This window comes from Pelecanus crispus, chromosome 1, assembly GCF_030463565.1.
Source record: "Pelecanus crispus isolate bPelCri1 chromosome 1, bPelCri1.pri, whole genome shotgun sequence".
Taxonomy (NCBI): Eukaryota; Metazoa; Chordata; class Aves; order Pelecaniformes; family Pelecanidae; genus Pelecanus; species Pelecanus crispus.
In genome coordinates, this window is record NC_134643.1 from 52,690,644 (window position 1) to 52,834,822 (window position 144,179).

Genomic DNA, 144,179 nt, shown 5'->3' on the forward strand with positions numbered 1-144,179 from the left:
CAGGGCTGAGCTTACAAATTGGATTACTCAACAAGTAGGAGGATCCCTACCCTTCTGTAGAATCTATCTGCACTGGCCTGTCCATCAGCACAGCCTTCACAACATTGCCATCACTTCTCCTTCTGTTCTAAATGGGGCTCTCTTATCTCACACTCCACTACCATTCACACGGTACAACACAGATTTTCTTTTTTGATGAAAAGCACTGATGCTGTAGAAACTGCTCAAAAGTTAGTTAAAAAAGATGTGATGTTTTTATTAAAAACAAAACAAAACAAAAACAAACTAAAAAGCCCACCAAACATAAACTCCAAGGGCTGGCAAAATAACTTTTTATGGTATGAGTATGCACAACAGTAATAGGGAAGTGAGTCTGCTCTAGCAGTCTGGTTAGTGACGTGTATCTTTTTATGACTATATTTTACAAATTCAGAGTCTGATTTTACCTCCTCATCATATTCCGTAATTGCTATTTTAAGAAGCCTTAATGCTGTCATTTATAACAAAGCTACACGAGAAGCTTACATTAGAGCAAAGAAAGTAAATTGCTAGTTTTAGCTAGTCCAAAAACTCCGTTCTGCCCTGAGCACCCTCTCATGCCTTGAAACACAGGTACTACATGCAATTGTTTGGTTAAAGCTCAGTATTCAATCATGGGCCAAAGGCCAGTCTGAAAAGAGCTGGATCAAATTGCTTGATTCAAGCTAAGCACGGAGGCCACTCAGACAAGCATCATTGTGCCCACAATAACGTGATGGACAGCCACTGCCCCGGATGGCATTCGGCCTAAATGCAGCCAAAGAGAATAGTTAACATATTGCTGCAGAAGCAGCCAACTCTATCATCAACTGTTTTGCCTATGTTCCCTGCACTTGCATGGAAGACAGACAACTGTTACCATCTCTGTTCTGCTTATTTTTTGTTTTTTAAGAACAGTAAGATGACCAGTCCCATTTCTGTGCTTTCACTACTACTTTTCACTATATGAGACACATATACAAAGAGTAGTAATTGAATTTTTCCACAGCTAAGTAATCAAAGTAGAAGAGGATTTCTAGAATACTACTGTAATATGGAATTCCACATGACAGTCCATACTGTATTTCTTCAGTTACAAAAAAACCTAAACTTCGTAGTGATGAGCATACCACATCATCAAAATGATCTGTATCTGATGCTTACCAGAATAACATAAGCATAACCACAGCGAACCATGGTCTGTGATTCAATGGCCTCCTATAGATTAACTTAAAATGTCATCTTCATCTACTTGGAAAGCAACTTGACAACCATTTTGTGATTCAGACTACACATAAAAGCACAGAGACTAATACCGAAATACAGAAATCAGCATACAGGTCATGGATCGATTTAAGCACAAATCTTCCTATTACCTACCTGAAGTTCTCATAGTTTTTAATAGTCTATTCAGTAGGAGACATAATACCCAGCACTGCACGAGTCACCCTCAGCATTCTCCCCCAGACTTTAACTCACAGCACACCACCGAAACGGAAGGGCTTTGAACAACCCCAAGATTGCACATTTCCCCTCCTGCCAGCCAATCTGTCCTGAAATACATCAGTTGAGCAAGTAAATGGCGCAAGACTTGCAAGGAGAGGCACTGCCTTTTAAAACTTTAAACACAGTTTACATATTGCATTGGTTAGAACCTACTTCAATCACTGGGTCTTGGCATATTAATTTCTCCGAGCACTGCACACAGTTATTCTGCCGTGCTGTGCAGGGGGTGCGGGGGAAGGCATTTTGCTCAGATTCCATCTTAAATGTGATCAGGAAGTAATCAAACCATTTGGGTTTTGTTTTTTTTTTAAGTATGCCTAGAGATATCAAAAGCTAGTTCTTACTAGGCGTTGCTATAATAAATGGTGAATTACTGGAAAAAACCTCACAGCCCAAGCTAGGTTTGTCCTAAGAAGAAATGGTAACTAACCACAACTTCGCTGTAGAGGGAACTTGTTACTAAATTGGCATAGCCACTGCTCTTCACTTTCACTGCTATGTTTGGTGTCGCTGTAACAGAAATTTAGGCCAGGAGCTTTACCTAAGGCCCCGGATTCAAAAGCAGTGGAACCTTCACAAGTGACTTTCAAGAACCACTCCGAATAGTTTCTAAAGGGTTCCTCACCACTCCAAAAAGACGTTAAAATGACATCGGCTAGGTATTTCTTTGATCACTTACATTAAATTTGAATTTTCTCAACAGCTCTCTATAAAGAAATCATCAACAACTACTTACTGCTTTGCAATATGTGCCTGTTCAGTAAAACACTACACTCATAACTCAACATTAATTTTCTTCCTCAAGTTAGGTACCCAAGCAGCGTTCACATAAATCAGCACAAACCTAATTTTTTCCCCTCCCTCACTGGGTCTTTTTTAGCCCCAGAAAATACTGATTGCCCTTCTCCTTCCACTTGCCTTGTATTAGGAACTATCCCTGAATAAACTATAAGAACAGAGGGAGCTGGCTGATGATGTTGCAAGGCCATTCTTCATCTTGGAAAGGTCCTGGCAAGGTCACGGCAATCAGGGGAGGACAGGAAGAAAGCAAGTGACACTCCCATCTTCAAGGAGGAGGATCTGGGGAACTACATGCCAGTCATTGTCACCTTGATCTTTGGGAAGGCTGATGGAGCAAAACCTGGAAACCATTTCCAAAGGTTATAATAATAAGATGATGATTAGGAGCAGCCACCATGGATTTATGATGGAAAAATCAAGCTTGACCAACCTGATAGCCTTCTTCCTTCAATGAGATGACTCATACAGATAACCAGTGGATGAGTGGAAAACAGTGGATGTTGTTTATCTTGACTTTGGTGAGGTTTTCAACACTGTATCCCGTAACATGCTCACATCAAAAATGAAGTGCAGGCTAAATAAATGGACAGCGAGGTGGACTGCAAACTGAATGAGCTGCCAGGTTCGATGGGTTGTGGTCAGTGGCCTGAAATGCTGCTGGAGCCCAGCCGCTAATGGTGTACCCCAGGGGTCAATACTGGAGCCAATTCTTTTAAACTCTCAGCAAGTTTGCAGATGACACAAACCTAGGTAGAATGGCTAATACACCAGAGGGTCGTGCTGCCACCCAGAGGGACCTGGGCAGGCTGGGGAGACGGGCCAACAGGAACCTCACGCAGCTCAACAAACACAGGGAAATGCCTGGTCCTGTGCCCGGGGAAGGAATAACCCCCGGCACCAGTGCAGGCTGGGAAGCAGCTCCCCAGAGAAGGGCCCGGGGGACAAGCTGACCGTGAGCCAGCAACGTGCCCTTATGGCAAAGCAAGCCAGCAGCCGCCGGGGCTGCATCAGGCAGAGCATTGCCAGCAGCTCGAGGGAGCTGATCCCTGCCCTCTCCTCAGCCCTGGTGCTGGGAGTCCGGTGCTGCCTTTCCCAGTACAAGACACGGACCTACTGGAGTGAGTCCAGCAAAGGGCCACGAAGATGAAGAAAGGGCTTGGAGCACCTGATGGAGGAGGAGAGGCTGAGAGAGCTGGGAGTGTTGAGCCTGGAGAAGGGAAGCTCAGGGGGATCTTACCCATGTGTGTAAGCACCTGATGGGGGAGCAAAGAAGACTGAGCCAGGCTCTTCTCGGTGGTGCCCAGTGAGGGGACAAGAGGAAACGGGCGCAAACTGAAACACAGGAGGTGTCGTTCAGACAGAAGAAGAAACTGGTTTTACTGTGAGGCTGGTCTAGCACTGGCACGGGCTGCCACGAGAGGTTGTGGCAATCACTGGAGGAAGACTAGTGGAAGACTAGTATGTGAAAAAGGAAAGAATAGAGGGGAAGGGTTTTGTAGCTGTGTCTCCTATCTTTATTTCCCTTAAATGTATTGGGTTGAAGTTTCACAGCCTGTACTGCAGAGTAAGAAGCTGTAATTCTAAAAAGAAGGGGGGGGGCGGGGGGGGGGGATATAAAAAGTAGTCAAGAGGCAAGAGGCAATCCACTTACACTATTCCTGGAGTTACTCATTACCTAGTTTAGTATTCCATAAAATACTACAAGATTTCAAGTAGCAGATGAGGAAGACTTACTTTAAACCAGCTGAGAACACAACAAAACCAACTAACTTGTATACAAGATGCAATTGTTTTGACATCACCTAAAGCTTTTTCTAGTTATCAAAAAGTAATCTGCATAAAATCTCACATACCCAATTTTCTCCTTTCTTAATCTTATTCTAAATTCATTTGCAGTGCTGAACCAGGCAGCCATTTCAATAGCACCAGACTGATGGCAAACTCAGGATTAGGACTTCCCTTCAAATTAGAACAGCTAGAAAAAGAGGGAAAATGTTTTATTGCACATGTGCAAGTAATGTGAAACCTAAGCAAACATATAGCTTATCTGCATTGTAAGTGATTCTCTGTGTACTGTATCAAGAGTAGTTAGTTCATAGTATTCCTGAGGTTTGAAGGTCAAGATTGACTTCACTGCACTTGAGTATCTCAGAGTCAAATATCTTTAATATTTTCAGTACAAAGGGATAGTAAGTATAATAACTTTTTAGTAATCCTAAACCAGAATGCAACTGCTGCACAGAAACTAGCTTCTCAGTTCCCCTTATTCACTGAATTAAGACGTAGTTTATGAAACACTCTAGACTAAAATCCCATCCTATTTTTAATAAATGCAGTAGGCTATGGCTCCAACTATCTTCTAGAGAGAAACTCTAATAGTGTTACAGCTTGTAGGTAAAGTTAAGCATACAAGGACAAAGCATACACTCCTCGCTTTTAAGAACTAACGCTGTCAAAAGATGTGATATAGCAAGAAGTCTTTCATATTTTTCTTCAGCCCTTCATGGATCTTTTCGTGCCGTTTTTAACTTCATTATAGCAGTTTGTGCCAGTTCTGACAAACACCAGCGAAATCATGATGCAGGAATCTTACTGAGGAAAGTAATTGCCTAGTAAGAATTTTTAAAGCTCATCCTTCCATGTGCAAACACCAGGGTCTGAATCATTAAGATGACCTGAATACATTTTACCAAGGAGGAAATGTAAATCTTCAGGGGTTACCTTTTGCTTTTAATACTTATTTTCAAAAGTGCTAGTGAAGACTAAACTGGAACAAAGGTGTGGCAGAAGACAAAGGGAACATTAGGAGGTAAAGTGTTGGACAGTTGTCTGTGGGAACTGCCTAATGAGCCAGGGAGAAATTACTACAGACAACAGCCTCAACAGTCTTTTCCTTGTTCCTCTCACTTGAGGCATTCTGAAGTTCATCGAGGCTGTGTTTTGCACACAGACATTGACCAGCTGCAGTAAAAAAGCTGTATGTTGTAGTCACAGAAGTCACAGGATAGCTCAAAACTGTTTAATTCCCTTTCAGTCTTACTCAATGACACTTGAGTGAATTCTCACTATTCCCCTCCCTGGTTTCAGGAGGGTGGGAGGATTTCTCTTCACAAGCCTCTTCACATAGCAAAGCTAAAAACATGTAAAAGAAGCAGTACTGCTGAAATAATGCTTAGTGTCTTCAGAGCCTTGAAAATTCTTCCAAAAAATGAGTCCTGTTGGAAGGCTTGGAATGCAATCAAGCCTTGTCAGTATACTTAAGCAATGGCTTTGTTTTACTAACAGAGTTACTATTTTGGAGAGGAATGTCATTTTCAAATACAAAGCTTTAATGACATAATATACTAGACACTTACATTAGCACAAGCCTGATATAAGATACATTAACTACCCCGAGGAAAGGAAGTATGGCAACATAAATGTTCTTAGGCTGGGCCAAATGGAAGGTAGAGGATCATCTGGTTTTATTAGTAGATATAACAGTTTCTAGTAGTTACACAAAACCTAAGATGACCTAAAAGCTAATATATGCTGCAAACAATCCTAATTTTTGAAGTCCTGTTATCTTATTATGAATTTTGTAGATGATATAGCAGTAAACAATCCTACATTAGTCAAAACCCATTTGGATTACCTTCACATACTAAAACATTAAACCATCAATGAAATAGTCAGAATAATCAGAACATCTACATTTTTGTTAATTTGTGTTAATTAAGTAATTAATTACTCCTTTACACAACATATCCATTAAATGCTTCTGCACTCCTTTAGTAACATGTGCACGCATACTAAAGACCAATTCCAAGGGGCCAAGACTTTCTCAACCTCTGTTCCTGCTGCAGTGTAGTTAGTTTTTAGATTAACTCAACAGAACCCAGCATTTGTTTCTTCAGTCAGTTCTCAGACTTTTGTATACGCACACAGTTGGGATACGCATAATAATAAGTGGACACATTGAAATACTTAACAGGAAGCCAAGAAGAAAAAGAGAAAAGGAGAGTAGTCAGGGAGAAAAAAAGCAAAACAACCGTTGCCTCCACCCCACCAATTTGGTTCCTGTGGTGACAGAGCCTTCTATATCTTGTGTTGTAACAGAAAAGTAGTATTCCTGTACATAGCATCATGATAGGCAATTACTCTGTGGTAATGAATCTCAAATTCAAGCTATTTACTGAAATAATCCCCTGCTTGGTATCCATTACCTAATCAGTTTCCACTTCGATGAGATTAACACCTTCCTTAACACCCTTTTATCCGGTATCACTATAGTGATAAGCCAGATGCTTAAAATTGTAAATTTTTTATGCCTGCAAATTAGTTGGTGCTTAATAGCAAAGTCAGGTATTTCTCAGCAGTTGCAAAGGTGTGCTTTAAAATACCAAGTTTAGCACTTTTATGTTTATCAGGTGACTTCTATTGAAAGTTTTAGGGGTACCCAAAGGACCTTTCTTCTGAAATTGTATGTATTATATCCTCCCCATCCCTCCTCAATAGTTCTAAATGTATTAACCTCTGAAGTATGCCCATCACTGACCAGTATAAATCCTGAACTACAAATCACTACACACCTTAAAAAAAAATATTATAAAACATACCTGACTTAATAGCTGTCCATGAAAAATGTTGTTAACCACATTCAAAACCTGTTTTATAAGTTTTCTTTGAGAAGCAGGGATGAGAGCTGGGTATCTGGTCCCTGTAGTCTCCAGTTCCTGCTGCACTTTATCCAAAAGTTCACAGAGAAATTCCTGAGCATCTTGTTGGGCATATCCTCTGAAGGCTGGAATTAGTCTCCACACAGAATGAAGCATGGCAAAAGGAGACACCAGCGCCCATTTGCCAGACCACATAACTTGGAACAGAGTATGCAGCTCATGACAGAGAGAAATATGCTTTGAACTGGGCTCCCTGGGCTGAATAAGTTCCATATTTCTGCTTTTTGATGCTCCTCCACTTAATCCAGAGGATAAACTAGGCCGCCTCACAGAAGAGGATCCTTTTGCTTTCTCTTGGTTCTCATTCATATGTAATGTTGAGGCAGCTACTGACAGGTGTTTAGATGAAGATCTGGTTTTACCATTGGTTGCTGTTGCCAGCAGTTCCTGAGTTTGGTTGAGATCAAGCTTTAAAAAGCATTCTCGAAAAATAAGTAAGTGACTTAATACCTGAAGGATAGAATTCATATAACATGTATTTCCCAGGTTTCTCAGTCCTGTTACCCCAGGAGTCACTGTGGGCCTTCGTTTAATTGGAGAGTCACTTATTTTTTTCAATCTTACTTCATCTGAGGTATATGTTGTTTTCAACTCTGCCACAGATTCCATGTTCTGTGATGTTTTTTGCAGGCAGGGTGCTGTTTCTGAGGACATTCTAATCTGATTTTGTAAACGACTGCTCTTTCTCGGAGGCATCTTTTCCATCTCTGCTTTCAACTCACGCTTTCGTTCTTGTCTTCTCTTCCTAGCTTTGTCCCTTCTTTCCTCTGCTTCTTCCCGACGCCTTTCTTCTTCCAAAATTTTTTTTCCAGTAGGTGTCAACTCAAGCCATGATCTGAATATTTTGCCCAGGAACGCACGCCGTCGGTGCCAGAGAGCTGTGAACATGCGATCTTCATTCCGAAGCAAGGCTTGGGCACCACCATGTGAAAGGTAAGAATCATCACTTGTACCCATAGAACGCAAAGTCCTCCCACTTCGAGTAGTGCACTCATAGTTTTGATTCTTGATTGCACTTAATGTACTTCGCAACAGTTTTAAATCACCAGTTGCGTTATCATTAAGAACATAATCATCACAGAGATAACAGAAAACATACAGCTCATTTACTTCCAATGCCACTGGGTGACTGCTGTCCTGAAAGTGCTTTAGTGCATGTTCTTCAATGTATCTTCCACACGCCACATGTGAGCAGCTGAGGCACGCCCACACAGATTCGGTAGTATTGCAGTCCATGCAATGCCATTTCTGAGGATTCAAAATGGAGTGATCTTGGGCCAGTCGCAGGCGTCCTATGTGCTTACACTTATCCATTGTTAAAACTCGAATGGCAGAGATATGCTGGCAAAACACATCATCCAAACTATTTTCTGTCCATGATATTTCAATCTGCAGCTAAAAAAAAAAAAAAAGGTATAAGTTACAGTTCATAAATACCCAACTGTATCACTTTTACAGGTGTCAGTATACCAAACTCATACTTGAGGTTAAGATCATGACCTCCATCCAGGTAAGTCCCACCAAAAATACAAAGGCAGTCAGTCATGTGGAGCCACAATCAACGTCATCAACGGCAGCTCGAAGTTCAGACTAAACGGTCTGAATACCAGTGTTTATGTTCCCAGTACCTTCTGGCTCAGGACTGAAGCACACTAGGTAAACTTTAGATTGGGGGGAGGGGGTGGGAAGAGCCCAAAGGAGCACTGATTTATCAAAAGACACTGTTGTAGAGTTTGGATACAAACACAACCTGAAGTGGGACAGGTTGCCCAGAGAAGCTGTGGATGCCCCATCCCTGGAAGTGTTCAAGGTCAGGCTGGACGGGGCTTTGAGCAACCTGATCTAGTGGAAGGTGTCCCTGCCCATGGCAGGGGGCGTTGGACTAAATATCTCTGAAGGTCCCTTCCAACCCAAAAGATTCTGTGATTCTAAAATGCTCCTATTAATTCTATCCCTAAGCATACAGGTGCAGAAATGCAAAGTTCACTTAAATTTATTATGTTTACACAGTGCCAACAGTTCAGACAAATGAGCCTTTATACAACTCAAACCCTTAATTAAACCACACCTTTAATTAAATCACTGCACCTTTGTGCTCAGGCAAGCCCATTATACCAGTGCTTTCTACAATAATGTATCTTCAATCAGTACATTTTAACGTGTCATCCTAACACCTCTGAAAGAAAGAGCATGACCTGGAAAAGCAGAACTTGATTTCTTCATAAGACAGAAATACCACCAGTTATCTACCTCAGGTGCTGCACACTTTTAAACTGCCTTTTAAACAGAGCTTTCTAATCCATGTCTTCAAAAAAATAATTTAAAAATTTGACTAGCACTAGCTTATATTCTTCAATAAGTTTACCTGGCAACATGTATTTGTTCAAAGCTGCTGTATTTGCTTTCTCCTATAAGGTGCATTTACCTAAAACAAACAGGCAGGCTCTGACTAACAAAAATTAAAGAGACAGTGATTCATTCTTTCTTTTATGCTTTTACCATGTTTCTTTCGACTATGTCTAGTTGAGAGATATCATCTAGAGACGAATGATGTGTCAGGAAGCAATTATATTTGATCTGGGGTGTTTGTGCCCACAATGTCACTGACTAGAAGGGCTAAATAGCACACAGCACCACTATCGTTATGCGCAGTACTTGCCAGATGAAACGGTTAATTCATCTGAGGAGCACCAAGGGTTTGTCATGCCAAGCAAGACAAGTTATGCCATTACAAATGCATGCATACTGCCGACCTGGCCTAGACTGTACAATATCAAGGTCCAGCATTCTATTTTTTACAGATAAGTAAACCATGCTACAAAAATACTGAGTGATTTAGACAACACTGGATAGAACCCAAAACATTGTATTACAGCTATTATCCTTGAATATGCTAATATTTCTCTGTTTTTACAGTTCTGAAACACACAAGAATGCGTTACTCAATTTAGAACAGATGTTTAGGTTAGAATAAGCATTAGATTGAGGGAACCCTAACTACAATGGCATGACACCACTAAGGAAGGGAAACAGGTAAAAAGTTGCAGCTGGATAGGAAAGAAGCTTCAATTTTCATCTGGTACTTAGATAAAACTGTAGTTAAAAGATTTGACAAAACATGGCTTTGTTTGGTTTACTGGCCCACGGCTAGTGCCTTTTAAAATGTTACAATACAGATACCAGCATAAGAGCTATAATAACCCTCTAAGCACATAGCCAGCATCGAGCATTGCATGGGCTGTGTAGGTCTTATTCTGTAATACAAAAAAGGCTGAGCCAGCTGTAGTGAAACTAATAAAGTGTACACAGTTTTACATGCCCATGTTAATCATTCTCATCCAATTTATTTAAGAGTTGTCTCCAGTCTGTACTAACTGCACTGAAGAATTTCAGGTGCCGTGACCTCTGGGTACCCATTCAGTAATTCCCAGATTAAGTACCAGCCATAGTGTATTACGGGAGGTCGAGATCCCTTGTGTGCTGTGGTCAACAGATCACAAAAATAATGGCTTACTGAACTTCTTCAGCTTGCTAGCATCCATAACATTCATTCCTTCTAAAAGGCAGTCTATTCAGAGGCTGCTAATGGGATTCTTTCACAAATAGTCGTGCATACTAAGTTTGCTTTTTATACTACTTTATAAATAAGACCACTAGCGCTATCCCATGTCGTCTTAGTCTGACGACCTGTTTTCCCCAACAAAGCTGAGCAGCTTTTCTAACACTGATAAAATTCACCTAAGTTTCAGCGCTGGACTATGTATGTTAATTCTTCCTGGAACGTTAAAGTAATACCTATGTAAAGTGTGCTGCAAGAATTAAATACGGTAGACAGGATTTTAAGAGACAAGACTCATCTTTGTGTTTCTGGGCTAACATAAACAGATTCTCCTGTATAACATATTAGTAACGGTCCTTTCCAGCAGGCCAGAAAAGAACACTAAACCCTGCCTTCCCACAGGGCTGTCACATACAGCAATGCTGTCAGTCAGAGGAGTCTGACAGGCTGACCCTTTCTGGTTTTGTTGAAGTCACTGTGTAAACTCTGTGCCTTATTTTTCCCTCTTTTTAATATTGTATGGTCAGAAAATCTGGTTTTCTCCATTTAAAAAAAAAAATTATCGAGTGAAACTACTTACATGCCTCAATGTAAGCAGATGTTGGACTGAGGACAAAAGTAGTCTGCTGATTTCGGGACGACCACTGTGTAAAGCGGGGTTGCACAACCAAGCTCTTCATGCAAAAGCAACACGATTCTACGAAAGCGCAAGATCAGCGCCTTGAAGAGAAAAACCTAAAGTCCCAGCTCCCCCACCAGCAACGAGCCAGCATGACATTTTCCCACCTACGTCGATGTGTAGAGAAAGGCGATGGGGTGGAAGGGGGAGGGGGAGGAAACATCTTGGCATGGGAGAAGTCTTTCTTTGAAGAAAATGCGAAGAAATCAATATGCCGAGTTTGGTCAAAAAGACAGAAATATCCGAGAAGACTGCAAAAAAGCTGAAAGTACAAAACTGAGCCCAAGAAAACTCAGCAGTGTCAAGCAGCACACTGACAGCACAAATATTTTAGGACGTGGAGCACTGAAGCACTGAGACCAGATCAAGTCACAAAATTTAAAAATTTTGCCTTAGAACCAAGACTTAGCAAGACAGAATAGCTCAGGGAAAAACAGGAGTAAAGCGACAGATAATGGTGGAAGAAACCTAAAAAATACTGCATACTCATTCCCATGCCTGCTAGAAAGCTGCAGCTGGAATAAAATAGTCCAAGCAAATGCTACAACGTTAAAACTCCCTAAAGAAAGTTATTCAGCGCTAGTTTCTGCATTCTTCTCTCCCGAGGTTCAGTTCTGTGCACACACACAAAGAAACTGCGAATTAGTTGACCAGCACTTCAGAGATCAAGCCCCCCTGTGTTCTTAGCACAGACCTGAGCTGAAGGAGTAAGCAAAATAACAAGTACTAACATACAGAAGAGCACTATCGAAAGCACTAAGTTGTCTGGGAAAACAGAGAGATGCAAAAGTCTTTTCTTGCACCGAAGTTTCACAAGAAAGAAATAAAGATATACAGAACAGGATTTTTTTTTTTTGTCATTGAACCGTATTTCAACCTTACTGACGTGCTCTTTAGTTTCACTAAAGAATGGCTGGCAAAATGTGTATTTTGGGGTAACTCATGAGCTGAAAAGTACTCGATGTCAAAAAACAACAACTTAGAAGTCAAGAAAATGTGTTTTTCTTCCATTTGTGTTCCATGTAAACAAGAAATTAAGAGTCAGCTTCACAGCTGATAAATTTTAAAATTGTAACTCTAAATATAAACAAAACGAAATCTTTTTCCCCTAGTCACTACTTCCGTAATTAATTGCTTGGCACGTAAATAAATAAAAAAAAAATCAGTGTCTCTCAAGCGCTAAGACTAGAAATGCAGTACATAATTTTACTAATATATATATACACACACGTGTGCGCGCGCATGTGCCATTAATATTCTGGCTTTTAAATCAGATGACAGTTTACCAACTGATTTTCATCAGGTCCAGAGTAGCTGTTTAATATCTGAAAAAACAGGATTTATGGGTACTTTAACAACTGAAAGTTTTAGACAACAAGTACGCTAACTAGAAGGCAGATGTGTTGCTTTACCGCTTTCTTAAACAATTTTTCTTTTGTTTTTTTTTTAAAGAAAACAACCCAACAAAGGATTGATGTGCATAACTTCAAGCTGCACTACAGTCCTGCAGGCATAACAGTAAGACTTAAAAATCAAAGCAACACTTCAAAAAGAAAATGTTGTAAATTATTTCCGATTTTTAACAATACAGCCTTTGACACCCCCCCCCCCCCAAGCCTCCTTTCTTTGGAGGATCGTCATTTAACTTTTTATTCCTCTTTTTTTTTTTTTTTCGCCAGCTAAGGAATGTATATACAGTATGCTGCCTAGAAGTAGCCATTTACACCAGGACACCAGACACCGGCACCGCATTACACTCAATGTCCCTTACTGCAAATCACCGCGCATTTCCTGCAGTTGAGAGTTCAAGGTAAACAAATAGTTCAGATTGAAGCCCTTCCACAGAAGCATGAAAAACACAGCATTTCTTATTACTCTGGACTTCCACTTGACCCTTCTTCCCCTATAGAAAAATAAGCATCTCTGACAGCGCCTCGGACAACGCCTGGCGCCTGTTCTGACAGCCCTTGCAAGGAAAAGTCACTCCAGGTAAGTTCACCCACGCCTCGATGCCGGAGCACATCGCGCCCACGACTCTCACGGCAGGAAGGTCCGGCGCTTCCCAGCGCCCCGCGACATGGCGCGACTCGTCGCCTCTCGCCGACAACAAGCGGGGCGTACGAGACCCGAGCGGCTGGCCCGGCAGCCCTGCTGCCCGCCCCGCGGCTCACGGCCACCCTCTCCTCCTTCCCCCGCTCTCACTCACCTCGACGCCTGCCCGACCCCGCCGGGACGGGTGAGGGGAGCGGGCCCCACGCAGGGGCCCGGCGGGCTCCCCGCCACACGGCGAGCGCGGCGGGCAGGCGGCAGGACGGTCCCGGCGGCCCCGAGGGCCTCGCTCCGCCGCCCAGAGCCGCTGGCACGGCCGCAGCCCCCCTCGCCCCGGCCCCGGCGGCTCCCCCGGCCCCACGCCGCGGCCGGCCCGCCCCCGCCGCACCGAGCGCCCCCTCCTCAGGTGCCCCTCGGCGGGCACCGCGCCGCCGCTCCCGCCCGTCCCCGGCGGAAAGGCCGCCGCGCCCCGCTCCCCTCCGCCGGGCACCTGCCCCCCGCTCCCGGGGCGGCGGGGGTGGCCGAGCCGCCGTCCCGCTCCCGCCGGCCGCCCCCGCACGCACCCGTCACCCGCCGCTGCCGCCATCTTGGGCGCCCCGCGCCGCAGCCTGCTCGGAGCGGCCCCTCGGCGACGTCAGCGCCGCGCGGAGGCCGCCCCCCCCCCACCCCGCGCGGGGATCCCCGCTCCCGCCGCCCGCCCGCGGGGAGCGGCCGCCGTGGGGGGGGTCCCGCGGGGAAACAAGCGGCGTCGAGCCGGCGGGGCAGCGCCGCTAAGCACCCCCCCACGGCCGCCCCGGGCCGCCGCCCCGCACCCACCTGCCGAGCGCGGGGCGGGAAGGGCCGATCGCCATGTGCCGGCGGCGGGTCTGTCACCAGATTTGTAGTGGCAACCCAAGTCCTTCCCACGTCTCCTCCCACCTCCCCCGGCCTCCCCCGCCCGCCGCCGCCGCCGCCGGCCCGCGGCCGGGCCAAGCGGGCCGGTCCCGCGGGGCCGGGCGCCGGAAGGCGGGCGGGGCCGCTGCCCTGGTAGCGGGGGGCTGAGGCGGGCGGGCGCGGGGAGCCGGCTGCCGAGGCACCGCGGAGCTGCTGCTCCCCCCGGCCTGCGCCCGCAGGGCACCTGTTTTCCCTGAGGCGGCTCTGTACCCAAACCGGGAAGAAGAGGGGTCTCGGGCTTCCCCGCAGCGGGTTTCCTTATTTTCCTTCCTACACTTCACGCGTGTTTTGCCGTCGCTGGCATCGTCCCCGTTCGGCCGGACCGAGAGCTCTGCGCTTCGCCCCGCGGGCCGAGGGCAGCGCGCAGCCCCGGGCTCCCCCGCTGCACCCCGGGCTCGCAGGTGCTGCCAGGAGCCGCTCCTGGCCTCGCCGCTGCCTGCGCTCCGTCTGCCGGGACCTGGCCGTCAAACACGCTGTGACAGGGGATCGCAGCCGGCGAAACTCCTTCACAGCTCGCCCTGCGTGTTGTTTGGGGAAACGTCTGCGAGGCAGCTCACATAAAGGAGAAAAAAAAAAAAAAAAAAAAAAAAGCTCTGATCAGGCCCCTGTTCCCCATCTATCTATGGAGTACTTTTTCAGTCTCGGGTTTCATTACAGAAACTTGAATAGGCAAAAACCTGTAAACTCACATCCTGCAGGTGTCCTGTTCTGTAAACGTGAAGCGTCTTTACACCGGTCCTTTTAAAGCTAGAGTTTCTGAAGTGCAGCCAACTCTTTTTAGCTGCTTTCCAGTTCTCCTTGTCCTGAATTAACTTACACTCATGCATGCCTTCTGCTCTGGCCCGGGATGAACCGGGCAGCCGTGTTTGGGGCAAGAGGTATCTGGTGAAAACTCCCTCCTGACTGGGCTGATTTTTTTTTGCATCCATGCTCAAGCAGGTTGGCTTTTGGTGTATATGAACCTGCCCAGAAAGACGGTGCACGGTGCTGCTAGCGACGGCAGGACATGTTCGTGGTAGGGGTGTGTGCTGCTGCTTAGCCGCCATAAACACGTGGTGGTTTGGTGCAGTGTGTGAGCACTTCAGATCCCCCCCCTCTCGTTTTGGATCCACGAGGCGTCAGGATGTTTTCATGATGGCATCAAAATCTCACCAAAATCTCACGCATCTGTTTCTGGGTTTCTAACTGTGTCATCAGGGAAAATGTGTTTCAGTTTAAAACTTAAATTCTCTAGGCCCCTGTTGTCTCAGTTCTCCTCCAGTAGTGCTTTCCAGTTCTTGCTGTTTCTAATGAGACTGCTGAGACAGCGTTAACAGGATGTGGCCGAGAGGCACAATTCAATTTTTCTGCAGGGTCACTTTATCATGGTGCTTTCAGAAGCTCATAAAAAGAGTATATGGATAAAGTAAACTCACCAGGCTTCTCTCATGATTCCAATGTGTTTCTAACTTGTAACTTTAAAGTGAGAAATACTGTTGACTAATAAAAATATTTATGAAAACTGTTCATGCACGGTGATTCCACCGTATTTGCGCACCCCTCTTAGGTGTTTGGAAGACAACTTTCACAATTTTCAAATAACTACATTTATTTTTGTCAAGTTGCTACCTCCATCTTTAGCAGTAGCGGTTTCTTCTTCAGTCATAGTTGGCAAACTAACCCTCCCATAGGGATTTGTCGCTGGAATCCTCTTACAATATTCTCACACTCAATATCTAAACCCAGTTGTGCATGCATGTCTGCCTGTCGGTTAAGTGGATGTTGGATCTGCTCTCAAGACCGGACTGACTCGCCATCCCTACCGTAACCTTTCCAGCTGCATTTGCAGGCTGCTTTCACCTGAGCAACTCAGCCCCTCTAAGTCTCTAGAGGGGGAGAGCCCAAGCTCCTGATGCCTCCACGCACGCTGGAGGTCTTGTCCATGTGGTCTGGGTGAGGCTGAGGGTATTACCATCCAAAGGCACTGAGAAATAATCCCAGATCCTGGTTTTCCTAAGCATCCAGGGGAGCCTTTGATCCTGGGCTGCTCACAGGAGGGCTAGGGGTAGCAATGTAAATGGGAAGTGGTGGCTCTCAGCCATGCATATGCTTAACCCCACTCCAGAGCTGATTACTCATTCAGACACAGCCTGAGGCCTTGTCACCAACCTCCTTTATGCCCTAAATGGCCACTTTGAGCAGCCGTTCCAAAAATGACTATGATCCTCAAAAATTCTTATTTTTTTATGCTATTTTTACATCTTGGTAGCCTGTCATCTCTCTAATGCGCAGTGCTCTTTCACCAAATAGCACCTATCTTTCAAAACCCTGTTCTAATGATAACAGATTTGCCACGTCTCTGCTATCTCTACAGTATCTGATTTAACACAGAATAAGGTTCCTCTTTTTTTTTTCTTTTTTTTTTTTGTGGGTGGGTTCCGTGTGTTCATGGACAACATTTCAGCTGATTTCCACTAAGCACACTTCATCCCCTCGTTGGGTTAGGGCAGCCTTCAATCTCTGTTCCTGCACGTTGGCTAATCCATTGCAAAGTATCGATTTGGAATTGGAACTTGGCTCCTGTATAACACGTAAATCACCGAATTACTATGTGCTTGTCTTACCATATCTATCCTGCTTCATGTGTGCCTTTAGTGACATCCTGCTTAAAATTTTTGACCTTCCTTTAACCTTTCTCACAGTCGTGTATTTATTCTCCTAAATAATGGCTACATTAAAAACATTCAAGGCTGGTAAGAGAATTCCTGAGCCTTAGGGACACATATAAGACCCAGCTCCTTTCCACCATCCAGACATTACAGCTAGAATGTTTGTGATTTATTGAGACAGCCAGAAATTGATTTCCCAAATGTAATTTAATTTTAAATTCATTGAGCATTTATGAAAAGGGATGCCAGATATATAATATGTTGTCAAGAACCAAACAAATGTAATAAATCCCTAAAAGTAATGTAACCTCATATCTTCCTATTATGTGTAAAAACATTCTCTGGAGGGGAAAACACCACCTCTGACTCAACGTTAAAACCTTTCCAATATGGCAAATAGTTTTAATGTATTTTTTAAATCGCCCCTAGCATTATATAGACTGTGTGCACTTACTGCATTAATAAAACCGAAAAACTATTTACTTAGTCCATTTGACGGATGGAGGCATCATAAGCTGTTATTTCGAATGAGTTCGAATGAACTTCTACAAATGTCTGAAATTTTAAATTTCTGTCAAATATATAAAATATAAAATATAAAAAGAAATATAATATAGTAATAGGTTTTGATACTCCGGAACAACAAAGGGGTACGTTAACCAAATCTTCTGAGTCTGTCCGGAACAGGCTGCCCAGAGAGGTGGTAGATCATAGAATCGTTTAGGTTGGAAAAGACCTTTAAGATCATCCAGTCCAATCATTAACCTAACATTACCAAGTCTATCACTAAACCACTTAAGGGTACAGTAGCAATTTCATGTTTCCTGGCTTGGTGGCTGGATTATTTATAATGAAAGTAAAAACTAGGAATCATTAAGATTGGAAAGGACCTCTTAGATCATCATTCCATTCATCAACCCAACACCACCATGCCCACTAAACCATGTCCCAAAGTGCCACATCTACCCGTTTTTTGAACACTTCCAGGGATGGTGACTCCACCACCTCTCTGGGCAGCCTGTTCCAATGCTTGACTACCCTTTCCGTAAAGAAATTTTTCCTAATATCCAATCTAAACCTCCCCTGGCGCAGCTTGAGGCCATTTCCTCTTGTCCTATTGCTAACTACTTGGGAGAAGAGACCAACACCCACCTGGCTACAGCCTCCTTTCAGGTAGTTGTAGAGAGCAATAAGGTCTCCCCTCAGCCTCCTCTCAGATGTCCCATCCCTGGAAACTTTCAAGGTCAGGTTGGACGGGGCTCTGAGCAATCTGATCTAGTTGAAGATGTCCCTGCTCCTTGCAGGGGGTTTGGACTAGATGACCTTTACAGGTCCCTTCCAAACCAAACCATTCTATCATTCTATGGGTCTGTGATCTGAAAAGAGTTGACGTGACACAGCATATCACTAAAGACTGGATGCATGTGCATCTGTGTTTCCACTAGGTTTGTGTTCCCTTGGATCTGGTTTTGTGGTTTGAATGTTCAGAACTGTGAAGAGAGACAAAGAGAAAGCCTTCCAGAAGTTAAAGAAATTAAAAGCGAGCTTTAAACAAATATGGAGGCACCTTTTGCTCCTGCTGATGTGAACGCTGTTACTCGTTTGCAGCACCCCAGTTAGGAGTGGTGCCCCTGCATGCCCACGGTGCTTGCAGGCTATGATCTCACCCTGGCAGCCACACCACTTCAGATGTGAGGTCACGTTTGTCACCGCTGTGGTCTCAAGCTGCCTGCATCCGTGCTGCTTGCACCAGGAACTGTTTTGAATTCAAGTTGCTTCTATATGAAAATTCTCCTCCTGGAGAGCCAGCCAGCTTTCTCAAAGTGTGAGGCCATATTGGTGATCAGGAAATTTGTTCTTTTGCTTTTATGACAGTACAGACATGTCCTGTGTAGACATAAACAGATGGGGCTGACAATATGGAGTTAATTGCGCATCTGAGGCACAGAAAATAGATGGGATGAGGGGAGGAATAATAAATCACAACATTGCATAGATTAATATGAGCAGCTTGATGGTTTCCAGTTCAGCCCTAGATGATAAATAGAAACTTACCCCACCCACCCCCCAAATAGGGGGAGCATTTTAAAACAGCACATAAAGAGGGGAATCTTGGAGAGCTCATCTAAAGGTTTGGTACACATACACACCAACTTTTGCATGTTTGGGGAATATTTGCATATTTATCTTCATGCAAAATCTGCACTAGGTGTTTGTTGTATTGCCATGCTCCTTGATACAAACAAAATACTTTTATTTATCTATAAAGTGATTCAGGACTCAAAGAGAAATTCTCTGTGTGTGTGACCCTGAAAATAACAGGATTTTCTCCAGTGCCAGTGAAACTGTTGGGCTGCAGTTCAGTTCAAGATGAAGACACATAAATGTTGGTTGGTGTCTACATACAAGCTAGGTGTTTCAGTCCCCAGCAGAGTTGGGGAGGGGCTTACATCAGTTATATCTGAGGTACTTGTGGTGCGTGAGACATTCAGACAGGGCTGGCCAACCTGGCACGCAACCTACAGGACTGTAGGTGTGCTCCTGGAGCAGCAGCTGGAGACAAGATGGGCTAGCCTCTGAAATGGCATTGGGTGCCAAGACAGCTGAACTGAGCACTGGAGATCTCCTTAGGCTGACTCTAAGCAGACAGCTGATGGCTGGTTAAATTAATCAATCTCTAGACTCCTTTGAATACACTGATCAAAAGCTCAATCAATTCTGTGAACATCTAATGCCACCTGAGAGGCTGTGGGATGTCCTACCTGGTCTTAGGTTACCCTTCTGGAAAGACATCAGTTCCCATATGTCCTGTGCCACATCTGCTAGCTCCAGGGAGATGTCTCAGATACCTGAGGTGTTCTCACATTGCTTTAGATGCCAATGTGTAGGCAGCGGAATCAGGCCTTGGATCTCCATTGGCTATAACAGGAATGCACCGTTTAGTTGCCTAAATATAGGCCCTAGGGATGGCCATGGGCACCAAAGGCATCCTTGGAAGCTGACTGGCATGATGGAGGGTCTGCAGAAGAACCAAACCTTCCTGGAGCTGCCTGTGGGACTGGGCACCTCTTGGCAGCTCAGGTCCCTCAGTGGTGACAGATGCCTTATCCTTAGGCAATTGAATCCTGCACTTAGCCTGTGTGTGGATACTTAGGTTTGGGTATCTGCCCGGGACACTGGATCCCAGCCCTGCTCACTTCATTGAACTTCAGCTGGGTCCAAACATAGAAGATCTATTTTGGAAATATGCATTTTTCACAAATGGGATGAATGTTTGGGAGGATTCCTGAGTCTTTAAATGATCTGCAGGTTTAAAAACAAAGCAAAAAATGTAAATATGGCATTACAAATCACTAGGTATTTTTCCAAGAATTTCCCTACTTTTCTGCATAAGAATAAAGCAAATAGAAAATACTCATTTTAATGCTGATTTGAGGGAAAACTGTCGTTATCGAGGTTAATGCCATACTTATTCCACTTCTCTTCCTCCCATTCAACTGCACTGCTTCATGTTGTTTTTTCCAGGAAAATGCAGACAAACCCATCCCCATGGCTAAAATGGTTTAACAGTAAGGAAGTATTTGGGCCCAGGGCTTTGAAGGCCTGTTGACAATGTTAAATACACCAAAGTGCTTAATGACACTTTGGGTTTTTTTTCTTATTATTTCTCATTTTTAAATAGCTTGAAATAGAATTGAAAATTTATCAAATGTTTGTTTAGGCAGGTGCTACTGATTTTAACCAAAAGATTTGAGTCTCTAAGGTTCCTTTCCATTAATAGGCATTCGTGCACCTTGTGCTGCTGGTGAGCTTCTGAGCCCCAGTTCTAACACAAATATTGTTACTAAAGATGCTCAGATAGGTCCTCTTCCTTCCAGTCTTTCATATAAGCCAACTAAACATGCATTGGAAGTGTCAAGAGACAGAATTTAATGCAACAAAAATGTGTCAATCAAATCTTGCTACTGCTCTTTGGAAGGACAAGCGTACAATGAAAAATGTTTTTCATTTTCAAACTCAGGAGTCGTCCCCTATGACTCTGAATCTAACATATCCTGATGAAAACATGCTTGTCAATATTTTCTTCAACTGCTCTGTTAGGACCTGCTCTACTACTATACACAAGGGGTGCTGCAAAGGAGCATGCGACGTGATGGACATCTGATTTTGTTGTACTTCACATTAGATCTGGCTTTGAGTCTAGACACCAGAATGCAGATTTCTTAGTGATGTTGGGGTTAACAAATAAAGGAATGTTGCTCTGATTAACTCTTAATTCAAGGGCAGTTTTACACTCCTATTCTGTCAACCAGAAGGAAAGATAAGGGTCCTCTTCTGCAGACACTGCCCATTTGCACCTTCATATTCTGGATGCAGCTGCCGGATGAGAGAGTGCTCAGAATCTCCCGCATTTTCTCTTTCCCTAAATTCTATATTCATTTTCTCTTTCCCTAAGCCCTATATTCCTCTGCCTTTGCTCTGCATGAGCCTGGAAAGCCATCGTCCCACGTCCTGCCCAGAATACAAAGCACCCTCAGTGCATGACCCCACTCCTTGGCCAAATGCTGAGTCCTTTTCTTCTGCTCTGAGAGCTTGTTCTGCATGACAGTGCTTGTGTCTTTAACACGTCTTTTGTGTGGCAAGTTCTGCCCTAAGATTCGCTATGGATCTCCCATCGAGGTCAATGGATGTGGTAAGTATGTCTGCATAGCTCAACCCTGCTTTACTGTAATTGCAAAGAAAGGGGAAGTGCTCAGATGTGATAAATGTGTCATTCTTCACTCTGGATGCTGGCTATCATGGCTACTGTAGCTCACTGGCTCCTCAGAGGGAAGAGTGAGGGCACAGCTTGCTTTGCCCCCAGCCCTTCTCCTACTCATCCTCCCAAGCCTCCGTTGGAGCATCCATACAGTCACGTAGAGTGTGACTCTATCACAGATGTCCCTGTTCCTCCTCCCTTATCACAAGGGACCAGATCCACTGATGGGTTTGGAGTGAAATGATTTTAGGTCACAGAGTTTGCTTCAGCCAAGCTGCAGATTCAGCTTCAGCCTATTTCAGCTGCAAGTGCCTATGTCCATCGACTTCAGTGGGAGCTGTGTCTGCGAATAGACCCGAACCAGCAAATATTCAAGCTGGCAAACGAAACTGGACTTTATTTGGCCCCTAACGCAATCTATAATTCCATTACAGAGGCAGAGGAGGGCATGCTTGTCCCACTTGTTTTGCTGCTACGTACTTTTTTGTTAGTTTTGTAGCCACACATTTGATGGCACGTTATTCCCCTTGATTTTATCTGGTGCCTGTCTTCATTGCGCTGAGTTCGGACTGCACCCTTTAATAGTTCTTTTTAAAACTTTAATAAGCTTATTAAATAAGCTTTTTGTTACTGAATATCTCAGACTTTGCTTGGTACCTCCATTGAGAATCAGCTCGTTGAAATGCCTCTGCAACTGGAAAAAATAATACCTGCAAAAAATGATTTGGATTTGGGGGAAATATTGCTGCCATTGCACCGCATGGTACAATGCCAGTATTTCTGCCTTCAGATGTAAATGCCTGTGCAAATGCTGCTTTTCAATTAAACTGTAGTACAATTCGTTGAAGTTTAGCCAAAGAAAGCCTGTGAATGGAAACACTTAAACGATACATTAGGATTTAGTTACAGACTTTGCATTTGTTTTCTCAACCAAATGTAAAACAATTGTGTAGTGGCCCATAGGAGAGAAGGCTGTACTTGGGTTTTGTCTGAGCGTCAGTGTTAACGATCAGTGCTCAAGCGTTTTAGATTTCAATCTTAAATTAGCAATTTAAAGACAACAAAGAATGATTTTCATGCTTGTCAGTTCTGATTAATGTAACATTAACCCCTAGAGAACAGTATATTGCTCCAGTACTTTATTTCAAGTTGCAAGAGACCAGCTCTGGGAAACAATGAAAGGCTGTTTTGGGCTTTTTTTTTTTCCGCTTTTTTTGCCCCCCCCCCCTTTTTTTTTTTTTTTTTTTTTTGTAATCCAACTTGAATTGTAAAGATACCGCTATCTACTGCTGCTATCACTCTTACTTATTACGGGTCTTGTGGTTGTTATTTTCCAAGGTATGTGACAACGTGAGATTTCCTAAATTACACCCCTACCAAGTTAATGCCATTTCGCTGTTTCCTACAGATCCCGGTGCTGATTTTGCCGCTCCCGTGTTGATCCGGAGGAGCCCCAGCTCGCTACCTACTGATCTGAGCTTTCAAGGGCAAAAACTGCTGGGAGCATGCACAGGAAATTTATACGCTTCTCCCCTGCTGAGCAAATTACAGAGAGAGGAAACAAAACCAGAATGTGAAAGTGGCACATAAAATAAGAGCAGTTTTGCTGTAAAAGCATTTGCTTTTTGATAACTGCCTGTAAAAACAATATTTGCTGTAATTTCCCTGACTGTAGAACAGCAGTTTAAATGGATGCTGTTCATTATCTCCAATTTGGAGGTGATGAGATAGGCGTATAAGGAGGATGGCAGAGATGAGGAGAGGCCATGCAATAATGCATTTGTCATGTGGGGTGGATTAAGGTGTGAATGGGGGCCCTCTGGTTCCCCTGGTCCCTTCTCAGAGTAGGGTCAGACAGGAATTCCATCCATATGAGACATCAAGAGATCTGCCACTGCCACTGACATAGCTGCTGTCCCCCAGAATGAACTGTTGGAAACTTGGTGCTACATTTGCAGTGTGCTCAGTCGACTCCCTGCAGAAAATGCTCCTCATGCATGTTTAAATGAGGGCTTCAAGTCAGGAAAAAGAAGTTGCATTAGAAGAAAAAAAGAAAAAAAAGCAGCCTTGGAAAGTTTCAGCTTTCCAAATTGCAGCAATTAGACAAACAGTTTTGTATACAAACTTTGCAAGACTTCCAAATAATTCAACTATATCCTCTGCTGGTTGCAATCTCTCTCACCCAGCAATCCCTCTGTGGGAGAAGCAAAGACCATAAAACCTCAGCAGGAGCATGCAAAAAAAGAGTTTCTTCCATCCCAGCTGTTTATATCTACTTGTGTGTTTCCAGGGGTCTAGGCCACATTTTGTTTTGCTTCCCTTCTGTTACTGCCTAAACACTGGGAGTGGAGAGCCAACAGCTGCCTCACATGAGCCCATCAGGCAGCAATGAAGGCAAAGAAATAAGTATCTCCTGAACAATGTGCACTTTTTGTGCTTGCTGAACTTCCCTTGACTCCAGCAGGAGCTTGAGGATCTGCAAGAATCACAGACCTGGTCTTGAATGATGATTTATGCTGCATATATTTATTTTTCCATGGTATTTGTGTATTTGGAAACATTCACAGATTGGAATGGAAGATTGGTGCATGCCCACATACATGTACATGTATACATATGGATGTAAAATGGTACGTAATCCATGCAACAAATAATCATGACTTTTCATTTGTATCAGAACTGCGTACCAGAATATTTGTACCAGAGCCTCCGACACTGGCCGTGGCATCACCTGGCGTCTGAGTCTCCGCACGACCTGTATGCCAGGAGCGGGCAGCTGCCGGCAGATCCCAGAGCGATGGTGCCCAAAGAGGGGGACTGCAGGAGTGCCTCCACGCGTGCCTCTCATCCATGCTCCTCCAAAGCCACTCCTATGGCCCATGAGGAGATGCATGCTCATGTGCTCTTGCCTTTTGGATCTCCCCTACCAGCTCCAAGATGCTGGCAGACAGATGCTATGTCTGGACAGCAGGGCTCACAGGTGGATGTGCAGGGTAGGTGGGGAGCCGCAACATAGCCCATAGCATGAGGGGCAGCTCCATGGCAGGAGAGCGTGAGGAAGCAGCCACGTAAGTTCATCTCCCACAAGATGTGACAGACTGACAGCAGCATCCTCCTCCTTTAGGCATGCTACAAATGCGTAGCAAGAGGAAGTTCCTACAGTGAAGAGACTGCGTTTTAAGTTGATGATATAGACACAGGAGATAGGAGAGGAAGTGTATGGTATTAATTTATTGTAGTTGTCAGGCTTCTTGGGCTGCTTCACCTGCATGGGGTACCATTAAGTTCTGGGTGACAGCTGGCTTCCCGAAACTTGAGGTGCCTTTCAGAAAACCCTTACATAAAGGAAAAAGAAAAATAATGAACATCTGGAAACATGCTGGAAAGCTAATGACATTTTCTCCGGAGGGTGGAAGTTCCCTCCCCAGATGATGGGGAGGGGCCGGGGGAGTGGAGCGAAGGCTGGACTCCCACGTAGACAGAGCTCAGGAGTCGGCTTCTTTGCTCACCCAAGCCTTGGCTGCGAACAAGAGGGGGGAAGAGGAAGGATGGTCAGATACAGGAGCAGGGGTGCTCCCTCAGCCCCCAAAGCAGTCCCTGGAGGAGGGAAATGTAATGCCTGCTCCCACTGTTTTATATATGCATGAAGGCATACACCTTCCCACGTGTAACAACTTTCTTTTTTAAATACATGCGTGGTGCTATTTTAAGAATATTGACGCTAAAATATTTTATGTTTATGTTTCACTTTTTGTAAACTTTTTGGAGGCTTCTCTTTCCTGCACCATTTGTTGCTCACAGGGAAAAATGTAAAAAGAAAGCATCAAATTTGAGCCTAACCTAGGATTTTGACAACTTCTGGTTATCCACTGCTGACATTTAGCACAGCTTACTGTGCACTCATTCAGTGCTATTGCAATGAAGTTTCATAAAAGCTGCAATTACAAAACAGATGAGACACTCTGGTTTATGTAGAGGAGGCGGTGGTGTAATTTTCGTGGTTCTACTGCCAAGACAGTCAGGAACCAGGGCTAGTTGCAGACTCTGATGTGCTCTTTGCAGGCAGCGAGAGGTTCAAGATGTCACTTTAAGAAACACCAGTTGAAAACCCAGTTCTGAAAATATTTCACCTAATAAGGGTAAAACTACCTCCTCAGTGTACTAGAACTTGAAGCAGTTCAAGGAAATGTCTTTCCTGTTTGTTTACTTCAAACCCTCAACAACATTGTGGGCTTAATGAGGCTCACTGCTTGTCTCCTTTCTCTAGCTGCTTGGGGTTTTCTGGTGCTCTACCACAAGAATGAGGTGCAGTTTTGTGCAATAAAGGTGAGAAAATGCTGCAATAAAATGGGAGGACAAGATTGTGAAACCACTGATAGTGGCAAAGGGCATTTGGCAGGCACAACCTTTGAAACCACTTTGATTTTTTCAATTGACTACATTTCAAAGTTATGAGATCTTCCTGACTTCCCAGGCTTTTCACCAAAATTAATCTTTTTGGTAGGCCTCTCCTTGAAGCATACACTCACCTAGGAATAGAGCACTGAACTACGTCCTCCTATACGCCTCCTGAGCCCTATTTCAAACATCTTTCTGCTTTAGGTTTAAATGTATATTCTCTATGGGGAGCGGCTTATAAAGTGTATGTATCCGATTTTGTGATCTGGAAGATCATAGGATCACAGAACCACAGGTTACTTCATGCTGGAAGGGACATGAGGAGGTCTCTGGTCCAACCTCCCACTCAAAGCAGGAGCAGCTGTGAGATCAGACCAGGTTGCTCAGGATTTCATCCAGTTGGGATTTGAAAACCTCTAGGGACGGAGGCTGGACAGCCCCTTTGGGCAGCCCATCCCACTGTTTGTTCTCATGGGGAAAGAATCTGTCCTTCTATCCTGTCTGAAACATTTGTCTTTCACCTCATGCCCATTGCCTCCCATCCTCCCAGCAGGCTGTGAGCAGCCTGGCTCCTTCTCCGTAACCCTCTCATTAGGGGCTGCTCTTGGGTCCCCCAAAAGCTGTCTCAGCTCCAGGCTGTCCCTCAGCTTCTCCTCATGGGGCAGGTACATGAAACCTGCGCCTCCCTCCAGGCTGGCCTGCCTAGCGGGAACCGAGGAGGTGTGATGTGGTGCTCATCCCACGCTCCCGGCTGCCAGCAAGGGCTTTGCCTGGCCACTGCATCCAGCTGTGGGAACTGCCATTTAAGAACGTGGTGGGCGGGTGCAGAGCGCGACAAAAAGAATGAAAACTGATCTGTTAGGAAAGGTTGAAGGAACTGGGTTTACTTAAGCTGGAAATGAATGGAGTATGTGTAGAACAGCAGTGAGGGGAAATAGTAACAAAGGTCTTCTGATGGGTAGAGGTTTTTTATATTGCAGGTGGTGGTCACTTGTCCTTGATAGGCATTGGGAGTAAGAAAATAGAAATTATGCACAATTTTCAACAGAGATGATATAGGTTATATATAGGGAAAAACATTCAAGTGACATAAAAGAACAAGACAGTGCTACTCTCACACTGCAGGACCTTAATCTTTATGAAAAGGGCATATTTTGAGATATTTTAAAAAAATCCTCCTTTTCTAGATGTTAAACTTGGAAACAGAGGGATGACCCTTAAACTACAAGGTTGTGCTCCTGTATAACCTATTCCTTCCATACCATTGCAATCCACCCAGGGCCCACCAACATGCACCGGAGGCCTCTATAGAAGTCAGTTTTAATCTGGGTTACTGGGAGAGCAGATTCGCCGTGCTGTGTTGGATGGTTAGTGCTTGTTCTTCAGCCTCACAAGCAGGATGAACATCGCTAACGCAGAACAGTTATCTTGCCATTGCGTCCACTGGGGATTGGGGCCTCACGGTCATGGATGCCGTAACCGTAAGATGAAAAGATGGGTCCCTCCACTGAGATACTTACGCTAAATGAAAAGCAAAGAAAAAAACATCAGTACAGGCAGGGAAGTAGGAAGAAAGATGGAGAAAATAACACTGCTCTTGCAACTCAGCTATGCTCATAATTCCTTGGGTAAGTCAGCAGCAACCTCTCGCAAGCAGCAGCAGAAAGGAAATTGTTGGTAGTGTTCACCACAATGCCACAGGCATTTCCTGCTCTAATTATAGATGTTGTGGTATCTTGGGCATGACACAAGGGGCATCGCACGGACTTGCTGGACTGCTGCCATGCAGTGAATCGCAGTGTACAGGCCTTAAATGGTGTGGTCACTGGTGATAAGCACTGGAGCTTTCCCTTGGTGACCGCTGTAGGTATTTTGTAGTCGGAAGGATGGGAACCATAGCGAAGGACTTTCAAACTGTCATTTAGAGTGAAAGGTAAACCAGCGGGAGTCTGTGGACATTTGCAAAGACATCCAGGCTGTTGTACGGGAAACAAAGCAGTCACGGCGGCTGCAGAAAGTGCCCATTTTTTGCCAGTGTCCTCAGTTAACAGAACTATTTTTAAAGCTAAAAATACTTGTGATTTTTTTTTTTTCCATGCAATTTTGTGAAACACTGACCAACATTCTTTATGAAACCCTGACTTTGCTTTTTTTTGGGTATAAACTGACCCCTATGGGTCCACAGCTGTAGCTACCACTGCTGCTCCCTGGTACGTTCCCCAGGGCCAGATCCATTCAGGCTCTCTCCAGGAGAGATTTTACTCTCAAGCAGAGATTTTACTCTTACCTCATGGGGAAAGGTTGCTATCTTTCTGTTGTGTTTTTGTTCAGGGCTCTCAAAACATCTGAGAAATATTAATGACTTGGGTGCCTTGGATGTCAGCATGCATGAGAAAGTTAAGCATACCCAAGCGTTGCTGGGTGAGGCTGGGCAAAGCCAGGTTTGGGCCTAGTCAGTCCAGGTGAGAGGTTAACCTGGAGCGAAGGCAGCTCCTCATCCTCACTGCGAGCGGCAATTGCGCTGTACCGAATTGGCCTGCCTTGAATGTAGGAATTTTGCATGGGGCTTTCCTGCTTGTCCCATATCCACTTTATGCTTGGTCGAGAATGGAGATGAAAGAATTATGTCACATATTTCATAAAGTTGATGATTTTAAAGCCCCTTTTTTAACTTTCTTTACCCGGGACCTCCCAGGCACAGCTTCCCCTCCCTCTGTGAAGAAGCAGGCAGGCGTGAGATGCTGCCTGCCCTCCACCTAGGGCTGCCAGAGGCTCCAAGCCACTGTCAAGGGTGAGGGAGGAGAGGCATCACGCTGCCTGTCTGCAACCACACATGGGGGAAAACAGCTGGGAAAAGCCAAAACACGGAGCCTGCACCTCTGCCTCCAGCATCCCCAGGGCAGCATCGAACCTTTTTAAAGGTTCATCGGGGCAGCCGTGGCCAGGGAGAGATGACTGGCTCGGGGACTAGGGCAAAACTGTGGGTCCTGCGTGCAAACCGTCAGGGTTTGCTGGATGTCAGGGCATCTGAGGACAAGAGCCAGGAAACAAACTCTGCTCCCAGCGGCTCCGGAGGAAACAGCTGGAAGGGGAACTGCAGGGGAGCCTGCAGAGCCTCCTTTGGCACAGGCAGAGCCATGCTTTAATGCCTCGTTGTTCAAGCCTACTCTTGTTTGGGGGGTGCACGGTAGGGGCTGGAGTCTGGGCTTCATGTGCCGAAGCTGGCAGCCTGGAAAGTAGAGGCTCAAATGTTATATTCCTCTCACAAGCAGAGCGGAACCTATAAAAGTCCTCATCGTCATGCAACCCGTCATCCAAGATGAATAAAGGCAGTAAAAGTAAGGATAATCATCTCCACTTTATACAGAGGAAAGCAGATAGCTGAAGGAGAAAAATTACTTCTTCCAAGTCCCCGGCAGGGAGTGCAGCCCAATTTCCCAAGCTGAGGATTTAGCAGGTAAGTGGGTGTCTCCTAGGGGTGAGTGTTTTCACAGCAGGGGCACCTGCTCATTAGAAAGAAACCAGAACTTGATTTATTTTGCTTCCTCATTGGTTTCATGCTTTGAATTTCAGTTTTCTGGCAACTCAGTGCTTTCTTGTTTATATTTTCCTAATTTCAAAGGAAGGTGTTTTGCTGACATTTATACAATATAACCGTTTCCCACGCCAAATCCTTAAAAAAGTTTTAAAGTTGCTGTTTAGAGGGTATAAATACACTCCCTCCTCTCTCCATGCAGGGCTGTAACACATGAACCAGATGTGACGCCTGGTTTAGGAATCGAAAGCCTAGGGTATTGCTTTTCCAGATTGAATATCTAAATAAAAGAGGTCACGTCGAGACTTCGTAACTCAGGCAAGGTAACATACGCTAAGAGCATGGAGCCAAATGGGACTGAAAAAAATGTTGATGACTCAAGTATGTGTTCACCATCTCCACCTACCTCTCTATCTATAAATCAGCTGTAAGAGGAAATAACTCCTTCCAGAGGGCTGTACTGTCATGCAGGCTATGTACGTCCCTTCACCAGCCTGTGAGTTGTTGCAGTCAGGAGACGGTTGTACCTCAGACAGGCTGGTGCTGGTTAGGAGGATGTAAATATCTCAGTGGAGTAAATAATCTCTGGATCTGCATGGCTGGAAATGAAAGAGTTTTTTTCCAGGTCACTGCTAGTACAAGTAACACTGCCACTATAGGTTCCCTTCTCTGCCTAGGCATTTGAGGAATTTGCAAGGGTCTGTATACTGCAGGTAACACCCTTGGCCTTTTCCCTGGTCACACAGCTACAGAAGACCCAGGGCACTGTCCTAGAAGAAACCCGTGGTGGCTTGAGCTGATACCACTTTGGGGCAGAAGCTTTTTTTTGGCTTCCTTTCTGAGCCTGACCTTACTACCAAAATGTCACTTGAGCCGCCATTTCCTTGCAGTCATTCATACAGACTACTTTCTGCTATTTTTGATGTGTTTATACACACGTGAATGCATTTGCCATGCCCACGTAGCTGTGATAAACAGCTGGCTATGTGACACCCTCCTGCTGTCCTCCAGCGGGTGGATTCAGAAGAGCTCAGGTACTGAGCTACAGGGGCTGCCAGGCCCCATCTTGACTGGAAACACTTTAAATCGAGAGTAACAGCCCTAGGAGCTGAGGGACATGAGGTGTCAGTGCCACCACCGCAAGGCTGCAAGTATCCAGGCAGCCACCGCAGCACGGACTGCGAAGGCTTAGGCAACAGCAAAAGTGCACCCTCCAGTCCTCTCTCTGCCATTTGGGCAGCCTGCATGCCTGAAGTAAGTGACTGCTGTTTTTTTTAAAGCAGTTGCACATTGAATAGATATCGTGAATCCACAGATGAGATCAATTCCTCCCCACCCCTGCTCTAAAATGGTGAGAATCTCCTTCGCACATGACCCTCTTCACTCACAGCCCCGCCCTGGCCACCGTGTGTGGGGCAAGATGGGTTCCCTGGGGAGGAGCAGCCAGGAACGAAGTGGGCAGAGCGGCTTTGAAGGGCTGGGGAGGAGGCTGCAGATTGCCCTGCCTGCTTGCTCATTTCCACCCGCGGTTGGGGTTGCTGACCCATGCAGAGCCCTCCCACATCCACACACTTGTCAGCAGCCAGCTGAGATGGCCTTCAGGATCATTTTGGTGGCCAGCAATTTTGCTGCCCTGGATTTCTACAGCTTTCTGCAGCAGGGGAGAGCTCACCTGTGGCTTCAGCAAAGCCTTATCGGTGGCTGGCCCCTGGGTTTGAGAAACTCCTCCAGTTTGCCAGGATTTGGAGACCATCAATAGCCTTCATCCTACATGAAAGACACACTTTCATGAAGTCAGGCATTCTCTAACATATATGAAGAGCAGTGTGTATGTGTGCCTACATGCACGAGCGTGTTATAAAACTTCCCAAACACGCACACCCAGCTGGGCACACTTCTGCCGGAAGAGGAAGGACAGGCGAGCACAAGGCTACCAGGTGGTGGCCAAGCTGTGGACCAGGGGGTTGGCAGTGCTTGGGCACAGCAGGATGAATTGGTGACAGGACCTGTATGGGGCAGAAATGAATCAGGCAACATAGAATGATAGAATCATTTACGTTGGAAAGGACCTTTAAGATCATTGCATCCAACCATAAACCTAGCACTGCCAAGTCCACCGCTAAACCATGCCCCTAAGCGCCACATCTACGCGTCTTTTAAATACCTCCAGGGATGGGCACTCCACCACTTCCCTGGGCAGCCTGTTCCAATGCTTGACAACCCTTTCAGTGAAGAAATTTTTCCTAATATCCAATCTAAACCTCCCCTGGTACAACTTGAGGCCATTTCCTCTCATCCTATCACTTCTTACCTGGCAGAAGAGACCAACACCCACCTGGCTACAGCCTCCTTTCAGGTAGTTGTAGAGAGCGATAAAGTCTCCCCTCAGCCTCCTTTACTCCAGACTAAACAACCCCAGTTCCCTCAGCCGCTCCTCATAAGACCAGTGCTCCAGACCCTTCAACAGCTTCATTGCCCTTCTTTGGATGTGCTCCAGCATAACTCCTTCTGTCTCGTTGTTCAGTAATTTTTTAGACTACAATTTTCATTAACTGAACTTGCAAAACCTTTGAAAGCCTAAGAAAACCTACAGTTTAAAATTTTGCCATAAGAGGGCGGTCTGAGATAACCGCATAAATAAGTTACCTTGCACAGACCTGTGTTTTTCTTATCAAAAAAAAGAAGACTGATAGGAATGAACGACTTGTCTCAAACCAAAGTCTTATATTTAACTTTAGAAGAGAGTTTTGCAATTGGCAACATAGAATGAGTGTAAAAGGGGAGCATTTACAGTAAACACAATTAAATTCCTGCTTTCCTGGAAGAGACATAAAATGATAGATGTCTGAGTCCTGAACGCAGGAATCAGAGGGATGGATGAGATTCAACTTTGTACAGCTGTATTCTCCTACTAGGAATGTGGGGTTTGAATTTTCCCTTCAGAGGAGAAACTACGTGGTCTAATGTGGGAAGTGGACCATGGCAGCACACGCTCATGGTACAGCAGAGGTACTGCAAGGCAGGGACGGGTCACTACAGCATCTTCAGAGAAGCTTTTTTAAGGAGCTCTCAGGTCTTGCTCCCTGTTGAGGAGGCTAGGTCCTGCCAAAAGGGGACTGGCAGCCATGACCCTCCTAGTTCCTGATGAGTTTTTTCCAGTGCACGTAATCTCTAATCTTGAAAAAGCCAGGCTTGGCACAGGGCTTTGAAAGGTTGCCTGCTGCTAGTCTGATTGCTGGAGCCTGGAAGAGAAAAATCTCATCCTCTTTAAGCCCCAACTTGTCTTTCTGTAGTGCTGGCCAAGGCACTTGTATTCCCTAAGCATAAGCCACTGATGAATGGATGCAGGATACTTCCCACAGTGTCGTTCACGGGCTACCTCTTGCAGGTGCCTTAAAACGCTGCTGCTGTTCTTCCATGTCAGATATATAATGCACTGCCACTCCAGCCCCTGGTTGCTGTTCTTGGCCATGCCCTGGCACAAAAGGCAGGTCCAGGGGAAAAGAGGATTAGAGCTGTGGAGGCTGCTGCCTCCCAAGGTACTGCTGAGGGACTGGTGGGGCAGCTGGGGAGAGGACAACCCCAAAGCTGGCCACGAGCTTCAGCTCCAGAGCTGGGAGAGCTGGTGCCATGCCACCTCTTCTTCCCTCCTTTGCTTGGGCATCACAGTGGCTCAAAGCAAGCCCAAAACATTTTTTTTTTTTCAAAAACATCCTTTTGCTATGGTCTTTATCCAATACAGGGTACATTTCACACTTTCATTAGCTCGGACAAATACATCTGCTTCATGACGCAGCTCAAGGGCAGCTGTTCAGTCAATAAAAACTGAAGAGAGAGCAAATATTGTCTGTGTCCCAGTATCACCCTGGAGGGCAAAAAAAGTAAATCTCAGCCTCTCCTGGAAGAAGAACCACAGAGAGAGACAAACACCAGAGCCAGCTGGTGACAGTGTGACGCCGGAGCACAGAAGCAGGCTCACGTTCAAACCGCAGCAGCGCTCAAGGGCAGGAGACCGAACCCCTGGCCTCCAGCAGTAGTGTGTGAATTGCTCTCACAGCAATGGAAGAGCTGTGCTCTCAGGCTGTGCTATAACAGAGCATCAGACTGAGAAAGCTTCAAAAGCTCTTTCTGATGTTATTGAAGCTACCAAGCAAGGAGATTCGAACGTGCACTGGGAAGATTTGTCCCCTGGTGTTGGAGAAAAATATCTGTGCACCTAATGTACTGCAGAATCTCTTGGGGCGTATTTTAGGTTTTAAGAAAACAAAGTTCTCGTGAATCTCCCACAATCACTACAGCCTTAGGGGTTTCCTAGATAAGTGCATAAATTAGATGTGCTTTAGCCGGGACAGCAAAATCTGGCTTCACTTATCATGAAAATCAGAAGGGAGCTTTGAGTCAGGGCTGATTCTAGTTTAAGTTGCTGATTCTGGTTTTGTCCTATTTTACCAATATTTGATGATGAATCTCTGGGCTGCATGAGTCCCCCCTGGCTCTGGCATGGGGAGAATGTGAAGCCCCATCGTGTTTCCCGCACAGGGCATGCACGCTTGGGCAAGCACGTTGCAACTTATGCTCGCTAAACTTGCCCTTCAGCGTCCTCAGCAGAACCCTGCTGTCCCTCTCCTGCAGCAACAAGGTGACAAAACTTGTCTTCTGGTAATATGCCCTTAGCTTCTCCTTGTCTTGAGCTCAGTCTCTCTGGTATAGGTCAACCTAGAGCTAATTTTGTCTGAGATGAGGTACTGATTTGTACGGGAACGGGCAGGGTTATAGCAAGCTAAAACTAGACTCTGCCATAGCTTTCAGATGCAAAATTAACTCTGATTTGATTTTAGTAATTCCAGTTCAAGGTTGTTTGCTGTGCCTCTTCTGATGTTGTTTTTCAGGAATGGAAACCAAAAAGATATGATATATTTGCTAATTCCTCCTCAAGTCTGCTTTTACTATCACGTATAATGCAATAACATAAATTGTTAAAGATAAACCACCAGATACTCAGAAATAACAGCCTGTGGGAGGAGGGAATCAAAAACTTCCCAACCTGTTCCAACCCCAATAATCTGAAAAAAAACCATACAGATTTCAAGGTTTTTGGGGGGGAAGGAGATAGAAGGAATGGGATATTTGACGCCCATGCTATCGGCATGGGTTTATTGTCTGTCATGGCAAAAAAAATGAAAGAGAAATCCTTTTATCTTGAGCTCAAGTTCACAACATGTAATAGTTAATAAAATTGTTCTTGGGAAAATCTGAGGTCAATCAAATACGCACTCAGTCTTACTGTAATTATTGTGTTAAACACAATTAAGTATTTAACCAGTAGTTAGAAATAGAGATGATCTTGCTTTTGATGAGTAAGAGACAGATCTTTAATGACAGTGGTCCTTTGCCATCTCTGTCTACCATTTCACCTTTAAAACTGAGAGAGCAGGCAAATAGCTTCGCAGCCCAAAGAGAGTTTGCAGTTTGCTATAAATACACACAGAGGCTTCATAAGAGCAAACTGAATTCCTCAGCTGTATACGGGCAGATTCCTTAAATCAGTGCAGTCATGCTCACAGAAGTAAAAAATGGACCTGTCATCTCTGAGGAGCAGTTAGTCCACTGCTATGCTCCCATGGGAAAGGGAGAGGCAATTTTCCTAACCGAAGGAATTGCTCCATAATGTGAGAGATCATTGAAATGCAAGTAACAAACCAAAACAGATGAAATATGCACAAAGTAAATAGATCAAAGACATTGAGATAATTCATTACCGGCGGTCCAGTTCTCAGAGAAAGACCGTTCATTCACAAAGAAGCCACTGTACCCGACACTTCCCAATATTGGTGTCTACAGCACGGATTTGCCGATGTTTGTTAATGAGTAAAGACAGAATTATGATGCCAGATAACTGGCTGCCCTAAGAGTTTATGGTCTGTTATGATAATGCCTTGGCCTACAAATAAAATTCCCTACATTCATAATATTTTAGTTTAAGAAAAAGTGCCAAGTTCATTTTTGTGTTTACTAATGTGGAAGTTTTGATCTCTGTCTGCTAATCATTCATGTATTTACACAGCCATTTCAAAAGAAAACTCAATGGCATTTTGAACGCAAATTCTCTTAATTCTAGTGCCTGGATACCCATCTTTTTAATCCCATTAGCACAGCAGGAATATTTCTGCTGTAAGGACAGCAAGCGCGGAAAGGATGAAGCCCTGCATTAGTGCTGGCTCTTTGTCTGCCCGCACACTGAGATGGTCTCACCCCCTAAGGAATTACTGGAATGATATAAAAAAGTGGACTAAATTTATTTTGTGCCGCACGCTTTGGTCTGGTGGGGAGCCGAGCACCTTGAAGGCATGGTAAGGCTTGTGGCCACAGGGTGATTTCTGCGAGGAGTGTGGTACGAGCCAGGTGTAAACAGTCAATTTTAGTCACTCTGAGTCTGCAAACCCAAAGGTTTGCCAGGTGGGAGGATTTGCTGGGAGCAGGCACTAAGCTGAAAGTCACCAGGAGTAGTGAGGAAAGATGCTGGTTGCTAGCTGGGGGTGGCCCCAGGCACCTACCTTCTGCTGGAAACACCAAGAGCTCGATTTAGCCATTAGGTATATACATATCTTTGAAGAGTGGCATTTGAAGCATCTCGGGGAAGCTGCATGTTTCTCAGAGAGTTTCCGAGGGATGCTGAGGGTGTTCATCTCACCCATCCTCAGCACCTTCTCCACCGTGCCCTTCAACCCCTAATTTTGACTCCTAAACACTTTAGAGGTGGCTGAGGGCACAGGGCTGGAGGTCTGGACCCTGCAGTTTCTCCCACTCCTTGAAGGAAAACAAAACACTTTCCTGAGGAGATGACCGGTATAGCGCAAAGGAGTGCAGACTTTGGCGGGGAGGTCAGGACAAGTGAGAGGCAAGGTCTCTCATGTAGGCAGGTGTTAGCGATTTGGGACTTTTGATGCCCCAGCTCTAGCTCTGCGTCCCCTGGAAACTCTAACTCCACTTAGGTGAGACCACGGTCTTGTGGAGCTGCCTGAAGGATGCACGGTGCCATAGATAAGGATATCACCCCACTGACACGGGATCGGTGAGCCCACCAAGGGACGGGCCAGGTGACTCCACCAGCCATGAAGGGAATGGCATTAGGGGACAACAAGGGAGGGAGGAGACAACAGCCATGCTCCCTAAATGCCTGGGGAGCAGGGCTGGGAGAGAGGGCAGGAGGACCGAAGGGGCTTGGGGAAGAAGGGGGAGCAACTGCTGGGACCTGAGGGAGGAGAGGTGGGGAGCTCTGGGGTGGAGGGTAGCTCCGATGCAGATGCGGGAGATGGGAGGGCTCTGGCAAAGGGAGGGTGCACAGTGCAGTGCCTCAGTTGGGAAGCACTGGTGGCTGTGGACAAGACCAGCATGATACCTTGCAGGGACTGGAGATGCATGTGAGCAGCAAGCCTCAGCTCTGCAGCACATGGGATGGGGACCGGGGGCTTTGGGGCAAGAAGGATGTGGGATTCAGGAGGAAGAAGACGTTGGGGTGGAGTAGTCTTTCCTCTCTGTCTCTTCTCTTTTTTTCTTTCCAGAAAACGTAGCATCCCTCACCTGGATGGATGGATGGATGGATGGATGGATGGATGGATGGATGGGTGGATAATTGGCAAGGGCTGACTGGTTCATCCTTTTCCAGGATTACTCCCCAAACAATTATATCCCAACTGATCACGTTTAAAACAGACAGGCTTCCAAGTCTTTTCCTGTGAAAGTTTGCCACAGATTCTCTCTTCCTTTTAACAACCTCTCAGCAACTATAAAAAAAAACCCTGGATAAAGCGCTCTGTGTCTATTTATATGAACGAGGGGGCTGCAGCACATCAGCTACGAGACTTTGGGCTTCATATCTGGCAAAGACCCCGATGTTGTCAGTATGTAACCACATCTCCAGCTTTAACACTCTCCCAGAATAGTGTTCTCCCACCAGGTTGTAGAGTCTAAGCCAAGGGATTTAAGGAGCAGCAAGCGATAGGGGACAAGTGTGAAGGCTTAGTTTACTTGGTTTAGCACAGACCTTTAATTTTAGGCACTGCAAATATAATAAGGCCTTTTCTTTATTTATCTATGCAGCTGTGGGGCAGAAAGGGCAGAGGAGCTTAAAAGACTTATTCATGCAAGCAGGGCTGCTGTGCTAAGTCCACTCTTTACACACTGCGAATGTATTTCATTCACATTGATGCAATGTGGAGGAAAATGGATGCAAATCGTGTGTCTCCATCTCCACAGCAGATACAGAGGCTGAAAGTGCAACCAGAGGCCAGCGATCTTTGTATTTTCCCTTCTGCAAAATGGAAAGCTCACCTACGCACAAGGGCTGAAAGGGTTTTCCAAGCCACCCCAAAACAGAACAAAATTTGCTCATGTCTTGTGGCTCAGGGACTACTAAAAAAATTCTCTAACATCTCTCTGCCTGTTCTATTTTAAGCAGAATGATTTCCCAGATAAGGGAAAAATAGTTCAAGTTTGAGACATTATTAGCATTTTTCAAGAATTCCTGCTTCCAGTCTCTTGCTTATGCCAGGCAAATTTTTTTTGTTTTTCAGTTTTGCTGAACTTCAGCACAGTTTATGTAGAATATTTCAAGGCATTACAGGCAGCCTTTTGTGCTGTAGGTTGGTGAAACCTTGGTGCAAGCACAGGAAGAAGGCAAAAACATAAGTCATCTTTGCAAGTTGCAACCCTGAAGTGGTTTAACTGTACCCATGCACCTTTTTCTCCTATTGATGCCTGTAAGTCAGAAACTAACTGGGATTTTCAGATAAGAAGAATTGAAAAATCAAGGCCAAAATTGCTGTTTCGCTTCCAGAAGCCTATGGCAGGACTAGGGGAGGAGTGCTGCGTGACAGGATGCCACCTATTCTCGGAGGGGGCTCCAGCAGCCAGAAGGGACATGGGGACCCTGCCTGCGGGTCATGCCTGGCTGTCACTGGTCCCCCCAGCACCTGGGGACACCCAGCAAATGCTGCTGAAGCTGTGACAGCCATTCAGCTGCTCTTGCAGGTGCATTCGGTGCGCCACGCTGCCAGCACTGGTCCGTGCAGAGGCCCAGAGCAAGGCGTCCCAGCTGTGCTCGGCCGCCAGCGCGGGGAACACTCGAGCCAGGACTCAGCACAGCACGTCGGAGGCCACCGTGGGAGGACAAAGCAGTAAAGGACCACCACCCTTCCCGCTCCTGCACCCTGTCCAACACCAGCACCCCTTTCCCTCCAGATCCGTCACAGCCAAAAATAACAGCCTGCCAGACCTACTTGGATGAGGATTCCTGAAATAACACCTTTTCCCACCCCTCCCTGCCTGGAGCAGTGTTATTTGCCAGCTCTACTCGACACAAGGACTAACCTGTACCATGGGAACACCTATTTAAAGAGATACTTTTTTAGCTACTCCTTTTCATAGCCAGAGTGCCTGGAGAGAAGCCAGGAGTGATTCTCAGGCACCTCTGAGCCGCTGGGTAATTTGGCTGTAGCAGAAGTACTGGGGTTTGATCACGGTGGCAGAGGACCGGTTTCGTCTGGCTCACAGATTTACAGTCACTCTTTCCAGGAATACGTTTAGAACTCCCCCCGTTCAAAAGGTGCATTTCTTTGCTAGGCCATCCTTGTTTTCCAGCTGATTTTCTGATTTTGCCTTGAACATTTCAAAAAAGGATGCACGCTGGGAAGTCTCTGCTGGAAAGCTGCAGCCTTCCTTCTTGTCTCTTATGGATTATCAAGGCTGCTGAGACCAGAACACGTGTTTTTCCTACTGCATTAAACATTTTGAATGTATGCTAAAAATGTTAATACGTTATTGAGGGGCCTGGAATTTTTCCTTCAGGTGTGATGCCTTTAGGCCATTTGTGCTTCACACACGATTGCAGGTAAGGGCTTGTTACACTGGCAGAAACATGCGCTTAATGAAATGTTATTCTCCATCTTATTATAGTCAATAAGAGAGCTCAGCAGTCACTCAGCTTTAATGTATCCTACTTGTTCCTCAAAAGCTTTGCCCTGGAGTCAGAGCTGCAGTGAGGCAGGGGCAAGAGGGACATCTGCCCTCCGAGGAAGGCCCTAAATGGGCGCAAACACGCCAGGACCCCGCCGGCTGCTGTGGGCACCTGGGAAAGCAGCCAGGAGATGTGCAGCGCGCAGGAGCTGACAGCAGCAACGGGAAGGAGCCCAAGAAGGAGGAGGAGAGGGCACCGAAGAGTGCCAGGACTAAAACCTCTGGAAATAGAAAGGGACGGTGGGGGCAAGGCGCCAGATTTCGCCCTCTCCTCAGTGGTGTACCAGTGTGATTTTGCTGGTGGCCTGGTCCTCTCTAAAACCGCATGGACCCAGTGCCAGAGTCCAAAGCAGCGAGGAGGCTCCCCGGGAGGTCGGGGATGTCCTGGGGCGAAGCCCGGCAGCAAAACGTGCACGGGAGGGCAGACAGCCTGTGGGTGCCAGGCGTGGAACCTCTCACCCAGGGGTCTGGCACCCCTCAGGGAGCCATAGCTGACAGACACAGCCCCGGGGGGATCCAGTCAGCCCCTGTGGCCCAGGGGGGTCATGGGCCTTCTTCACAACAGGAAAGGTCAGTGGCACAAGCCCTTGTGCTTGGAGAAGCCTCTTACTCCTCTCGACAGCTTTGCAGAAGTTGGCTATAAGCTGGCTGCTCTGCTCAGGTAGTACCGTGATGGGGTGTCCACCTCAGGGATCCCAGGGCCCTCTTGGAGACTTTGGCTTTCCTTTCTGGCTAGCTTTATCATCAGTTGTGGTGCGGCTATTTCATTCGTATTGCATGTTACTGGTTCATCTTTATCTTGAAGCCTCAGAAAGCCAGCAGGCTGAGTTCTCCTGAAGGTATGGATCGATACCCATGGATAAGGGCTGGAGTTTTGCAGTATAACTTGAACCAGCATTACGTTTCATTTGGGTTTCTCAATTTAGATTTAACTTTAGGCAATTTGAAGATGTTAAGGTAGCAAAGGGCACATTCCCAGGTAGCTACGCTCAACACATAGGCACAGGCTTTCTTGCTGGATGTTGGCAGGGTCTTATCGTATATCCATAGGCAGTGTCTTTGCGGACAGAGTGTGTTCAGGGCATCAGAGCTGATGAAAAAAATTCCACGTGCAAGGAGATGGATCCATATGGCTTTGCAGAAGGACTTGAGGGGGGGATCACTGGGCTGAGCTGATCATTCTCGAACCATGTTGTGTGCCACAGAGCTCATTGACTTGGCTGGAAGGTGAGTGTTCTCCCTTCCCAGCGCTGTCCTCACCACCTTGCAGGACCATGCCCGTATTTTGACTCCTGAACGCGTGGCCTCAGCGTGGCTGGGCGCTGGTCCCAGCCTCTCCAGCAAGCAGAGCGTGTTGTTCCGCCTGTCTGCTCGCAGCTTTCGCCTTTCTTCTGTCCTCCTGCTATTCTATCGCAACCATAAAATGCAGTTCTGACCTTTTTGTCCTCAGCAAGCTATTCATTTAAAATACAAATGCTGTCCTCAAACAGCAGTCATTAATATGAGGCAGCAAATTCTTTTCTTTGTTCTTTATTGTTGATTTCCCCCCGTTGGGAAACTGGGTGGCAGGAGAACTGTATAGCTGCAGGAGCAGCTTGCTAATTGCATACTTTCAAATACTAATTTGTGTGGGTTTGTTTGGTTATAAAGGTAAAAAGAAACAAGCCAGGGGGTGATCAAAAAATGTCAAGGTTATAAACTCCACAGAAGCTCTCTGGCCTGGAATTTTTATTAATTCTTTAAGTGTAAATTACGGGCCCACGGCTGCACATCCATGCCTCCCGCCGAGCGCCAGGTAGCGCGGTGCAATTTGCCGTGCAGACCTTCGGCACAGTAGTCAACCCGAGGAGCTGAGCTCTGCCCTTGGCTGTCCGGGAGCAGGGCTGGCGAGACCCCAGCCAGGCCACTGTTCCCATTGCGGGCATCGCTCCCAGCTTGTGCCCGGCTGACTACAGGCAGGAGCTGGCCCCTGACCCAAGCGGGGTCAGACTGGGGTGGTGGCAAAAACATTTCTGCTTTTTGGGAGCCGTGGTTTGGAGTGCTATCCTGTCAATGTTGTGTCTGTGATGGTCTAAGGGAAGAGATGAAAGAAGGTACACACCAAGGAGTGATACTTTTTACTAAACCAAGAGGGGTAGCTGAAAAAAAGACGAGTCTTCGGGCCCCTGTGCTGACACTGCTGCTCAGAGTTTCCCCTGCGCGTGTGCACCTCTCAGACCTGCCAAGGAACATGCTTACTAAACACGAACTGCAAGCTTTCACCGTTTTGTAACGTGACTGGATGATTTGTAATGGAGAGCAAAACAAGACTTACGGATTTCTTAACACTTTCTTAAGTGTTTAAGCCCTTGGGTACCAGCTCCTGCTAGGTTATTAGAGGTTGGTTTTTGAGCAGTTGTCTTTTTTGCCCACTTCCAGGTTTTTTGCCATACTCGATGTCTTCCTATAGGTTCTTCCTTGCCACCAACCAATGTGTGCCACTTTTTTTCTCTTTTTAAAAAGGATATTTTTAGATGCTCTCTTCTGAGAAGCTCACAATGCCCATGCACAGTATTCACACATAGAGGCAGCATTTCTGCCTACAACAATCAGCTCTGTCCCATTTGGGCATTGTTATCACTTCATCTCCTTCCCTGTCTCTGTTTCTTGCAGTCACAGGTTTGGAGAAACGCCCCGGCACCCCGACGCCCAGCAAAAGCAGAGCTTTGACAAACCTGATTGCCTTCTATGACAAAGTAACCTGCTCAGTTGATGTGGGGCGAGAGGTGGACATTGTCTACCTGGATTTCTTCAACGCTTTTGATACGGTTTCCCATAGCCTCCTCATAGAGAAACTGATGCGTTACAGTCGAGACAAGTGGCCCATGCAGTGGGCGGGGAACAGGCTGACAGGCCACACCCAGAGGGTGGTGGTAAATAGCTCCTTTTCATAGAATCATAGAATGCTTTGGGTTGGAAGGGACCATTAGAGGTCATCTAGCCCAACCCCTGCAGTGAGCAGGGACAGCTTTAACTCGATCAGGTTGCTCAGAGCCCCGTCCAACCTCACCTTGAATGTTTCTAGGGATGGGGCCTCCACTACCTAACTGGGCAACCTGTTCCAGTGCTTCACCACCCTCATTGTAAAAAACTTCTTCCTTTTCAGACTGTCAACCTGTCACAAGTGGAGTCCCCCAGGGATCGATATTGGGCCCAACACTTTTTAATATCTTCATAAGTGATCTGGATGATGGGATCAAGTGTACCCTGATGAAGTTTGTCAATGATAGCAAACTGAGTGGGGAAGTGGACACTTTGGAAGGGAGACCCACCCTGCAGGAAGACCTGGATAGCCTGGAAGGGTGGGCTAACAAGAACCTTATGAAGTTCAACAAGGAAAAGTGTAAGGTCTTGCACCGGGGAAAACATAATCCAGGAGTGCAGCACAGGCTGGGATCTACCCAGTTGGGAAGCAGCTCTGTGGAAAGGGACCTGGGGGTCCTGGTGGACAACAGGCTCAATGTGAGTGAACAGTGTGCTGCTGCGGCAAAGCAAGCCAACAGGATGCTGGGTTGCATCAACAAGGGCATCACCAGCAGAGATAAAGTAGTCATTATCCCACCCTACTCAGTGCTTGTCAGGCCACACCTGGAATACTGTGTTCAGTTTTGGTTCTCACTATACAAAAAAGATGTGGACAGGCTGGAGAGGGTCCAGAGAAGGGCCACAAAGGTGATCAAAGGACTGGGAAGCCTGCCATATGAGGAAAGGCTGAGAGATCTGGGTTTGTTCAGCCTTGAGAAAAGAAGGCTTAGGGGAGACTTTATCACCATGTTCCAGTATTTAAAGGGTGGCTACAAAGAAGATGGACACTCCCTTTTTGCAAGGAGTCACATGGAAAAGACGAAGTGTAATGGGTACAAGTTACTCCTGGGGAGATTCTGATTGGACACAAGAGGAAAATTTTTCACAATGAGAGCAATCAGCCATTAGAATAATCTCCCCAGGGAAGTGGTGGATTCCCCAACATTGGACACTTTTAAGATTCAGCTGGACAGGGTGCTGGGCCATCTTGTCTAGACCATGCCTTTGCCAAGAAAGGTTGGACCAGATGATCCTTGAGGTCCCTTCCAACCTGGTATTCTATGATTTTATGATTCTATGATCGCCTGCTCACCCTCAGCACCAGCACTGCCCTTGCTCCTGAGGACCGTGGCTGCCAGCAGCCCCTGCTGCCTGCAGGGATATCTTCCAGCAGGGCTGCTGCCCGTGCAAGGGTGCCTTGAAATGTGTGCCGAGTCGTTGCGAACATGGCAGATAACCAGCTCTAAGGGCCCACTGATGGACGTAGGCTCCTGCATGATGGATGTGACAGTGGCCTGTGCCAGGAGGGACCTTCCCAGGGCAGCGAGCATTGAAGGGACAGGCACAGCACAGGCACCCACAATTCACTGTTGTCCCAGTCAGAACTGCCACTGTATCAGCAGCTAAAGACACTGGAGGGTTCCAAGGCTGTGAATGTGAGGGAGGCAAAGTCAAGGAAAAATTTTATTAACTGTGTTATTTTGTGTCTGTTCACATGGGAAGGGTAGCTATCTCTGTTTGTTCACTTTCTTGTCACATAACATGATAAAGAGTCAAAATTATTTTATTGTGTACCACTTGCATTAAAAAAAATTCTTTCCCAGTACCCTACACTACAATAGGCCACTGTTGTTATTTCCCCTTCTGCTTAATAAAGTAATCATGATTGCAAGACAGCATCAAGGGGAAAAAAGCATGCAGAGGCACCATCTCTTTCGAAAATAACTTATGTTGTGTTTCACTGATGAGAAAAGGTCAGAGTCATTGGCCAAGTCACACAGTTCAAGTGGGTTTACAGTGGAAAGTGCCATAACCACAGGACTGTGCAGCAACAAAACCAATAGCTAATTATAACACATATAAATGTTGTGTTGGCTGGGAACTGATATCTGAACGTTGTTTCTCAGTTTATAATGGGCAGCACAGTGGATCCCTTGACAGGAATCTTTGGTTTTTTGAGTTATGTGATGCTTAAGATAATTGACCAATTCATTTCCTTAACTGGAAAAGAAAGGATGAGTCAGTAACCTTTATGGCTCATTATTATTAAAATAATGTTTATTCAAGCAGCAGCAAGGAGAGAATTGGAGTGGAGGTCAGTGCTCAGCAGCTTGTGAATCATTAGGTTGCAGTAAGACCTGTAGCACCTCTGGTTTGCAATAGGTGACCCTTGCAGGCTCTCAAATCTCTGCGCTCTCTCAGTGAGGGATCTCCCCTGCCCCAAGCCTACAAGAAGCAGGCTATGGTGGGCTCCAAATCCACACTTTATGTTTTGTCACGGCTTTCATGTGCTCTGGAAAACAGAAGGTGGGTGGATCTAAAAACCATGGAGTTTGAAGTGCCTTACTACCTTATGTTACTGGTTCTTAGCAGGCTTGTTTCACGGCAGCTAAGCTGTCAGCAAGGCTGGGTGCTAGTACACGTGCTCCCCAGGACCTGGGTTCCTGCAGGCACTCGGTGGGCTCTGCCTCTGCCCCTGTGGCATCTGCTGCTTGATAGTGGCCTGCTGGTGGAGGGGACAGACTGTCTGGCCTTCTGCAAAATCTGTGTCAGGACTGCGGCAAGTGAGGGTTGTGGTGGTCTCACCATGAGAGTGCTGCCGGTCATGAAAGCCCAGCCCTGCTCCAGTCCTGAGTAATGCCAGGGAAGGAAAATAAAATCCTCCAAGCAAGACAAGGGAGACAACACTTCTCCCCCCAGCACCGATCTCCCTGGAGCCCTCAGACCCTGCAGTCTTTGGGGGAAAACCTCTTCGGGCAGCACCTAGTATAACCCAGCACCAGCCTCCACCAACAACCTGGGGGCAAGTGCTGCACTGACTGGGGATGGGGAACTGGGAAGACTATAGCCCTCTTACTACCCAGCCTTTTTCCACAGATGTATCTCCATGGACTACAGAAAATTAAAATGAAACTGTTTCTTCAGTATAATAAAGAAACATTCAGAAGATGTCAGAAACTATAATAAAAGCATGGTAACACTCACAGTCCTTTACCAGCAAAGCAACAGGCTTCCTTCTTTGCAATTCACTCAGAAAAAAACACCCTTAACTTAACATGAAAGCAAAATCCTTGCTTCCCCAGCTGAGGGAAACTGGGGGATTAGCCATGTAGGTTTATTTTTCAGGATGCCTTTAGACAAGCTTTCCTCCAGAACATGCTCCACTGTTAACTCACACGACAGGAAAAATAACTGCAGAAATTGTAGCATGAAGCAAGAAGTTATCTCAGTTGTGGATTCGAGCTTGAAGCTGGCATCCAGCTGGCAGAGACAGGATGGCTATTAAGTATGTCAACAGCCCTAGATAAATGCCAGGATAGCCTTGTGAACAGGAACTCCTGATGGTCTTTTCTGTTGTTCTATTGCTATTTTAGTTCTATTTGTTTCCTTTCTGTTTTGGATGTTTAATAGAGAAAAAAGACAACTCCGCACAGCTAGAGAAAACGGACTCCTGGAAGGAGAAGAATGAGGATGCCAGCTGGTCACTCCTCCTTTGCTCCCGGCTAATATAACTGCTGCATGTTTGATTTTCTCCAAATCACAGAGGGTTTAAATGACAGGTATAGTATATCCTTGGTGTATGTCATCATCTGCTGGGTATTCAAGGATTTCTAAGGATTTAAGCTTGCCACTGTTTGAATACAGGACAAGCAGTGATCCCTGTTCTCTGGCATGTGTAGGGCTTCCCTGAGGGTGGAAAGGGAGACTGGAATTTAAAGCGACTCTCATTTATTTAGTATTTCCCTGTACAAAAGCTGGGAGTTTTCCAAAGCTGACTGGAGCGCAGTCATTTGTGGAGAACAACCCATGGCTGCTACCTGGGTCATGTCGGCATGTAACAATACCTGTCTGCCTCATGAATGTCAGACAAAGCTGTCATAAATCTTCGAGCCCAGCAGTAAAATTAATGGGAATTGCAGAGAGCAGGACCTTGTCAGCCTCATAATAAGTCTGTGGGTGGAAAAAAAATTCCCGTGCTTTCCTTCAGGCATTAGGCAACCCAGCTACCGATGCTCAGTGGCCATTATCCAATTATAAGTGCTTTTTTGCTCAGAAGAATTCGGTCGTTATCGCTTTTAATGTGTCAAAGTTCAATAGTCACCAGTGCGGACTGCGGGCAAGGGAGCAGACCCCACTGCAGTCTTGGGCAGAAGTACCCCAGCCCATCTCCTCCTCTCGCCCTTCGGTCTCAAAGCTCTTTGCCATATCGCTTGTATTTTGTCATTTGCAATATTACTTTGTCATTTCAGAGGTGACCGGGGCGCAGCGGGGGCCCAGCTCCTTCCCTCTTCTGCCCTGTCCAGCTGATCGGTATCAGCCCGGGGTGGGGCGTCCTGTTTACGTCCCCGAGCAGGACTGGGAGTGCTGGCCTGTCCCAGCGGCACGGTCCCCGGTCCCTGGAGCGCTGCTGCAGGGCATCGGGCTCCTCGGAGTGCTGAGGCTGGGCTGTTTGTCCGTGCTGCATTGAGTTGTATTTACAGCGCCTTTCGGGGTTTCTGTCGGTCACCCGCTGTGACCAGAGAAATATTTTTTCCCCCCTCTGCTGCATAACTTGGCTTCTGTTTTCTTGTTGTTGTTTTTTTCCTCCTGCCTTTGTAGCTGTTGGCTGCAGCTGGGGCCAAGTCACGGGGCAGGATGTGCTGCTTCTCCGGACGTACGGACATACGAATAAATTACACAGTTTTCAGGAACTTTTCCGGGCACTGGAAGGTGATCATCTGTACCGCCAAGTTATTACCATGGCTCCTGGCACAGCTCTTGCAGCTCTCAACCTTGTCCCCTCCTGACTCCCTGGCCCAGGGGCTGCTGAGGGTCAGGGTCCCTCCCAAAATGTCTGTTTCGGAGGTGTTTGATGGCATGGTGGGGGGTTGCTCGCACTGCAGAGCGACTCTGGCCATGTTTAGTTTGCACACGCAGCCCCATGTGAACACTTTCAAACTCCTTTGGTGGCTGCCAGCTGCACGTGTTGCAGCAACCAGGCTTGGGCTCCCTCAAATCGGCCTCCCTGTTCCAGTCCCCCCAGTGACTCCGGGGGCCTTTTCAAGGACCTGCTTTGCAGGTCAAGAAACGAGCCCCTGTTGCAGCTCTCTGGGGAAAGGGGCTGAGCGGGTCTGGGCAGCCATGCTGAGCAAGGGGCAATGGCAGCGATGGCTGAGGCTTCCTCATCTCCCACTGCTGGGGTCCCTTGTCCCTGCATTTGTCCACAGCTGCAGAGGCGGCAAAGGATGCTGCCAATGTCCCCATTCGGGCCTCTGATCTGTTTAACTTCCCTACCCCTGCGGAGGGTGGGTTTAATCCCCTGCTATTCTGCCAAGAGTGTCTTGGTGATGCTCTTCGAGCTACAAAAGCACCTGTGCATCTTCTTGCCCCCTGACCTGCCTCTGCAGGGCAGTTGGGCAGCTGTAATGGCCCCCTCGGGGTGCTCCTGGGTCTCCTGCAACGCCGGGGGGGTCAGCGGATCCTTGCACAACTGCCACCTGCCACCGACACCTCACGTTAGGCGGGGCGAATGTCCAGTCCTTGTTTGTGTACCTGAAATAGTGCTTCCTTATCTCCTGCAGGTGTTACTCAGATAAGGCCCAAGCAGAAATGACGCAGCAGAGCACCCAGAGGCTGCACAGATGCTCAAGGTCCAGGCGCGAGTCGCACCTGATGCAAACAAAAGAGAGGAGAACCAGCTCCTACGAAGAGCAGAGACAGAGAGCAACCGTGGTTTTTTACAGCTATACATTTGAAGGTTATAATGTTAGAAATATCTTTTACTGAACCAGGCAGGGATGATGTTTGTGAATCAGGCATGGGAAATACAGTGATGAATGTTCTTTACTCCAGCTTAATGCCAGCCTAATGGACGGTTCCTTGGTTTTGATCTGTTTTTCCTGTGTTTCAGTACCTCAGTGTGTGTCCTGAGCCTGGAGCTGGACTGCATTTTGCACCTGCTGAAAGGGGTACATATCCATGTCCACAGCAAGTCAGTTCAGGGAAACTTCACTCATGTTGCATTTAGGAACAATTTTATTCTTCTCAGCAACTTTTACATGGATCCAAGGGTCTTTTGGCAGCCCTGTTTTCCAGATGACTTAAAATCCAGGTCCAGTGCTCAATTAAGTATATATGATTTCTATGTATAAGACTGAGAGAAGAGGCCAGAGAAAGAAATGCTGGCAGTTTGAGCAACTTGCCTGGTCAGTGGGAGCTCAGAGATGTGAGCAGAGAAAACACCATCTGGGAAATGAAGCAGTGAGTAGTTCCATGGGGATGCACATGCACATACCCACACCTACACCCCCCAGACCATTCAGCAGCCTGATAAACTTAATTTACACATCTTCTACTGCTGAAAAAGTGTCCAGGTAGAGCTTGGAGGTGCCTTGAACTGTGGATCACACGGCGGGGAACAGAACTTGGGCACGACAAAATCTTCCCTGGCCTACATGCGTCAGTGGGGCTTAAGCATATCCATGAGCACATCACACCCATGAGCACATCGCACCCATGAGCACATCACACCTGCGAGCAGCCCGGCATAATTTTTGCTCCAAAGGAGCCACTGGAATGATGGAGGAATGAGGAGATGGGCACAGCCTGGAGCTGGGCTGGGCACACAGAGCAGCTCTCCCGATGCCTGCTGCGGCACGTTGGCCTCTTGGCCATGCTAACATTTTCAATACACCAACAAGTTTCCCATATATAGTATATTTCCCAGCCTGTGACCCTTGCCAAGGCCTCATTGCCTTCCCTTGAAGCGATAAAAGGCATTCGCGATGTTTCTGTGATGAACTGTGGGAAAAGAGCGGCAAGAAGCTGTGACCCCTGGGCACGGGCATGCTTTGGAAACACTGTCATCGAAAAATCAACACATCAGCCCAGAAGGCCCACAGGCAGCTGATCTTCTCCTGCCTTATCAGAGAGAGGGCTCCTTTGGATGCTGGGGCAGCAGCCACTGGACATTTTTGAGATGTTTATTCTATCCAGTGTTGATACTGAAGTCAATATGATAACTAAAAATAAAGATTAAAAAAAAAATACACTGCAGCTATTTGTTCCCGAGTTGTTATGTTTACCCATACCAGCCTGGCTTTCCATTTAGGCAGGCCGGTAGTACCAGATGTTCAGTCATTTTCAGCAACATGGTCATATCCCAGAAGATTTAGCCTGCCTGAGCAACTATATTAAACACGCCTGTAATTTTCCACTGTGACTGGAAGATTGCGTTCTTCTGGGGTGAGTGATGGTTGACTGGAAGGGCCCCACGCACGTGCAGCCGGCAGAGTCCCGAGCCCTCTCCTGGCTCTTGCAGTGGCAGGAGGGGACACCACTTCTGCAGCTCGCTGGGGCTTGGTCTGGGAGGTACGGAGGACTGAGAAGGCCCCCATCAGCAGCAGCTCCTGGGAGGTGCTGGGACATGCTGTTGGGGTCCATGGGCTGCCCAGTCACCCTATGGCCAACTGCTGCTGCAGGGAAGGATGCGTCCAGGGCTGCACGCAGCTTTTCCCCCATCCCTCCTTGCACTCGCAGCCTGTAGGCATGGATGTTAAGGTGGTCCGAAGAGAAAAGTGCTCTTTAACAGTAAAAGCGAAAGTTTCACCTAAACACCCCTGTCCTCCCATCACTTCACATTTTCTGCTGAATGGGCAGAGGTACCCAGCCCGCAGGCCCTGCAGAGCCCAGGAATGCTCACCCCATTTGCAAATGTTTAAGCAACCCGGTGTGTAAGGTGACCTCCCCGAGGGAGGATGGGGGACACCTCTGAGTACAGCCTCCTCCAAGCACCTGGCTTCAGGTTAGTGAAAACTGATGGGCAGAGCTGGGTGGCTCATCCTGCTTTCTTCCACAAGTAGCAGTGGTGGCAGAGGATGGTGGAGAAAGCTTCACTTGCTCAGCAGCATATGGATTTAGCTTAGTGCTTGGTCCTGACAGTCCTCATGGCACAGGATTTGGGCTCGGAGAGACGCATGGTAGAAGGAGGGACTGAAAACTTGTTGTTGGGGCTGGGTGTTCCCCTTCTCTGCACTGTAGCATCTGCTACAGGTTTGGCTCATACGCAGACATGCTGGCGGGGCTGTATTTGCCATGTCTGCTTTGGGTCTGTGCCGTGGTGGCAGCTGGCTCTAACACACCCGCTTTACCAACCCAAGTACGTGGTCACCAGCTGAGAGTCACTCCTGCAATTCTGACACACAACCAGGAGCGTGGGGTCTCTGGCAGCCAGCCCTAGCTCCTACCACTGACCCCTGCTTACATCCAGCCTCCTGCATTGGAAACAGGGACGGTTGAAGAGTCCACCATGCTCCCTTCAGTGGCAGGGAGGTACTTGCTCTTTAGGTGCAGGTGAGGCATGAGGATGGCGTGGGAATGCTCTAGGCAGGGCTCCTGGTGCCACTGCCAACTCTTTGGTCCCCAAAAACCCTGGCACCTGCCTCTGCTTTCCTTTGGCCAGCAGCAACATGGTCCAGAGAGGGGCAGCTTGGCCTCTGGTGAAGTTACCGTCTTTGCCTCAATAGGCAACTCTTGTGTGTAAGGCCAGAGGGGTATTTCTGGAAGAAAAGACTCTTTTGTGGATGCTGCTGCCAACTCTGATTATGATCATGTTGGTTTTCCTATCACTGATTTTTGTCACAGAGCAGGATTGGTCAAGGCATTGCTATTCCTGGAGTCATCAAGCAATAAATCTACTCTTCAGGTGGCCAGGGAAAGATATCCTATTATACATGTAACAAGTGGGACTAAACAGATAAACCAGGCAGGCTGCTTCCATGAACTCACTCAGTTGCAAAGATTTACTGTCTGAGCAAGCTTTTCTTGCTGAGAAGGGCTTGGCTGGCCATCCTGTCACTGTGAGGTGATCTCATATGGATGGAGGGATATCCAGCGTGCCTGCTCACGGTAAAGGGACATTTCTCCTTCCAGCCAAAATCCCCTCACAGAAATCTCTCATGGGCAGATTTGCCCTACGGAAGCTCATCCCCTTCCTTCATAAAACCATCAGTGCCCAGACCCAAAGCTAGGACTGGGGTCAGACAAAGTGCTGGAAGCAGCGTTTGCCGCTGGAGCCATCCCAGTTCCCTGCCGTGCTCGAGCCAGCTGGGACTGTCGGCCTCTCCGCTCACACCCTCCAGCTTTCATGATGCCTCATTAACCAACCAGCCCTTGCAAATGTAGTTTTAATTGCATTAAAATAAAATTAAGCTAGAAATATGTCAAGCAGGTAAAACTGCAAAGTTTTAAAATGAAATGGAGGTACTGGAGGCTTGTAGTCTCCAAGTGTCACCAGGGGAGGACTCTTCCTCTGCCCTCTCCTCCAGCTGCTGGGGAGATGGGTGCTGCTGCAGCGTGGTGCCCCGGCAGTCACTGATTAACCACCCACCCGTGGAGGTGCTGCCCACGCCGCGGGTTACGCCTGGACCCCCTGGCTGCTCATTTCTGATGCTTGGCTTCACTCTGCGTTGTTTTTATAGACCTTTTGCCACAGCGCTTGTTCCCCACAGCCTTTTTTTTTTTTCCCTTTACAGTTTCAAATGTTTCAAATGTAAGGAGTGAGACTGATTCCTGCCATCCCTGGCTTGCTTTTTATGGGTAACTCCTCTGCAGCTTAGCCATCAGGCCTGTGTGGATGCAAGGATCTGGCCAGCTTTGAAAATATTTAGGTACAATTCCCCTTCTTATGAGAAGAGCTTATAAGCCTCCCAAAATAGAGGTGAAATGGAATTTCTGTGAGCCATTCATGCTACTTGGCTTTTTACCATATGGTGAATATTATCCCCCAGAGAGGAAAATATTCCCCATGGCACCCAGCTCCATCTTTTCTGTGTTCTCTAGTGCAGGCACGAAGACTGCATTGCTAGTGGCGTAAGCAGTAACAGGAGATGAAGATGTTGAAATCATATTATATTTATTACATACACGAGATATAAAAACAAATTACCAAAATAGTATCATTTTTTTTGTGAGTCCACAGGACCTTAAAAGAAAAATACATACGTAAAGCAGATTGGTAGACTCGTGACTTTTCTGGTGTTGTATGTCTTTCTTTTCTTTCCCCTCACACTCATGAACAAAATACACTATGCAATGTGGTTTAAAGATGCTTTACAGAAAAGATATATTTTAGTGCTGAAAACTGCAGTAAACTGTGCTATATTCCATACTGATGTTAATAAGGAAGTATAATGGCCATATATATTGCAAACAATACACAGAAGAAAACAAAGAAAATGTTCAGTTTTAAATACTAACATAAAAATAAAATAAACTCCAGGCCCACCATGAATCACTGGGTTGTGATATGCGAATGTGAGTCCTTTCCGTTCTCCGTATCCACTCCTTTTCCTGCAGGCAGAGTTTTTCTTGTCTGGCAATTGCATTTTTTTGTTTCAAAGTCTCTTCTTCTTCTCACGCTGCTTGCGAAGTCTCGCTGGAGTCCTGCCCACGGGGTCCAAGTGCTGGTCTGAAGCTGGGACTTCAGTGCAAATACTTTATCTTTCAGATTGTATCCTCAGATACTCTGAGTGGCCAGTGGCAGGCTGGCCGTTCCCTTTATACCATTAATGCTGTCCAACTGGGGGGGGTCTTCAGGAGTGCTTCTGTTCCAGGGAGTTTTTTTCATGTGCCATCTTCAACCTCTTCTTTCCCCAACACAATCAGACTTCCCGCACCGTGAAGTGGCAGGTAGTAAAGTGCTTTATACAATGAAATATTTACACTAGGGCTAGGTTCATTTTTTAACACTTCAAGGACAAAAGCCCAGAGACACTGCACGCTCTGGAGCTGGCTCTTCTCTGCAGCCGTGCGGTGGGTGGGGAGCTGGCCTCTGCTTCGCACTGTGCTTGTACCAAGGCAGGGGGATTTGATTCACTTCACCAGCTCCATCCTCACCAACACCAGCAGAGAACGTAGCCCCCGAAACCTTCAGGGGGGTGACCAGGTTAAAAGCACACAGTGCCTGATTCTCTTTGACAAGTGCCGTGTCCTAACCCGGGGGTGTTTCTAAAGAGCGGTCGTCGCTGCCGTGCTGCCTCCAGTGCCTGTCCACCGCTGGGCCGTCGCCTTCCCCACAGCATCCTCTGGGAGCCTCTGGAAGTCACTCAGGATCCGCGCTGGCAGCACTGGAAGCGGTGTTTTGCTTCTCAGCTGTAGCTCGTGGGCGTGCTTCCCCTCTCTAGGGTGGCAATTTAGTCTGGGGTGATCAGTGGCTTCATAGGAGTTGCTCCAACATCGCACTGGAGCGAGACAAGCGTCCGCCCTTCCTTTTGTTTCCCTCAACGTAACGATGAGCTGGGCTCAGGCGAGCCCCTGGCAAGGAAGCTACAAGCGAGTGAATGAACATTGGCCAGGAAGGGTTAAATTAGACAGCGCCTACAACTCTGAACGTCTCGCTACACCTTTTGGCACTATTTTCTTACATTCCAGTTTTCATCCTAGAGGTCTTCTCTCTGTGAAGGCTGTTGCATTTTGTGCATAAAGAAATGCCCTAGGCAGTCGCGCACCGCTAGTTGCAGTCTCTTTTCAAAATCTCCAGGACCTTTCTTCCAAGAGCCGACTTCCACTGATGGACAAAACTTTTCATGTTGACGATGAGTCTGCCCGTTCGGACATCCTCATGTCCTGCCACGAGGTACTCCAAGCCTGCAAACCAGCAAAGCGGTCAGGGACTGCACAGCACTACGCTTAAGAGGCCTATTGATGCTTCAAAGTCAGCCTGGATATCTGGTCCTGTGCAAAAAAGCACTTATACAAAGAAACACTTATACATACTGATTCTCTCATATATCTGTCTATCTATACCTCTATCTATATCTATGGAAAAATGACCCCTGTGGCACATCTGTCGGTGAGATACAAACTTTGATTTTGTTAACGTCTAAATATAAATGGAAGCTGAACTCTGGGGGCTGCACTACAAGTTTTTATACCTCCTTTGGGAACTGTTATTACCTCCGTTTGGCAGCCACCTGCCTCACCCCTCTCTGAATATACCTGGGGCTGGAAATCAGTTGGTTCAGCACATTCCAGCAATGACAGCACAGGATGGCCCAGTGCTGGTGTCTTGCTCAAAATGGCCAGTGCCCCCTTGCAGGCAAAGGCACTCTGGACCCTGCCGAGGGGCAATACTAGATTTGCTGGTGCGAGCACCCCAGAAGAGCCTGAGGTGGTGGCAGTCGCACTGAAAAGAGCTGCATTAACTTCTGCCTCTGCCAGATGTTTTAGAAGTAGCACCTGGCGAAGCCTTGCCTGCTGTCCAGAATGTGCCAGAAAGGGCTGGAGCGCAGCCCCATAGTGCCCTACTGCAAGGCTTGCCCCAGGCATCCAGGTCCGTGCCTGGCTTTCGGGGCACGACTCAGAGAGCACTTGGAGCCAGGCAATAACTGCTAAGTGGGGGGATGGGGTGAAGCCTTTGGCTTGAATTAGCTAAAGAAACACTGCCTCGGATCCCAACAGCCTAAATGGGCCACGAACATGGCATAAAAAGGGACAACAAGGAGGATAATTCCTCCCACGGCAGGAGGAGCTCCCTGCCAGGGCCAGCACCCTGCTGCAGCATGCTTGGGGTACAGCAAGCATGAGACCCCCCTGTATCCCCTCCTCCTCGCACTGGTCTGGGGAGCACCACGCGGCGGTACGAACTAGTTTGGGGGAGAGGGGACTCCCCCCGTGCTCTCGGTCAGCCTGCTCCACCCTGGCCATAGTGGGGAGCCTGCTCATGTTTCCATGGGTTTTCATTTTGTAGCTCAGAATAAAGGGCGAGTGTGCCCCAGTTAAAAGTCAAGCACATTTTTCTTTAATTCAATACAATTTGTTATCTACTTTACCCGAGGTTTTGGGCACACACATCCTCTCTTCTGCCAAGTAAACACAGGATATGTGTATGGCAGTATCAGCCTTTGCAAGATAGTTGTTTTGGCCATGTCAAGCCTACTGTTATAAGCATCACTCTTCAAGGGCTTCTAAATCTAATACCCCTTGAGAGAGAAATGTGGCATGCACCCTCAGAGAGCAAGCAAATATTGCTGTGGTTGCTGATTCAGTAGGGCTTTCTAGATTTTCAACCAGTTGTTACAGATGTGTAAAAATAAAAGGAATCGAACAACTGAGATGCCGCAACCCAGGACTTGAGGCTGTGAGTTTTGCCCTGCGTTGCTGGCAGGCGGTTCTCTGTTTATTTGTGTCTGTGCTTGGCAGAACCGAGGAAGGGAAGGGCTCCTGTTCCCTTCCGGACAGCTGAGACCTTTAAACCTTTCAGCTCACCGTCCCCCCAGAAGTCCAACCTGCCTCTGTGGGTGCGTGCACAGGGTAAGGTGTGCAAGGGTAACGAATACCCTCTTGTAGGAACTAAAGCACATTTATCATCTGAAAACTGCCCATGGAGATTTGATACATGCTTGGAGTTTCCATTATAGCTACATGTCAGGAAATAGGTTTATGTCAGCTTGGCTTTTTATCTGGCTGTTGTTGCTTTATTCATCTGGAGGTCATAAGCTCTTACTCTGACAGAGGGTTAAATCTGCTAACATAGTATTGCTGACCATCCAGAAATGAATGTGGTAGCTAAAGAAAAAAAATATTTAAAAAATATTTGGGATCCTTTTTTTTCCACTCTGAAATGATTGATCTTAAAGATGCGCTCAGTTGATGTTTTCAAATTTCCTGTTAGGACCAAACTTCACAATTTCTTTCCAACATGAAAGCTGAGATTGATTTATACTCATGGAACTCCAGCAGCTGTATTTCAAGAAAACACCAAGCTTTGCAGTGTAAATCACAAGAGCTGGCAAGCGGGTAACACCCGATGTGTCAGACGCCTGGATTGTCCCTAAAGACAATTGCACCTCCACCCTCCTGCTGATATCCAAGTGATCTTCATCGATTCTGTGATTAATGCTGTATTTTCCTCTGCTCGGGAAAATCAGTGAAGCTCCTCTAAAGTTAGTGGAGTCGCAAAGCTGTGTGTCAGGTGCGGGGCTGCCCTGCACGATCAGCGTCTGACAGCTTCCATGGCATTCCTCCAGGTTCATATTAAGGCTTTCTTGCTTGTGTTTGCATTGCATATGGAAAAATAAAACACCTGCATCTGTTTAATTATAGATTTATGGTGCTTTACCAATATCCAAAGTCTTACTGTGCTTAAACAGCAAAGTCCTGCCTAACGCTGCTGATTCATCTGACCCTTGCACCTGACAAGACTTCCTGAGTACAGCTGTGCTATCACGCCAGTTTGCCTTCAAAGCCAAAGACGGTCACTCCGGCGGAGATGAAAGAAGACTGCAAACACCTTACCAATGAATAACCTTTCTGTGTGATCCAGCCTCACAGACAGCCCTTTCCCCCCAAAGCAAGTTCCTAGTGCTGCACATGTAAGGGACATCTAAGCACTGAAGTCAACATTTCAATCGGTGATTTCCAGGTGATGTGTGCGCCTTAACGGAAAGAAACACCTTTATCTGAATTAGTTGGTAACTGTTGGTTTACCTCAACGTTGTAAAGAAAGGTGTGTCAGCTGGAGCTTAAGTTTTGCTCTACTGAAGAAAACCCTAGGTCTGCATCTCCTCATCCGTACTGGAGACTGCATGCACTGTTTAGCCACCACTGGTTATACTCCATTTCAGTGAAAAAAGATGAGAAAAAACTGTGAAGCCAAAGCTGCCCTCTCACTGCGTAAGAGAATCTCTTCCAAATCTTGTAGATGCAAATTCATGTTACTTTCAAAGAGATATCTTTCCTTGAGTTTAGATTAAAACTTCAGTACAATGTTATGACTCAGATTAGATTTATATGTGTTTTTATGGGTTCAAATTAGCAGTAGTTTTGAAAAGATATGTCATGTAATCGTGGCGTGATATGCACCTCCCTTTCTCTGGGAACTGACTGAGACTGGTAAAGCTGTAAGACTGTTACTGTGCTTCATAAAGAGAAATGGAGGTTTGAAAGTCTGTAGAATGAACCAAGTTTTTCTCTACAAAATTCAAATTTGATGGAGATTGCTGTTGGAATCCAAATGATGTAACAGCCAATAATTTAATCAACACTGGGCTGCAATCTCAACTCATTGGCATGAGGGGACGGAGGGGTGGGAATGAAATCTGTGTAAATGTGGTGGGGATGTAGTGTTCAGGGAGTCAAACCTACCAGGATTGAGGATGGGACAAGTGCAGCCTCTGTTAGTCCAGGATTCAGGGTAGAGCGTCCTCTTGCCCCGGAGGATCTTCAGCTTTGTAGATTTCAAGACTTTCTTGATCTTCACATTGACTTCTGCATGGGAGCCTTTGTCATGAGCTGACAAGATCTTCGTCTTGATCACTGGGAAGACACAAATTCAAAACCAGGAATATATAAACTATTTACAGCATGCTCTATTTTTTTTTTTTTTTTTTTGGTCTAATGCAGGTCTCTGGGTGAAGCAGTGAGGCCAATTACCTCCTTAGAGTGGAGTCAGCCCGATGCTCCTTGCTGGGGAGTCTGGGGTCAGCGCAGCCGCTGGGGGAGCACATACGTCCCCATACCCATGGGCAGGAACGCTGCTAGTTGGTTTGGCCACAGCCCCTGGACCTGCCACAAGGGCAGCGGGAGAGGTCCAATGACCTGATTTTCAAAACTTGTGAGGGCCCCATTTTCTCCCGGAGCTCACCAAAGACTTTGGCTTCCTTAGCACTTTTGGAAATCAAGTGGAAAGCCCGGCTTTTAGGGATGGACCTGGAGGCTTTTCCAGCCTCAGCCTGGGCAGGCCAGGCAGCAGGCAGAGGCGTGAGGGGCTGCCCCCATCCCACCCTGGTGAGCACTCCTGCTGCTGGTCCTCCCGCTTTGCGGAACTGCCAAATCCAAATGCAGTGGTGGAGATTGAGACGTTGGCGGGGACTGAGGCAAATCGCAGAGTATTCTGAGCTCACAGATACCCACAGGCGCACCCCCGCCACCTGGTACCCCACCTGCTGAGCCCCTGTGCGGTGGAGGCTCAGGGCTCAGGTCCCACGCGTGAGCTTCCTCCCGACTGCGCTGATGCCTACACTGGTAGGTATCACCGTATGGTGGTGCTTTATTCAGTGCTGCATGTTAGGAAGCTCAGGGAAACCTCCCCTCCTACAGTATGGCCTCCTGAAGCTCATGATGAGCCCCATAATTCATCTGTCTCTCCAGTGTAGCTGACATCTTTGCGTGTTGAGTGATGAAAGGGTGGGAAGCCTCAGTGCACTTCAGATAAGATTTATGAACTTGGGGCTTTTGTGACTTTTTCTTTTTTTTAATTCCTTATCTTTTGCAAGATTAAACACAGTCACTATCACGGCCAGGGAGCAAAACAGAATCAGATTTTTTCCTAATATCACTAAGCCAGGGCTATATTTCAACAGCTGGTGGCCCTTTGAACTTCCCTTTGTGGGTTGCTCCGCAGCCTGCAGAGGTAGGGGTTATCTCTCTGTGCATTTTCAGCTTCAGTGCGAGGAGAAACAGGTGCAAGAGACCCCTGGAAGACTGTGAGGGAAGGGAGTGCTCCACAGAGCGTTCTTTGCTCTGCTGTGGTATGAAGGAGGTGGTTCACTGGCACACACCAGAGAGGTCTTGGGAAGCAAAGTGCCTCCTCTCACTCATTTAAATCCAATAGACACACAGACAATATACATCACCCCATTGCAACAGCTGAACTTTGTTGACAGGGGGAAGCTCCCAGTAGCTGCTGGAGCTGTTTTCTCCATGTAGTGGCTTGTGTGGTGATCACGGTCCCTCCTTACATTCAGTGTAATTCAGACTTAGTGATTTCTAGACTGTTCTTGGAGCACATGGTCTACAGACAGAGTTTTAGTGACCTGTTTTTGGTAATGGTGCTTTCCAGTCTGTCTCGGACCTAGACAACCTCTCAGAGACCCTTCCAGCTCTTGTCCTCCCACAATTTCTGCACAGGAGTATTTTGGTAGCGAGAGATGTGGATAACAGAGCAAGACACTTCGCCAACCTTGACTTGGCACCATGATATCTATACATTTTGGAAAGGTCAAAGATCTGCCCCCAGACTAAGTAGCCCGTGGGTTTGCAGGGACGGAGTGGTGCACACAGCAGCACCTCTCATGCTTTACACTCGTGCACCACCTCTCAGCCTCCCTTTACACCCCTGCCACCTCACCCAAAACTCACCGTAGGTGTACTTCATCCCGCAGAAGACCTTGGGATTCCCTAAAACTTGCTCTTTACATTCGCATTTACCTGGGGAAAGAGAAGGAAGCAAACGGCTGTGGATTGTACTGAAAAGATGGGAGCCTTTGTGGGCGGACCCTGGGACCTGCCAGAGGTTTTCACGTGGTCCACAGGCCCCATGCAAAGAAAGCCCTATTTTCAGACCCAAGCTGAATATACAATCTTAGTCCAAGGGCAATTATTCCTTGTTTACAATTTGAAGAGAAGGGAAACAAAGGCCTTATTATTTTGCCTCGGGATGCAAATAACATGCATGTCTTTCCCCGTGGTATTTTCCACACCGTAATGTACCAGACAAAATTTTAAAAGGAAATGTTGCAGAGGTTAAGGCAGATTAATGACTTCCATGATCTTAGAACAAAGAATAACATGATATACTTATTTACGTTTAAAATGAAGTCGCCCAGACAAATGATGGAGCTTTCCCCTCAATTAACTCAATTATTGTATCTTCGAGATTTTATCATGCCGCTTTCTGAAAATGGAGGAAATGATGCTTGCCTGCTTGCATGCCGTGATTGCAAGGGAGGACGGCCTGACACTGTGCTGGGGGGACAAACTGCCTCGCAGCAACCTCACGCAGCACCTGCCTCCTCCAGACTGGGGGGGGGAAATAACTTCCCCAGCTGAAACCATAGTTGAAATGCTAGGCAATCTCAAATTGCATCATAAGCTGCAGTTGATGCCAAAACGTTGTGGGTATTGGGGAAATAAATTTTTATTTGGAAATTTCCAATTCCTTGCCCATGAAGTGGCAAAAACCTCCCTCTAAATAATGTTGCTGGTTTGTCCAACGTGTAGTAGTTCCAGTGAATACAAAGACACATTTAAAACACGATGGACAAAATAAAGAGAGCGTTCAGCCTTGAAATCCAGAGCTGGGGCTGCAGATTCAGGCAGGCAACTCTTGCCTTACCGACAGCTAAATGCTGGGTGCAGGCTTTCAGCATGGAGCATCTGCCTGAAGGGTTTGCATGCCCTCACGTTGATGGGATGAGCCATAAGGCTCCTCCAGCTCATGGAGGGGAAGGAGGTGGTCACACAGGACTTTAAGGGGGGAATGTCCATCCCTGCCTGCAACTGCTAGGGCACTGATTACAAGCCGGTACAGAAGACTATCCACACTGGCTGTTGGCAGGAAGGATGGGACAGGGAAACACGTGCGAAGCCGCCACCCTACCAGAATGCCGGAGTGCCGAGAAGCCCTGCTCATCCTCCCAGCCCCAGGTGGGCTCGCTCTCGTTGAGCAGTGCCTGGAAAGGAGGTGCTTCGTGGTGCCAGGTCACGTCCGAGCTGCTGGGGGGAAAGGGAGGTGGTCAGCCTTCCTCCTGGAGCTGGTGGAAAGCAGGGCTGCTACCAACCCGCCCTCCAGGCGCAACGTGACTGCACTCCTTGGTGGTGTTAAACGCAAAGGGCAGTTTTGGAAAGTGAACAGGTTGAGTGTTGTCAGAGCGGATCATGAAAAGGCATTACAGGGATTTATATGCTATAAATATCCCCAGCGTGGTAAAAAAAGGCAACATATAAGATCTGGAGAGTGGGGTATTATTAAAATGTCCTGTCTTCTAAAAGTCAGAGCCTGACTCTAAGTCAGCGCAGTCAATGCAAGCTGAGTTGCAACAGAACAATATTAACCCTTTGATCTCCCCTCGCTCAGATCTCCCCAAGGCTCACATTTTGCTCATGGAGAGGAAGCATCGGTGAAGGCTATGGAAAACACCCCATGCATTAACATCAGCACTGAGAGCCAACAATCCAACCTCGCTAGTGCCTTGCCATGGTGTGCCAGGCACCCAGGTGAACTGCAGCCTCAGCTCCCACTCCTCCCCAATTCCTGACCAGACCAAACCCCAAATATTTTATATAATGGAAATTTTCCAGACTGTGTGCCATGCATAAATCGGGTCGGAGCAGTGCCTTCCCTGGGATGGAGATTGTGGGGGGATTGCTGAGGCTGGGGAGGGGCGGCCGGGACCTCCCAACTCACCTGCTGCTGCGGCAGTCGCCGGTGCGGGGGTCGCAGCTGCGGGCGCAGTCGCAGGGGCGGCAGCCGTAGGCACCGAAGCCCCAGTAGCCGGGGAGGCAGCGGTCGCAGCGGGGCCCCGCCACACCGGGCTTGCAGGGGCAGTCGCCGGTGCTGGGGTCGCAGAAGGTGCCGGGGCCCAGGGGGAGCACGGCCGATCCCAGGGGGTGGCAGGAGCAGGCTGCGGGGGACACCGTGGGGGAAGAGAGAGCATCTGTGAGTGCAAAAGCTCTGCGGGACGAAGGCGCAGGAGATACCTGCGAAACCACGGCTCTGCCTAGGGACAATGATGTTTCTGGGTTTTTTTTTTCCTCTCACCTGTATAAATCTGACCAGAATCTCCCTTTAGAAACCGTACAACTTTAACTTTTTTGAGGTAGCTTAATTAGTCAACCTACCCTGGTTTCGCGTTACATTTTGCCAGACAGACCTTTATTACTTTCCTTACAGCACCTGGACTCCAGTCCAGCCAAGTACCCAGGGATGCGTCTGGCTCACAATGATGTTTAAGCAGCTGTGGGTACTTCATTGCAAAAATGAATCAGAGCATAATTACTTTCTAAAGTAATAACAACTGTCTTGCATCCAGGAGGTTAAAAAAACCCTTCAGAGCAGTCATTTGAATTAAAGTGGAGGCTGAGCAAAAAGTACCCCTCTGTCTGATTTTCTTTCAAAGCCATCATTTCAAAACATTAAAAAAAAAGAATGAGCTCAGAGACATGCTTTTGCATATACTCTGGGACATAGGTTTACAGAGCACATGTTGGAAATGCCAGCTGCTCTTTTTTCCTCCCCCACAGCCCCTTGCAGCAGAACGATGCACTGGAAGCATACTAGGACACACTGGGAGAAATGGCCATTCTCACAAATCAGAAAGGATGCCCTAAAATAGGTTATGTGAAGTTTTCCTTGCCTACTTCTTAGGATTTTTCTTTTGCATAAATGTAATTTGTGTCTGTTGCAAGACTACAATCTTTTTCCCCCCAAAGATGTTAATCTTTTCAAAGATCAGAAATACAGTTATCGAAAGTGTGAGCCAAACCTCTGACCATCTGGCCTGGCCAGCAGGCAACGCGGTGCCCTGCAGGACCCGTACCTGGGTGACTTGTGCTCTCCTTCCCTCGGGGTTTGGTTCTCTGACCAGACATGTTGTGGTCAGCCTTGTGCATTATGGCAAAAAAATTCCCTGCTGAAAGACTTTTGTCTAAAACTCAATTTACACAAAAATTAGATATCCTGAGAAAATTTCATTTGGAGGGAAAATCTGCACCAAATTCTAATACAAATATTTTTATTTTGCAACTCTGAAGGCAATAAAGCAGAAAAGCCACTGCATGCGACACAAACTTTCTTTCTCTTAAAATACTTATTGCTGTGCACATATATTTAATTTTGCTCTGACAACATTTTTGTGGTTTCAGGGATTTGACATACCTGGAATGTCATTTCAAAATATTAAAGGATAGATTAATATTGGCAGTTAACTTAGAGGCGACTACAATTCCAAAATCTTTGCCAAAGTAATCCCCAAATTTTCCCCACCCTTTCCATTCCCAAACAAATATAATTATATAAAATTAAAAGATTAGAAAGCCTCTCCACAAACTGCATAACTAGCTGCAGGCAGTGAACTCCGGTACCTTTAATAGCATAGTTTTCAACAGCGCTCACTGAGACTCGCATACCTTTCTCCTGAAGTCTGTGAAGTGTTTTACACCTGACACATGTAGCCAAATGCTCCCTTTTCCTACTAGATGTGGTGGGTATTTCTGGCATTCCTCAGCCCCTTCAGGGGAAATATCAAGCACTTAAAGCTCTTCTATTCTCCTGCAGTCAGTGAGCTAAACCCACTGCTCAGAAAGAGATTTGGTCCTGTTTCGGTTGGGTTTCAGCTGAGTTTTACAGCCAACCCTAGTGGGGTTGGAGCTTTTTATGTTTTAGACAATGCTTTTGCACAATTCTTTTCCTAATGGAAAATTTAATGGCAGTGGCAACACCATGGTGAGACAAGACTATTAAATTTACAAAGGCTGTTACAAAAAATACAGCAGCAAGCTCATAGGCAATTAAAATGGCAATTAAAAATGAGAATGTAGTTGGCTATACTTTTCAATAAAAGCTGCAGAGAGGTATGTTGTAAAGGTTGGTCACTTCCACAGGGGCTGCGCACCCACTTCCACGGACCCTGTCCTTCCTGGCTGCTCCCCTGGCTACCAGGCTGCTCTTCTGAGCTACCAAGGCGCTGACCTGCTTTCCATCGGTGGCGGGTGAAGTGAAGCTTTCTGGTCTTGCCCCTTGGGTGGAGGCCCAAGGTGACACTAAGTGGTGTTAATCTGGATGCTCTGGGTGGCAAATTTACAACACGGTAAATGTTTGTGACGTGCTGCAGTGGGAACGTGCCGAGCAATGCAGAGACATAAAATGCAGCTTCATCACTACACGCCAAGCACAGAAATGAGACTCTAGAGCTCAAATGTGAGTGCGTTGTACAAGCTTTGAAAGAAATGCATGAAAATAGGACCAAGTGCTTCCATACTATGGCAATGGAAGGAAGAAAAGGACTGCCGGACTGATTATACAACATTTGGCAGATGCAGCTACTGGTCCCTCATGGGCTGCTGTGCTGAGTGTTGGTTTTAGACCCCGTTTTCCTCCTTCCACCCGATCTGCACCTCACTGCAGCACAGGTAGTAGGAGACCCACCTCCAGGAAGGTGAGAGGAGCAGCCGAGCAGCAGATAGAGCAGCTACAGACAGTGCTGGATGGCACTTTGCGGTGGATACACGGGTGCGGAGCGCGAGACTCTCAGTGCGAGGCTTCGGGCCAGCGCCCGTCTTGTGCTGTGGCCACCCCACTGGGGAGGCTGGGGGTTTCCACAGCCAAGGGAGCTCCAGTGAGAGAAGGGCTGGCTGGGCACCACAAGCCTGGGACCAAGAGAAACCTTCCACAAACTTCATCTTTTTGCTTTCTTTTCAATGGGTAAGCAGCATCGTTAAAATGCCAATTTACCACCCTGTACTACATAGCAATATTTTGCACGCGACTTCCACGCACGTACGAGTTAACAGCCACCTGTCTCGGCATCGCATGTGCTGATTGGGATCGAAACCCAGTGAGCAGGACTCCAGCAGAGCTGGATTTCCCCGCCTGGGATCAGTGATACTGTTGTGGTTTCTTCAGCCGCCAGCTAACCTTTGGAAATGACAAATATTTACCCTCAAAAACCTACAGTTGAAAAGCAAAAATAAACTCAGCAATTATAAAACCCAATTTATTGTCTGCAATTATACTGTAGCTGAGGCTTAAAAATTAGTGAGGGATGTAAAGAAAAGGACCGACAGGTATGGTGGGGGGAAACAGTCAGATTGCTGGTTTAAACGGCAGAATGTCTCGTTTTATCGGGTACACACCTACTCCTGAGCAAATATATACACTCTTCGCTTACAAGAATCTTTAAAGTATCCTTAAAGATTATGGCTTAACAACTGCTTTATTTACTTTGACCTTGGTATTTTTAAATTTTCAATGCGAGCCGGCGGTTGAGCAATAACGGTGCCTTGAGCCAGAAGCAAGCAGGCAACATGGTGGCCTTCCCGGGAAGAATAACAGGGCACCACGCACGTCCCTTGTTATTGCAGACCATGGCTTGGTCGTTGGAAATGTGCCAGGCATAGGCTGTAATCGGTCTTATCTAATTTAATTTAACAGTCATTAGTCATTTGCTACGGCCCTGCAAGCTGCTGGGCTCCCCCATGTGACGCTGGGTCCCTGGGTGCAGGGAGCAGCCCTGGCAGCAGGAGACCAGAAGGGAAATGGTGAAGGAGTCTTAGGGAGAAGAGCATCTGTGAGGGTTTGAAAAGCCCAGAGAGAAAAAATCTGTGTGTTTGTGTCAATGTGGTCTCTGAAAGGAAAGCATTCAGATAATCCCTACATTTTTGTGGAACCCAGTTTATGCCGGGGACCGTTTTCTCCCTGAGATACTTGAGTACTTCATGCTCTGTAATTCATAAATACTGGAAAAAAAAAAAGGGCAAGAGTAGATGTACTTAATGCAGAAGGTAAATAAATGTAGACTTTTTCTCACTGTACTCAAGGCTATCTTACAGTTCTTGTCAAATAGATATTACTTTTCACCTTTAAATACCAGAGTTCATGAATACATAGTGGCCCATGGATTGTTGCATTAAAGAGTAACGGAAACAAATTTATGGTCTTTATGTCAGACACACTTTTTTGGGAGGGAAAAATGTGGAAAGTGGAATGCCACAGGCCAGTGATTTAGAGATGAATGCTGAAAGCTGAGAGGACCGAGCACTGCCATTTGTGTCTGCTGTTACATCAACAAAAATGTCCATTAATCATCTCATCTCCACAGCTTCCTCCTGCCCAGAAGGGCTGGGAGAAACTTTTTAATCAAGTCTCCTGGGATTTGGCTAGCATATAGCTAATGACGTGATGTAATGCCTGACTTCATTAGTGCTGGTCAAACTTGCACGCAGACACGCACACACTGTTGGCAGCCTTCCTCTCAAGCCATGGTCGTTTTGCAGTGGTATGTCCCAAGACCTCTGTTTCCATCTGGTTTTGCAAGGAAGGAGGGTCCATGCCGGCCAGCTCCGGAGGTGCCATTTGACTCCCTCTCAGACCCTCCAAACAGCTGCAGGATTTGGACTGGGTGTTTTGGCACCAGGAAAACCCTACGATGAGTCCATTGTGAAACTCCGTCTCCTCAACGGGCTGCAGGAGACATCATGGCAGCCACTCCTACCACCTCCAAGGTGAAGGGCGTTATTTTTAGGTGTCCAGAAGACCGCACTCAAATCAGTGCCAAAGCTTGATTTGGCTTCAATGGCCTCAGCAAAGTACGTGCTCTTCCCTGATGGGAGCTGGCACATAAAGAGCACCAGGAATTACAATCCTAGTGAAGGTAGTGCAGCTGCAGTAAAAGCGCATTTTGGAGCTTGGGATCCCATACAGAATTTACTTCAGTCTTTCATCCTGCATTATCTAGCAGGAGTCAACTGATGCAGTTGGGTTTTTTTCTTAATCAGCAAGGCTGAACCCATGAGAGTTAGAAAAAATCCTCAAGCCCCTGCTTTGGTTCTAAGTGCAAGATTTAAACCTGTTTTTTTACTAATGAGACTCCAAAACAAAAGTTTGTGGCACAAGTTCTGTCAATAATTATAGAGGGAAAGTATCTGATGTTTCAGAGAACAAGACTTGGGACTTCAATGCTAAATTCACTGTTTAAAAATCCAAATTTGTGTACATACTACAGCAGTGAAATAATTATTTACACAAGTAATGGAGAACTGTGGTCAATTCTGTTTTTGTAAAAGGCATCAGGGCTGTAACACAGGCAGTTCAGCTGTTACTGCTCCTCCTTGCAACGAGAGAAAGGTGAAGAGGAGGAGGACTACTGCGACAGGCTGGCGGGGCCACAGGGAGTCTCATGAGGATGACGCGCAGTGAGGGAGAGGGACAAAAGCAGCCATTCCTCACCGGACGCCGCAGACGAAAGTGAAACCGCAAACGCTCTCCCAGCCCAGGGAGCAGCTCCCCACCCCAGAAGGCTTTCTCTTCCTTTAAACGCAGGCACTTCTCCTTTGCAGGTGGGAGATGCGCTCAGTGCCCCCTCAAATGACACAAGCAGGGTGTCAGTCAGATTTTTTTTCTGCCTCCTATGAAGGTCCTCCTCCAGATTCGGGTCAGTGAGGAGAAATCTGGTGAAGCTGGTGAGTGGCTGTAGGTGCAGAGCGAAGAGCATGCCTGTGCCCTATATTTAGCCGACCAGTGTAATGTGCTCAGCGCGGTTTGGGGATCCGGAGTCCCCCATGGTGAGTCACCGTCCTCACAGTGGTCCCTAGGGAGGATGGCTTTTGGATCACTGCTTTTGCTTGGGAAATATTTAATTTCACATGTGGCCAAGTCGTTGCCTTTCGCCTGGCCTCCCCCGTGTCACGCCTTCTGGAATATCACTTAAGTCGTGTTCCCGTCTCTCCCTCCATACCCACCTGCTGCCACTGCGAAGATGCGCGGGTGGGCGATGCTGTTTATCAGCTGCACCCCTGTTGGCTGAGGCACTCCGCTTCCAGGGTTGCGGCAATCACCAAACAAGGAGAACATGCAAACATGATGCAGCTTTTGCTCTCCAAAAATAGCAGGAGACAGTCAATGAATCATCTCTCTTTCCCTGCCCCAAGCTACAGGGATCCTTGGGATAGATTTGTCAACAGTATCTGCAGGCTTTTGCTCTGCAAACTGCACCATTGCTTTTTGCCAACAGCATCAATAAGGGAATTCAAAGAACTCCCTGTCCCTCACTGAAGCAAAAAGATTGCTCCAAGGAGGAGCAGGAAGATCTCACCTTCCCTTTGACGCCCTCCCACTTAACCCCAGAATTTTACTAGTAAAAGGTCACTTACGTTTGCAGGCGTCCGGGGCAGAGAAGGGCTTCCTGAGGTCCCGGTAGAAGCCTGGCTTGCAGCGCTGGCAGTGCTGCCCTTCCGTGTTGTGCAGACAGTTGTCGCAGACACCGCCGCTGCGGTTGCCTGATGCCAGCCACGCATCCATGTCAAAATGACAAGTGTCGGCATGCCCATTACACTTGCATGCTGAGACAAAGCCAAAGGGAAGCGAAAGACTCATTAAGGCAGTGAAAGATGTTGATTTATAGCAAAGAGACACAAAAACCCAAATCATGTTTTGGAATGGGACACCAACAGACAACATGGTCTCATGAGGATTTCCAAGCTTTGCAGACAGTGCTGTCCCTACCGTACAAACGTGCGGTGGGCACTGGGCATTGGTTCTGCACTTGCTGAGCAAACACCTGCCTGGTGTCCCAGTATCTGCTGCCTCTTGGGAACACAGGAGAAAGGTGTGCAAGGAGGAAACATTTTGCTCTGGCAGAGTCTCTGAAGGCACAGTTCCCAGCTTGTTACTTACATTGACACTCTTTGGGGGCTCCAGTTTTGCCGTCGGCAGCCTGCCAAGGCCGGTCGTTGTAGAGCGGGGCGCAGTGCTGGCAGTGGGACCCTGCTGTGTTGTGCTTGCACATGCATTTCCCATGGACCTAGTAGGGGAAAGAGAGCAAGGATCACCCACAGCAAAGCCCAAAGAGTGTCTGGAGCACGAGCAATGCCCAGGTACAGGATATACCGCACCAGCTAGATGCTATTATATAGACTAGAAAGAGGGCTAGCATGATGTCTGTCTTGGTGTCTTGAACTAGAAAAATATTCTGCAGTTACATTTTCAATTAGCTTAGTATTTGCAGAGCTGCGTGTCATGGTATTGCATAATCATACCTTTTTTTGAGACCTAGAAGGATCTTTAGCAGAGTTTCCAGCTGCAGCATAAGTTTCCAGGAGAGATTAAAAAAAGCCAAGATCCAAAGCATCCTTGGGATACACTGTAAAACCTTTTGCTTTTTCTCCCTTCCAAACATGAATACACTTTTGCAGCACTGCAGGAATAGCACTCACAACCTCAGCATCCAGCTCTGTGTGCCCAGCCATCAACAACACAAATAAGTACAAGAAAAAAAGAAATTCAAACCCCCAAAACATAGATATCCACTCATCCCAGGCAGAGTGTTTGCCCCACAAAGGAAGAACCAGGGACAGCACAGACTGTGAGTGACTATACTTGGATATGTTCATGACAGATAAGTAATTTAACAGCTAGACAGCCTAGTGCAAGGGGGTAATTAGAGATGAAAAGCCAGCGTAGCACGCTCGGTGCCAGCTGCCCTGTCAGCCACTGGCATTACTCACACTGTTGGCAAATGCAAAGAAAACAGGACGTAGCCAGAGGGCAAGAGCAGCCCGGCAGCCCCTAGATGCAATGAAATCAAGCTCTGAAGCAGCATAGGTCTGCCAGCAAGGCTGAAGGCCCTGCCTTTTGCCATGGACCGTGGCAGGCAGCTACCTACCATAGCTATTTTGGCGGCTGCCTGCGCTTACAGCTTTACTCTGCTCAACGTTTTGCTTTTACATACACTTTTACTAAGAGCATTTCAGCTGCAAGTCTCTCCAGACATCTGATGCATGGCCAGGCTCAAGGCATGACCGGTGTCCTGTGTTTGCTGAAACACGAGCTGAGCGGTGCCTCACCACCCTGCTGCCCCTTCTTTCACCAGTCGCAGGGAAAGTGATAGAGAAAGGAAGGCAATAAACTGAGCGTGGTTTGGCTTCTGCTGCTCAGTAATGAGCCGGAGACCTCACCCTGCCCTGCCAGTGTGGCCCCGCGCTCATGCCACAGGTTGGCCATAAAACTAATGGAGCTGGGGACCTGCACCAGCCGCCGGCTGCTTTCGGCATTGGGAGCAACACAGGGCGGTCGGGGTAGCTGGTGATCCATCCCAGAGCTGGGGCATGGCTTTGAATGCTACTGGAAAATGCTGGCTTCCACTCGGTTTAACTTGTGGTTTTACAAGTGTGCTGTTCCTAACGGTATGACTTGCTGCTGAGACCTGCCACGAAAAAGGTTCCTGTGAGAAACCTGAACAGTAAACAAAACAGGAAAGGACCTTGAACATGTTGTAAACAGCTCCTGCTTGTTATGTAGGTGCACACCACACACACTCCTGGCTAATGATGACTTTCTGATTTATTTATTTTTAATGAATAGATTTCAGCTGCTATCTCACAGGGGTCAGATGTAACCGGTACAAATAAACGCTCAAAACTGACCTTGAAAGTCCTTAAAAGACTTTTCAGCAGCAATGCAAATAGCAAAATCTTTCAAAAACTTTTCAAGGGATCCTTTCCTGCCTTATTAAAATGTCTGGATCATCAAAGCAGGAATAAGCAAAATACAGTACAGCAACTGGACTGTGTAAGCAATGGACAGATACAGAGGGAGTCAGACAGAGTGCGCAAGCATCTAAGCTAAAGCACGAATACTAAGATAACATCGCTTTCTGTGCTATTTTGGCCTCATCGCAGATATGAGTTGGTCTCACTGCAGATACTAGTTGGTCGGTCTGGCTTACCGTATTGATATAAGCTTAAATGTGTGCTAATGTTTGAAAAGAATGAGAAGCAAATATAGAAAAGAAACAAATTTGCAGAGGAAATATTTAGTTCTCAAAGTGCGTCTTGCGTTTTCATATTTTCATTTTTGCTACCACCTGCAAAATGTTCTTTGAACTCTCAGATGCCTCACTTTCTTAACACTCTGCAATAAAATTTCTCTCTCTCTTCTATATTTTTTAGGCAAAGTCCACACACAACCCAACGTTACAGAGCTACTTTACACACATTTAAAAGCATCCACTCACAGGGAAACAGAAATTGGTTAAACTTTTATTAGTCATGTGGTCATCTTCTGGTGCTTTTGATGGAGCCCTAACTCTTTGATGCCATTTTTGGTAAGGGTTTCTTGCAAGCCTTTTGGCCATTGAGTGGTTAGTGCTAAACAGGCTGTAGTAGCCTGAACCACATCTGTGGCCAGAGAAATCCTTCAGCTTCTTCCTCACCAGACTGTCCCAGCTGTTAGGGTAGAGGGACCCACTAGACCCAGGAGGGGAAGGCGACCTAAGGGAGCCGGAAGGTGCCATGGACAAAACCAGGTGGTCCCTCGGTGCTTTGGTGATCACGGTGCCAAAATAAGAAGGATGTGGGAGAATACTTGCAAACAGGGGTATGTCTCAGACACGGGGACTCTTGGGATTACTGCGGGGACGCGTGCTCCCCCTGCCTATGCCCATAGCCTGCAGCCTCAGCCCTCAAATTCAGCTCCCCCCTTGCCAAAGCCACACAAAGAATCAGTGGGGACTTAATTAATCAGCCAGCGGCTGCCCAGCATTAATAATATACGACTCTGCAACTCAGCAGCACCTAAGAAACCCTCAAAGGATTAAGCATCCCAAGACACCAGCAGAGAGCGAGGCAAAACTCCCTGCCGAGGAGCATTCACGGTCCCAAGGCATAAGAGGCTGCATTTTCTGAAAGCCCAAGCACTGTATAATAGAGCATGCCACGTTGCCAGAATAGGGCGAGGTGCGTGAAAATAAAACAGAAGAGGACGGGTATCCCAAGACCCTGATGTGCAGCCATTAAGTTGGCACACAGAGCTAATAAGTAAACTGCTGAACAGCTGTGCGCCAAATTTCTTAATCTGTATGTGAACTCTAAAGAAAGAGTTTTTTAAAACTTAAAACCCAATATCAAATCAAGCAAATCAAGGCAGCTGACGTTTAGAGAGCCCCGGAGGCAGAGCAGGGCATGATGCCCCTCATATTGATCGCTTGTAAATGGACAATGCACCCAGCAGGGAAGGAAATGAATGGTCTGGCTGAAAAGATTAAATAATAACAGAATAGTGCAATTCTGACTTCTGCATAATGGCAAGCGCAGGACCAGCACAGAGGCCTGTAGGTGCGGGCTCCCCAGCCAACTCAGCAGGGCTGGAAACCTGCTCCTGGGGCCAGTGCTGAGTGCTGCCGCAGCTTGGGTCAGGAGCCACATGTTCCCAGCCCTTATCGCAAGGGTGCTGCTTTGCAGTCTCCCTTCCTCCACGGGTTATCGCAACCAAATGCATTATCGTCTTCATCAGATGCTCCATCCCAAGCCCAGATCCCGCTGTGGGCCCTGCACCCCCTCTGCAGGAGCTGCTCAGCTCGGCACGGGCTGGATGGCCGTTCGGTGGCCCAGCCTGCCATGCACTCTTTGCAAACCCATGTGCCCCTGCTTGCCATGGGGCAAGGGACTCGTAATCTCAGCGGGACTCGTGTCTGGGTGAGCACCCATGGGGGCACAGGACGTGACGGCCCGGCTGGCCCTGCTTCTGTATCAGCTGCAGCTGCTCAGGCTCCGGTCTTTGGGAGCAAGGTTTGGAAATGGCAGCTGGGTTCCCAATTCCTGCGGTGCCAAGCCTTTACAGTGGCGCTACTCAAACAGGTGGGACCTCCAGAAAACTCTGCCTCTGCGAGGTCCCCTCGGGTCCCACGGTGGCCCTGAGCCCTCTCAGCCAGGCAGAGCGGGGTGCAGACCTGCTAATGAACAAGCTAAACAGCTAAATGGCCCATCTCAACCGAGCGAGGGGAGGGAAACAGGCTCTTTAGTAACTTGTTTCTCAGTGCAACTCTTTAGTTAATAGCTTTTTTCCAGAAATTTAATGAAAGTCAGACCTAAGTGCTTCAAAAACCCTGCCTCAGGCTGATGTATTTATTCTCTTTCAATAGCATTATAATGATTACCCCCCAAAAGAGCTCTGCTTTAAACATCTCTCCATCCTAGCTTTATTCCATTGAAGAAAATCTCTTTTTTCTTCTACATAATTCCAGCATGACAGAAAAGGTTTTTATGCAATGGAAACAACAAAAGAAGGTGAATATCAGCAAGCCTTTTCTTGCAGTCCATAGGCAGACAGGTATTTTTTTTAGTTGAAAATAGGAGAAAGAAAGGACAAGAAGGCGTGATAGAAGGAAAAGAGAAGTGGCGGCGGGCAAAAACCAGCCAACAGTCTACACCGGGAGAAATTAATGCCTGTAAGAGCTGTAGGAGGGCCAGACGCAAGACTGCGATGCCCTGTAAATTCCCCGTCGTGCCGGGGAGCAGTTGGGAGCCGGGGCTGAGAAACCAGCCCCGCAGCTCTGCTGGGACCCAAAATGGAGCAGGGAAATGATGTACCCGGCCTCGGGGATTTCTCCAGCATGTCAGCACCTTTCTGAAGGCAGAACGTGACCCCCATGTATCGACAAGAGAAAGAGGACATTTTTTCCTCCCTTTTCATTCACCTCAATTTACATTTAACTGTAAGGCGTACCCGCTTTGGTCATTCTGGAGCATCACTAAGTACACAAACACAATTCCCAGTAGGTCTCACCGCTTTAAGCATTCACACAGCTCTTGACTCATTTAAGCAGCAAAGCCTTCTCATACCATTTTTCACTTTGTCATGGGGTCTTTATATCCCAGTTCACTTTCACACTGTTTCCCTTCTTAGCTCAACAGCTCCGTCGCAATGTCAGTCATTAGAGGACACAATGCTAACAGTGTTACAAAAGTTGACTTCTGTAAGATAAACGAGCGACTGATTTCTCTATACAAAGACAGTTGCTAGGGCATGCTTCCTTCCAGAGCCTTTTGTTGCTGAATTATAACCTTGCAGCACTTCCTTTCAGATTGCAAATACATGGGTTTTTTTGCTTTAGTTGAATCTTATAAAATACTTCCCTCCCTATTTATCATGTTCCAAAATGTTGGGCAGTGAGAAAGAAATGCTGCATTGAGGGAAAAATGCTTTCAGTCACCTGTTATGAATTGATTTATATTGCAAGAACTCACCCACTATATAGAGTCCAACAGAAACGCACACTAAAAGAAAATCAATGTCCCGAAGACCCGATAGTCTAAATAGGCTAAATAGCCCAGAGGGGCAACTGCTTTTAATAGAGTTTCTTTCTCGGAACTGCTAAAATTGTATTTTCTCTCTTTTTTTTTTTTTTTCTTTCATGGAAAATGGGCATAATATCAGCCTAAAGGAAAATCATGGCATTCACGTCAAGTCTCTAATGATAGCTTTTAAACTGTGTTGCACTCGAGCCACTGTGCCAATTTTAGAACCAATGCCTACTGGCTGCTGTCAGCACGTGGGGAGGTATTCTTTCCCAAAGCACCAGACAACCAAATTTATGCATGAGAAAATTCTCATATCCTATCTTGTTCTTGTGAAAGAATACAAAGCTTGTTGTCCAGGGTGTAGGGGCCGTCTGGTGGGGTTTTTTTTTAATTCCTTGTACAATAGGCTTCTGTCAGTGCTGCTGGAGAAGACCTTCAGCATCTTTTGATGTCAGCAGCATGTTAATAATTTATAACAGCCACTGGGTTGGCCACATGGGAAGGGGGAGGAATATTCACCCTGCCTGACTATACAGAAGTGCTTTAGCACGGTAGCTCAGTCTACCCAGGATCCCAACCACACTGTATCCCCCCCCAACCCTTCATAACTATGGAATGAGCCTGGGGAGATCAGCTGATTAACTTGGGTACATCAAATGCATGCCTAAAATTAGGTGAGGTATATCTGGGGTTTGGTGCCTATATGTCGGACAGCTGCCAGAAATCAAGTTCAGATGCATTCACTGATCAGGTTTCTGAACTGGTTTGTCTGTTCAGCCTAGAAAATAAAGCCCAATTCCTGGAATAGTCCTTGACTTACACTGACACAACACCTTGGACTACTAAAGAAGTGTATAAGCATAATTGCAGCAGTACCATTTTGGTATGGCAGCAGCACCACACCAAACCACTTTGGGTGCCTAAGTCCATTGAAGCTTCTGCATCTCTAAGTTCTGGTTTCCCAATTCCTTTCTTCAGAGCAAAGATAGCTGCTGTATCATGTGATTAAAACTGTCATTGAGGGAAAAAGAGAACAAGAGGATGAACAAAACCAGACTGCTTCATTTGTTCTCACTCCAGTGCAGGTGAAAGATGTGTAAATAGGGCTGCACTAGTGGGAGTGAAGGAGAGGAAAGGAAGGACAGAGTGGGGAAACATTAGGTAGTTGATAATATTGGATTGTCCATGAGATAATGAAGTAATCAGTTGATAATGGGATCTTATCTCACAGGGGTAAAAGCAGGAAGCCCCAGCAAGGATACAGCCCTCTAAGACTGATAACTCAGGCCAACCGTGAAAACCACTTAGCTGTTGCAGGTTTCTGCAGTCAGGGAGGCCCAAGGAGTCTCTGAGATGGATGAACTCCTACCCTTACCTTGAGATAGAAATGCACAGCCCAGGTGAGATATCTCTGGGTTTGCTTTCCCCACTTTGGAGTCCTAAATTCCAAGTTCCTACTTATCTCCAGGCTGATCTCCTCTTTCATGACCCTTGCCGTAGTTGCAAGCAGGCCATGGGGGATGCTTTAGCTGGTAAGGGGCCAAGCAGGCACTGCAATAGCTCCATGTGCAGAGGTACCAGCAAGGGGTGAGAAGCTCCTATGCCACAGATCAGCTGAAAAAACAGTCTTCTCACAGCCACTGAAGATCAGGAGGGATCTCCTGTGTCTGTGAATCCATTTCTCTACTCACATGGGTGTTTCGCCATGTAATGCAGCTCACAAACTGATCCAACTGCTTTGCATGGTATGGTGTGAGGTGCTTTTGTGCACACGCATTTATTCTTGAGGATGCATTGGGCTGTTGTTGATGAGATTTAGGCAGTGATCCTCTGAATAAATTTGGGAGGAGTGGGGAAGAGAAGGAAGTGTATCTGTATCACCCTGACAGCTGTCTGTTGCGTGCAAGTGTATAACAAGGAACAGTCAGGATTATATTACCCATGAAGAGCAGCCCTTGCTGTTGTTGGAAGGCAGCCAGGTCCTCTCTGTAGGCTTCCCCTGCAGCTTATGAAGAGATACACTCTCCTAGAGCAGGAGACCCACCTGTATACTCAGAATTCCCCTAAAGGTTGACATGGCATTTCTAATGCTAAAAAGAACCCAGAGCTTCCCTATATAAATTTCATTCTCCTTTAGGAGAAAGGGTTGGTGAGGGAAATCACCAGCAAGCTTTACTCCGTGGTACCCACACAGTGACCTCCGTGCAGAGGAGCATCATGGAGAGTTTTGCAGCTGAACAGCAGTGACGGCACAGAAACAAACCTCTTCTCTTACCAGGTCTCGGCTATTGCTTTTTGCTGCTGGGGCTAACGTGAAACAATTTTTTTCTCACAGTGAATGTTTGGAGTCTGTGAAGTCCACCTTTGCTCTGACCTGACTCAGAGGGATCACAAAGGAGGTCATCCCACCCCAGTGAATGGAGCTAGAGCTGCTTCTGCTGGGGTGGAAGGAGCCCCTCATTGTCCACAAGGCCACCCTGTTCACATCTCACTCCCATGCCCCAAGGATGTCCCAGCTCAGTATTATCTCATGGCCGAGCTGGACTTCCAGCCTCCCTTCAGCCACTCCCAGCACACGACAGCCCAGCCGTCAAGAAAAAAATGCATCCAATTCTAGGAATCCCGCGGCAGCAAGCCGGGCCGATGTCCTGAGCTGAGTGGAGCATCCTTGTGCCCTGGGTCAGGCTCCTGCACCAAACCTGCCTGGGAAGTGGCCACCAGCATCCCTGCATCCCCGTGTGGCTTTGTCAGATCCTCTCTGGGTGAGATGGCTGAAATACTTCTGGTTGCTTTGCAAGACCTGCCCGAGACCTGCAAGCTATGACCAGTGCTGCCAGGACACCCCAGCTTACTGCCCAGAGCAGCCCAAGAGAGAAACAAATATATCACGTCCAGTTCTTCCACTGGCCAAGCAGGGACTGAAACTAAGCCTGCAGTTAGGGTTTTGCCTGTGGGCTAAGACCAAGTAGGGGGTTAAGAAAACTTGTGTATACTTTTTTTGGAAAAGTTTTTTTTTTTTTTAAAGGATCTTAAAGTTGCTTAAATTTTGATGTTAACTCTCTAACCTAGAGGATATTCTTCAGGAGTGCTCTGGTCTAAACAAGCATAAAAACAGAGCCAGATTTTATAATCATATTGTGAAATGGCAATGTACTTCCCAGCTTTTGCTGTCCTCGGTTTTACAGTGAAGGTTCTGCTAAAACTCCATGTAGATACGGTTACATAAAGACAAGACTGAAGTTCCCATCTCACACTTGAATGTCTGACTGTAGTTCTTCAGAATTATTTTTATGTCACTTTTTCAGGTGAAAGGTACGAAACTGCTCCCTCTCTGAAATCCTACTCTCTTTTCAGAAGTTTCTCTGACTTCTCCCAGCTAAGCAGCCACAGACCCCGCACTCTTTTGTCCCTTTTCTGTTCATTCACATACACATGTCTTGTGAGTGAGAGGATATAATCCTCTCTTCCCATCTTGAAGCAATGCAGTGGCAAACCCCAGCCTGGTATGCATGAGTGGGATGCCACCACACTCCCCGAATCACAGCAGCCTCACGCCAGGCAGGAGCCTGGCACGGACTGGACTCAGCCCCAGCTGCCCCGGTCCTATGATAGAAAAAGTGGTATTGGGAGAGGAAACATCTTGCCACTCTCTGATCCTCCCTGCAAACCATGGGGCTATGTCACCCCTACACCGGCACATCCCTCATGGAACATGAGGAATAAACTGTAAGGCACAGTAAAATGAGTCAGCCTCACTGCAGAAACGTCACCTTTGGGACTCCTGCCACATACACATTTGTAACAGGAGTTGAATTTCCAGTCCCCTCAGGGCCAGCGCAGGGGCTTGTTGCTATTTCTTGCTTTGGTTTTCAGTGCGATTTTGGCACTTGATTCCTTCCCACAGCACCGCCTGTTACCTGCACACTACGGTTTCCATAGGCTATAGCCGTACCGGAAGCGTATTTGGCTGCAGGCTCTGTTACAACTCTCAGCAGTGCTCTGGGGCACGCTCCCATGCAATTGTATCCCACTGAAATAATCCTGAGCAAACAGCTCCTTTCAAAGACTTTCGCTCAGGGAACATCTGTGGAAAGCAGAGCAGTGCTACTTGAAACAGCCTTATCAATCATAGCGCTGCACGCTTTCAAATTGGTGTATTTCAAGATGTTGCAAGACTAGCTCTATTAGAAGGGAAACATGCTGTCTGCTTCATGTCTGAGACCATAATTTAAGTGAAATGAGAGTTCCCCGAAGAGCTGGACAGATGCCAGACCTCTTTACCTCAAGTAACTGCCTTACAGTTTTTTTTATGATGTTTCTCCTTCTAACATTGTTCAGTGCAATATGTTTGACTGCCCTGGCTCTCCCTACCACTCCTCCGCCAGCAAAGCCATGACTTTCAGAGCCAGCCAAGACAGGCAGAAAGGACAAGATGTGTTTGGGGCAGCGAGACCAGGGTGTCCCCAGGCTGGCAGGGTGCAGGCATGCCATGCTGCAGGCATCCAACACGTCAGCTGCTGCTGTGCCCATCACCTCCCCAACGGGTTAGTGGCTCTCACTTCTCTGTGATGCGGGAGGACAGGGGTTTAGGTCTTGGTCAGTCCCAAGGGATTTGAGCTCAGAGCTCTTGTGATGGGAGTCCCCTTGAAACTGGAGCACAGGGGTTTCATCTGGAGAAAGGTATTGCAAAGTGCAATGGAAAGCCTGGGAGAAGCAAACCCCAGCTCTCCTGCCTCTCACTTCAGGAGCCAACCCAGTTTCCAGGATTCTCCAAAAGCAATGGCAATCACAAGATCCCTAGTACCTTTGAGGAAGCTCGTCTCTCTCTCTGTCACCAAAACGCCCTGCATTTATCTTTTAGATATTGTGTTATTGAGAGGTAGCATTTGCGGGAAGAAGGGAGTCAGCAATTTTAATTTACTTTAAGGAAATTACTTAAACTTAAACTACTGTGGAGCACCCTTGAAGGATGAGAGTCCTGGTGGACCCAGCACCTCAGCCTCAGACCACCTCCTTTGTAAAGGCTGCTTTTGCTCACTGTGCTTGGAATGCAGGGCATCACATGTCAAATACCATATACTTGGACCTATAGCATACTCTATACCGTTCCCTACTATTTTTAAAACTCTGCTCTCCTGCAGTGCAGACATCGTTGGGCGTGTGTACATACCACGTGGAAAACGCCGGCTGCTTTGATGGGCTTGAATCCAGCGACGGGGACGCAGTGGTCAGCGTGGCCATTGCAGAAGCAGCTGCCCTTCACGATGAAGTCATAGACGGCATAGTGCAGGGGCTGCGGGGGCTGCAGGGACTGGGGGGCCGGGCTGGCCGGGAGGCAGGGGCAGCCCTGCCGCTCCAGCAGCCGCACCCGCAGGTTGGTGATCTTCAGCTGCGCCTGGGCTTCCGCGCTGTACGGGTCCTCCACGGCGTAAGGCGGTGACAGGGCTCGATATATCACCTGGGCAGAGAAATGCAGCAAGGGAAGCAGAAAGGAGGATGTCAGCCAGCCCTGTGCCGGGCCAGGGGGGTGGGATGGTGGCAGGAGCATCCCCCGGGAGCACACACCAGGCTTTTGTGATGCTCTTCCCCCTCTGCAAGCGTCGGGAGCAGCAAATCCACCTCCACCCCAGTGTGCGTGAGGTGTCCCCCCCATGATCCCCTATGCCCCTTTCCACACAAAGTCTGGACCCTACGGGTGTCCAGCAACGTTGCACCATTAACTTAAAGCAGAGGTCAGTGCCGCTGGTACATGGCATGGCCCAGCGCAAGGACCGGCAGTCCTGCAGGTGATGCTCAGGTGGGGGACCCTTCATTAACCTTCCCTCCCCTAGAATGGGTGTATTTTTTAACAAATAAAGCTCATATTTCCAAATATTTGGCTCCTATGAGTCCCAGGTTGCTTCCTACTAGACAAGTGATTAGGCGTGGCAATTAGTGACAGCAAGCTGATAGAAAACCGAGATAAGAAAGAAAGAAAAGTGGGGGGCTTCTGAAGTTTAAACAAATACTTATCAGTCAGTCTTTGTTTTAACTTGGGTCTCATTGCATAGGTAAATATTGGCTCAAGCTGAAAATGGAGAGCACTAGATAAAAATAACTAATTTTCTTGAAGAGGTTTATTTTAAACTTGTTTGTTAAGGTACCTACAGCATGCCATCAGAAACAGCATATTATTCACATAACTACTATTGGCATAAAATGACACATTTACAACACATGTATTAGTTACTGGTACATTTAACTCACAGTGACACTTTCTAAATACTTAAACAGCTCTTCACTGAGTAGCCGCCAAAGGCTTGATGAACTACAACGTTTGTAAGCAACAATTCAATCAGTCACTTGACGAGTGTTTGAGGGTGTGATGCAGCCTAACGGCTCGGGCTCCATGCACTGCTCCCAGCAGCGCCTTAAAACCTCCTCAAACCGCCCCGCTGCCCCACTGATAACCACCCACGCCACCCGAAACACCGGCCAGCCTCCTGTGAACAAGGAGGTGCGTGGCCGCAAAGGGCAACCACAGTTTCTTGCCAGGACATGCTGCAGGGTGCCCGGCAAGAGGCAGCGGGTGAGCTTGCCAGCGCTTACGGGGATCACAGCCTCGTCTACCTAAATCCACTCCTACCAAAGGATGCGGCTGATACGCTTCAGCTGATGAAGGTTTCCCTTTTATTTCACCAGGATTCACAAATCCTGGAAATAATGATGCCAGTGCTGCCAGCTCGCCTGCCCACGGGCTTTGCCTGCCGGCTGCTGCCTCTGCCAGCCCCATCACTACTGGCACCACTCCTGGCCAGGACCTGGCTTTTCTCCAGAACTGCCAGGATCCAGCTGGAGGAAGTTTTGTCCTGGCCTGGAAGGAGATTTAGAGCTCATTTTGGGGCTGAATGGTGGCAGCGTGCTTTTGCACGTCCTATCTGCCTGCCAAGCACGGTCACTACCGGTGCGCCGGTGACAGCGGGGCTTGGGCGTGCTGGTGCCGGAAGCCGCGTGCTGGCAAGCACATCGTGCCTGCAGCCCCACGCCGCCATCCTGCAGGTGCTCCCTCCCAAAGGTATTCCAGCACCTTCTGCTGGAAAGATGTAAGGGAGGAGGTTGACCATGAGAGGTGGTCAGCGGGCAAGGCTGGTGAGCGGTACGCCCCTTGTGCAGAAGTGTTAAGTCTGATGAATGATATTAATAAATAGTAACACATTTCAAAAGTTTTTTTTTTTTTTCCCTTTCTTTCAGGAACATACAGAGTTTTTTCTGCTTTCCTAAAATAAAAAATACCAAGCAGATATGAACAGAAACCCAAGCGAACCCAACTATCAGGCCCTGCACCTCTCCCCAAGGCTTGTTATTTACCCAAATTTAAATCAATGTCATTCTGATCACATTTACACATTAGTGGCTTTGTGAACACAAGATGCTTTCAGATATGGAAAGAAAATTCCTTGGGAAACATCCAAACCGGAGACATTGATTTCCTTTTAGTGGAGATGATGGAAAATGCCATGCTGAGAATTTTCAGTAAAAATTAGCAGTTTGGGTTCCCTGCAATTACATAAACTGCATCTCAGAGAAATCTTTGTTTGTCCTGATTTGGTTGAGAGTGGCGAAGGAAATACAGAAACGGGAACAACTTATGCTAGATGCAGCTGCAGACTTTCTTCTCATCATTCTCAGCTTTTCTTGTTTATCTATCCCTGTTTAATACATGTGACTGATGCTTGTAGCTCTAGTAAAGACAATTGCAACAAGGAAATCAATAACCCTGAGCGCCTTCATGCCGAGAGAGTTAAATCTTGCCCATGTGGAATTCAGGGCGAGTTATGCTGCTGATTTCAATGGAGCCAGTATTCCTGCTTAGGCCCTAAAATGTTACAAACATTTCTTTTATGGCTACTTGAAAACAGTGATGCTAAACATGAGCCCAATCTGTAATTCCCAGGGGCTGTGGGCTCTCAGCCGCTCCCCCTGGCTCCCCCAGGTTGCTCCAGCTGTGCCCAGCAGCCCCGGCCCCGGCTTCAGAGCCACGCTGCAGCCTGCACCAGTGCAACATAATGGGGTGAGCCTGGTTTCAGTGCTGCCAACACAGCAAACACCCTCATCCCTCCGTCCCAGACGCTAGTAGTTCTGTTTTAATAAAATACAAACCAGTCATTATCGTAGAGTCACAGAATGGTTTAGGTTGGAAGGGACCTTAAAGATCATCTAGTTCCAACTCCCCTGCCACGTAGGACACCATACAAATAGCAATTCCGTGCTCTGCCCTGGCCGATTGAGCTGGAGGCCCACAGACTGCATAATAGGGTCAAGGATGTGTTTCCCAGCAAGGTTTGCCTCTTCAGTTGTTCATCTTGCTGATTTATCCCAGCCTATCTCGGGAGTCAGCACATCAGTGGGGCCACACCATCCTCATACAGTTCTTATGGGTCTGCAACCCCTGTGCTGCCCAGCACCTCAGCCCCACATACACACAGGCCAGCAACAGCTTTCCAGCTTTTACCTTTCCTTGGACTTTTCTGCACAATTGTCCCACTAATGGGACCAGCCCTGGTCTGCAGCATCCCATCTATGAACGAACCATGGTTTGCACAGCAAACCTGACTGGGTTTTCACACCTACAGTTCTGCCGGCAGCCCCCAGCCACTGCAGTCAGAGGCCTCCTCAACCAAAATACTGTTTAGTTTTAATGGCGCAGGGGAAGGATGTAGGCAGAATTTGAGAAGAACTCACTGCCAACATGCATATGTTATCTGACGATGGGGTTTTGCAAGCCCATCATCTCCCTGGTGCCACCGGGCAGGACTTCCCCCAATTGACTCTGTTGGGCTGCCCTGGGATGCTCGTGGTGACATGCCCAATCCACAGCCATCATTTCCTCTTCCCAACAGCTCCACAAAGCCCTCTGGGTTTATCTTGCTAAAACCACACAGGAAACACGCGTGCCTGGCTCAACCTGCAGGGACAGAAACTCTCCGCAGCAGCTCCACCACCCTGGCTGCGGTCTTGGCACATGCCATGTCAGCTTTTTCGCTGTTGGGACAGCCCCTCTGCCACACATGATGGGGGAACAGCAGTTCCCTCCCACCCCCCAGAGAAGTTGCTGCCTGCAGAGCCATCAAGTCCGCTACTCTTCCTATCCCAAAAGTGCTGGAAGTCATGCCCAAGGGTCCTGCCAAAGATAGCTGTGTTGTGATTATGCAAGGGAGATAAATAGCTCAACGAGGTACAGGAGAACATCCTTTTTGATAGATGATGCTGTTCCTGTTTTCATTGAGCAAGGCCTCTGCCAGGAGAAAGCTCCACCATGCACAGGGGAATGCACACACCCTCTTGGTAAAGGAGCAACCGCAGCAAAATCTGGCCATTCACCTGCAGCAAGCCTCCCAGAAAGCACCCGAGGGTGACCAGACCTCCGGCTTTCCCACTCAAGTGTGTTTGCATGCAGTTGCCTTACCGACAATATGTCAAAGCCCAGCATTACGATGTTGGGTAGACAATGTGACTTCTCCCAGTAGTCAGCACCACGTATGATAGCAAAGGGTAGGAGGCCTGGATCTTACAGCAGCAGCTCTACAGTGCATACACTAATCCAAATTTTCTGTTTTGTAGAACAAGTAGGAAGTAATAAATTGAAAATCCACACCACTTCTATGCTAGACATGCCCTAATATATCCCATCAGAAAGATATTTTCATTCCCTGTGTTGCTAACTCACTATAAATCTTATAGTATTTGGGATTCTTCTTAAACACAATCCCAGGAACTGAATCTTTATCTCAGCTTCCATTTAAAACTAAGTATCTAGCAATATCTCACGCCTGAGGAGCAAATGTCACATACCAGGAGGCAAATAAAAAGAACCTCTCTCTTTAAACCAAAGTATCAGTATTTGGGGTAATGCTACATCCATGTCACGTGGAATTATGCTGTTGGATCCCACATGCTATAAATGCGACATCTGCACGAAGCAACATCAATAGAGAAGTGATTTAAAACTTGCATGAGGATTTTTTGGTAGGGGAGAAACAGCCAAATAGGAACTGTAGCCTACAATCCCTGAGTGAAGAATGCCACTGCTATGCCTCGAGAAGGTTGGGTTCACCTCACCCTCCCGGTGGGACGCCCGGCGGTGGCAGGTGGGAGCCCACTCCACTCCACTCACAGGGGAGTGGGAGTGGAGAAGCTGCCCCACCGCGCCTTGTGCATGCCATGGAGTAAAAATATTCTGCTTTTCAGCCAGACTGCTCCGGCTGTCTGCGGTTTGGCAACATCATTACATAGACATCCTCTAATAAATTTCCACAGCATTTCAACTTCCTTATGGGCTGTCATAAGCAACTCTTGCTCTGTTGATTACTTCACTTTATTTTGTCTTAGTGGTGCAAGAAGCCTTAGCTACTTGCCGTTCTGCAGATGCAGTAATGTAGCCCTATATATAAATAGAAAGGCAGCCATGAACGTGCTGCACTCAAGTAAACTCTTGCACCACAATGACCTTGATTTATAAAATCATAAAAGTCTCTTTGCAAGAAGTACCCTAGTATGTTTACACTCGAGAGGCAATGAAAGGACATCTTTATATATATCCACAGTGGGAAGGAAAATGCTAATGAATGATGCTGAGAGCAACAAAATAGGCTCTGAAGTCAAAGTTGCCTGAGGAAGTCAACAAAACCAATGAAAGATCTGCCGCCAGCAAAGCCTTCTCGATGAGTCATGGGCGCATCTCAGACTACTGAAGCCTCCACCCGCCACAGCTGCAGGGGCCTGGATCTTTGTCAAGATACAAGTGTCCCCAGCGATAAATGGGTCCCTTTGGGTCTCAAATGCCCATGACATTGAGGAGACACACGTGATCCACAAGAAGCTTCTTCCTCACAGACCTTCAGAAATAGGCACAGCTGCAGAGGCTGCGGGCAGGGGCCCGCAGCCCCCGTGTGCGTGTCCCTTCCCCGGGTCCCAGCACCCAGCTAGAGGCACAACGCTCCAACCTCCAACTGGGAGACCGGCCTCAGCCAGAGCTTCTCTCCCTGAGCCTGGAATGCATCAGGAGATAGTTCACAAAATGACACCACGGGTAAATTACAGACAGAGGGAATAAATAGATGGGAAACTCAAGAAGCGTATACACACGGGAACAAGCCAACAGATGGGAATATGGCAGAAATAAAAGCAATCATCAAATATTAAAAACAGAACTGCATTTTTATTTGGTTGTAAATGAAAACCAAGGTGGTAACACTGCACAAAGTGGTCTGAGGTTTCTTTCCAACAAGATCTCCAGATAAAAGAGATTGACTCTACCCTGTGTCATCCGACCTGGATGCATGAGTGCATCTATAATAATGACCTATCCGTATTAGTGATTCACCTATCCAGCTCATGGGTATTTGATAAATTCAGTACTGCTTTCTTTGAGTCTTGCTGGTGATTTTATTCCTTTCAGTGTATCTTACAGGAACAAGGGAAAAAAATAAGAAGAATAAAAAGAATGTAAGGTTTGCTGTCTTCTCCAAATAGAGAGACGGCAAAAGCAATGAGGGGAGTACACCACCATACAAAAGGGCATCTGATGTCTAGGTAAGTGTTTAACGGAAAAGTTAAGGTTTGCATTAGGAGTCTGCAGTGTCTCTTGGTATGCAGGCACTAAATAAATGTGGCTAATTGACCTGTATTATGGGGCCCTGTTGAATCTCCACATCACTGGAAACTATCTGGTTCATTTAGTGCCTGGACTATGCTCTGAAAACATAGGCAGTGGTGGAGCTCTGCCAGCGCATCCAGGACCTCATCCCTTTGCCTCCTGAAAAATTTCCCTTGAGCCCGGCAAGCAGCTGAGGTTAGGCACCACCTGTCAGGCGCCGGGGCTAAGGCGAAGGGAGTCCTCATCTCCCACCTCCTGGCCCTGGGATTTCCAGTTGTGTGCCCAGCATCACCTCACGTCTACTCATCCCCACAGGCCCCAGCTGTTGCTCGCAGCCACACACAACTGCAGCTCAAGCTGAGATGCTCCATGCTGTACCCCCTGCCCAGTACGCCTCTGCCACCCCGAGCCACTGCGTGCCTGCCCCCCGCCCCCCACGCCTCCCTCCAGCCAGCCCAGCCCATCGAACAGCCCAGGCCTTCTCCCATAGGAACTACCCAAAAGTGGCAACTGCTTTCAGCCTTGGCTGGTCTTGTTCGGAGAAGCTTAGCTGCAAAGTTTTATCGGGCCAATTAAGCTTTCCTTCTCAACAGATGTAAAAGTTAAAAGTAATCATTTCTCCTGGTAAGTGTTACAGAAAACTCACAGGGGGAAATAAGGCTGATTTGTAGAAATGGGTAATTTAAAAAATAATAGCAGTGATGCGACACGTGTGTGCCCACTGGGACTTTCTATAACATCAACCTGCCACAGTGTCTGATTTCAACTTCCACCCAAGAAACTGCATCATTGCCACAAAAGCCTAATTAGACTTTTCTTTTTTTCACTTGCAGAGGGAATTGGATATAAATTTAGCTGCGGAAATCCAGTGCCAGCCAGGCATTCAAAGAGGGTGTCCCCACACCTCCTTCGCTCACCCCTGCTTGGTCACCTCATGGTGGTGCAGAGAAACATTGAGGCTGAGACTGCTCCATGCTCATCCCCTTGCACCTTCCCAGGAAAGAGTAATTAAGCCTAATTAAGCCTAACACCCAACGCAAGAAAGACTAAAGTGAGACTGTCCTTCTGTACACGTGAGAATGGCTTGAATTCCAAGGTTTGCTGTGCCAAGTGGCGAGACTCACACCACAGCAATAAATCCTATTTGGTATCTACAGGGAGCAGTGACAGTCCTACCTGCCCTGGCGCCTTTGGGGACCCCTTTTTACAATGGGAAGCCTCAGGCACAGGAGCTGCCTTGTTTAAAGGGGGTCCCTCAGCCCTGCCAGTGCAGGAGCAGCTCAGGTGCCCCGCCTGTCAGACGCATGGTCTAACCACCAGACCTAGCGCCTACAACAACCAACGTATTCCCTGCCCACATATGTCCTCTGAGAGAGACAGATGCTCTGCAGATAGGTTTTTCTTGTTCAGTTTCAGTATTGGGGGCTCAAACACATGCTAGTATTTACTCTCCCAGTCAGTATTTTAGTTTCCAGGGATTTTCTGCATCAGTGTGGTCAACTTCTGCCAGGCTCTCTCCTTGGCTCTTCCCGGAGCGGGGAGCTGTGTCTGCAGAGGAGTGTTTCTCTTGGGAAGACTTCCCATATGTTTTAGGTTAGTTCCCTACTGAAATAGGCCTTATGCCATCCCACTGCACATGTATCTATGCATCTGTCCATCAGTCCACCCTAAAAACTTTTGAAACCCCTGGCTAACTTCAACCACATTTGGGAGATATATCTTAAAGGCATTAAGCTCCTAAAAGTTTTATGAAAACAGTCTTGTTCCTTCACAAGCCTGGTGGACTCCTCCCGCTGTGAAGAAGCCACAGTGCTGGTACCCTCTATTGACAAAACAGACTTACTTGATGTACTACCAGACCAAGCAAAAGAGCTTTTAAGAGAGAAACCCATGCATATCTCTGTGCTATGTTCATTGCAATGACCCTAGGCTAAAAAAAAGACTTTTGGCAGATGCTGTAACTAATTCATATGGCACGGGAAGTTCATCAGCCTAAACTGGGCAGGTATCACCCACCAGCTCCTCTAATATACTTTGTTTTTCTGCCTGTCAGAGTAAGTGGACTGCAGGGAAGAAGAGCCTCTTTTTTTCTCACAGAGAGGTCTGCCCATCCCCTGCATGTGCACATACACGGTGCACATTTCAGCATCACCTGGGTGAGATGAAACAACAAGAGAAGTTGGGAAACCTGCCTCGCCACTGCAGAAAGGTGACCGTCAGAGACACTAAGGTCAAACTGAGGAGTGGAGCCTGTCTTTTGGGCCACAGCATGAAGCACTCTGTCCATGTCCCCAAGTGATGGTGACAGAAACCTGCTGTGTACCACCAATGGTAGCCCCTGAGCTGCTTGAGATGCTGGAGAAATGGCACTCTATTTGGGCCCATGCCTACAGCCTTTCTGCAATCTTTTACAGCACATAAAACAAGGCAAAGAATCCCTTGTCTCACCATCTAAAAGTTAGGCAATCTTACAAAGACTTCAGGAGGAAAATCCAACTATTTCAAATAACTGGCCCTTGCGGGGGCCTTGGCAAGTTAATTTACACCAAGGCAACTTTTATCTTTTGGGAAACTCAGGGCATTCTTCTGCCATTCTCAAAAGCAAGCTGTATGGGACAAGCTCTTACTCACACACAGCAGCTGGCCAGTGAGGGGCTGGGAAAGGCATGAGGAGAGTTAGGCAAGAGCCTTGGGATTTCTCCAGGATCCTTGACTTCTCTAGCAATAATCAATCAGATGAGAGCCATCATCTCAACTTCCTTTCAACATCCCACCACACAGCTTCATGAGATGAAAATGAAACACTGCTAGGTCATGCCTGTCTTCATGCAGACAATGATCACAGAAGTAATATTCCTACCAGAAAAATCTCTCTCCAGCTCAAAACATGTGAATTTCTTCACCTCCAGCTAACAGTGCTTCTCCAGGAATTGATAGTTTATTCCACAATGGCTTTATTTTGCCTAATCACTACTTTCACTCATGAGATACACTCATCAAACAGATACCCTTAGTTTCTTGGCTCACAAAACCCTCCAGATGCATGACATCATCAGCTATGCACTACCAAGGAAAACAATTATTGCTTTTTTCTCATCTTCAGAATCACCGTTTCCAAGGCTGCACTATCCCACATAGGAAAATGAACCAGCACATTTCAGCTGATGATATGAAGAAGTCCTTTGACCGATCAGCAAGAAAGATGGTATTTAAATACTTTACCCTCCAGCAATTCCCCTCCTTTCCCTATCCCCACAAAGATTTATGTTCTCAGCCTTGGCCTGCCGGCAGTACCTGTTGTGCATATGGAAGACCAAGAAAACCTGGAGCTACCTCCAAAGAACCAGACAGAGAACTGGACTTGCTTGTTCATAGGCAGGGCTGTAAGAAAAGCTGGCTCACTCCCCAGAGCTGCAGAATAACCCCTTTAACAGCTTCTGAGCACGATGCACCACTGCAAAAGCCTGCAAGGCAGCAGGTTAGCATTTTGGCAAGAATGCCCTCAACAGTACTAGGGATCAAGGGGATTTCTTTCAGCCTAAGAGTAACCAGATTTCATGAATATATTTCAATTGTTTTTGTCTATAATGAAAAGGCTTTGTGTCTACCGAGCTGGCTGCTTACACCATCCAGTTACCACAAGCTACACTTAATTTTGGGAAAAAGAACACCTGTCTGAATTGTATGCAAATACACAGTTAAAAAGGCCATGAGAAACAGCACTGCCCATTCAACTCATGGCTACAGATTTTGACCTCAGCAATGAGGGACACTGCGCAGAGACCGGTGATAGAGAGTTATGGCATATGTGTCTAGTAAGCCTGGTTTTGGACATTAACTTCTTTTCTTCCTGGAAATGTTGCCCAGGGAGAATTTGAGGACTTCACCATTTGTGTAGGATTTTGAACGTTAGTAGACTAGCTCTCTCGCACCGACACCCATTGTGCATGACGATTAATCTCAGATTAAGTCCCCATGAGCTTTTGATCCAAAACTTCTGAGATGTGTCGATTCACTGCTTTAGGTTACACACATCCCGTGTAACCGGTTGTATCCAGGAATCCCAAAGAGAAACATGGCAACCCTACTTTCCAGACAGCAAACTGGGCGCTGTGTAAGTGAGCCAGTCCTCCCTTCATGCCAAAAATGAACTGTGAAATGAAACAGTGGGGTGCAGTGCCTGAAGAGAGGCTCTGGCTGCACCGCTAAAATCCCATGGCACTTTTCTCAAGGGAAGCAATAGTCCCGCTAACAAGGCCAGATGCCAATTTAGAGAATTAAATTCTGCCTACCCAAATTCCTCTTGTTTCATGTGGGTACAGTGCTCTTCACTTCCTACATAAGAAGTTTGGAAAGGGTCTTCTTGAGCCCTGGGACTCATTCGCTCCTGCTGTTGGCAGCCTACAATACACCCCCTTTCACAGACTGGTCAAGCTCACTCCGAGGAATAATTTGTTTTAGCCATAATTAGAGGCCGACCCAGAAGCCCTGATCTGCAGTTGTTAGAAACTTGCTGTTCTAAACAGAGGACCACTGATACGCACTGTTAAACATTGGCTATGCTCCATCCTAGGGGTGGCCACATTTCAAGCACTGGCCAAATGGAGGGCCAACCTCCAAGCGTCAAAAGCCCTGGGAAAGCCAGGGAGAAAAGGAGATGATGAGACCTTCCTGTGGGCTAGCTGCAATGGGGAGAATCACACGGAGGATCACCGGGCAGGTTGGAGAAGCGTCTTGCCCCTCGCATGCCCTGGTCCTCCAGAGGTGCTGAGCACCAGGGAGGCCCAGCAAAAGGGACACGGCACTGTTCTGGGACTGTTTGTGGCAGAGAGGGAGGGTTTTGACACAACCTTGCCCAGAGACCTGGCAGTATCATCCCTGGTACTCCACATATGGAAAAATTAAAATGCAGGTGCCGGTGCCCAGAAAACAGCAGCTGTGGTGCTCAGCCCTGATGGTGCCCAATCTCTGGAGGGAAAGTACCTTTCATCGTAAAATTCCCTGGAGACCAAAGGTTTGTCCCACATGTGCCCAGAACCTCCCTTGCCTCCTGTCCTCCCAGGCACAGACACAAAACTAAGCTCAGGTTTCCCCTTTTCCCCTAAATCCCCTTTTTGCTGCCCCATTATTTAAAGGGAGAGGCTCCTCGCAACCCAACAATGCTAAAGCCAGTGGAAACCCTGCGCAGGGCTTGGAAAGACAGGCTTCCCTGCCAGGAGGGAAAGCCTGGGGGCCAAGCCAAGAGATGCACCTTGCCACAGCCATGGGCAAGGTGGCCGGTGGGAGGATGGCATCCTGCTGGCATGCCGCTGCTGCCAGCACTGCCATGAGCAGTGAGCCCTGTGCTGTGCTGGCCGGCAGGCACGCATCCCGCTCGGCTCTCACGAACCCTCCCCACCCCGCGCTGAATGGCCAGCTGCCGCAGCCCAGGATTTCGAGCTTCCTACATCACTTCATTGTCTCTGGCCTGACTTCGTTTATTTTGTCTCATTAACTTTTCCCCTAGAAATCATTATTCTTGTGCTTATGAAATAATGGCCCCCATGTCTTGCTAAATTCACTGATACAATGCAAAGAGTTGGGCTGGGTCTGGCCATCATCCCCACCATCCCTGTCCCCCGACTGAACAGACTGTCTTTTGCATGTGGTATTTCTGTACAAAGTCCGATAATTTGCATTTTCCCAAAGACAGAATGATCAGGAAGTTAAAGCTGTTAAAGAGGGTTTTTTCCTACAAGATGCACTTCTACAAAGTGTAGAGGTGGGACTTGAAAACACGCTTCCCTAGCCGTGTCCTCATGTGTCCTGAGCACTGCTGAACACCAGCCAGATCCCTCTATCCTTCTCATCAGTTTGGGCCTTTGTTTTCTCTCTGTGTGGACACCAATGGCACAGGATGATTGAAAAAGCTGTTTGCAGCCCTCTAATGGGCTGACATCCCAGGCTGTTTGAGGTTATTCTTGCACATTTGCCCAGGTTCTTTGTGAAGTCCCAAGTCCTGCAAGTGACTGAACTCAAATCTCCCGTGACCCATGAGATCCTTGGAGGATCTCAGAGCAATGGAGAATCTCAGAGCAATGGAGATGTAGCTTTGGTTAAGGACACCAACGACAAGCTTAAAAAACAAGTTTATTCAGGCCTAAAAGACAGGCAAAAAAATGGGCAAAAGCTCCTAGGCTGCAACAGAGTGTTTCTACAACCCAAAATTAGGATGTCAAAATAAAAATCACTGAGCATCTTTAGCTCCTGTTTGTGTGGTAATATTCCTCACTGTCTATCAGGGCCAAATCTGTGAGTAGCAGGACACAATCTACTTCTCCTCTACACAGCTAATTTCAGGTAGAACCAGTAAGACTGGTGTCAAATCCTTAAGGAACAGAGGCAAGCTGCGTGCAATAACAGTGCAAGGCAAAACATTTGAAGGTTTTTCTGCTACAGAAGGCACATGAGATCAATAAAATGCTCAGTAAGACACACACCCCACAGTAAAACAGTGGTATGTGATGTTTCAGAAGTTAAAAGCATGTTAGAATTTGTTGCTGGAACATAGTCAAGCTGCAAATACGCCTCTCCTATTAATAGCAAAGAGCAACAATAGCTGAGGTCTCCAAGTGATTTATTAGCAGTATTCTGAATAGATGAACACTCAAATAAGTTACTAATTTACTAAAAACTTGTCAAGGAGACTCTGCCTCAGTAAGTCCTTTTATCCTGGAGCTTGTCTAAATGGGGACACTCAGGCGAGTTAATCTGAATTGACCACAGATGGGAATGTAAAGTGAATGAGATAATTGCATTGCAGAGTGGACAGTCACTCTCGCTCACAGTTAAAGAATTAACATCTGCTAAGGGCCCCTTGTCGATGCGCCCTTAACAGCGATCAGATTAGGCTGCAAAGGAAGATATATTAATATGATCTGAACTATGGGAGAGAAGATAGCCTTTTATGCACACTAATAAAATTGGCATTCATCTCTGAGCATGAAGCTGAAAGAGTTTATTTCTGCATTTTGTTTACTTAGATCAGATTATGTTTGGCTGGTGAATCCAGTTCTGATTTCTCTCGCAATAATGTGGCTGAAGGGTTACACCCTGGAAAACGGTGGAAATACTCTGGATTTGTAGCACATTTGGATGATCCAGGCTAAAACTTGGCCTTAGCCTTTCTCTTAAAGCACTGATGATAAAAGGCCAGCATTTAGAGGTTTCTGCCTATGCTAAACAAACTGCTGCTGTGAAACAATTAATTCACTAAATTAAGCATGGGGAAAGTCTTTAGTGACCCCTCTGCATACAGCTGATAAGAAATTATTCCCTGACAGGGAAGGAGTTTCTTGTCCCCTTCACAGTGTTGCAAATCCAACCCCTCAAATTGGCAGATGCTTGAAGCTTGCTGGAAACCCAGGTTGGTTGTACTGAGGTTTCCTCCCCTTTCCCGCTTCTCCTTCGCCCATATTGCACGGGCCCCATGACGGAGGACAGCCTGGCCCTAGGTATTGAACGGTGAGAGCTCCCGAAAGCAGTGCCAGCCTGCAGGTAGGTTTCTGAGCAGGATGCAGTGAATGTCTGGGGATGCCGGGGCAGGAGGCAGGCACCCACCGCCTGCCTCTTTTCCTTTATGCCTTACTGAGGAGAGGCTCACTTGGTTTGTTTGGCTCCTGGATCCTTGCAGAGAAGTCACTGCTTTCCTGGCTGCTGAAAGGGTGGTTCTTCTTTGCATGAGGCCAGACTACAGCCAGGCTGCTCCAGCATGGGGCTCAGCTCAGCAAAGTCTCTGAGCACGTGCTGCCTGTGAACTCATGCTTACTGCCACCGAGAAAGCCTTTAAGACTAAACCCAGGTCATCAGTGAGGTGTTCTTGACGTCAGTACTGTGCCATGCAGCCTCCAACCTCTTTCCTCTGCAGTTCTGTCCAGATCTGACCTTTTCTTCCTAATCCCACCATTGGGCTGTTGGTCCTCCAGTTCATGCCCACTTCAGGGTGGAGGACTCAGATGCATCCAAAGCAGAGGATAACCACGCCTGGTGGTTTTGCAGCATCAGGGACAGGTAGCGAGGAAGGGCAGAGACCTGCCAAGTCCCTGCCCAGGTGACTCTACCCATCAGTAGACCTGCCAAGTGCCACACATGGCACGTGACATTACCACCGCTGGCTCCCACCGCCGAGGTGGGCTTCAGCTCAGGCAACTGCAGCACGGTGACACCCTGCAGCCCTCCCGTGCAGACCGCTCTCCCAATGCTCTCCACCACCCGCATCCCACCACCACAAAGGGAAGCCCACAGCCACTCTACTACAGAAGGAAGATGAAAGGTGTCTCCCAGAGCCAATTCAGCATCTCTCATTTCTCCACCAGCTCTGAGCTCTGGATCCTTGAAATGAACCCAGAGGCCTGGCAGCTTGCTTTCCGTGGTATCATAAACCTCCTCATGATCAACATCATGGCAAGTTGTGATGAGGGAGTATTTTGTCATAAGAGTTGATCTAGGCATCTAAGGAATGACTCATGATGATGAGGGCAGAAGAAATGCAAAAAGCCTGATTTTTCTTTTCAGTAAGAACTGAAGCAGATAAACCTTTGCTCCAAATTAGCACATGTGATTTATTAAAAAGAGGCCATAAGCCCCTGAGTACCATGAGCTTCTACATGCTGCTGCCTTGAAACAGGGCTCGCAAGCGCCGTAATGCTCAGCAGAGACACAGGCGGATCAGCTCTGGTGCCATTTGGGGTGAGCTGCCATCTCCTGAGGCCTCCCCTGAGCTTTGCAAATTGCTCATCCAGGGGGACGGGTGGCAGTGACTGAGCTGCCAGCAGCATGCAGAGACCCCACCATTCCGCAAAACCCTGCAAGCCTGGACTCTGTGCCTGGAAATGCACATGTGATGTTGAAATGTTTGAAGTGGGAGAAAGTGGTATACAGATGGTGTGATACACAGTTTGGATCACAGGTTATAGTTGTTACATTGCAGTTAAAAAAACTCTGAAAAGTTAAAAAAGAAATCCAGTAGCACTCGCAGAATTTATGTTTGTGCTTTAAAGAAAACTGCAGCAACTGAGCTGCAACTAAATAATACCCTTCAGACTTGGACATTTCAGATGACTGCACATTTGAAGCCACTGTTTCAAGTGAAATTACTGTTTCCATATGTCTGAAATTAGGTGCTACCAGAAATGGGAGTAAAGCACAACATAACTCCAAACAGAACACAAAACTCTGATGTTTCTTTAGGTGAGATACATGTTGCTATTGGCAGTTACAAGTAATTGCTGGAATGTAGCACACTGTAATAAATTAAATGTGATATTTGCTAAGCATGCAGGCTTGCCATCTGGTCACCAGAGAGCTGCTGTTATTACTTTGCAGGTAGTGTTTAAGTGCAGGGAACTGAAGTGTGCCATATAAATAAAATCTTATAAGCTCCAGCCCCTTGGACTCAACATTTGTTTAAAATCTGGAATAATTAAATGATCTTGACTTTTATAGCTTCTTTGCAATAACACAAACTAAAGCGATGCCAAAAGAGGAGACTCTGCAGGAGCAAACTCGGTAAATAAGCTGGTTTTGCAGCATGCTACCGCAGATGCATCAAATACCACCAAATCCCTTTCCTTCTTGAGACAGGCATTGGTTTCCACACACAAGACCTTGATCCTACTGTCTCCACGCATTGCACCAACCTGTAGAGGAGCCGGCCCGAGGTCAGGATTTGCACAGCTTCTCGCCATGCACAGCCCCCGTCCTGGTGTGCAGGTACATCACTGCGGTGACCGCAGTGAAAACTGCACCGGGGTGCTAGCTACGTGGGACCCAGCACAAATGAGGCAAATACTGCCCCAAATGATGCCCTGAGTTTCTTAGCCCCGAGAACAATCCCTGGGAAAGCTGAAAAAGGAGCGTGCAAGTCAGAGTACCCCAGGCATCCCATTGGCTGGCCCAAGAGCTATAGATTTCACTCCCTGCACTGTATCACAGGCTGGCACAGCCTTATGATTCAGGTGGGGGGACACAGAGGCTGGCAGAAGTGCTGAGTGACTGGAAAATTCCCAGCAGAGTACATCCATCATTTCTTTTGTAGGTCCCACTTTGTAGTTAGCCCCAATTCAGAACCACAGAATGGTTTGGCTTGAAAGGGACCTTCAAAGATCATCTAGTTCAACCCTCCTGCCATGGTCAGGGATGTTACCCACTAGATCAGCTTGCTCAAAGCCCCATCCAACTTGACCTTGAACGCTTCCAGAGATGGGACATCCATAGGTTCTCTGGGCAACCTGTTTCAGTGTCTCACCACCCTCATCATAAAAAAGGTCTTCCTTATACCCAATCTAAATCAATTTCAGTTTAAAAACGTTGCCCTTTGTCCTGTCAGAACAGGCCCTGGTGAAAAGTCTTCCTCCATCTTTCTTATAAGCCCCTTTATATATTTCACTGTGAAAGGAAGTTCAGGCAGCTTTTGGGGGGCACAAGCAAAGGGAGGCAGGAGAATAGAGGAAGAGACCAGTTTCTCTTGCCAGCCATCTGATTTAAACCCTTTGCTGGGCTAATGAAATAACCACCCTGGGTCTGTCCAGCAGGTCTGGAGACCCTTGTTTCTGAGCTGGTGAGAGCATGGAGCAGCTTCTCCTAGAGCAGGACATCAGCTGCCTCCCCAGGCGCAGCTAAGAGATGCACTTTGGTGAGCAAACAGCTCTTGGTATTTCTGCAGAGAGTGGCTTCCTAGCCAGCGCATGGCTAGAGGGGACCCCAAGTGACTGCAAAGGGGTCTGAACAGGTGATTTTTTTTTTTCAGACATGAATGCTGGTCCCCAGGAACCAGGCTTTCACCTCAGAACATGTTATCAGCAGAATCTAAAATGATCTAACCCGATTCACTAAACAAATTTGCTCCTTCCTCTGTGTTAGGTCAGAGGGCAATTTCAAGTTCGATGAAACCTTCAGACAAGCTCATTAAATGAGGCCACTAGAGGGAGCAACCTCTAAAGTCCAGGGCTGGTCACTAGGGACGCCTCCCCACTAGTGGGGACCCTGGAGGGCAGCCCCGCAGCCGTGGCTCCCAGGGGAGGGTCTCCAGTGCCACAGGACAGGCTTAGGCACCAAAGGGAAGAGTATTATTGGGAGCACCTCCAAATGCATGATTTAGTATTGGCTGTTTCTGGTATTCTGTTGGGCTAGATGATCTCTAAAGGTCCCTTCCAACCCAAAGCATTCTATTGAAAATAATCTGATTGTTCACATGGTGGTGTTGGGTTGATGATTGGAATGATGATCTTAGAGATCCTTTCCAATCTTAATGATTCCTAGTTTTTACTTTCATTATAAATAATCCAGCCACCAAGCCAGGAAACATGAAATTGCTACTCTACCCTTAATTGGTTTAGTGGTGGACTTGGTAATGTTAGGTTAATGGTTGGACTGGATGATCTTAAAGATCTTTTCCAACCTAAACAATTTTATGATTCTATGATTCTATCTATTTTTCCTTTTAGCAAGCATGATGTTTTTCTTCATGTTTTTCATGCTCTTTTCACATGAGAGTAAGTGTGCACAGAAAAAAAAAAAAAGATTAAGTATAAGGTTTCTTAATTACCTGGCTAATCTGGCTTATGGGAACCATACTTCAGTGTGCTCAGTAGCTATTTTGACACTTCTCGCTGAGGTTGTTCACTATCTAAAGTGAATCTGGTGACCATTAATTTTAACAGCATTTTGGTCAAAGTCAGACCGATTTGCATCATGCCGAAACCACACAGCCGCAAGGACTGGAGAAGACCGTCAAGAGCGACGTTCCCTTTGGCTTTCCTGAGTAATTGGCAGCATCCACCTTCTTTGCAGTTGTGCAGAGGGTTTGAGTGGGTGAGGCAAGGGGATTTTTTTGGGAAAGAGGGGGATTACGAGCTCAGCAAAGCGAGGGGCAGGGCAGTGCCTACATCACCTCAGAATGAATGACATTAATTCACCCTGTGAAACAAATTTGATGACAAGAGATGCTGGTGCAATAGAATAAGCAGGGTAAACACTGGAGCAGAGATTGCAGAGGGAAAGGGGGCTGGAGCGAGGACTTTCTCTTCCCGAACCCAGCAGACCTACCTCTCCTCCGGTGCAGGGGAAGGGACTTGAATATCTGGAAGTGCAAATGGCTCCTCTCTGATTCACGTCATCCTCCAGCCCAAAGGTGGCCGAGCAGTTAGCAGCAAAGTATTTGTAAGGCATCCACGTCTCGCCGAAATCCTGGGAGCGCTCCAGCACCATAGCGGCCGGCCTGGGCGACTTGAAGACCAAAATCAAGTGAGTGAAGTAGAAGGTGGCTTCCAGGTCCAGCCGGATGGTCTCGCGGGGGGCATCCTGGGCCGCCTGCCACCAGGTGCGGGGCAGGCGAAAGGGGGAATCGGCCATGGCGGCGGGGGGGTGGGCCAGCCCCGCGTGAGCCCCGCTGCACCGGCCGCAGGCGGGGCGCTTGCAGCGGCGCTGGGCGTCCTCGGTGTAGGCGCAGAAGGGCTCGGTGGCGTGGTGACCGCAGGCTGTCTCCGTCCGCAGCGCCCGCCCGTGCGCCAGGTTGCCCATCCGGGGGTTGCAGGCCTTTTCGCAGGGGCTGCCTGCTCCCGCCACGCTGCCCAGACCTGCAAGGCAGAAAGCGGAGGGGCTGAAGCCGGCTCCTGAGGCAGGCGCTCTCCACCCCATGGGGAGCAGACATGCCCCACGGCATGCTTTTTGGGGACACTGTCCCTACCGAGACACCCAGGGGGGGCCAAGGGAGAGCGCAGCACTGCTCAGTGGAGCTCAGTGTGTCTAAAACAGCAAAACAAAGCAAAAAACCCTCAGGGCTTCCCTGTGCTTGGGAAAATCCCTACCAAGAGTTTCAGAGCAGAGCCCGCAGCACTGGAGGAGGGATGCCTCCACCTCGCCCTCCCGCCCCGAGGGACCCAGGGCTGAGGCTTCGGGGCAGTGGCTGTGGCCATGCCACCCCTGCCCCGAGGCCTCCAAGGGGATCCAGGTGGTCCTGGGGAAGGGGAGACAAGCACAAGACGGGCTGCCGGTGACACCAGGGCGGCCAAGGTGGCGTGCCGGCGGGAGGCCAGGAGACGGCCGCAGGGGACAGCATTGCTGCGCCCCGACTCCCTGTGCAGCAGATCTGGTGTCAGGGGCTTGAGAGCTGGTAGGAATACCCCCTTCCACCGATGACCTCAAATCTTCGCCGCCCCTTCCCACCCCTCCATCCATACCCCAAATCTCCCCACAGTCCCAAACTGCTGCTGAGGTCAGGGTTGAATCGAAGCACCGGTTAAGTTTGGGAAGGCTGTCACTGATGTGTGTAAAGGGGGGAAAAAAAAAAAAAAATCCTTGGTTGAAATGATGCTGGCAAGCTGCCTCACAGCTGACGCTCTGTGGTTTTTGTTCAAGTTTCTCTGGAAGCCTTGTCGATTTAAAAATCCACAGTTAAAGTGTCAAAGAAAAATAAAATCACCATGGGGTTTGGTGTGAAACCATCTGCAATGTAACCCTCCTGGTGCAGGAATGTTTGATTAGGGGCTCTCCACCTCTTTATTAATAAATGTAACAGTAGGTCAAGGCTGTATTTGATGAACCATAAGTGTTTGACATGAAAAGAACCCAGAGCTCTGATGACTTGGATGTGGGCAGGCCAGACCATCTGAGGTGCATAATGTCGTCTTTATCACCGGGCCAGTCATACATAGTCAGCTTTGTGCACCAATTATTACGGCTTCCTCTTGGCATTTTTGTTATGTCCAAAGGTCGTTTCAGTTTAGCATCCAATAAATCCTTTATTTGGGGTTTATTCAGCTTTTGTCCACAGTGTCATAGTTGCAATTAAGCTGTATTACGCACTAGCAGAGGCTAAGCCTTCAGAGCCTGACAGCGTTCCCCACTCCTGCTCCTGGAAAGAAAACATTTCTACCACCTAAGATCTGTACAGGATTTCTATACCTATTATTCAGAACAGATGTGGACCGCTGCTTGTTATGCACCCATTGAAAAGCACTTCTGAATCCAGTCTCTGCATTTCACCAGGTAAACAGTCTTGAGAAATTTTCAGTGAACAAGAAATGCTCAGTCAATTTGGCTTCCTACAGATACCTGATAAAAATGTGTCTGAGATAATCTATATTAACTGTGCAGAATAGGCTTACTCTAGAAAAGTAAACAAATATAACTGTAAAATTAATGTAACATCACTTACATCTCCTGAACATTCTTTTCAAAGCATTGTATAAACATTAACTAACCTCCGCAGCTCTCCTGAGGCGTAGGTAAGTGCGTGCTATTATCATATTATCAGTTAGGCTTGCCACAAGTTGGCCTAATTTATATGTCTTTGGCTGCTTTCCTGGATTCTTTGGCTACACGTAACACAGGCAGTTAGCCGCTAAACAAACAGATGAACATCTACGGCGGTTCCCTCAGTTGTGGGATTGCAAGGCGGATTTGGGAGGAGGTAAATAGAGCAGGGCTCACTCAGCACCCTGAGACAGGTCAAGATTATTGTTCGTGTTCATCGAGTCCTTTTGTTTTTTTGCATGCCATGGATTACTGTCTCCGGGGAGGCAACGGAGGAGGACCTGATCAGTGGGAGGCGTCCCGGTGACTGCGGTGGTGCAGGGCTCAGCGTAGCTGTCCCTGGGGCGGAGGCAAGGCTCTGCCTGAGCCCGGCCAGGAGGGGCTGGCTACCAAATTCCCACGTGAGACCCTGGGAGCTGAGAGTCTTCGATTGCTCCCAGCTCTTGGTATGCTCGGGCCCCGGTCATGCACGGTCACTGACTGCAGCTGTCTTCAGGCCAGGCATGGAGGGACCCTTCCTCACCTGGGGCCAGATTTGGGGCCAGAGACCTTGGCTTCAGCAGGATTTGAGAAATGCTGCTGGCATGCAGACCCTGCTTCCCGTCCCAGAGGAGGAAGGGGGGAGAGGAAAACCCCTTTGAAAGGGTGTTTGTTTTCACTTGAATTGGAAAAAGTTGCATGACGGATGCAGAGCACCGCATGTTATGAAAAGCGACAGCTTTCTAGTGTAATGCTGGCTGCTGCGGGAATTCAGTAAAAGGACAAATGAGAGCATAAAGATTTCCACGCCGTCAGCCCCAAGCTCATGACTGCTCTGCCACAGCCCTGGAAAAGGTGCTTTTCCTTACTTGCACTTAATGAATCTGTCCAACTAAATACTCCCATTCTATATACTGTACATGCCACCGGACTGGGTTCTACAGTAATGAGTAAGAGCATGCAGCGAATACCATGACTCACCTGTAAAACATCCATGGAAAATCATATGCTTCCTGCTTAAGCATTTTAGCAACACTTGCCTTGTGGTGTTTCATTTATATCTGGTGCCGGATTAAATGTTTGTTTCCCATCTGGGTTTTTTTTTTTTCTTTTTAAAGAAGAAAATTGGCACTCGGCTTGCGACCGGCCGAGGAAGCATTATGCAAACTGTTTATGCCCAATTGTCTTTGCTGCGGCAGAGCAGGACCCCGCCGTGGGCAGATCTGAAGCGCAAAGTGTTTATGCTGCGGGAAGGGGCTTTGAAAACCCTGCCTGCTTTGCCTTGCCCTGCCTGCCCTGCCCGCCTTGCCTGCCCTGCTTGCTTTCCTGCCCTGCCTGCTTTGCCTACCCTGCCCGCCTTGCCTGCCCTGTCTGCCCTGCTTGCTTTGCTGCCCTGCCTGCTTTGCCTACCCTGCCCACCTTGCCTGCCCTGTCTGCCCTGTCTGCCCTGCCTGCTTTGCTGCCCTGCCTGCTTTGCCTACCCTGCCTACCCTGCCTGCTTTGCCTACCCTGCCCGCCTTGCCTGCCCTGTCTGCCCTGCCTGCCCTGCCTGCTTTGCTGCCCTGCCTACCCTGCCTGCTTTGCCTGCCCTGCCCGCCTTGCCTGCCCTGTCTGCCCTGCCTGCCCTGCCTGCTTTGCTGCCCTGCCTGCTTTGCTGCCCTGCCTGCTTTGCCTACCTTGCCTGCTTTGCCTACCCTGCCCGCCTTGCCTGCCCTGCCTGCTTTGCTGCCCTGCCTGCTTTGCCTACCCTGCCTACCCTGCTTGCTTTGCCTACCCTGCCCGCCTTGCCTGCCCTGTCTGCCCTGCCTGCTTTGCTGCCCTGCCTGCTTTGCTTACCCTGCCTGCCCTGCCTGCTTTGCCTGCCCTGCCCGCCTTGCCTGCCCTGTCTGCCCTGCCTGCCCTGCCTGCTTTGCTTACCCTGTCTGCCCTGCCTGCCCTGCCTGCCCTGCCTGCTTTGCTTACCCTGCCTACCCTGCCTGCTTTGCCTGCCCTGCCTGCTTTGCCTGCCCTGCCCGCCTTGCCTGCCGCCCCCCGCTCCCCGACGGCTCGGGGCACCGCCACCCAAAAAGCGCTTGCGGAGCCCGCAGCGCCTTTCCTCCACGTCCCGCCGCTGCCCCGCAGCGCTCCACGGCGGGGCCCGGCTCCCGTGGCATCCCCCGGCGCCCCCGCGCTCAGCCCCCGGCCCGGGCTCGCTCTCCCGGCCCCGGCTCCCCCCGGCTCCCCCCGCACCTCTCTTTGTCCGCAGCCCCGGCCCCCCCCCCCCACCCCCCCCGTGCTCCTGCCCACCCCCACGCACACGCGCGCACACCGCATACCTACGTACATCGCACGTACGGGCACACGCAGCGTGTGCGCACCGATACGCGCGTGTACATGCATACGTGCGCGTATACATACAGGCGCCTACACGGGCAACAGGCGTGCGCCCACACGCGTGCGCGACGCTCCCTGCGCGCGCGCGCACACACACACACACACACACACACACACAGACGGACGGACGGACGGACAGACAGCCGGCCGCCCGCGTGTGCGCACACATACGCGCACATATCCGCGCCGACGCCGGTCGCCCCGCGCCCGCCTCCGTGCGGGCGGAGGGCCCCGTATCTACCTCGTCCACGCCGGCGGAGGCCGGGGAAGGCGCCGAGCGCCGGACGGTCGCGACCCACCTGCAGCGGCGGCGGCGGCGCCCAGCAGCAGCGCCAGCCACATCCCCGCGGCCCGGCGCCCCGCGGCCCGGCGCCCCATGGCCCAGCGCCCCGTGGCCCAGCGCCCCGCCGCCCCCCGCCGCCACCGGCCCCGCGCGCGGCATCAGCGCCCCGCGCGGCACCGGCGGGCGAGCGCGCGCCGCCCCGCCGCCCCGCCGCCGCGCCGCACCGCGCCCCCCCCCCCCCCCCCCCGCGCCCCCCCGCGCCCCGCCGCCCCGCCCCGCCGCCGCTCTGCCCTCCCCTCCCCTCCCCTCCCTCCCTCCCTCCCCGTCGGGGCGCGGTGCTGCCGCCGAGGGCACACCCCCCCCCCACGCCCCCCGCCTCGCCCCGCAGCCCCGGGGGGCTCCGCCCGGGGGGCTCCGCCGCGGCAGCCCGGGCCGGTACCCCCGGTGGGAGACCCGCGGCCCGGCGCGCTGTCGGGGCGGGGAGGGTGGAAGCCAAGCCCTCCTCCGGCCCGGCTCGGGTTTGGAAAGGCGAGCCGCTAACTCAGCCCGAGCTGCTGGAAAATTTAAAGACGTTTCTCCTTTCCTCGGCTCTTTTCCGGGAACCGAAGGACGGGGCGATGGAGCCACGTAAACGTGGGAGGTTTTCCCTTCTTTCCCGGGACTTGGCAGTCCGCGGCTTAGCTCACAATTTGTAACAGCCGTAAAGTCCCATATAGTCCGATCCACTCAATAGCGCTAGGTCATCGTACCTCAGCGGAAGTTTTGGGCTCCAAAAGTAGGAAAAGACATCTATTATCCATTACATGTATTTTTCGCCACCAGACCATCACCTTCTTAGGTCCGTCTCGGCAGAGGGACATTAGGAGAGCGAGGGTGGAGCGCCTCTGGGCAGTCACCTTTTTTACTCACCCAAATCTAACCTGGGAGGCGAGCGTGTTGCGAGCGTAACAAAATGTTTCATACTTCTTCCTCTGCACTTTGAATATGGATAACTTAAGAACGACTCTGTTTTAAAAACCAGCATGACGGTATCGTAAGACCACCATGCTGCCTTCTGCAATGCATTTCAAAAACGTTGCACATTCGGGACTGCTCAGGGTTGTATCATCACCAAAATGCTTCCCGAGAGGTATTTAGTCCATAATCTACTGATAGCCGTCAAACATCTGACTCACGGGACAGTGTTATCTCTATCTATACCTTAAAAGGTACAGGTAGGCTGATCTTTGTCATCTTTCTAATTTTTCAGTGCTGACTTACATACCACAGCGAAGCATTTTGCTTGCGTTGCCGCTGTCATTTTCTCTGCCCTCCAGATGAGTGCGTCTAGACAGGGACTTCCAGCCCCCGGGCACCCATCGAGCCCCCACAGCCGCTTGCGAGCAGCTCAGGGGCTTGTCCTGCAGCCTGCCCATCACGGCGAGGGCTGCACCCATGCTTCTGAGCTTCCTCATGGCAGTGGCCGTGGAAGAAAAGGATGTTCGGGAGCGTTTCTGCCTCACATCTGGTGAAAGGGTGATGTGTTGCTGAGGAATCGCGTGGGGGTTTGTGTTGTTACAGCCAGGTTGCAGCAGCCACGTCATGCAGGGCTGGGAAAGGAAAAGTGCAAGCCACAGGCGAGGAATTTATGTCCATTGTAACTCATCACTCACAGTTCCTCCTACGTCAAAATTGCCAGGTGATAAGTCTGCCGCCGGGTGATAAGTCTGCCATCGGGTGATAAGTCTGGGTGGACCTGTGCAAGAGCTCACGCTACTGTGTCAACCCATTTGGCATCAGGAGCATAGGGCAGGTTGAGGTCCATGAGCAGGAGGAGTAATTGTCTTGAAAGGAGAAGGCAGGGCTGACTGGGGCAGAGGATGGCTTTGGAGAAATCCCTGGGGAAGGAGGGAAGGAGATGATCTGGACCAAAAAAATGCAGAACAAAATCTCGAGGGAGGTGGACAGTGGTATCAGTGGCTGCAGAGGGAGAGTGCAACCAGGCTCGGGCTTGAGTTAGAAATGAGAGGGAAGAGCAGTGGCCAGTGAGGGAAAATGGGAGAAGGGAGGCTACACGGTGGGTATGGAATCACGGGGACAGGAGAGAGAAAGAGCGTGTGGTAAGGACACGCTTACAGCAGTGGCAGGGCAGGAGGTCTGATTGCTGAAACAGATCCATTGCATAGAAAACTGGAGAGAATAAAGGAAAATTTCCAGATAACCCCAGATAGGACATCCAAAAGTCAGCTTGAGTATCCAAAACTTTGAGAGAGCTGATGAACTCCCCTCACCTTGGCAGCATAAGCCTGCTCCTTCGAGATGCTGCTGGCTCACGTGTCTTGGTCCTCATAAGCCAAATAATTGAGTCGCACTTTCTTTCCTGCCTAGCAGCTCTGTCACCTGATAAAACCTGTTTGCTCTTCCTAGATGAATTTGTTTTACTTGTTGGAGGCCACACAGTCTGCAACTCTGGTCACGGGCAGCTCAGATCCTCCTGACACCCCCTCCCTGGCTCTTGGTCGCCCCATGGGACCTGCATAAACATACACCCAGGAGTGCACCCAAGCCGGTGGCTCAGTGAATACCTGCTGTGGAGCTGTGGAGCATGGCCACAAGTTGCGGGCATCTTCCCAGGGCATGGCTCCCTGCTGCTTCGCAGGGCTGGTGGGAGTTCAGCAAAGGGTAGGAAGGGCACAGAGATGTTTCAGCACAGTTTTATTTTCTTTGTCTGTCAGTGTTGCCTCTTGAGGTGTCAGAGGAGAAAATCACATAGTTACGAGGAGGAGAGTGTTCACCTCTCCCCAAACTTTCTTCAGGATCATAGGCTTTTGGGTTCATACTGTACTTCTGGTTAAGGAAGAGCAAGAGATGTTTCCCACTCTCATTCCTGCAATGTGGTTGTAGGTAGCCAGGTAGACGGAAAGGCCCAGAAATGTGAAGATCACCTGTCTTTGTCTGGTGTTTGCATTTCCTGATTACACTTAAGAAGTCTTTAAAGACTGATGATGTTCCCTGAATATACGTGTCCCAGTAAGCTAGAGTGAAATAAGCAGGGGTGACAGGCCTAGGGGATGGCCTCTGCCTCCTCAGAGACGCTGAGGAGGCAACCTGGGGGAAGGAGCAGAGCCTCCCACTTTGGCAGAGGTCCCCAAGGGCATGATGCCATCCCTGGGGAGAGGCAGCAGAAGCCCTTCAGCCTTTCCTATCAGGGCGAAATCCTGGCCCCTGAATCGGGTGACAAGCGAGGATCCTCTGTGAATCTCTTCCCCCAAGCTCCCTGCCAAGGGTTAGGGATGAGCCGGGATTAACTTTTTCAAGTCAGTGTGTGAAGCTAATTTTAGAAGCAAACCATGGGGGGAATACCTCACCTACTGCCCAGTCAGAGCCATCTGGCTTAGGCTTTTGTCATAAAAATCTCCAAAATTCAAAAGATCAGATTTACTTTTTAACTAGAGGCTTGTTCAAAGATCACCATTTTCTCTATTGGCATCTGCGTAAGTATGCAGAACTCCTGTTACAGTTTAACAGGAGGCCCTTGGGGCCGACGCAGTCCTTCAGACACTCCTGACTATTTTAAGTGGTGTCACATGTGCCATCTTGCGCCTGCCCGTGCACTCACTGCTCATCCATGGACTGAGCACGGCCCGCTCGGTTCTGCGTGGGGAGCGGAGGTGATACCCAAATGGAGCATCACCCTTCAGCAGGAAGATGAGAGGCCAGATCGGAGCGCTCTCCACCAAGGAGTGTAACTGCAGGGCAGCAATTCCAGCTGAACAATTACCTATGTGCTTCAGCTCTAGAGATGCTTATTTTTAGTTTGTTAGTTATTTTACATTGAGGGCCCCTTTCAGGTGTCCTCTGGGCAGGACTGGATGTATCTCACGTGCTGCTGAGCAGCAGGGTGCTGGCGGGAGAGACGGGGGCAAAAGGATCCCCCCCTCACACTGGTGCAAAGCGCATTGTGTTGTGCAAGAAGAGCTGCCACGCTCCTGTACAGAGTCCTTCCTCATGGCAGCTACGCCTTGCTCCGTATTGTTTTCACTCATCTGTTTTGCCTTTTCCCAATGTTTTGGGCGACCAACGTAACATATCAAGTGCTACGGTACTGGCCCTTTGCTCTACTGCGTGGGAGATGGTGATGCTACTGTCTCTACGAGGGATCTACCAGACTAGCAGTCCTTTGGACTTCAGAGAAAACTTGGCTCATCCAGATCTGGTGGCTGTTGCTGTTTTCAAGAGATGATCCACTTCTCCAGCCATGAACAGAGGTTAATGTACCACATACACATTTAAACATGTTAAAAGAGCTTTGTTGAAAGAAATAGGAATTTGTCTCAAGAAAAAGTATGGTCTTGATTCAAAGTCCACTGAAGTTAATGGAAGTTGACAACTGATCAGTGGATTTTGGATAGGGTCTGAAGCTACCTCCCTCTTGTCTGTTTTGGTACCACATCTTTAATCCTTTCTATTAAAACACATTGTTAAGTCTTGCACTTTTCCATTTTTTTGCAAAATCTTCCAACCATCATCAAATAAGCAATGAAAACATTTCACTGACTCATCGTATTTTGAAACAGCTTGATTCCTAAGTTTTCTGTATAAACCAAAATAGACCAAAGGATAATCCAGAGCAATAATTACCGATTAAAGCTTCATATTTCCTTGTTTAAATTCCTGCTAAAGCTGAGTTCTAATATAAGGCATCACCCTACAGACAAGTGGAGCAAATGAGGGAGCCAATCTGCCCTTACCTTTCCCTGTGGCCAGTGACCGACTTTTTGGAGCCAAGTATTTTGCATGCCGGACCAGTGTGCATACAAGAATAAGACCACTTTCATGGGATTCAGTAATTGGAAGTCAAGTCACAAAAGCATTATGGCAGTGATAGCGCTGCTCTTCAGAAGTCTGTAATGAGGATGGAGAGGACCCTAATTCTGCCCACCATGGAGAAAAATGCAACAGGTCAGAAGGGAACCTGGAAAAGAGAGGAAGAGGAAACTCTGGAGTTACTCACTGTGGTTCATTTTATATGGGGACAAAGCTGAGACCACCACAGTTTTTGGGTAGACTTCTGCACATTGCACATAACGATAAATCCCTTTCTTGAGCACAGACAAACCCATTTACTATGTAGTCTGGTAAAGATTTGAATCCTTTTCCCTCTAGTTACAGCATCCGTCCTTTTAGTGCACCAAAGGGACCCCTGCGCTCCAGCAAGGGTTCATCACCTCATCCTGAAATCAGGTATCGCTTCCACTTACAGTCCTCTCCTGGGATTCATGGGAGGGATGAGAGGGTTAAGGCTTGTTCTGGTGTCCAGGAGGTTCGATAGCTGCTACACTTCTCTGACTAACAGCACCAAAATGCCTTCTGACAGGGATTTGTTTTAGGAAGGAAGGTCAGCCCCTGAGCCCAGTGCTGCAGGGCTGCCAGCACACAGGCTTGGATCTGGGTGCATTAGATTCTGCGCATCCACTGCTAAAAAAAACCAACCCAAACCCCTATTTTCAACAATACATTTTAGAAGTTCTGCCGTCTTTCTGGAAGTAAGGGGCAAGTTAGCGTTTTATTCTCCAAACTGTAGTAGCTCGAAAACCACATCAATTATTTTTCACATGCAGCTGGTTTTTATCCAGAAGCCATAGCTCCAGGCATTTTGAGGTTTTTTTCTTCTCTCTCTCTCTCCCTCTCTTCTTACCATCCATTTTGGACAAGCAGGAATGAAGGGGAACCAGCTAATCTGCCCATGTTCCATTTACAGGGAAATCGGGAGGGAAAAAAGCAAAGCAAAAGAGAGAAAGAGATGGGGAGGACTTGCTAAAAAAAAGCGTTGGTAGGCAGTTGGCGTAATTTTTTGCAATAGGACCTGCGCTTGCCGGATTACTGCTGTCACTGTTTTCTTAGCTCCCACGTAACCTCTGCCCCTCCTCCTTCCCTCTTTTCCTGGGTAATTGATATGCAGATGTCAAGACAATGATGAAATTTAAATGCCATAGAAACCCACAGCACTGACGCTTTCTATGTCAGTTCTCCACTCCATCCCGCATGTTACAAATTATTAAGAGGATTAACCTGCTGGCTGCTTCCTGAATGCCACCTCTGCCAACTTCGGCATCTAGCCGGCAGAAAGCCTCCGAAATGCTCCTGGCAGCCAGGGAGAGCTGCCGGGGCGACGAGAGGCGGTCGGGGCAGTGAGGCAGCCATCCATGGCCAGTAGCATTGGGGCTGGCAGTGGGACGAGGCCGGGCACAGCCCTCCTGGGCCCTCGCTGGCTGTTGTTTCAGCCCTGGCGCCCGGCCCAAAAGCTGGGATTGGGGTGCCGGAGGGCAGCCCAGCAGCCAGCAGCAGCTGGAGGATGTGGGGCCAGGAGGAGTGAGCTGGGGGGCAGAGGGAGAGGGGTTAGGCAAGGACGCCTGCTATCACCTCTCCATCGCCCTCTGAGCTGTACGGGGAGCTGGTCTGGACGCTGCCTTGTGCTGGAAAGCCACCAAGTGCAGCCGGATCAGCACATCTTTCGTCTCTGAGAAACACCTGGCTGTCCACAGTGTACTGCAGCCTGTTCCTCAGTTCCCGAAGGGGGAATAACACTCAGCATTGCTTTGCCTCACTGCTGATGTAAGGTGAGCCAAGCCCCCAAAGCCCCTGGGGTTCAGGTCGACTGAGGGAGGTGTCCTCTGCCAGCTGGCATGAATACGTGCGTGGAGACAGAAACCACTGTGCCATGCTCCGCTCTGTGCCTTCCCCAGCAGGAAGGGAGGGCAGAGCAGCTGCGTTTGCTTCTGCCTCTCAACCAGAGCATCTGCTGGCAGGACCTGTTTGCAGGACCTCAGGTGTAGGGAGATACAGATGTTGGCAGGGCTGTGCCACCCCCTTTGGCATCTGCTCTTTGCCTTTTGGTTTAGTTCCTGAGCATCATCCTTCCATAGTCATCCTCACCCCTGGGCTGCCAAGCAGGTCGGGTGCCCCAGGGACTGTCACAGCATCCAGCTCTTCCATGGTGACCTGATCGATGGGAATTTGGTGCCAAAGTGCACGCACAAGCCTACTGCAGCATACCTTACAGAAAGGTAATTAAGCAGAGACAGTCGCAGGAACTCCGAGATGCCCACACAGAATGCATTTAGAAAATGGGCTTAAAATGTAATTTCATAAGTCAGGAGCAGGCAACTGGATGGTCAGGGCTTCCTCCAGGACAGTGACTCACTGCTGAACCTGCCTCCCCAGTGGGACCATTTGAGAACCACATTACATTTGAATTAAATGAGGTTTAATAGCCTTCGGTTACAATCACTACTCATGCGGAGGAAGGATGGTATTAGTAGAAAGCAAGACTGGAAAAATGTGCCTGTCTGCATCCTGATCAACAGGATGAGCAATGAAAATCTGACAAACTGAGTTTAGAAAAGAAGCATTTGGCAGTGGTTTCATGGCACACATAGCGGGGGGAGGAGGATTAGGTGGTTGTAAGTCATCCCCTTCAGATGTTATGGGTCAATTTAAGTAATAAAATTCTATCAAACATAGCAACAAAAGCAGCATTTAGAGAAAGTACGTTATTGTTTTGTGATCTTATTGGACTACATTGAAAGAGAAACAGAAATGACTGTCAGACAAAATGTGGAAAAACATTGACTTAACAATTGTACTTTGATTGAATGAGCCATTGGAATAGAAAGCTCCTCCCTGGGTCTAAGAGGTGCATTGGTCCTCTCTTGAGCGTGAGTCCCTTTGGAAAGCAATGCAAGGGCTCCCACCCTACGGGCCCAGCAGACTCACTGCCAGGCGCATGGTGCAGCCTCCAAGGGGGAGTAGAGCTCCCCCCCCCCCGAAGTGATAGAGAGTTTGTGCTGGTCAGTCAGCAGGAAAGATGGAAGGAGCCATGGCTCTGGGGGTGACAGTGACAGAGGCGGCCTGCATGGCCAGGCAGGGCCCTCCTTCCCCTGTGTGTAGCGGAGAAGATATGAAAATACAACAGAAATTATGTCTGTCCTGTGCTGGTGGGAAGGCTCTCCTGAGAGAGAAGTGTGTTGCAGAAGGTCTTTTTTCCCTTTTCTCTTTGGAAAACAAAGTACCTGCAGCTAGGACAGCAGGAAGAAACCAAGGGAGCCAGAGCCCTGGCTCAGAGGAGAATACCAGCCCTGCCACACAAAGATCCTTTCTTCTAATGATTGTGCCTACGCTGGCATGAAAGTCTGGCTTCTAAGTATCTCTAAGCACAGTGGACTTGGCATCCTGCCACTGTCTTTGCAGATGGCTATTTCATGGAGGGATGCTCTGGGGATGCACCTGGCAGCTGCCTGGGAGATGCACAGCATGGCTAGGTAAGTGGGGTCCCATGGATTTTCTGCTCTGGCTGCTCCTCAGGCCATATTTGCAGGCACACAGCATGGATTTCAGGTTAATCTGGTTCAGAGGAAGCCTCCAGGTCATCCTTCACAGTGTCAACCCAACCAGTGCACACCACTCAAGTCTCCCAGTATCAGTGAGGAGCGGGCATGTGCTGGATGCAACATAGAACAGCCTTTTTAGGCTACCCCTTTGAACATGACCCTGGCATGACAGTAAGAGCAGTTGTTGCACATGAATTGCTGATTTCAGCATGCCTGAAACAGCAGAAAGGTTTGATGGTGATTGATGGTGCCACCTTGCCACCAAGGCTTTCAGGCACACTGCAATGTCCCTATTTTCAGGCATGCAAAATGAGCACATGCAGTGTGAATACCCACAATCCACATGCGCCCTCCTGGTGTCTCTGCTGGGGCATTCAAAAACCAGGCACTGAAAGTCAAGCCAAGCTGGAAAACCTTGGCCTTTGTCCTTGCCCACTCCTTGCCTGCTTTGCTTTTTTACTAGCAAGAATTGTGTAATGATTTCTTTGCTTTTGAATCCCTCTTTGGGGCATCAGTTTGGTCACACAGTCACTTTTACCAGTCCCAGCCTTGTTACTTGTGCAGTCTGGTGAGCTCCAACATGGTGGAAGGTGTCCACTGCTAGATGGCTTCCTGCCAGTGCTGCTCCTTTCCATGAGATACTAACAAAAAGCCCTGCATTACCCCCAGACACACAAAGTCTTAATTCAGTGTTGTGTAGCTTGGCCCTTTTGTCCACTTGCGAGTGAAAGTGTCACATAGTGTTGCTAAGAGAAAGGGGATGTGGCAGCACAGATATGGTGGAGCACCAGGCACTGGATCTGATGGTGGGCTCAGACTATGCCTTTTGGGCCAGCGGAAGATGCAAAAAGGTGTAATTTGTCCTGCTGACTCAGCATCATCTTTTGTTCTGTTAGCTCAGGGTCCAAAATGCTGCTTTTACAGCCAGCATTTATGGAATTGCAAGGCAGAGGGGGCATACTGGGAACCAGAAAAATGCAGCCTGGAGATGTTCTGGAACCTCTCAGGCACAGAAGAGGACACCCATGCAGGCACATAGGCACAGAGAAATCCTGGTGTGCTGGTCACGCCTCTTTTTGGGCTCTGGTAAGTCATGCTATGTATCTGAGAGCTAGAGCTCTTACAGCACAGACTGCTACTGAATTTGGCTACACTTCTATTTCTCCCTATGCAAACTTATTAACATCTCTGCAAGCAAATTGTAAAAAGTAATGCATGTGATAGCATGGCATCATTAGTGCTTACTATGATCTTTACATGTGAGGGGACTTAAGTATCCCCACCAGAAAATTAACCATCTGACATAGTTTAGATATACTAAGGAGAGTGTGAATAATATGCAGGGTAGAGAGATGACACTCTTGATCAAACCACAAGGCTGTCTTTGAAAACTTGAACTCCAGCATGTTAGAGAAATCTGTCTATCCCCATGCCCCTTTCCTTAGTATCAAAATCTCAGCTCAGATGTTGCTTTTGCTATGGGGTCTTGGCAGCCCTTCCACCCACTCTAGACATTGTTTTGCTTTCTGCTGGATGTACACACAGGGTGACATCATGGCTATTTCTGGTCTCTGACAATAATCTCCCCTCTTTTGACAGGCAGAGGACAAAGACATTTCATATTTACGATTCCTTGACCCGTATGAGACTGATGTGCAGGAAAATGTGTACAGTAAGACTCATCACATTGGGATGCAGTAGAAAGACTTGGTGCCAGAAAAAGCTTATGCTAGTCTAGGTGCACTCATTACAGTCATACTTCACGCTACAGGTTACTGGGTGTGAGTATCACTGAGTGCTGGCATAATTTATAGTGGAAAACACACCTTAAAAAAGGAATTTCTTCTTCTGTATGTCTAACATACATCTAGCAAATTATCTGGAGCACACCATGTAGTCAAATGAATTACCCTCTTGTAAGTGGAAATGGAAGACTACGTAGCTCTTTAAACGAAGAGAGCTCCATAAATGCGGAACATGCTGTGTCTGTACTGTTGTGGCAGCGTAATGTAGCAGAGCTACAGATTCATGTAGCTTGTACATGTGAGTCTGCATTTATTCTAGTCACCCTTTGGCTGCTTTCAAGCTTGGATCACTAGGGAGCTTTTAAACATGATTTTTTATAGGTAGTTAAATATGACAGCCCTGCTTGTTCAGTGTGTCCGTGGATGTAGGACACGTACGGAGCGGGAAAACAGCCAGGGAACTAGCCTCAGTAACACTATTCCCAGCTGCCTTATTCCGGCATATGTTAAAGATGCCAGGGGCCTCATGACTTTTGCTCTGGTTGAAAATTGAGCAATTAAGCTAAATTAGCCTGTATTAAGCTCTTGCTTACAGCTAGTTTTGGTACCTCTAAACCATGCTGCAGGCAGCAGTGAAGACATGAAATATCAGCACGGCCAGAAAGAAGCCTGATGTCCTCTGAGAGAGTCCTCTGGGGGATCTCCATCCTCCTCAAAGCAGCTCAGATTTCCAGGCCCTGGTGTGTGCGCCTCTGATTCCACAGCATCCAGCAGGAACGTGGGGATCTGGAGACATTTTGCAGTACATACCAGTAAAATGACAGATTGTTACCAGAGGACATGCTGGCCACGTGCCTTTACCCAAGAGGTTTAGGAGGAGCTTTCAGAGAAGAAAGATAAGTTGAGCCAGCTTCAGCCTGCACAGCCTCTTCTCACCCAGCGTAGACCCAGGGTGGTCTGGTAAATTCACAGGAGGAACAGAGAGTGTAGCTGCTATAGGGCTGGGAGGCCTTAAATGCCCAAGTCACTTCTGTAAATGGGCTTTGGGCACTACTGAGAAGTCACCCATTTTGCCTGGGTCCTACATAAGGGCAGAAGGGACTGTCACATCTGCATGCAGCCAGGTGTAATAGTCCATCTAGGTCTTTCAGCAAGGACCTGTGGACTCATATAAAGACATTTCAATAGGCAAGCCTTCTTCAAGGGATTGTTTTAAACTCTGTCTCAAATCTGCAGGGTAATTTTGATAGCTGGTGGCTGAAGACCACTTTTGCTGGGCAACTGGCACCTCCTTCAAGTACCACGACTTGATGCTGTGACTGTGCTTGGAAGGGGAGGAAAAAGCACACAAAAAGGGACAGATACCAGCCGGACAGTACTTAGTTTGTACAAATGAGACCTTTCTATAAACAGCCCTGACACTCTTGCTCACAAGGGTATGTTAATTCAGCAGGGAACTGGGACATTTTTACAGTATTTTTGAAGAAGTAGTTTGAGTTGCTATGTATGCTTAGACTGGGACATGCCAAAAATGGGGGGGTTGCTCTCTTTTTGCTGTTGCTCTTGACTTGGTTCCCTGCCAGGTTTGCTGTTAAGCCTTAGGTGGAATCTCTGCTTGGGGTCAGCTGGCACAGCTGCCCTTTAAGGTATGATTGCTTCTGATGCTTAGGTTGGAGAGATTCATCTCGTTCATTTACTAAGGCTGCTGAAGATCCTTAGCAGACATTACACTGTCAATCCTCATGGATTTCCAAGCTGTCTCAATGGCAGGCCCCTAAAATCACTGAGGGTCGGGGTGCTTCTGCAGCACGTCAAGGCCATGGAAGCATCATTTTCAAGAAGATCAAACCCACTATGTAGGACTGAGTCAGTAGCTGTTTTTTCAGTTCATCATCTAATCAGAAATGTGGTTGTTTCTTCTTGGACAACCTCACATTAAAAAAAAAGGAACAACGCTAATCGTACGAGTTTCTTATTCCTGAAATGGAAGTCTGAACATCATTGATTTCTGGAGCACCTTTCTTCATATCCTTTGATGTCGTTACTGGCTATGGTCCCTGAAAGTTTTGCTATTTGCCATTTTCAGCATACTGAAATGCCAAGTTCCCAAAGCAGCTGAAGGAGTGAAAGATGCCCTCACCCACAAACAGTAAAGTATTGGTTTGAGTCCTGGGCAGAATTAAACGTCCTTCTCAGGAAAGCATTCTAACCAGCCAGCTATTGTAGGCTGAATTGTGCTCAGTGTTTTTTCTTGCTCATTTAGGTTTCCTCAGCAAATTTTGCAGCCTGCTGCAGCAGAGAGATTGTGCATGAGAGGATGGCTTTATCACCTGGTGCTTTGGGCACCACACTAGGAAGGACAGCCCATCTCTGCAACAATATATATCCAAGTGCAAAGTAAATGTATATTTATGCAAAGAGGCATAGTGTCAGCAGAAGCAAGCGAAAGCAGCACACTCCAAAACACCCACCAAAACCCAGAGCAATGTGGTAGGAGATACGGGTGCAAATGCCTGCAAGTAGAGAAAGGACTTGAACCAAGGTCTCCTGCATCTTGAAGGATGCATTCTGGATGCACTGCTCTTTCAACTGGAAGGACACCAGTAGCAATCAGTGTTGATACTCTTACTGCTTGAATTTAAACTTTTGCCTTTATCACAAATGAGCAATAAAAGTTGCTGCAAACAGTATGAAAAGGTTTATTACAGCATTTCCAAATAATTATTTCTTGTTATAGCCAAATCTATGCGCTTAATCCACAAATATTTTCAGCTACTCCAAACTGCATCTTTCAGTGAATGAAAGCTTTGACAGGGATTTTTTTTCTCCTTGTCCTGAACTGATCAGCTGGAACACATACTATATACTTTAAGGAGAAAAAAATTGGTCTGTTTGGGCTGGAAAATAAAAATAAATGAGCTTTCATTTCTATTGTGTCTTTTCTTGATCTCCTCTTCTTGTTTTCTTCCTTACTATCAGTTTTTCTTGTATCTCAAACTTTCTCTGCTTTTCCATGTTGCAGCCTAGATCCATCCTTTACTTCCTGCCATCATGGTCTTTAATTCCCTCCTGTTCACAAAACCAATCCTACCCCTGTAGCCTACACCTGATATCTGTCTTCTCATCCCTGATCTGTCATTCATACCCGCCCTTTGCATCCCCATCTCTTTCTCTTCCCTCATTCCCCTTCTGCTAGTATCTCTTTTACCAAATTAGTATAAGATTGTGTGTAAGAAAGTACCCCTAAAGAATATTAGACAATCAAATAATAAAGGAAATGCTCAAGCAAGCATGACAGACCATACTTTTCTGGGTCATTATAACGTTCCTTACTTTGTGCTCTAAAGCATGAGTCCAAAAGCCAAGTGATCTGCAGAACTAAAAAATGTGAGACGATCACTATTTGTGCTTTCTGTCTTTGTAAAATGAGTCTAGACCTCTTGGAAAGTGTCCATTTATAGCCTTGAAACCCCTCCTTCACAGGACAAGCACAGTACTGCAGTGGCAAAGTAACTGTTGTGCTTAGCATCTGAAAACAATGAAGTCCAGCAATGCAGTGGCATGTTTCCACCGTTACACCCGTAGAATCTCTGAAAGATGAACATGGGAGTAGTCTTGGCACTGCAGGAGAAATAGTGCAGTTTGTAACCAAATTCCCTGATAATTTCCACTTATTGCTCCCTGGTTGGATTTGCAGAGTGGTTCTGGCACATGAGAACGAGATTTCCTTCGAAGGTTACTAAACCAGAGGCTCTGCTCCGATTGAGCATCAGCAGCACTCCAGCACCCAGGGGCATATATGGGATCACACGAAGAACAGGTCCTTTGGGCATCTGTAAGCCACATGCATGATAGGGACATTACAGTCCAAAGAAAAACCCTTGGATGTGCATAGGGTAGATGCTGCTTTGATCTACTGATCCATCTAGCATGATGAATTACCTGCTCATGTCCTGGATCTCTAATGCCCTGATGCCTGTAGTCCCATTCCACGGCACCTAGCACTCTCCATCCCCTTACAGGGAGCACAGACAGCCCACTCAGGGCAATACGGACAAGAAGGTGACACGATGCCTATAAAGCAGATGATAGAATGCTCAGATTTGCCACACTTCTGTCTATTTGTGGTCCCAGTCCCAGTGCAAATTGCATTCCTACTCACTGAAGCACCACTAAGCCTTTCAACCCTAGTCCTTTAGCTTGAGTTTTATGATGCCAGAGGGATTGGGCTCACTACCCACCAACAACACAGGCAATGAATTAATGTTCCTTGTGCCCTAAGACCTTTTCTGCAATAGAAAAACTCATTAGACAGGACCTAGAGGCCTGTTCACAGCCTTGGGAACCCCGCCATTGGAAAAGATGCTGACATGCTGAAGGGATTTGTACAAGAGTGGGAGGAATCAAAGCGGGAGGACAGACCTCTGCTAGATGGACAGAGAATTAAGTCTGGTCTGGCTGAACAGTTGTTCTCCAGTTGGAGAGAAATACTGATGGTATACTGACGGTATATGAGTCATGGTATGGTTGTTCAGGGAAATACAGTGCTCAGCACAGCTGAGCAAAAGAAATGATAACTGAATGCCAGAAAAAATGAAATGAAAAAAGAAATGAAAAAAATTCAGGGGATCTCCAGCTCCATTAAAAAACATAGTAATGGATAATATAGGAATATGACAGCACTGAGAGAGACAGATGAGAGACTCCTTTTCCCACTTCCAGCTTCTGTATCTTTACAGACCATAAACCAGAATGTGCTGACCTGCAGAGCTAAGATTTTTAAGGGAAGCAAATAAGCACATCCATAGTTGCATATGAATGAACAGTCTGTAGCAATAGGCAGGATCAAAAACTTTTTTAAGACACAGAGCAGACACTAAACTCTGGGGAATATCTCCAACTATGGTCACATCATTTCATAGTTTTCCATTCTGGGCTTACTTGGCTCTTCACCAGGTTTTGGCCATTCTCAGAGATAGGACACTGAATGACTGAATTATGACTGAGATAATGTTCTTCCTTGGTTTAGAAACAGAAAGCACCGGAAAAGCAAAAGAGAGATAAGCAGTGCTTAAGAGGAAAATTCAGAATGATCCAGGAGTTAGTAAGGCTGGGAATATTTTTATAGCTTTGTGATTTTGGCATCAGACAAAATTCTAAATACATTCCTGACAGATGAGATCCCCAAACATCTGGAGAGATACAAGCAGATAAGAAACCACTTATTCACATTTCATAAAGGATAAATTTAGACATTTCTAACAGCTGGAGTGACTGTGAGACTTGGGCAGAGCTGTGGACGCAAGCTGTCAGAAGTTCATCAGGGAAACAGTCCGGCAGCCAGGCTGGAGGCCAGGGCTTTACCTCACCATCGGCAAGGGGAGGATTTCCCAAGTGGAAGGGGGTAACAAAATTATCCCCATGTTCCACATAGGCCACTGCAGATCTGGGTGGTGGGAATGAGTTCCTGTAGCTCCTGTAGGCCAGTGATACCCTAACCCCCCCTATAGGTACCTGGCACAGAAATGTCTACAGCAGCCTACAGACTGAAACAACAACTCTGAACCCCATCCACCCCCGATGCCCCCTGGAAACCTGCTGCTTTGGGGAGGGGGTTTCTAACAACCGTGGCAGGGACATGGTGTGCCCCAAGGTCCCTTTTTCATGCCAGGGTCTGGCCATGGGCCCCAGCAGCCTTGTGTAGCCACAGCACTCACACACTGTGCCCTGCAAGGGAGGGGACAGCCAGGACAAACCTCAGACCACAAAATGGGAAGTGTTTTGGTACCTTACTGCCCTTGCCTAAATACGTCTGAGCTTCTGGAAACCAGGCAGGAGTGGGAACACCACAGGACAAATGGCTCAGATTTTTAATGCGTTTAAAATAGGTTTGAAATCAAAGAAGATGACACCCAGTGATCCAATGTCGACTGACGCTCCTGAGAGGCAGCCAAGAAAAACAAGCTGCTGTTCAGAAACCTGCTGAAGAACAAAGGACAGAAGAAGGAGATGAAAGGGAGAAGGGAAAAAAGCATGAAGCCACCAGCTCAATACGTGTACCTAGCAGAGGACTGCCATGTTAGCACTAGTGTCTAATGAGGTCAGATGAAAAAGGATTTTTCATTCAATAAAAAAATGTTGATGTGTTTGAAATGTCTCTGATTTTAATAAGAAAATAGTTTCTAATGAAAATATGTCTAAAGACATTTCAAGCCATGAATTCTCTTTCCCCAATTAATGGAAGCAGAACAAGTTTTGGGGTTTGATATGGTTTAAAGGGAATTAAAGGGGCCATTTTTCTTTCTCCTCTCATCCTCCAATGTATAAAGCAATATTGCTTTCATGTTTGCTGACCTAAACTGAAGTATCTCCCTTACCCTGTAGTCTTTATTTCTCCTTTCTAGTGTAGAAAGGCCAGAGAAAAGGAAGAAGCAAAAATGAGTCACTTGTTTTTTTCTACAAGGGCTTAAATAAGAAAAGTTTTATACTTGTCTGAAACCATGTTTTCTAAGTCATTTCTCTAAAAATTCTGTTCTGAAGTGTTTCAACAGAAAGTAGTACTCATTTTGATCTGCTGCTTTATTTAACATACAGAATGTTCCCAGTTGCTGCAGCAATACATCACTAAATCCGAGAAAACCTCACTATTCTTTGAAAGGCAAGAAGATGTGGAACACATTCTTTTTTATCCATTTTATGAACAGGAATGCAGAGACAATGAAAGTAATCAAATTACCCCAGCCTGCAAAGGAAGGCAGAGGCTGGAGAAAAGTCAACAGTAGCTCATTAGATTGCAGTTGTGAAGGGCTAGTCCCCAGTCTTCATCTTCAGTGCAGTGATTTACATTTTGTATCTTGGGACAATCTTTTTTTCAGTGAGTAATTATGTGCGTTTGTCTGTGGCCTCCTACGCAGAGAAGCTCTGTATTTTGTGAAAAGCAATGTCAGGTGGGATTGACACTGAACTGCCTGACAGCAGATTTTAGTGTTCAGTGAGCAGCAATGATTGCTTGTATTTTTGAAAGCGAGAATGGATATGAAACACAGTTGGCGTTTCTTTTCCCTAGTTAATTTTCAAGATTATTCTAAAAAAGAAGACTAAAGCACAATCCCCCAAACCCAGCAACCGTTTTGCGTATGTCCACATAACAACCGTAACATTCATGATGTTGCTGGGACATGCGTTGTCTTTACGGGCTCTTGGTGTAAGAATTTTAATTTATCTTAAGTTAAAAGTTTAAAGCTTGTGCTAGCTTGTTCCAAAGATCTTTTGTAATATTAACCGAATTATGTCAAGTATTTTCTGTCTGCTACAAGATTTGTCGTAAATCACAAGAAATCTTGTAATAATGTAGTTCTGAGCATTATGTCTCCAAAAAGCCCCTTTCATAATGGGAAATACTGTCTTATGTTTTTTAATGTCTTTCTTTCCTCCCTTCCCTTGGGCTGTGCTTTTTTCTTTCTTTTGTCCTTTCTAGGGAAATTAAAGCTTCCCTTTTGACTGACTGGAGAAAATCAACCATTTAGTTAAATTCTGTGTTTGTATCTCCTTCATCTCCCTGTAATAGAGGCAATTTTCTTTCATCTGCACAAATATTTAGTACACTGGACTCCACATTTACCATTTAGTTTCTCCTCAGTAATTTCCCACTTGAGATCGTTTAGCAAAGATGGGCCTGAGTGAGCTTATGGAAAAGACTTCTAGATGCTGGGGACATTCAGTCCAGAGCCAAACCCACCTCTTGTGAATGACCAGCATCTATAAACATCCAGCCCAAAATACCACAACCAGGTAATGCTGCCTGAGCAGATTCTCCTAACATAAAGCGACCTCCTAGAAGTCACCCTCCCTCTTGTAGACTTTCAGGAGGCCCAGGGTAGAAGATGACATCCCACTGGCACAAGGATGCCCAGAACAAAGGTAAGGAAGCTGAGCTGGGCCACATGCCCATTTACAAAAGTTTATTCCTCTGGGCAGTGCTCAGTGACAAGGCAGGGCCATGCACTTTGGGCCGTAACGCTGAAGGAGCATGTGAAACAGGAGAAAGGAGATGCTGGCACTAAACAAAGCCAGCAAAGGGCTGTCTTTGATGAGGGAGCCCGTCCAGGAGCAGCTGACAGGAGACGCCATGTCCCAGCTGACGTTACCACTCCGTGGTGACTCAAGGCAGGCAGCAGCTTTGGCTAAGCTGCACACAGCAGAGTCACTGGGAGGTGCCCATTTACTTGTTTTGGATCGAAACAGGAAAGCAGCAGCTGCTGGAGCCTCTTCAGTTTCAAGAAAAGCCTCACAGGAGTGTGCAAGTCTTTGGGGAATATGTCCGTACAAGGCTTGCACATCGAGTCCCATACTGGGGACTTTGATGTACTTCTGCAGCAAACCAAGAACCCCGTTCTCCCTTCTCCTTTCAAAGACTGCTGGCCCCATCACTGGCTGACGGTAAGCTTTGAGGCTGGTCTGATCAAATGTGAGTCCTTGCTGAGAAGCAGCTGGCTCCTGCTCAGAGCCACCTCAGCGTATGAGCCTCATCTTCAAGGAGGGACAAGTGAACTTGGGTGAAGCTGTCAGGTCACCTAATGAGACAGAGCCAGATGCAGCAATGCAATGAAGCAGGAGCTGATTCTGGGGTTCTGCTGCAGAGCCTTGTTCAGTGTGGATTTCAGGCCCTGAAGTACCCCTGAAAAGCCACGTAGCCACTCAAAAAGGCTTTGAGCAGCAATTAAGTGACAGGCAGGAGCCTAGTAGCAGCCCTCTGCAGATCCCCTGGTCAGAGCTGCTCAGGGCAGTCACGCAGCAGAGAGTGTTCTGGGAAATGAGTCTGAAGCATTTGGGGTTTTTTTTAAACATTAGCTGAATATTTGGGCAAATAATTTTCCAGCTATGGGTGTCCTACAAAATGTTGGGTACCTTGTTCCACTAATGAGCCTTTGTGACCAGGGTGCCTGGCGGGTAAGCCAGTGTGGTTTTGATTCCCTAAGCAAGCACCGACGTTGCCTAGCATGAGCAAGTTGAGTGGTGTGCAGTGACTAATGCACAGCTGGTATGAATTCTTGACACTCCTGGAATCCAGAAATATGTTGATGAATTCTGGCAGAAGTCCAAATATTTGCAAAGTAATGACTAAGGTGGTAATGAACTACAGCTGACTGGTTTATTCATGTTCAGAGGCTCAGGGGTTTATTCCAGTCTACATCCAGCATCTCTGGCCCAGTTCTGAGTCACCTCTTCACATCTGGAAGGTGGTGGATGCCTGGGGATGCTACAAGCACCACTGTAGGATAGGGACCCACAGGAGTACTGGTGCTCGGCTGCATCATGTCCACGCTCCATCTCAAGGTAACCAGGACTTCTGGCTTGTGTGAAGGTTCCAAGCCCCTTCCTATCTGCAAGGGGAGGTGCACAAGCAGCTTCACAAACACTGACCTGGGGAGAGTAGGTACCTACCACACAGAAGGTGGCAACTGAGCATCAGATTAGGAAATGTCAGTGGCCTCACCTTGTACAAGGAGCAGGGCAGAGAAGATTAAAGTTGATGAAGGAGCTGGAGAGACTGCCAGGCCAGCAGTGACTGCAAGATTTAGGATTAGATCATTTCAAACTGGGAAGAGGATTATTCTTTGGAAATACAACCCATAGACAAACCGTAGAGAAGGATGCAGAAAATCTACGCTAAAGAGCATAGATTATATACTGTGAACATATGTATTTACAGATGCTGACAGGTACCAATAAATCTTGGCCTCTTCTACTGGGTCACCTTTGAAAATGGGACCTAGGGTGACTTAGCATTTTTTAACACACTGCCTGCTGATGAGGCATATGCTAGATTTATATCAATGCCCTGCACTGATTTCAATAGGGTTTCTCTTGACATGCACAAAGACAAATATGACTAGACCATCCTTCAGATAGTCTTCCTGCAATACCTGGGCACATATCTGGCTTGTCTTCCAGCCCTTCTGTGCAAGCAGATACATCCAATATCTGTGAAGACAGGTACATTTCCCAGCATGGGCTGGGAATGCTGCTCACAAATTTCCTTGGGTAGATTCAGGCAGGCATCTCAAATTAAACTAAGCTCAACCCAACAAATGGCCTCACTTTCCCTTTCCCTTTTTTTGAAAGGCATTTATTCTAATGATAAATGAATTTAACTGGCAGGCAAAACCACAGATGGGCGAACATGACAGATTGATGTAGCCAGATGGAATCATGTTTGTTTTAATCCACAATCAGTAGGCACAGCAGCGACAGCCTTTTCATGCCGCTTTAGAGGAATCAAGCGCTCTGAAACTTGATTGGAATTATGCCGTGAGAAATAAATAGCCTAGATTGAGCCAGAGATAACAGAGGGTGCAAGGCAATGGTGGTGCAACATTGCTTCAGGGGCAAAAATGCATCTAGAAGTTGTTGAATGTAACAAACCCAAGGACTGAGAGGAATAAGCTGACCTGGGGGGACATTTTGGCTGTCGCTGACCCCCTGTCAGCCAGCAGCGAAGGTCTCCACAGCATTCAGGAGCGGCAAGAAATGCAGCCCTGAAATAGCAAAAGATATTTCTTGGCAAGTGCTATTTTTCTGCTGCTACAGCCGCTGGCCTCCTCCCGCTCCTCACCATCAGCTCCAGATGCAGACCCCACTGATGCTGCAGGGACACGAACCCCACCATCCGTGGACCATCTCCGCTGCACAGACCTGCTGGCTGGGGGCTTTCCGCCGACACGCAGGGGCTTTGCATCGGGGCAGGGTTTTGCATCCAGGCAGGGTTTTGCATCAGAGCAGAGTTTTGCTCACATGAACCCTTTTTTTGGTTTGCTCACCACTGGATTTGGAAAGAGGAATCCAGACCACTGATGAAGTTCTCCCCTCTCTCCCCGCTGGAGCCCCTGATTCTTTTGTCACGAACAAGCCATAGTTGTTAGCACTTTCCAAGAAAAGCAGCAGTGTTTTGCTAAAAGTGCTGGCTGGCAGCAGGTTGGCATTGGGCTTCTTTGTTAAAAGATGACAGAGCTTACGTTTTGCGGGAGAAAGAAAAGTCTTATTGATATAATAATATCATGCCAGGCAGAAAGCCCTGCTTGTGTAATCCGCTTTGAGCACAATGCCGTGTTGTGGCTTGAGCATTGTTTCCAGCTGAAAAGTGGCTGTGATTTGCCTGGTCAAGGACATTATCCTGACTGACAGGTCTACAAAAGGAGACAGCATGTGTGGTGGGCTGAGAGGCTGGGCGAGTCCACCTGAGGGGCGAGGGGATGGCGCAGGGACCAGGGTGCGGGAGCCCTCCTGTGTGCGCACCTCCCTCCTGCGGGTTGAAAAGGTGCTGGGGCATCCCACGGTGCTGGTGGCATCCCACAGCGATGGGCTCCTGCTTCCCCAGCACAGCAAGGATTCACAGCAAGGCTCGTCAGATTAAGCTGTTTCTACCGAAGGGTGCATGGCCAGAGCAGAGGAGAAGGAGGAAGCCACACCGAAAAGGTTACCCCCAAGCCCAACCCTCTTTAAGGGTGCTAGTTTGATACCTTACCAGAAACATGATGATGTCTCTGTTTGGAAAGACTGAAGGTGGATGGTACCCGCCCCAGCCAAGACTTTCTTCCCCTGCAGCAGGCAAGATGTTTCCATACATGTTTTTTATGGGGTTATTGCTGAAATCCTGGTATGCCAGGGAAATAGCAGAGCTAGTTTACAACTGCAGTGGCAAACTCCCAATACCACTGAGACCTTCTTCTTCCTTTTGTTGCTTTCCCACCAGAGCTATAGAAGTACTCACCTTAGATGCTGAAATGGCCCTTTGCTCTCAGGGCTGTGATCCCTGAGAAAGGTTGGGCATTTAAAGTGTTAATTGGTCTTTGACAACTGTGAAGGCACTCAGGTTTTGGATGAGTACTTTCTTACTGGGGACAAGTAGAAATGAAAATAATGGATTAATATCAGACTACTGCATAGCAGGTGGATCTGTCATTACACTCCACTGCTAGCACACTGTCTTGTTCAGTCAGATGTCCTAGAAGTCACAGTAAACAATGGAAAACATGAGCAAAGCATTGCTGATTATGCACATAACTAATGAGGAAGAGAGAGCTTTTTTATGTTCACATTAAAACATATTGATAGTTTCTGCCTACCTAGAATTAGCAATTAGCTGCAAGGGGAACACTGATACTTCCAAATCTGACAGCATTATATAAAAAGGACTAGACACTGTTTGCAAAAAAATTTGATTTTCACTTTGTATTTTTTAAAAAAAGACTTTTGCTGTTTACTGGCAATTGAAAAGCCAAACTGGCTGACACTCTCAAAAGGTGTGATGAATGTGCCAATGTTTCTTAACAGAGTTAAAAGATAGTACCATGTTGTAGGCAGGAATCTGCCTTTGGTTTAGATCTGTAAATTGCCCCTATACCTTCTATCTCTTTTTGACTTTGGCACAATTCAGCTGAAATCAGAAGCACGTCATGACTTCACGACATTGATCCTGGCTTGCTTTGGACCAGACATTGATTCTGCGGCAAAGATGATGAACCTTGTGGGCATTTCTGTCATCTGATGGGCTGAGCTTTGTGTTTGCAACATAGCTAGGGAGTTACGGAGTTGTTAAAACTTTGTAGCAGAAAGCCTGCTGCAAAGTTTTGCATGTATACCATTTGTCATTGGCAAAATACTGTCTTCTACATAAAGTGGTTTATTACAACCACTTATGTTGCAATGACCATGCCTAAGCTGTTTGTAAAACCTTCTTTAGGGTTAAACTCAGCTATCAGAGGTGAAGTGACAAATCTGATTCATACTGAACTCTTATACAGGTCACTTGTGTGTCTCATGCTAGCTATTTAAACAGAGGCTGAGTTTTATTCAAACATTAAAAGTGTATAACAACAGCATGGCCAGATGAGAGCAGGGATCAGATGGATAAGCAGCACAAAGAATACAGGAAAGAAGAGAATCGTTCTTCTCTTTGGAGCTTGACACCTCAATCTCCATCCTTCCTCTAGCAAAAAATATTTCAGTATTTTACTGATGATAAATGAGCATCTGCACCAGCCCAGCCTGAACCATCAGCATTTTCATTATGAATTCAGGGGATGGCACTTGGCAATGGCACTGTGCAGATGGCCAACACATGTTCTGCAGCATCAAAGTGCTTCTCTGTCCTCTGGATAGGAATTTGGGGATTTAAATGCCAAGTAGTCCTGTGCCGGTCTTCAAAATCAGGCTGGATTTCCCTCTCTGCATGGAAAAATGAGTGTGAAGTACTATGCATGTAATTAAACCAAACTCTGCTCCAGATACTCAAAACTGACAAGCTAAGCGTGACCGGGACAGTAGTTGATTACTGAGAGAAGTGCATCACTTGCAGTCTCTGAGACCACTCCTAGCTAAGGCAGATGATTTTTTGACAACTTTCCATCCAGTACTGACCAGGCCTGAACACGCTTAATTAGTGAGATCTGATGAGTGCAAAGCCTGAGGTTGTCTTAGTCTTGCTTCTAAATTTGGACACATGCTTTGAACTAGTAACACAGCAGTTAAAAGCATCATGTAAATGGGATTAGACTTGGCTCGCAAAACCTTGGCTTCTTCCTTGTTTGAGGGAATAAGAGACAGCAAGAAAGCACACAGTAGAACAGATGCTTCAGACAAAAATGGCTAGTAGCTCTTAAAAACATACCTTTCAACATTTACCTCCGAGCATGTAAGAACATGGTATGCCTGAGGTCCCATGATGGGCATCAGCACTTGCAGGGGGGATGACGTGCCTGGGAGGGCAGTGGCACTCAGCTGCAGCAGGGAGGGAGTCTGCCTGCAGCCCATGTCGAGCACAGGCCTGGCCGTCCCGTTCAGAAATATGGGCCCATGGGATGGCATTGCACGTTTGCAGTGACTGAAGCAGCCAGTGCCATGGAGCAGCCTGGGAAGGTGCAGCATGGTCCAACGTCCCTGCTGAAAGGGAGGTCAGGAAATCTGGGGCCCGTACAGGGAGCTGGCAAAATCCACCTCAGCAAAAATTCCAGGTGGAAAACAAAAGAAGAGTCCAGAGGAAAAACCTTGTGAGGTTTACCCCATGGCTGTGACACAGTGCTCTGACTGTTCCCTGGATCCAGATCTTTTGTTGCTGGACCTCAGAGATATCATGGACCAGGCAACCACAGGGCTTGGAGCAGCATTGCCTCTGACCAGGGTACAGACACGATGCAGGGAGTACTGGAGGAAATAAAATACAGGAGCCTTCCACTCAGTGGTATGGTGCAGGCATTTATCCAGGGATTTGTGGACTCAGCAGGAGTGCACAAAGAATGCATGGAGTTTGGTAAGTCTGAAAATATGCCCGCCAGCACTCAAACCCATGCACTGATGAATGTACACAGCTTAGCATGCTTCATATATCTCAAGTATAGTTTCATGAGAGAAATTCAAGCTTTCGGGAGGGCAGTAGCTTTCTGGGAGATTGTCTTCATATGTGTGAATTCAGCCAAGCACATGAGGATGCACATTCTGATCTGATCTCTTGACACTTCCCTATATAAATACTAAATGATAATTTGTCATGTCTTCTGAATATAATCATAGATGTTGCCCAGTTTTGCAGCCCTGGGAGACATGGATGCTCTTAGAAATCTATGTTCATATCACCCTTGTCCAGTCTCCAGCATCCATCTCCCTGAGCAGGGATCTCCTGAGCTAGCCAGAATCCCTTCATTTGCAATTCTGTTTAAGAGAGAGTTAAATCCCCTTTATGTGCTATTTTTAATTCTCTTCTTTTTCTCATTTATCTGCAGATGTTTTGGGACTGGAGTAGAGCGCTTAGAAGAAATCTCCCAGCTGATGAACAAAAGACAGTATTTAATTTAGTTACTTTCAAGTAATCCAGTCAAGCCATTCAGACATTTGTTGCCAAACAAGATCATCAAGGCTAAGAGGCTTGTATATACTATTCCTATTGTTCTGGTGAGTACTGCCTTGTACTCAGAGCAGTCTGTAAATTATTTCTTTCTATATAATGAGAAGGAATTTTACACACGTAAAGAATTCTCCATGCTTCAGTTTACAGATGTGATTTAACAGTTCTTGCCTTCAGAGAGCTTGACAGAGAAATATCTGAGGTATCTAAAATATTATGAGAGGGGTCAGAAATGGCACTGAGAACTTAGGGCTGGCCACTTTCCTGGACTCATTCAGCCTGCTGCAGTGAAAGAAGCCTGCTTTGACTTTGGGAAAGAGTGTTTAATGGACTTGGAAGCAAGTGTACAAAAGCCAAAAACATCTCCTGGAGAGTCTGAAAAACTTCCTCTTTTGTTTCTTTACATGTTTGTTTTCCTATTGAAAAGTAGCGTCAGTGGAACGTAGTGAAATGGCTCACTGTGATGGCTTTCCAAACATTTTAAAAATACATTTTATATATAGCCTCCATATCACAAAGTGGGAAGACTGAAACCATTTTTTCCTTGTCTTATATACTTCCATATGAACACACACCCAGAAAGCGGAGCTGTTCACTCACTAGGAAAAGTAACATCAGCTCCTTCCTTTGCCCCGATGAATATCAGATGAGCTGCTCTTCGTTGCACTCACACAGCTGGCGGCCCTTAGCATCAGTCTCCTCTGAAGGATCCCCTTCTGTGGATTCCTGCTGATTCGCTTCCCTGCAGACTCTTGCATTTCACCAGGCACTTTTGCCTTCAAACACTGGACTTCACCTCAGTTGCAAATCTGTGGTCTGGATCACAGTGAGGAGAATATTGGTGCAGATATTTTATTTGAGATTTTAAGATGCGTGTGTCACTGAGGGGCTGCAACCAACACAGCTCTGTTAGTGGCTCTGAGATGCAATGCTGAAACCTTTGCTCCTTTGGACTATGTCTCTTTTGGCCCACTCAAGTTTTGTATTTCCTTTTTCCTTAGTCTTTTTGAGCCCATTTCAAATTCAGCGCTGAAAACCAACTCGGAAGCCAAGCACCTTTTTCTAGTTATGCCTGTACTGCTTGAAGATGGGGCACCATCAGCCTGAGTCCATCCGTGTGCAAGTGCAGCAACCACTTCAAACAACAGCCTTTAGCAAGAGTGCAACCACTTTCAAAATTGAAGGCAATTCAAAAATATACGGTCACCTCCAGGAAGATCAGCATTTTCCATCCTAGAAGAAACTTCCACACCCAAGGAGATCATTAATCAAAACACTTAAAGACAAAGAAATCCAACAGAATGTTCATTTTCACAGTCATGCAATGTGTTTTTTCTTTTTACTGCACGAGCAAGTTTTTAGTACTTGAAGAAAGCTTCTTTGATATTAGTTTGGTACGCCAGAATTCCTTGGAAATAGGTAATAAAGCTTGTTCTCTGCTTCGTACTGTGTGCTTAAAAGCAATTCAGGAATATGAATCTGCTCCAGAAAACTGGACACCGGTGTCATTGGTGAAGGTTTCCAGGGGAAAGCCTCTCAGCTCTATGTGGCTGCCTCCCTCCCACAACCGTTTTGCTGTGTACAAAACCCCAGCTGCTTTCCTGCCTACACTGCTGATCATATTTCCTTCTTCAAAAAGTTAGAGTTTCTCCCTCTAGCAACTGAGCCTTCCTGGTGGGAAGGACAAGATACTTCTGTGGTTTATCCCAACAGCAGACTCTGACTTTCCCTGCCTTTGACAAAACACACATCCACGTCCACAGCCATTTCTTTGCTCTCCTGTTTGAGTCTCCCATAAAGGAGGGCATCTAGGGTTTTTTTTTCACATTTTTCTCAAGACAGACTGGGAACAACACGTGCCTTGTTTACTTAGCAGTATCTCACCACAGCCTTAGACCATGTCAGCCAACCTTTTCATTTGGATAAATGTAGTTTCTTTTTCTCTCTTTTCATCTTTTTTTCATCAATAGCTATGTTTAAGGCCAGTGGGACAATACCAGCTGTCACTTGCCAGCAGGTGATGTCACCTTGATGTGGGCCTCTATTTTTACAAGAGGTCAGTTCCTCCGGCTCTCTGGACAGACTGCATGTGTTGTGAGGAACAGTGTAAAACCTAGATCTATCATTTTAATCTCCACATTTGTCTTTGAGTAATTTTTCTGCCTGCAGCACATCCACATTTAACATTTTCTACAAATGTCATTGACATGCTCCTCCCTTTCCAGTTCATTAATAAAGTTGTTAAAAACCTTTTGTTGGCCTTCAATATGATTTACTACATGTTGTTGCTTCCATGACTAAGGGGGACTATTAGCGGGTCTGGAACTTCTCCAGTGTGCCTGGAATATCTCTGTATCTACAAGACAGCCTACAAGACAGGCTGCTTAGAAGACAGAAGCAAGAAAATAACACAGTTTCAGAGCACTTCATGTGGATTCACCCCTTCCCATTTCCCTCCCTTCTGAAACAGAAGTTGTTTCTTTGTGATTTTACGTCCCCCCAAAACTTTAGCAATAGCCGTGAGCCTTCCCTGACCACAGCGCTCCAGTACTTTGAGAGCTGTGGCTCAGAAAGTCTTCATTCTTATTTCCAAAGCAGCTGAGCTATGGGAACAGCACACTGTGATGATTCTTTTTATTTACTTACTTATTTATGGCCTGAATTGGGTTTTACTTTCTTTGCTGTCAAATTGGGTCTTGCTGGCATTTGCTTTGGAGAGACTGTCGCCATTCCTGGTAGATGGCATTTCTCCGCAGTAGTGCTGAAAATTACTTCTCTTAGTGAAGCTGTTTCTTGTTTCTGCACTAAAATTTGTAGAGCACTCATTAAATTTTCATTGTTTACCAGTACACAGCCAGACAAAGACCTTATAAATCAACTGTTTTGCTCTTTCTGAGTCTAATGATTAAACTTGAAAACATCAGTTAGAGGACATGCAGTCCAGGGTATCAGTTTGCATAGAAAATTGCCTCTGATATCACACAAGATATATGTAGCAAAGGCAAAATATGTGACCTCCTTTAAGATTCCCCATGTCTTGCTCCCATCCCATTAGAAGCAAGGGCATCTTTTGCCTCTAGTGACCGATCTACTCCACATTGCTCTTGTTGGGTGCTCTGAGTAAAGATCTGTCCTTTGCAAGCATCACTCACCCAGCTGGAGGTAAGGTAACAACATTCCATGACAGCCAGAAAAAAAAATGGCTCTTCATGGACAGCCCTCCACATCCCCTCCTGCTGAACCGGCCTGAGGAACTTCTACTTGGAGTTTTTCATAGACCAGTTACACCCCAACAACATTTCTGCCAGACTCAGAAGCGCCCTGTCTACCGCTCCAGCAACACAGGGGAGTGGGCAGGATCTCACACGTAGTTCTCAGCTGGGCCAAAAAATCACAGGGTAGTTCAGTGCACCTGGATTTTAAAAGACAAGCTGCAATGAACAGTGAAAAGCAATATTTAATAGAGCCTTTCCGGTTCTTTTCTTGATTTCTTCTCCCAGACTGATACTTTGACCATGATGTCCTGGTGAAGCCAAAGGAGGGAGAGAGACAGCACTGCAGAAATCAGACCCAGGACCGCAGAACTGAACTGCTGCCTCGAGGGCGGGCGATGCGCGTGTGCGTGCCTAAGCCGAGGGCAGCCTCCCATCCCTCCGAGCAGCTGTGGTTTCATTGTAGTATCATACGACCCCCTGCTGGCCTCATTTTTCTCCTCAGCACTTCTTGCACTGCCAATTTTTCTGTTTTTTCCTACCTCGGGATTCTTCACAGAGCCAACCTCTGCAGGTGCTCCTTTCTGAGAACAAAAGTAACTTTTTCGGGAGAGGATGGCCCCAAAAGGGCCCGACTGGTGTTGCCCGGCATTGTCCCGCTCCCTCTGCGGCGGTGGTGGCGATCCCTGGCAGGAACCGACCGTATCTCAGGCTAATGAGTTGTCAGAAACCCGTCCCCGTCCCTCGCCTCCTGGGCAGGTTATTATTATGAGGGCTGTCAGTGGCGGGTGAGGATGGGGCAAGCAATCCATTTCTGCAGCCAGCGGGGAGCTGCGAATCTGTTCACAGGGGATCAGCGGGGTGCTGTGGGAACCGGCCTGCCCTGCAAGCGTCCACCAAGGGCTACCATTCAAGAGAGCGCTGTGGGTTCGTGGCGAGCGCAGCCAGTTTGCCTCTAATGTATGCCCTAATGAGTCGGCGGAGGGTGTTCTGCCTGCCTGAATGTCTTTAGTGTGGCAAAGCGGAGTGGACATTCCCATACAATAGTGGGCTTAAATTCAGCTTCTCACCGACGCCTAATTCATGGGCGGAACGGCTTTTGTAATACCTATAGAAGAGAAGTACAGTAGGTCATTTCACCAACTAATTGGAGTTGACAATCCCATATCTATCCATATCTCAGAGCCATTTGCACGCATTTGGAAAGGGAGGCATTTCGTCTTCCCTCTTGTGGTCAGCCACCAAGAAAGGAAAAATACACGTGTGGGTTTGAGCTTTAGACAGTCACAGCTTTGGCAACAAAAACTAATATATCCTGGCAATCAATGCCTTTTTCACTTCCTGAATAGCAGGTAGAGCGTTAAAGGTTATCTTTCTTATCTCCATTCCCCACCTTTTAAATGATGCTGCCTTTTCCCCACCCATGGTTTGATATCTCTGCATGGTACCCTCTTCATGTTTGTCAGGTGCCCCACACAGCGGAGACTCAATCTTGCATAAGTCTTCAAGGTGCCATCATAAGACCAATAAAATAATGCGATGATGGTCAGAATAATAAAAAATGTCCCTGCTTTGCAAACGGGAGTTTCACAACTTGCTGAAGGCCACTTGCTGGACCAGTAGTTGGGGTAAGACCGGTCCCCAATCCCACACTGATAATGACAGAGTGCCACAAAGTTGGTTTAGTCTTTTGGGGCATAGCATGAACTTCTGCTATTATCAACACTTTATCCACTGTCCACTTCAGGTACAGCAGCTGCCCTTGAGTATATACCCAGATAGTATTAATTCTTCCATTTTAATTAGGCACGTAAGACCTAAAAAAGAAAACTGTTCTGAAAGAAATTCTCTGTGGAAGCCAAATGGGCACTTTGGAGTGCCATGCCAGTTAAAACTGTCCCTTCCCCTTTTTTCGGTAGACCATTTTGTCTTCAAAAACTTCAGCCACAGAATTAAGTCTTGTCCCCACCTGCGGCATTCTTTGGGAAGAACTGACTGTGGTTTGAGCTAACTTGGGGGATTTGAATTTTTTTTTTTTAATAAAAGCTTGGTTTTGTCCATTTGTCATGCTAAAACCTCCAGGCTTTCTCAGTGCAACCCTCAACTCCATTAAGAGTCTATGATGAAATCATATAACTAAATTAATGGCTTCTTCCATTCACTAAATGTTTATTCCACATGGGATCGGAAATGTAGACCCCAATAAAATTGTCTGTTTGGTAGTTCATGCTGGGACTGAAAGTGACTGTAACATCATGTGGATAGAAACAAATAAACTTTATGCATTGACCCTCTCAACCCAGAGACAATTAGCTGTTCTTGATTTGACATAGAAGTTTTCTAAGATGCTCTAGAGCTAGGAAGCAGTATAAAGCTGCACATCAGGTAGAACAAAGATGAGATAAATTGCCATGATTTCTTTTCTAAATATGTTCATTAAGGATATTATTTTGCTTAGGATGAAAAACTTTACTATGTTTTTGCTCTTTAAAAACAACAATCTGCTGGAAGTGTGGGAAATATGTTTTAAAAACCCAGTAAATGGAGCACACGTCAGTAAAGACAGCTCAATTTCGTTACGGTGGTGTGATCACAAAAACATTTTCTACCATGCAACTTTTAATTAGTCTCGCAAAAAATTATTCTGCTTCACTTATACAGAGTACAGTAAAGGGCTACATAAATGCAGAAGGAATGAAATAAAATATGCTTTGTTCAAATGTGGCGACCTTTGGGGGACAAAGATGATAAGAGAATGAAGTTTCTTTCTGTTTCCCCATGTATTTACCATGCGGCAAGTCAATGTTCCCTCATGAGATACAGTAATTATGATAAAAAATAAACTGAAGTGAACTTCTTCACTTCACACTTCAACAATCTTCCAGCCATACAGATGCATTCATGCATGTATGGCTGTCATTTCCAATCCAGACAATTTTTGATAAGCTTTAGCTATTCTGAGGTGCTGCCAGTTTGAGTGACAACCTTGATACCTGCAACTAAATGGTTAATCTGTTCACCATTGTGCATGTAATCAGTGCTCTCAGACACAGCAGAATCCCACATTTTTCTGATGTCTGAAATAAAATGGTTGTTAGTAAATAATATAGAGTATATATACATATGTAGCACAGAAATATAGATTAATATGCACAGTATTGTCAGTATTGTCTGCACTGTTTTGTGTTATCACATATGTGTATAATACACATATGAATATTAAACCAGAGAAAATATGGAAAGTAAAACATATTTTAAAATTATATAAAATGGATTTGCCTTTGCTATGAATAAAAAAAAATTAAGCGAGACTTTTCATTACAACATTTCAGATGTACAACTCAAGTCTGAGTCATGTGTGCTCAATGAATTTTTAGTATAATTTAGCATCCATTTCCCATGGAACCCAGGGGCATTCTGCCCTTGAAAGTGCAGTCATTACTTCCATCCTGCTGCTATTTAAACACACTTGGAGATGATGTGTACTTCCAAATGTGAATAAAGCAAAACCAGTGAAGGCAAAGGTTATGTAGGCAAAGGGTATTCAATTTCCCTCATTTGCTAAAGACATTACAGCTCCAATCAATGTGCTTTGCTTGCACCTTTTAGCCCATTTTCTGAGGCTGGAGTCAGCTTGGCAACATCAAAAAGGTTGTATTTTTCATTTGTATAAGCTATTATATACTCATATATTTGCTCAGCATCAGAAACACTGGTCTGCAGTATTTTCCATCTATACTTAATTTACTGATGTTGACTATTCAGGGGAAAAAAAATCAATTTCATGCAGATAATCTTTTTATTTCAGAATAAACTCCCTGAAATTCTGCCAAGTTTAGCACTGCAATTAATGGACCCATAAAGAACACCTATTTTATGAATAGTGTATTAGAGGAATGGAGATCAGCTATATATAATGTCAAAGATACCTCACAAAACACAGGTTTGTAAGTCTGGTAAGTGTTGCTCCCCAAACACCACAAAAAGTAGAGCCGTATTACAAAGATCATTGTCAATGTGGCCTGTGGGAAAGTCCCTCTGCAGACCTAAATTCAGCTAATTATTAAATGGTGAACAAATATTACGGCAGTCAGGTTTCCAGCCACTCTTATCTTCTGGATGGGTGAAGGGTCTGCCGGGGTCTTCCGGTGGGAGCTGGTGTCCCAGTGCTGGAACAGAAGCACTGTCCCCCGCCGCCATGACCGTGCTTCTCCTGGGACAGCCCAGTTCAGAGGGGCACAGGAATTGCCATCCACTTGACTCTATTGTGAATTATCTTACCAACTACTTAATGTAAAGTCATACCTCCATTAAAATCCTTGGGGTCTCAACATGATAGTACTGAGAATTAAACTTAAACAAGACTGTTTAGCTGTGGGTTTGATGTCTGTTGTTAAATAAATCTTTAATTGTATCACTTAATCCTCTAGATCTCCTTTCCCAGAGATAAAAAATGGTAAGAGCTTCTTCTTGAGCATTTAAAGCAAGAACCCACAAAACCACAGATGAGCTGAAGTGTTTTATGTCCAATTCACAGAAGCATGTAAATCCATAAAGTGTCACTGGTATGAACTAGCCCTTTTCCCCTTCTAATTACGTATCTTTTACAATCTGTCAAAACAAGTAGTCACTTGCCTTATGCGAAGCATCATATGAAAGGAACATCAATATCAGTCCATTGCAACCTACAACTGATCAAACCACCTTAAGGATAATTTTAGAAATACAACATTGGTCAGAAAATACTCAACATTGTGCATGGATATGCTAAATCTTTGTTTATTGTGTAGCAAAAAAATGGTACAATAATTTCGTATCTAAGCTAGCTTTTACTACATAAAATCCATATTAAATGCATCTGTTTCTTAAGTGAAGTTGGCAATGTTATTATTAAGGTTTCACTGTTTTCCACTCTAAGCTCCTCTTTCTCAGCGGCTTATAACTTTGGCAGCCTTTAACTGTTTGTATAAACATTTACAGGAGGCAGATCTCTAGAAAGGCTTTCCTGGAAGCAGGAAATATCTGCACCAAGCTGATATTTTTCAAGAAAATTTCAGCCAAGAAGGTCATTTCCAAGAATGGTTCTTGGGGAGAAAAACAGGTTTCTTTTCTCTTATTTAAACAAACAAACAAACATGTTTCTTCTGGAAAAATGATAATGAGCTTTGGAGCAAAGACTTGAGTGTCGCAACGGTCTTCATAAAGGGTACACCTTTTGATATGCTTGTGAAATGTTGCCACAGTCTAACCCTTGAACATACCCTAATCCTCAAAATTATCGCAGTTTGCACATGCTGGCCAGAAAGAGCCAGCTTAGACACCAGAATACGTTTGTTGCCAGAGAAGCAGGCTTTTCTCAATTGTTTTTATTACGCGAACTACCTTGTGTATCTCTATCCTGCATTGCAGTAAACAATATGGTCAGGGCCTGATCTTTCCTTCGCCCGCCTGTACCCACCCTTGTGAGCGTGTTTGTCACTGCATTCCTGGGCAGAAGAGTGGATCCTCTATTGACCATCTCTGGGTCCTATTGCAAGAACACCCTCTGCTTACCTACTTGGCCCTTCCCATTACCTGTGGCGTAAACTGCCACAGAGAAGACACTGCTCTGGAGAAGGAAGGCACCAAATGGATGTAAATGCCTCTAAGACCACGCTACGCTGCGGAGGCCACCCGTGCCAAGTGTAGACAGCAACAGTGGCTGCTATAAAAGACTGTAAAGGACAGAAAAGGACCCAAAGGGAACGGTGTGACAGCGGGGCCAGGTCACACGGGGCATTCAAGGGCCATCAGGAATTGTCAGTGCACCATCAGGAGCACCGAAATTGCTCGTTGTGGCTCTCCAGGCTCTTGGTGCCCAAGTGGGGAAGCCCAGGGCACATCAGCTGCCTCCTCAGAAACACCTGCTGGGCAAAGAGAAGCCAGCTCCCATCCTCTGTGCACTTTGGAAAAAAAAAGTAACAGTTGTATAAGCACTATAACTCAGCAAAACGAAGGCAGAAATGCGGAACTAAATGACAACTTAAAGCGTTATAGAAAGCGCTTGTGACAAGGGAACACCAGCACATCGATAGCCTCCTGGCTAGAAATGAACCAGGTAGAGCTGCTCTCAGCGAGCACCGTTGCCGTTGACACAATGCAGTGGGGCTGGCCAAAACTCCAACTTACCAAACTCTTAAAGCATTTTGAAGAAAGGCATTTCTGTGGTGACACGCTGCACCCAGCACATACAGCTGGGCACTGCCCCAAGGAGTATGAAAGTCAGGGCACTGGTTAATTTGGGAACGGTTGGCGTACAACCAGCATAAACAGCTACAGCCATGCTCTCCTGGATTCGTACGAGATGATGCATGTTGAACCACGGGATTTCAAGTTACTTTTGCCTTGAGCACCGTGCAGTCTTTTGTGCTGTCTGCCTCGTGCATCTGGTCCTAATTCACTGACCATCCCCACAGTTAATCCTGGTCCCTGTAACCCTTCCTGTCTCGGGTAGGCTAAGCCTGTGGGGTTTGTGGCGTCTGAAAAAAGCTTGCCCACCTACGCAAGCTTGGACTCCTGCCTGTTTCAGGCAGGCAATCAGATGCTCAGAGGTTCTGGTAGCTGACCAGAAACTGGCTGCATGAAAGCTTCTCCTCCAGTCTGCTCCACGGGGAAGGTTTGTACACATACGTTTGACTTTACAGCAGACTTCTGCCACTCCCTGGCCCCGGAGAGGCCCCCGCAACAGGACCACCAGTTTAGCGGAGAGGCAGAAGTCACTGGTCTCAGATGCAAGGCGGTGATTGCTGCCTCCCAGCTGAGATGTGGGCCCTGGGCTCAGGTTCAAGTCAAACACGAAACGCAGCCGTCGCCTCTGGAACATTTTCAGAGTATGGGGGGTTGCGGATTTTTTCCGTCTGCAGCCCCTTCCTGGAAATGAGACTTTCTGGCCCAGCTGCCCCAGGATCAGCTCTGGCTCCCCTGGGAGAGGTGCAAACAGCAAATACCCAGGCAGACTTTGCAGAGGCTCCAACCCCAAATCACTCTTCCCTTTGGCTATCACAAAAATAGATGTATCTGGGCAAATTAATAAAACCACAGCACATTCAGAGCCTCACAGTATAACGGAGGGAGTTCAGGACATATTTGTCCCTACAGCTGCCAGTCAGCCTTGATGACTCACTTGTTTCTTTGGGGCCTGGGCTCCTCTTTCTCTGCCTCAGCTCTCCAGAATATTGCTTGGGCTCAGAGAGAGTTTTCTAAGAAGCTCAGGAACCCTGGATTTAGCTCCTTCTTTTAATCCAGCAGCATTTCCCTCTTAGTTTCTCCTCTACAGCTGGTTTCCTTCTGCTCTTTCTCTGAAACAGCGAGGGAACCTCTTGTACAACATCTAGTCTCTCATGACCAGTGATCCGCTGGTGACCCATGTACCCATCCGACTGCCCTGTTGCCTAAACACTCCTTCTCCTTTCCCCCCACAAGATTCACTGTTAAAAATTGCTTTCCTCTGTTTGTCAGGGCAACCATTTGTCCAAGAGGGCTTCAGCACGAATAAAAGACTAGTCAGGTTTAGAAACTGTTGTTAGGTTTGTACCGTCGCCACTGGAATTTCAGCCATGGCTGGAAGCAGAAGGACAAGAGAAGAAGCAGATGAGCTCCTCTGTTAAAACACAGCTTGCCACCTAACAGAGAGAGCCTCCAACACTGGCCAGGCTTTCTGAGCTCTGCTCAGACAAATTTCTCAAAACATCAACTCTTGAACCACTTCTGTGATTTGGAGCCAGCTATTAGTTTCCATTAAGATTTCTGTGTGAAAGCACAGTTTCCAAATTCCTTCTGCACAATGCCTGATCCCCCCCCTTTTTGACACAGACAAGAATGCCATTTTATTATTTATACAGATCACTTTGTTTTCCTCAGCACATAATTTCAATTCCAATTCATTAATGTCAAAGCATAAAAGAAACAACAGCACATAAAGCAACAAAAGTTTGCCAAAACTAGAAGATAACAGCTGATAATTAAGGAAGTCCCATTATTTCTTGGCAAAGGAGCCTGTGTTTTCAGAGACACATTCTTAAAGGGCCTCCCATTAGTGTAGCTGCATAATTTGCATGAATACTATTTGCACAAACAAATAAAGGTTTTCAATATGCATAAAAGCAGGCTTTAATGTTCCTGTAATTTCTGTACAGCACCCATCCCATGCCCCTTCTTGCTCGCACAACCCAGCCTGGTGACAGGTTCACAGCAGAGCCACTCTGGCAAACCTCCGGAGGAGGGGGCAAGCAATTTTTGTGACTCCATCGAGACCTTGGCTTTTGTTAGTATATACCTACCACCCCCCAAATTTCATTTCATACTGACATCACTCTGCAGCCAAAGGCATCGTGTTGATCTGAAACTGCACATAAATCCTCCACGTGAGAAGAAACAGTGTTCCCTTCTTCCCAGGCTCACCCCTGCCTCCTACACTGGGTGCATCCTTCACAGCACGATCTGTGCTCATTGGGCAAGTCCACCCCAAACAGACTTTTGCATCTCGCTTGTGTTTCCTCACATTGGTATGCAGCCACCACCAGGCACGCAGGGATTTTATGGTTCCCCTGTGCCCTTCCCTTCAGCTGACTCCAAGTGCTGTTCAGCAAGACCAAACACCTATTCTAGGTTACAGTCTTGCACCAAAACGTGAATGTGGCAGCATGCAGAAAGAGGTATGTTAGCTGGATCAAACCTGAAACAGGTTAACCACTTTTGTGACTCCTGGCACTTGGATTCTGTATACACACCTTTGCAGCACAGCTTGGCTTTGGTTTCTTTGATGATCCTAGAATGTCAGAGAGAAATTAAAGATCTCTCTTCTTTTGGAGCCTGATGACACTATCTACTGGATCATAAAATCATAGAATCATCTAGGTTGGAAAAGACCCCTAAGATCATCGAGTCCAACCGTTAACCTAATGCTACCAAGTCCACCACTAAACCACGTCCCTAAGTGCCACATCTACATGTCTTTTAAATATCTCCAGGGATCCCAGTCCTCATCCATGGTGAAGGTTTGTGGTGGACGGTTATTTCCTCATTTGTGGAGATTTGATCAAAGATGGTGTTATTAAAATGACAAATCGTCAAAAGAGAGAGGAAAAATGTTTTACTGGTAGAGATCTCTGTGAAAATACTGCTTAAAGAAAAACTGTTTTATTCTGGCAAAGCCCCAGAAGGTCAAGATTATACCTCATGTGAGGGTTGTCGACAATCCACACATACTGCCACAGCACTTCCCAAGTCACCAAGAGCTGATAACTGATACAGATCTTTTGCACATACAAAAAAAAAAAAATTGTATTTCTTATTGAAAAAGACTTTTAGACAAAATTTCATTAGATGCTTTCTACAGAAAATTTGTGGGCAAAAGCAGATTTTCCATTACAGCATGATTTATAATGGCAAATATTCCATTATACCTATTGTTGAAGGAAAAATATATCTATTTCATGGCAAGACTTGGCCTGAGACCTAGATCCTCTTCATATTTTAGCCGTATTGCTACAGCAGCAAAACTCTCCAAGGGTGCACACAGCCTCAAAATCCTTTTAGGTCCATAAGAGTCATAACCACTCCATCACCAAATAGTTAGAATACAGAGCTTGTCAGAAATCAACTCCTGGTCTGCACAGGAGTCTACCTTAGACCGAGGCATGGTATCACCTAATGTTTTCAAGAACCAGACACTGCGGTCTGGGAGTCTGGCAAGGGGGAGGAGGGAGAGTGGTACATCTTCACCTGGGACAGGTTCGTATGGGGACAGCAGCAGGCTCTTACACGGCTTTCTCAATTATGAACCCAACAGAACCAGAAGCTGACATTCATCTGTCACATAGCAGGGCTAACTCCGTGCTGTACACTGGATTTATTCTGATGTGAACCTGTCCTTTGAAGGTACTGTCTCTTGGTGGAGCTTCCTTTTTGTTAACTCAGCTCTCCCCACTCTTAATTCTGGGCTGTGCCTTCACAGCTGCTTTAAGTTCTCTGATTGCAGCCAGTGCCCATCTCATGGCGTCTTTGGTGTGATGGCAAAGTTGATGCTGCTATTACTCCGGTGGAGATGAACTGCGTGGTATCAGAAGTAACTCACCTGACGTGGGAGAAGAGTGCAGCAGAGCAAAACCCCATTTACACTGGCATATCGCTAGGAAAAGGCGCAGCATGGTCACTAAATGTGCGGCCCAGAAGCTGGAACATGGGGCAGCTCTGAAAGTTTCCCTAAGAAATGTGTTAATGGTAGACAGAAGGGGGTTATTACAAGGAGTTCCTGTCTCGGCAAACTCAGCTCAATCAGGAAATATTCCTGGGCAGCTCAGCTTTCTCTCAGCGATGCGAAGGTACAGGGGCTAGCCCTCTCTGCCTGGCATTACGGTGACATGGCGTGTTAATGATGTCAGTGAGCATCTGCACTTACACAGATAACGCCATCTAATGAGTCCCTCCACCAGAAATGCTGCTGCCATTGGATGTCCAGATGCTTAATGTGTTTCCTTAGGAACAGAGTGTAGGCTGTTGTGCTAAATTCCCACCCCTGAGCTGTAAGAGAAAATCCTATCTATCCACCCAAGATCTAAGGTTTGGATTAGTCTATGACTCTTTCCTGTTCATTTCCTGTTGAGCAGCAGCCTAAATACCCTGGCCCAAAGGCAGAAAAGAATGCAAATGATTACTTCCCCTATTACATGGGGAAATACAGAGAGGACAAAAGGTGAACTTCAGCCCTGTGCTGAAGGTCAGGAGAAGACCCATGTAAGCAAACTGTCTGAGTCAGAATGATTCAGTCAACAAGCTAAACAGCAAATTCTGCACAGGGGGGAATAAAAGCAAAAGCTATTTTGTTTCCTGATTAACCAAGTTATCCAGTTAACTACGTCAGATGTAGTCACGCATTCTGTGCTTTCAGTACTCGTCCTACCTTACCGCCACACAAAATTGCTGCAGACCCAGTCTACAGCTGATGAGATTACTGACACGTGAATTCATGCACCGATTACGAAACTAGAAGTCAAGCACTCCTGCTTTCTGATTTCTACGCTGATATCTATGATGTTGGGAAATTCTTCTGGGTTTTGATAACTTTGTAACAACAGGGCTGGAATATTTACTCATCTGTCAGAGCAACAGTGTATTAAAAGCTGAGTGTAATTGCTCCTGTATTTCTTGGTACACAAAAAGTTTTCCCAACATGGGTAGGAGATACTGTGATCAGAATTGGTTCAACATGTAAAAATAAGAAGTGCTGTTTACAGATAACATGCCACACCTGTTATATTGCCATTCACAGCCATACATATTTATCCTCGGCAACTGTCAGAAAAGCGCAAAAGCTAGTTGCACAGTATGATTTTATCCAAGACAGTCACTCTAAGCTCATTGCATTCTGCCACATTATACATGTTATCACTTGAAATCAGCTATTCTTTACTCCGAGTGGCATGAAAAATTTTGCTATATAAACACCATTTCCTGTTGGGTTCATGCTTTTCCTATATAGTCTCAACACAGACTTCCTTACGGAAATCTTGTAACTTAGTTACTCCTTCAGCTGGCCCATAGTGAGTCTTGCTACCAGAAAGACTATTAGCATAATTTTGATCTTGTCTCTGTTGCCCATCCAATGCACTCTGAAAGAAAATCACACTCATTTCTAATGATCATGGAAACAAGCACCTGAGTGCACTTTTGATACACCCGAGTTAAAAACAATTACAATTCCAACTCTTATTCACTCTTACCCACCCATAAAGCTATCACAACCACTATGTGAGGACTGTCTGGATCTGGAGAAGATACGTTGTTGAGTCAAGAGCATTAAACACTTAAGCAGGGGATGATGGTTTTGCTTTCAACATTAGGGCACCAGACTGACCTTTGGAAGGTAAAGTGCACAAAAAATGTAATAGTTCTGTTACAGAAAGGTTAGCTCCTCAATGTTATGTTTTCCACATTCAGCATACAATACATTAAAGATGAAGGGTATATACTGTATGCAGGAACATAAATACACATTATGGCATCTGATGACTTTAGACGTAGAGTAGTAGAAGACATTAGGGTAGACGTGACGAATCAGTAAACAGTACAAACGTTGGTTCAACATACTTGCCTGTCAAAGGTTAAGAGTCACAGATTATAGCTAGAGCAGGACTGACATTTCATGAGTGCAAACAGGCTGATGGTCTCTACAGCCAAGAAAAAGCTCTGGCAACTTCTTCACTGGGGAGTCAGAGACCAAGTAGAGCACTCGCACATTGGCAAGGACAACACTTATGCATCATATGAACTCTGAGGTTTTCTACCTATGCATGTGGAGTAACGACAACGTACTGCTCTGCAAATGTATTCTTAAAACACGAATGGATGTCGCCAGGCTTCCACTGCCTGCAAGGCTGGCGGGTGACACCGGGAGTTTGTCAGAAGCCTCCCGCTATGGGCCACAGCCATCGCGCAGTTAGGCGCTGCCACCTCGCGGAGACCGACCTGCATAGAATCACAGAATCGTTTAGGTTGGAAAACACCTTTAAGATCAAGTCCAACCCTTAACCTAACACTACCAAGTCCCCCACGAGAGAGAGAAAGATAGACAGAAACGCAGCCCTGCCAACTGCTGGTAAACCTCGAGGTGAAAAGCAAGCAGCACCCTGCTGGGAAGGACAGGCCCAGGCACACACTCGATTGCTCAGGAGCGCTGCGTCCGCCGCTGGCCGGGAGGGCAGCTGCTGCGCCGGCCGCCCGACTTTCAAGGCAAAGTAAGGCGGCTGCCGGGCTGAGGGGGGCGAAACCGGCCCCCTGGGGCCTGAGGGACTGCGGGGTGCCGAGGAGGCTTTAAGGGAGGACAGGAAAGGCCTACGGGCTTGTGGCAGGCGGGAGCGGGCCCGCCGCCCCCCGCCCCGCCTCTCCTACGTCCCGGGACGGCGCCCGAGGCGCCCGGCAGCGGCCCCGCCCCGCCCCGCCGAGCGGCGCCAACGATTGGTTGGAAAAGGGGGGGGGGAGGGCGGCCAGCCCGGCCAATAGAGAGAGGCCCGCGACGCCGCCGAGCCAATGGGCAGCCCGGCTTTTCGCTCGGCGCGCGGGTGAGCCGCAGCCTATCGAGAGAGCGGCGCGGCGGGGGTGAGAGGTCAGAGGTTGAGAGCGGCG

The 144,179-nt window shown here is 47.2% G+C and overlaps 2 protein-coding genes across 3 annotated transcripts in view; both read right to left on the bottom strand.

Moving 5' to 3' along the window:
• Positions 1–8,372, bottom strand: part of USP44 (ubiquitin specific peptidase 44) — a 14,402-nt gene extending 6,030 nt beyond the window's left edge. The window contains exon 1 of the mRNA XM_075717451.1: positions 6,924–8,372. Coding sequence (XP_075573566.1) covers positions 6,924–8,357 — 1,434 coding nt within the window. The 5' untranslated portion in view covers positions 8,358–8,372. The remainder of the gene's footprint in view (positions 1–6,923) is intronic.
• Positions 8,373–53,758: 45,386 nt separating this feature from the next.
• On the bottom strand, positions 53,759–98,463 carry NTN4 (netrin 4). Of its 2 annotated transcripts, XM_075718193.1 has the most exons (9): positions 97,951–98,439; positions 79,402–79,689; positions 68,830–68,956; positions 68,307–68,495; positions 61,846–62,062; positions 61,039–61,151; positions 59,799–59,867; positions 57,804–57,974; positions 53,759–54,305 (listed from the first exon to the last, which is right to left on the bottom strand). In XM_075718193.1, exons 1-9 carry the CDS (start codon positions 98,422–98,424, stop codon positions 54,169–54,171), a joined length of 1,785 nt encoding a protein of 594 aa, XP_075574308.1. In that variant the 5' UTR covers positions 98,425–98,439; the 3' UTR covers positions 53,759–54,168. The 2 variants fall into 2 exon arrangements, with proteins under 2 accessions (XP_075574308.1, XP_075574315.1); XM_075718200.1 differs by lacking the exon at positions 59,799–59,867 and having other exon boundaries at positions 97,951–98,463.
• Between the last annotated feature and the right edge of the window lie 45,716 nt (positions 98,464–144,179).

Coding starts and splice junctions, on each gene's coding strand:
- NTN4 (XM_075718193.1), bottom strand. CDS start 98,424: ATGGGCAACCTGGCGCACGGGCGGGCGCTGCGGACGGAGACAGCCTGC. Junction 68,957..79,401: donor CAGCCGGCGTTTTCCACGTG/GTATGTACACAC, acceptor TTCCCCTACTAG/GTCCATGGGAAATGCATGTG. Junction 68,496..68,829: donor AGCCCCCAAAGAGTGTCAAT/GTAAGTAACAAG, acceptor GCTTTGTCTCAG/CATGCAAGTGTAATGGGCAT.